Genomic DNA, 142,498 nt, shown 5'->3' on the forward strand with positions numbered 1-142,498 from the left:
ATATGTGTTCAGCATTTATATTAATTCATTGTTCATGGTGCCTTTAAACAAAATGTAGGTTGATTATCTTTTTTTTTAAATAATAGCTTTTTATTTTCAAAATATATACAAAGATACTTTTCAACATTTCCCCTTGCAAAACCTTGTGTTCCAAATTTTTCTCCTTCCCTTCTCTCCACTCCTTCCTCTAGACAGCAAGTAATCCAGTATAGGTTAGGTAATTCTCGACCTTTTGTTCTTCCATATGAATTTTGTTATTTTTTCTAGGTCATTAAAATAGTTTCTTGGGAGTCTGATTGGTATAGCACTAAATAAATAGATTAGTTTGGGGAGTATTGTCATCTTAATTATATTCACTCAACCTATCCAAGAGCACTTAAGGTCTTTCCAATTATTTAAATCTGACTTTATTTTTGTGGCAAATGTTTTGTAATTTTGCTCATATAATTCTTGACTTTTCTTTGGTAGAGAGATTCCCAAATATTTTATACTCTCGACATTTGTTTTAAATGGAATTTCTCTTTCTATCTCTTGCTTTTGGATTTTGTTGGTGACGTATAAAAATGCTGAGGATTTATGTGGATTTATTTTGTATCCTGCAACTTTGCTAAAGTTATGAATTATTTCTAATAGCTTTTTAGTAGAATCTCTGGGGTTCTCTAAGTATACCATCATATCATCTGCAAAGAGTGATAGTTTGGTTTCCTCATTACCTACTCCAATTCCTTGAATCTCTTTCTCAACTCTTATTGCCGAGGCTAGCATTTCTAATACAATATTGAATAGTAATGGTGATAGTGGGCAACCTTGTTTCATTTCTGATCTTACTGGGAAAAGTTCCAGTTTATCCCTATTACAGATGATGCTTACTGACGGTTTTAAATATATGCTCCTGATTATTTTAAGGAATAGTCCATTTATTCCTGTACTCTCAAGTGTTTTTGATAGGAATGGACATTGGATTTTGTCAAATGCTTTTTCTGCATCTATTGAGATGATCGTATGGTTATTGATATAGTTGATTATGCTAATAGTTTTCCTAATATTGAACCAGCCCTGCATTCCTGGTATAACTCCTACTTGGTCATAGTGTATTATCCTGGGGATGATTTTCTGTAATCTTTTTGCTAATATTTTCTTTAAGATTTTAGCATCAATATTCATTAAAGTATATTAAATTTTCTATTGAGTTTGGGTTTGGGTGAAAGTCCTGAAAATCTTCAAGTTCATTTAATGTCTTTTTTTTTTTTCATTCAATATTATAGATAATTTTGGCTGGATATGGCATTTTTGGCCCCAGGCCTGTCTTTTAATTGTTGGCATATATGATTGCAGGACCTGCAGTTTTTTATTGTGGCTACTGATAAATACTGTATATATAAATATATAAATACTGTATAATTCTAATTGTAATGCATGTAATGTATCTGAAGTGTTTTTTTCCATATTTCTTGTAAAATTTTCTCTTTAATCTGGAAGTTTCAAAATTTGGGAATAATCTTGTGTTTTCCACAAAGGATTTCTTTGAGGTGGTGACTGGTAGATTTTTTTTCTCCTTAAAAAAAATTTTTTTTTATATGTGAAAGAAAACAAACATGTCTATAATAGGAAAAAATGATTACACATGAAACTCAAATCTTATTATGTACAACTTGCCATTCTTTTTAAAGATATAATAGTCATGTACCTTTTCCTCTTTTCTCTTCCTTCTTAAAAATCTTTCACAATAACAGACAGCCCTTAGATTCCTCACCCACATAAGGGATTGAATTAGTTGGCTTCTGAGGTAGTTGCCTTCCAACTCTGCCTAGATAATCCCCTGATTCTTTCTGGGGATCCCCTGGGGTGCAACTTGTAAGAACTGGGCCTGAAACTGGTAGAATCCCCCTCTAAGAGCTTCCCTTTGTCCTAAATAGTTTCTGCAGTCCCGACTCCCTTGCAGTTCAGTGACCAGTCTCAATGATGCCATTTGGTAGGGTGTGCCAAACTCCTGTCATTTGGCTTCTATTCCTACTGCTCTAATGAAATCACCACCCTCCTTCTTAATGTTTCCAATAAACCAGATGACTGGCAGAGACCAGACCTAATCTGGATTTTAAATCCCTCATCATCCATGAGAGGAAGAAGCTGCTCAGAGCCCTAAGTGGCTGGAAGTTGAGGAGCTAACCCTTTAATTCTAAATCCCATAATTGGTCCCCTCACCATGAGGCCATCCTCCCAATCACCAGAATTTTTACTCTATCCTGGAACAGGTTTATGGCTGCACCTCAGCCAAGTAACTGTGCAACTGCTTTTTCTGAATCCAAGTGTAGTGCTTTACTTTTCTTTGAAATGTCTTTTGATCTGTTTGATCACCTCTGTCTGTGTCAGCTGCCCCTTCCCAGTTCAAGTCATCTGCAGATCTGAGGCCTTTATGCTTGTCACTTCTTGGGGCTATTTGGCACTCCTATTTTGCCCCCCCCCCCTTCCTCATTCACTCTCACACAGTCCAGGTGAGGTTGCTATTTGAAGGAAAACTTGTGCTGTTGTTGAGGCCCTGGGTGACCAGGTGGCCGGTAACAGAGAAAGCCTGGATCATTGTATAGAACCTGGTAGTCTAGTGATACTCAGAGACAAGCAGAGAGGAGCTCTAACAGAATCATCTCAGCCTCCAGTGAGCCTTTTGATTATGGCCCTACTTTAGGTGGGGGTCTCTGGCAGAAATTATCATAAGCCTCAGTTCCTGTATCCCATCAGAAAGTCAAAATGTGAACCTCCCTCCCCGGGTTAAATTTCCTTAACTGTACCTTACTAGATTGCTCTTTTCTTTCTCCTTGTTATAACTAACTGCTTTGTGGGGTTCGTCTGCCTGCAGAACAATAATTAAATACCTAAAGGCCCCAGACTCCTTTTAGGGTTAGCCCCATAATTCCCTACTTGCCATGCTTTAGTGACATCTCTGCTAGGAAACTTGTCTTCCCTTGTTAATTTCTAAAACCGATTTTCCTTGCTAAAAATTGTTATGGATTTAGCCCGCTTTGAGCAGCGCAATATTTGCCCCTTGATTTGGAAGATGTACATGTCTACAAATTCTTTCCTGACAACTTGCAACACAGGGCCATAAACCCAGTCTATTTTGGGGGGATCACCTCATATCCCACCTCGTGGTAGCCTGATGATATAGGGAGATCCCATAGCCTTGAAAATACAGTTTGAAGAAAACAAGGTACTAGATTATGTGTTCAGAGGTCACAGTACTAGGAAGCTATGGTGCTCTGGATCCCTTTGGCAGTATCTTAGAAAGTTTATGGAGCCTTAAAATAATTTTTTAAAATGCCCAAATCACACAGCAAACCAATTATATTGAGAGTTAACAAAACACTTAAGGAAAAGTTCACAGGACAACTAACCAATAGACTAGGCCCAACTACTGGACTACTTGTGCCCCAGTGGATAGAGCATGAAAATAGGAGGATGTGAGGTCAGACGCTGCCGCCAACCTGGATCCAGCAGTAATCGGGCCCAGTAATGTCTCCTAATACTTTACAGTAATCTGGCAAATGGAGAACGCAGTGAACCAATTACTCGGGAACTCTTTATCTCATAGATCTGATCTGTATTCGCTCCCCTACCTGGAGAGCGCCAGCTAGCCTCAAATGCCAGATGACGAAATCAATGTCCACACCACAGAAGGATGATGTCCGACATCACAGCCAAATCTCAACTAAGCTTGGACTGGACTTTAGGTCTACTGATTCACTGGGCCACAATTCACAGCCTGGAGATCCGAATGCACGTTCCCTTCCCACCCCCACTCCCAACAAGAAAACAAGGACATCCTTTGTGTCCCATTCCATAGAGGGACAATATCCAATACTTGGGAATTCCTTAAAGTAGCCCTCTTCAATTTTTGAGTCAGGCCAGCACTTTTCTCGGAGGGAGACTTCCCAAGAATCTGCCATACATGGGCTGGCCTAAGCGTGGGGCCTCCACACCCCAGCCCAAGCATCCGTCTTGGCTTTGGCCCCGGAGGTAAGAGTTCAATTCCAATCTCCCCTCTGATTTGTTCCTGTTTCATTGGAGAAAAGGCTAACAGTGCAAAACCCTAAAGCTCTGGAGGAATAGCATATAGGGGAATTGGGCCTAGACAGGGTAGGGGGAAAGCTGACCAAACTCCCAAACGAGTCATTTTTTTCTTTCTTTTTGGAGTGGGGGCCAGGGTTACCCCCCCTGATAGAATAAGGACCAGTTTACCTGGTAAAAGTCTGTTGAGAGTCAGTGCATTTTGGCCACAGACCATTATGGGTTGGTTATCCAGCTGAATGAGAGAGGTAATGTGTATGCACTGGCCATTGGGAAGTGGGAGAAGGTAAATGTTTGCTTCTGGGGCTCTAAGAAGAGTTCCTCTCGGCGATTCCTCCGTTTCTCCAAAGGCCACAGTCCTGGCTCTGCGTAGCCAGCTTCTAACGGAAACCATGGGAAGGGATCTTCCCAGATGTGCTCTTCCAGGTTACTTGGGGGGCAAAGCATTACTTTATTTCTCCCGCCCCAGCCCAGGATACAAAGTTGTTAGGTAACTGTGCCTTTAACCTGCTAAATACATTAGCTTAATTGAACTGCATGAAATTCATTCTCTCTCTCCCTAATCCTGGCTCCTTCTAGTGGGGGAATCGGGGCTTCTCCTTTCCAAAAGCCTTTCCTAGAGTCATCTGACCCTCAGCTTCTAAAACCGGGTCCCATTACCGCGTGTGGGAGTTGTGAAGTGATGATGACCGTAACCGATTTGCACACCTACTTTATGTACCCATACCTATGGGATCACGTCAGTTTCTTGGGCGCGAGGGGGTGTGAGCGGCCAGAGAAAGCCTGCGCCGGCCTGTGCAGCTGCTCTCGCTTTCCTGCCTTTCTAACTGGCTTCCGAGTTACGTGCACACAATGTCTCCATTCTCTACTCAAGGCCTTGCTTTTGGCCCCAGAGCCCAAGACAAGGGGGGAGTCTGCCAAGTCCTATATCAACAAAAAGGAAGACGGCCTTGGACGGTCTCCTTTCGAGCCCCAATGCCTCCTGACTGGCAGTTCTGTCCTCCCCCAGGGTGATAAGCTGCCTACAGAGGTGAAGGCTGCATGTACTGGGACCCAGGGTGTTCCCATACTTGGAAGGGGGTGGGCGTAATGAAGCGGCCTCTTCTCAAAGATGGCACTGCTGGGGAGAGGTGGGGGATGGGGGCGCTCACACTTCTGTGAGCAACAGCCCATTCTGTGTGAGAGGGCACACATGTGAGAAAGGCGGGAGTGGGAGGTCTAGCACAGAGCTAAGGCAACTTTCAGCCTTTGCTTCCTCAGCACCCGGGATGGCGGACACTGACGCAGTGAATACCACGCACACGGCGGGACTGGTAATTCTCTGTATTCATAAAGCTGCAGTCCTGAGGGGAAACAAAGGCCGCCTCTAGTGGCTGCTATTGGAATGTAGCTGGCTGGCTCTGGGAGCCCAAGCAGGCGGAAGCGCGTCTGGTAGCAGCTGTAAACAGGGCCGAGGAGGTGGCGGCGGCTGGGAGCAGAGGGGGGCCAGGGAATCTTTCGCTGGGGCCTTCCCTCTCCCCCAGGGCCGGGCTCCCTGTCCTGTGGTCCCAAGAGTTGCTGGGTGAGTAAAACACGAACAGGGGATGGGCAGAGACAGGACGGACAGACCTGAAGTAAGGCCGACGTGCTGAGACAATGACAATGGAGGCCGGGAAGCCGGGAGACCGGGGATGGGAACAAAGGGGGGGTTGGCGCTTAGTGGCCCACTGGGCTGCCTCAGAGCTTGTGGGGGTTTACCCACTTATAGGTGCCCTCATACTGGAAGCCCACTCTCTTCATCAGCTCATCCGCCTCGGGAGGGCCGCGGCTGCGAAACAAACACAAAGGCTCAATGGGGCCTTGCCCTTGGCTGCTGGGAGCATTCTGGCCACCCCTGGAAGCCCCATCTCACCTGCCATAGACATAGGCAATGGGCTGCATCTTCTCCCTCTCGATGTGGTGCAGCAGAGGTGTAAAGATCCTCCAGGCTTCCCGAAGCTCATCGCTGGAGGGAAGAGAGAAGAGGGGCCCAGATGGGCTTCATCATGTGAGCGCCAGAGTTTGGCCGTGCCCTGGGAGGGGGCTCGGGACTCCCAGGCGCCCAAATGGCAGCAGCTGCCGACGCCCCTAGCTAAGGGTCGTGGAGGGCGAGAAAAGGAGATGAGAGGAGAGAGGAGAGAAGAGGAAGGGAGAGGCAAGGAGAGTGGTCATCTCCAAAACCCAGGTCCTGCTAGGGTAGAAAATGACCTCTGTCAACCATAGCCTTCAGACTTGGGGGAGCAGACACTTGGCCAAATCTTTCTAGCTGAAAAACAAAGCCTGCTGGGACCTGGGCTAGTCTGTGGGAATTGGGCAAGGTCATCTTTCTCTTCCTAGTCCCTCATTAGGCCTCAAGGCTTTCCAGAAGAGGCTACTGAAGATTCATGGGTACTAGAGGAGGACACAGACCCAGGGCAGCAAGTGACCAGTTCCAGACCCCAGAAGTGGGGCTTGAATCCAGAGTCATCAGTCCCCAAACCAGCCCGATCCTTCCGTCCCGGCAGAGAGCGGGGGGCGGCAGTGGTCCAGGCCCCACCACCCCGAGGGCTCCCTCACCTGCGCACAAAGTGCATCTGGCTCCCACAGAAGACATCAAGGATGAGGCGCTCATAAGCATCGGGCAGCTTCACATCCTGCAAGGTCCGGAGAGGCAAATAAGACGGAAGAAGGCACCACAATGGGGAGGTCAGACAGGGAGCAGCCAAGCTCCCTTTGATCCCCTTGTTCCCTTCCGTCATCTATTCCTTCATTCGTTCCACACACATTTACGACAGAAGTACTGGGGGGAAGGGGGAAGGCGCCAGGCTAACCCACACCAGGACTGTCAAATCTCACAAATGTCACCTGGCTTCCTCAGCATCACTGCGTGTGCGGCACCCTGCCTAAGACAGTCTCTGAGCTCTCTGGCCCGCGTGTGCTGGGCCTTCTGGGTCAGATCCTCTGAAGGCGCCTCCTCACCCTTCACTTTTGAGCCTCGACTAGCATGGCCTTTCTGCCATGTCTCCCCAGCAGCCCCTCCCCCAGCTCCGTCCTACTATCTGGCTTGACTTCCTCAGTTTTACTTTCTGGATGATGCTGGAGCAAGCTTTGAAACCAACCACACTTCTCGTCTAGATGCTGCCTTCGAGTTTCCGAATGCTCTTCCTTTTGTCTATACGACTGACCCGTTTGCCTTCGTTTGGGCTCTTTGAGGAGCTAAAGACTCCTTTTCCTGGTAAGTAAATTGAAAGTGCTCAGAAGTTCATGCCTCAATTTCATTTTGCCTCCTTTTCCTGTGTGCCTCTTTCACAGTCTCATCACGGAGCAGCCATATCCTATTTCCTGTTCCTTCCCCTACCGCCTCTCTCGTGTTTCCTCTATTGTGTTCTGCCCTTCACTTTCAGAGAGGACATCACACCAGGGGAAGTCTACTTGTGCAGGAATTGGATTTAAGGGAGACACAGCTGCACGGCCACCGTCCTCACTCTTCTAGAGTCAACTACAACCGGCAAGACAAAAGTCAAGATGACTGCCGATGGCCCAGGGTGCAGCAGATGACCCCGACGTCTTCAATGGCTGACCAAGCTCTAAGCGCTCCACAAACCGTTCTCCTTACGCATTCTGCTGCGGAAAGTCTTCATGTGCAACATCCCCCTGACTCACTGACAGGCTGAGGACCGTGGGTTACCCTCGCTGCGGGGCTGGTTTTAGAAGGGTGCAGCTGCTGTGCATGCTCCAGCTTCCTGGAGCCACAGGAAGGTCACCGGGTGGCCAAAGGCGGACGAGCACATCTCCACGTCGGAGTTGCCCCATACCCTATATTCACACCACGACCACCCGAGTTCAGACCCTCTGTCACAGCCTCCTAACTTGTCCTGCCCTGCTTCATGCTGAAGTCCAAGTCACCTCCCTTACAGACCGTTAGGGTCCCGTTACTTGTCTTAAAAACAAACAAAATGTGTCAGTGCTTCCAAACTCTGGCACTCAAGGCCTTTCCCAGTGTGGTGACAACCTGCCTTTAGCCTCATCTCACATTATTCTCCACTAAAAACCAAACTAGAACGCTCACTGTTCCCTGCTTGGCTCCTGCCCTCTCTTCTCCTGTACCTGGAATGGACTTTCCCTTCCTTCTTCCCCTCTGCTCAAGTCCCTTCTTTTCCTCAATAAGAAGGTCCCATCATCCTCTCCTCCCTTACACAGTTAGGAATGCCTGGTCCGGCCCTGTCGGGTGTCACCGCTCGGGTTCCCAGCCAGCCACCCGCGACGCCTGGCCGCAGGCTCACCTTGTATCTGTTGCCGTAGGTCAGGTCCAGCTCGGACTCCTCAGGGTTGAAGAACATCCCTGGCTTCTTGGTCATCATCTTGGTGTAGACAGCCTCGTTGGGCTGCACTCGGATCACCAGCTCATTCCGCTTACACTGGCGCTGGAAGATGTCACCAGCCACGTCCCGGAACTGCAGCCGCACTTCTGCTTTGCGCTCATTCAGGGCTTTCCCACAGCGGAGGATAAAGGGGACACCTGCACCACAAGGCAGAGACACAGAAAAGAAGGCCGCTGAAGCCGGCGGGCTCCATTGCTTTTCAGAGTACGGCTTCTGACCAGAGCGGTTGATAGGCCTGGAAGGCTGGGCAATCTCCTGGGCACGAGGACCAGGACCCTCTGTATTCTCAGTGCCTACATAACGGGCATTCGAGTTAGTTCAACAAACATTAAGTGCCTACTGCAAGTTAGGTGCTGGGTATGAAAATTAAAAAAAAAAAAAAAAAAAAAAAAATGAACCAGTTCCTAGCCTCGGGGGAGTCGGATCAGCTGGTTTCTGGCACTCACGCATTCACTGTACGTGAGCGAGAGGAGACCTGTGTATCACCGAGAAGCAGCACAGATGGTGACGGGACTTCTCTCACTTCCCCCGGCCCATGAAGGCCGCACGTCTGGGGACCTCCCCATCACTGCCCTTGAGGCAGGAAGAGTCGGTTTTCCGGGGAGGGAAAGGGCAAACCCTTCAGGATGTCACAGATGACTTCATGTCCATTATCATCATTGCAAATCACCTGTCTTCTCAAGGAAGGGGGAGAGCATCTGGAACTCCATTTTAAAAAAGAATTCTTTCATGAAATAATTGAGATCAGGGCTCTGCTTGCAGGATATCAGGAAGGGCTGATTTCACGGTGCCATGGGCCAATGACTGCAGAAAGGGCCCCTGGGCAGGGTTGAGGGGAGCAACAGGAAGTGGGGCAGGCCATGAGGCCGTCTGTGGCCAACGCTTAGTTACATAAGCAGAGATAACCTAGGTTCTGTTTCTAGCTTTAAAACGACAGCTTCTTGCCCTCCCGTTCCTCAAGAAAAGTTTCCGGAAACATTTGGCGTTTGCCTCGATTCAGCCATGGGAAAAAGAGACCCGTGTGTACTTTGGGCAGGCCTCGGAGAATCGGGGTGAGGGAAGTCACTGAAATCCCCCAAAGAGCAGGGGAGATGGGACAGAGAGAAAAACGGACCCATAAGTCCCAGAACTTGAGCTAGAAGTCACTGCACCTCGGAGGTCAGGGGCACCGTGGCCACTCCCTAGATCCCAGGACGGAGAACAGCACCTACCGTCCCATCTTTCGTTTTCCACGTAGAGGACCACGGCAGCAAACGTGGCAGTGGTGGAGCCTCGGGGAACCGTCGGGTCGTCTAGATAGCCCTTCGTAGCTTCTCCTTCTCCATCTGGATTCCCCACATACTGGCCCAAGACCACATCCGTGGCTCTCACTTCCGAGATACACTTCAGGACCTTCACCTGAGAGAGTAGAGGGAGCAGATTGCTTATAAACCAGGTCCAAGGTGGGAGACGGGGTGCACACAGAGCCCAGAGCTGGGTACCCGGGGCGAGCCCAACTGGTCCCTGGGGCTGGGCACCCTGGGCGAGCCCAACTGGTCCCAGCAAGTTGGCTCTCCAGTCTACGGATCAGCTGGATCAATAGGCACGGGGCTCTGGGGGGCACAGGGGAGGACACCCCCCTCTCCTCTCCCATGCCCCTGCTTCTGCCATTGGACACGCACGCATGCTTCGACTTCAGCAGCGTGACAGAGTCAGCTCGTTGCCCCACTAATTCAAAAGCCACGAGGTGCTTTAGCCATAGGATCCCCGATAGGGCCTGGGCTGCATCCTCCAAGCGTAAGCGTATAGAGGCTAAAGTGAGGCCCAGGGAGGGGGTGACCATGCTGTCCAAGCTTATCGTCAGATCCTTCCCCCCTCTCTTCCTGGGCCCCCCATGACCGGGAAGCCCAAGGTTCTTCCTGTGGTAGCATTTCTGGCATTTACGCCAAGTGTGCTCCATCTCCAGCCTAACTTGGTCTGGGGGCAAAAGCCCCAGAGCCCCGCAGGCGAGGTGCCCCGGGCAGCCCCGAAGCAAAGGCAGACCTTTTCATCGCGGACGTCGTCGGAATTGGTGGAGGCCGGTTTTTCCATGGCCACTAGACAAAGCATCTGCAAGAGGTGGTTCTGCATCACGTCTCTGCGGGGGAGAGAGGACGTCAAGTCAGGCAGCCGGGTGAGGGGTGAGGGGTGAGGGGTGAGGGGTGGCTGGGCACATTTGGCCTAGAGGAGGTTCGGGGGATGTGGGAGGGCTGCCCTCACACTCTGAAGGGCTCCTGTCGGGAGGGGGCTAAACTCAGTCTGCTTGGCTCCGGGAGGCAGAAGTGGGGACAGCCATAGCAACGGGAAGATGCCAAGGCAACCGCTGAAAGGAAAACCCTAGCCTCCGGGGCAGGGGAGAGGTCAAGTCCTGGAGGCGGCCACTCCATCACTATGCTAGAGAAGACGGGTTCAACTGAATGGCCACTCAAATCCCTGGGGTTCACTAGGCCCCCTTCCTGTCCACTTGCTTTCAAGGCCTGGGCAGCTCCCGTAGCACTCGCAGAGAAACACCACACCTGGGGCGGCACAGGCTACTGTAGCCGCCCTCTGTCCTAGGACGTTCTAGACCACGTTCTCAAATGTGGCTCAGAGCCCTTTGCCCTCTTGTACCTGGAACCTCAGAAGCCGTTACTGACGTCCTCCCACCCCAGGCCTTCTTAAAGCCCGAAGAGCCCACGTCTCTTCCCAATTCTCGCCGCAGGCCCTGCTGGCACCTCCAGTTCCCCCAGGATATCTCCCAAGAGTCTTTCCTCCTGCCTCTGGGTTCAGGAACTCATGAGGTGCCAACTCCCTTTGCCAATGCACCAACCACCATCTGTGGGGGTGAGCTGCTGGGGGCACGGCCCACAGCCTGTATATATCAGGGAGGGCTTAAATCCAAGAGGCCGAGGCTAGCCCTCAACCCCTCCCCTCCCCCCCGCCCCTGGCAGAAGCCTTGGCCACTTTCTTTTCTGTACAGGAAGGGATCCCTTGCCCAGGCTCCATGCCAGCCTCTGCTGGGGAGCCAGTCCAGCACCTGTTGCCGGGCAGAAGTTCTCCAACACTAAGGTGATGGCTGGAAAGGATCACAGCTTTTCGAGCCAGGGGGGCCCCTGGGAGTCCGCCCTTCCTTGTACAGAGGAGAGCGGGGGCCAAAGGGCGGAGGTGGGAGCCTGGGCCTGACTCCGTGCCCTTCAGAAAGGAAAGCTAGAATCTCTGTGACTTGCACTTGTGGCTTTTGCCTCCTGGGACCGAGCAGAGGAGATTCAGATGGGGAATAAAGTGGGGGAGGCCCCCTTTTCTGGAGCCACATCCCCCAGGGAGGCGCCGCCCGGCCCCTGGCTCTCACCGGATGATCCCAAACTCGTCAAAATAGCCCCCGCGGCCAAGAGTGCCAAAGGGCTCCTTGAAGGTGAGGATCACGCAGGCGATGTTGTCTCGGTTCCAGATGGGTCCAAAGATCCTATTGCCGAATCTGGGGAGAGAGAGCCGCGAGGGTGAACGCCAGGGCAGCCGTGGCGAGGCAAAAAGGCTGGCAAGACCTTGTGCTCCCTGAGCCACCGTCGAATCCCTCCGCTGAGGGCTTTTTCAGCGGCCAGGCAGGGTTTCCCCTGGGCCTACCCGGGCTGTCTGCTCACCTCAGCACCATGAGGTTCTGCACCATCTCCTTGCCCAGATAGTGGTCGATGCGGTAGATCTGGTCCTCATGGAACAGCGAGGAGATGTGGTTCGAGAGCTTGTCGGAGCTCTGAAGGTCCTTCCCGAAAGGCTTCTCCACAATGATTCGATTCCAGCCTCTGCTCAGGAAGACAGGGGGCCAGCGCCCAAGGTCACTCGTCCCCTTGCGGTCGGGAACCCAGTCACCTCCCCCGCCTCAGAACTCAGCTACGGGGGAGGAGGAAGTCCGACTTGGGAAATCCTGGACCCGGGAGAGGGAGAGCTCCTCAACTCCGCCATGTCACAGAGGAGAAAACGGGCCCAGAATGGGAGAAAGGTGGCTCCAGGGTCCCGTGGCCAGTGATTAACAAAGAGAACAGGGCCGAGATTCAGATCCGGTGCTCTCTCAGGCATGGAACACCCCAAAGTAGGGGCGGATGGGAGACTCCCAGGCCAGGAGTGGTGCCACAGGAAATGGAGCGCCAGGCCTGAAGTCAAGAAAACCCATCTTCCGGAGTTCCAGTCTGATCTCAAGACACTTCCTTAGCTGTGAGCCCCTAGGCAAGTCACTTCACCCTGCCCACCTCAGTTTCCTCTCTGTGAAAGGAGCGAGAGAAGGAAATGGCAAAACACTCCCTGGCCAGGAGAAGCCCAAATGGGGTCATCGGAGAGTAACTGAACAACAGGACGTCTAGGGGCTGCCTGTTCAGGGAAGCTAGGGAGCATCCTTTTAAAACCTCTGCCGAATTCCCCTGCCCACCAGTGCCTAGCGTTACGCTCCGTCTGTCCGTAGGGCGATGGCACGGTTTGAGGGGGAGACGAGGGGGACGCTTACACCTGGCTCATGCAGCTCTCTTTGATGTTCTTCGTGACGGCTTCGTAGACGGTGGGCGGCAGGGCTAGGTAGAAGAGGCGGTTGGCCTGCGAGCCGTGATGCAGGGAGTTCATGTGGGCATTGAGCCGCTGGAAGGAGGCCGGCTCGTCGTACTGGCCCGCCACGTAGGAATTTCGAGAGAAGAACTCCTCCAGCCTCTGGTTCTCTTCGGGAGTGGCCTGGGCAACACAAAGACAGGAAACCGAGGCACTCGCCTCTGGGGGAGACTCGGCTTGGAAAGGGGTACTCAGGAGGGTAGGGATGGTGGAGCTCTTCCCATCATGCTTTGTCATACCCCTCCAGAAGGGGGCAGGAAGGAACGGGGCAGTGGGTTGGAAGAGGAGAGCGGAGGGGAGGAAAGAGGGGGGGGGGAGCTGGAAGGGACTTCATGAGGCACTACTGAGTCTAAGCTCCTCGTTTTCCAGGGGAAACTGAGGCCTCATGGGGGAACTGACAGGGCTAGACAGTGATGCCCAAGCCTAGGGCCCCCACCTTAAAGTAGGGCTCGCTTTGTTTCCGGATGTCCGCCACGGTGAGGTTGGAGCGGGCATAGCCCACGATGAAGGTATCTTCGGGAAGGAGCCCATCACGGAACAGCCACCTGGAAGAAGGGGCTCGGGCTGGGGATCGGCAGGGCGAGGGGGGCGGCCCACCCCGGCCCGCCCCTCCTCAGCCCCAAGCCGGGGGAGCTGACAGAAAACAACTTACCAAATGGTAGGGTAGATTTTCTTCTTTGCTAAGTCACCCTGAAGAAAAGAGGGGAGGGGACCGATCAGGACAGACAAGCACAAAACGGGGGCTCCCCCGTTCCTTTTCTAAACGTTGCCCAGCAGCTGCCACCCACAAGCCGTTCACTCCCTCGGACACCGACTCCCCCCAGTCCAGCGCGCCTGCCTCGCTTTGTGCCACCACCCGCCACGCCTCATGGGAAAGCGCTGAGGAAACGGAAAAGGGTGGGCTGCGCAGAGGAGCGAGGCCAAGGAACTCCCCCCAGGCCACACGGGATCGAGCGCAGGGTCTCCACGACACAGCGTCGTACAGATTTTTAGGGGTTTCTCTCGAACTCTCTCTGGTGGGCCCAGCGCCGCGCTGGGGGATTTGGCGCGGGGAGGACACCCCCAAAGCCCCAAACTCGAGGCTCTAGCGCCAGCTCCGGCAGCCCGAGCCTGGTGTGTGGGAATGAGGAGGCTAAAGGGGTCCGGGGAGCAGCCCTCCGTCAGCGTCTGTGCTGGGGAAGGGCCCAGGCTGTCACGGCAGCCTGGGAGACAGCCTCTGGGTACCGGGGAGGGCCGGCGTGTGGGAACACGCAGGAGAGAGTGGCCCAGAGGGCACGGCCAGGGCGAGTCGTGGAGAGCGTGGTGAAGCTCTCCAGCAATGGCGGTGCCGGGCTCCAAGCACCGGGTAGAGAGCCACTTGGTGAAAACGCTCTAGAGGGAAGGCTCTCTTGGCCAGATCTGGATGGCCTCGACGGAACGCTGTGCTTCTGGGAAATCACATTGCCTCTGATGATCAGCAGCACAGAGCCAAGGCCGGTCCAGACAGATCCAGGCCGTGTGACCTTGGCCAAGTCACCACAGGCCAGGAACTGGAAAGCAAGTGCTGCTATGCTCTGGGAGCAGGCGTTTCTTACTCGGGAAATTGCAGGCCGGGGCTCCTCACCAAAAAAGGAATCGGGTTACAGAGAACATCGTCAAGGGCGACTTTGAGCAACGGAAATCTTGACGCGCAAGCACAGCGCGTGGCACCCAGCTGCAGGAGGAGGAACGTGAGGGGCCCACGGGAGCGTGGCGGCCGCTTCCAACAGGAGCTTTCTCCCCTCCTTGGGTCTTCCCCGGGGACGCGGCCTAAAAGTCCGCGGGAAGCCGCGTCGGGGATGATGGCAGGGGGCTGGCCGGGGTCACTCCCCTTGCCCTTCGGCCACCCCATCTGGCCCCACGGCACGGTTCGCCGGACCCAGTTTTAGGGCACGGCTCTCTTCACGTCATGACACAGAAAGGGGCTGTGATAGTGCCAGGGGTGGGCTGATCTTTGGCATTGCCTTTCTTAAGCCTGCCAAGCCTGTGACTGGGGGAACTACCAAGATCCCTCCTCACCACCTTTCTGAGTCCCCCTTTGAAAGCAAGTGGGGGGGGGGCAAAGTTGGAGGCTCTGAAAGGTCAAAGCCTGCCCGTGCTTGGTAGCCGAGTCCGCACGGGTAGGCTTGCCTTCTGCGCCCTGGCACCGTATCCAGTGTCGGGAGGAGAGGAAAACTTCCCGGGCCCAGAAAGCGTTCCATTACAACGGAATCCCGCCCGCCTCCGGAGGGAGGGGGCTTCCACGGCCGAGAAAGGCCACTTCAGAGCGCCGCGGCTCCTCCCCACGGCGAGAGAGGCGAGGGCTGTGACCACGGTAGCCCAAGCCCGTTTTCCCATCCCTCAAAGGAGGGAGTTAGGCTGGGCAAGAGGCCTCCGTCTCTTCCAGCCTGGGATTACGGGTGGGTGGTCTTTCCTGCCGTCCCCCTCCCTGTTCTCTCCGAGCTGGACCCGCCCCCCGGAGCACATCACCTTCCGCCCTGCTCTCCGGGGGTATGCTGGCTGCAGGGGGCTGGGGGCAAGGGACAGGCCTCTTCCAATGAGGTGATCTGGGGCTGCCTTCAAGGGGCCCAGTAGGAGCTCAGCTGAGCCGCGGGGTGGGTGGGGATTCTGCCCATTTGTTTGCTCAGAGCCGGCCTGGCCCCGGCTCAGCTGGCTCTCCTCCAGAGCTGCCTCTGAGGCTTGGGAACCGGGGAGGACCTGGGAGAGCCGAGGAGAGGGCGGGGCTTGCCCCTCCCCTCAAGCCCCAGGCTGAGGACTTGGAAATGGGGAAAGGTGAGTCACTGCAAATGGGGAGCGGTACCTTGGGGAGAGCTACCTCAGTGTCACCATGACACAGCACAAATGGCTTCAGCAAAGGGGCAGGCAAGAGGTGGCACCGAGGAGCTGCCAGGAGCCTCGGAGAAAAGCCTCCCGGGCGGCCCAAGGCTCAGAGGAAAGAGCCTGTCTGAAGTCACGTGGCCAGGAGACGTCTTGCCCCTTCTGGCTTGGGCAATGGGCGAACTTCCTTATGTCTTGTCTCCCTTCCTGGCTCTGTCTCTCTCTACCCCCATTCTCTCCAATGCACAGGCTCCACTAAAAGGTAGTAAGAAAGCAGAACAGCGAGGCGAGAGAGGCCCCGGGCACGGATCCCGGCTCCAGGACAGCGAGGCGAGAGAGGCCCCGGGCACGGATCCCGGCTCCAGGACAGCGAGGCGAGAGAGGCCCCGGGCACGGATCCCGGCTCCAGGACAGCGAGGCGAGAGAGGCCCCGGGCACGGATCCCGGCTCCAGGACAGCGAGGCGAGAGAGGCCCCGGGCACGGATCCCGGCTCCAGGACAGCGAGGCGAGAGAGGCCCCGGGCACGGATCCCGGCTCCAGGACAGCGAGGCGAGAGAGGCCCCGGGCACGGATCCCGGCTCCAGGACAGCGAGGCGAGAGAGGCCCCGGGCACGGATCCCGGCTCCAGGACAGCGAGGCGAGAGAGGCCCCGGGCACGGATCCCGGCTCCAGGACAGCGAGGCGAGAGAGGCCCCGGGCACGGATCCCGGCTCCAGGACAGCGAGGCGAGAGAGGCCCCGGGCACGGATCCCGGCTCTCATTGGCTACCTCAGTTCTCTCAGCTACAAAACAAAGGGGCTGAACTCTCTAAGGTCCCTCTGAGCCCTCGATCCGTGAGCTAAATAAGAAAGGATGGCTCTTTTGGACTCCTGACCAAGGGTGGGGCACTGCCCAGGAGCTCCAGCCAAGGGTCAGAGGAGACCCTTTAGGGTTGCCCAAGCAGGGAGAGGGGAAAGAGGTGGCCCTCGCCAGCACTGCTGCCCATATTCTTGGGGGGGGCTATCTGTATAAAGCAGAGACACACCAGATGAGCTGGGGCTGGGGAGGGGGCCAGGAAGGGGGAGGGCTCCTCTGGAGGCCGGTGGCCACACCCGGGGGTAGCTCATCAGCAGGCCGGCAGAAGTGGCCCACCAAGGATCAGCCAGTCGGATGTCACCCCTTCCCCCAGAAATGGCCGCCACAGAGCATCAGCTAGCTTACTTGCTAAGAGCGCGTGGGGCCCGGGTCTCGGTTCTGTCCCGGGTCTAATAGCGAGAGACTGTGCCCCCGTGGGCTTCCCTCAGAGTGGAAATGAGAGAGATGTGGGACAGCAGGAAAAGCCCGTGAGGGGGGCAGGGCACCACGTCCTTCTGTCCGAGCCTTCCCACCTCACCGGGAGAGGTCCTACTTAGGAAAAGCGCAGCGCACAGCTTGGCACGCAGTAGGTACCCCAGAAACGCCCAGTCTCCTGGCCTCCCTCACCCTCGCACAGCCTTCGCCACCTCTGGAACATCTCTACCTCTCGCTGGTTCTCTCCCCTCCTATCCCGGCGTGCCGCACCTGCCGCCAAGGGCCGTCCCCTCCCACTGGGGGCCTGGCCACTTCCCACCGTGGGAGCCCGTGACTCCCACCCCCCATCGTGGAGCTAGACCCCCAAATGCTTGTGCCTGCTCTACAACAACCGCCCCCCCCCCCGATTTCTTTACATTTATACGGTAGAGTCACTGACGTAAACTTGTTTCCCCACGTTAGAGGGAAGCAGGGAACGGTTCATTCAACAAATCATCCCACGCGCTTCCCTACAAGGGCAGATTGGCAAATGGCCCAACTTGGGAAGCTTCTACAGGTGACCCCCGGGAGGTCAAGGTCTCCGGGGGGCTGCTGGAGCTACCAGATCTCCCAGGTGGAGGGCCAGAGGTTGAGGAAGTGGCTGAAAAGCCTGGGAGGAGGGAAGAGGAAGTCTCTGCAGCCACCCAGCCCCCACCGGCCTGGCCTTTAAAGACGGGCCCCACCCTAACTCACTTAGTGGCAGGAATGCAGGGAGCACCTGGACCTGCCCAGAGCTCCCACGTTCCGGGCAGAACTGCTGGCAGGAGCGGCAGGCCCGCGGGTGGGGGGGGCCGTGGCGGAGGAGGAGGAAATCACAGGCCAGAACGGCCAGCCAGTGGGACCTTTCACCTTTTCCGCTGAGGAGTTTCAAGGTCTCCAATTAGGCCCGTCCCGAGTCCTCCCCTGCAGCCGGAAGGAGAGCTCCCCAGAGCTTCAGCCCGGCTCTAGTCCCCCGGCCACCCCGGCCTCGGGTGCGACTGCTCCAAGCCTCTGCGGCGGCCAGGAGCGTGGGAAGGCACGAAATCTAGCTTCCTGTGCAATGGAAGCGTTTGCGTGATGAGCCCAGCAGCCTCCCTTAGATTCTGTCCAAAGCTGTTTGGGCTTTTCTCAGCAGTTCTCCAGCTCATTTTACAGACGGGGAAATGATTGGCTCAAGGTCCCACAGTTAACGCGTACTTGTGGCTGGATGCGAGCTGTCTCTTGACTCCGGCTCTGGCGCCCCGTCCACTGCGCCACCCGGCCGCCCGCAGAGACTTCCGAGAGCGTGTCAAATCGAAGCCGAGTCTAGTACCGACCGTGGCAGTTCAACGTCCGATGACCTTCCTGGCCCAGAATAAAGCCTCTAGAGCCAGCTACCGAGGCTCCCAGAACTCTGCCTTCCCCAGAGCACAGACATCTGCTCTCTGCCTGTCTCTAGCAGCCTCTTTCCCAATCACAACGTATAATTTCCCCACCGATGCAGCCTGGAAAACCAGACTGCCCAGCTCATCACAAGGGCTTTCGGGGTGGATGGCAGCGATCCCTGGGCCTGCCTTTGCACTCTCTTCTTTGTGCTTAGGGCCGATAATCAGGCACGCCGGCTTTAAAAAGGCAGCCACCGGAAAGCTAAAGGTCGCCCCAGAATCCGGGATGCGGAGGCCGGGGCCCATGGGGCGCGGGCGGCTTCTCGCTACCATCTCGTAGAGCTCCCTTCTTCCTTTCTATGCTCAAACCTCTATTTCCTTCCACTTCCATCGTGTCTCCTGGAGCCCTCCTTCCCACCAAGAACGAAGGGCTTAGCCCCAAGCTGGAGGACACCTGGCCTAGCCCCGCCCCCGCCCCAGCATCCAGGAGGTGGATTTACTATAGGGTGGGAACTGTCTCCCTTTGGGGGCTCTTTGTCTCAGTGCCTGGCCTTGAAAAGGCCCTTCCCAACCCCCCAGCCTCATTCCCTATCCTCCCTCTCTGCGCTCCGGAGGGCAGGCCAAGTGGCCTTCTTCCCGCTTTCCGTCCATGCCTGGGCACTCCCCAAACCTTCTCCCGCTCATTACAATCTCTCCCGTTTTCTTCAAGCCTCAGCCCAAGTACCACCTTCTCCATGGTTCTCCATCCCCCCCCCACACAAACACCACACACACTGACACACACGCAGACACACACACACACACACACACACACCGACACACACACACACACACCGACACACACACACAGACACACATACATACACCACACACTACACCACACACACTGACACCCACACACACCACACACACTGACACACACGCAGACACACACACACACCGACACACACACACACACACACACCGACACACACACACAGACACACATACATACACCACACACTACACCACACACACTGACACCCACACACACCACACACACTGACACACACGCAGACACACACACACACCACGCACACACTAACACACACACACGCAGACACACACACACACCGACACACACACACACCACGCACACACTGACACACACACACACCGACACACACACACAGACACACACCAACACCCACACACATACATACACCACACACTACACCACACACACTGACACCCACACCCACACACCACACACCCACATACACCACACACACTGACACACACACACTCACACATACATAAACCACACACACTGACACACACACACATACACCACACACTGACACCCACACACACCCCACACACATACACCACACACACACATACACCACACACACTGACACACACATACACACCACACACACTGACACACACACCACACACACACACACACATACACTGCACACATACATACACCACATACACTGACACACACACCACACACACACAAACTACACACACTGACACACACACACCGACACACACACACTCATACATACACCACACACACTGACACACACTCATACATACACCACACACACTGACACACACTCATACATACACCACACACACACATACACACACCACACACACATACACACACCGACACACACACACTCATACATACACCACACACACATACACACACCGACACACACACACTCATACATACACCACACACACACACATACACACACCACACACACATACACACACCAACACACACACACTCATACATACACCACACACACTGACACACACTCATACATACACCACACACACACATACACACACCACACACACATACACACACCAACACACACACACTCATACACACACCACACACACATACACACACCGACACACACACACTCATACATACACCACACACACTGACACACACTCATACATACACCACACACACACATACACACACCACACACACATACACACACCGACACACACACACTCATACATACACCACACACACATACACACACCGACACACACACACTCATACATACACCACACACACACACATACACACACCACACACACATACACACACCAACACACACACACTCATACATACACCACACACACTGACACACACTCATACATACACCACACACACACATACACACACCACACACACATACACACACCAACACACACACACTCATACACACACCACACACACATACACACACCGACACACACACACTCATACATACACCACACACACTGACACACACTCATACATACACCACACACACACATACACACACCACACACACATACACACACCGACACACACACACTCATACATACACCACACACACATACACACACCGACACACACACACTCATACATACACCACACACACACACATACACACACCACACACACATACACACACCAACACACACACACTCATACATACACCACACACACTGACACACACTCATACATACACCACACACACACATACACACACCACACACACATACACACACCAACACACACACACTCATACACACACCACACACACTGACACACACTCATACATACACCACACACACTCATACACACACCACACACACATACACACACCGACACACACACACTCATACATACACCACACACACTGACACACACTCATACATACACCACACACACACATACACACACCACACACACATACACACACCAACACACACACACTCATACACACACCACACACACTGACACACACTCATACATACACCACACACACTCATACACACACCACACACACATACACACACCGACACACACACACTCATACATACACCACACACACTGACACACACTCATACATACACCACACACACTCATACACACACCACACACACATACACACACCGACACACACACACTCATACATACACCACACACACTGACACACACATACACCACACACACTGACACACACATACATACCACACACTGACACACACCAAACACGCATGCAGACACACACCCGTCTTCTCAGACCTAAACCCCATGAGAGCAGAGACTGGTTCTTTGTCCTTGTAGCCCCTCTACATAATCACTGCGTGACCCCCCATGAAGCAGTGCTGGAAGAAAGGCACTTCCGCAGGGGAGGTTTGTGGCCATGGACTTGGAGCTGGATTTGGGGGCTGCCCGGGGGGCTTTCAGTGGATTCCTCGGGGACGACCCAATGTTATTTTACTGCAATGAGTCTGTCGACAAGCTCCGGGCCTCTCTAAAGACTGGGAAACAGTGACCGTGAGCGGGGAGGCCCTGCGAGGGAAGAAAGATGTGGTGAAAGTAGGGAGGAGGGAAGGCTTCTCTGCTCTTGTCCTCTTCTGCTAGCTCCCTCCACTTTCTGCCCCCTCCTCAAGCTACTCTGGCCTTTCAGAGTGTAAACCCCGCCCCCCCCCCCTCCTGGCTGCCTCCCAGCTGCAAACTGTGCCACGAATCACCTGGGGGCAGCGGGAGAGCCTCACACAGCAAGCACCCAACAACTGGCCCCAGCTGCACGTAGTTTTGGATGCAGAAGTGGAGACCACCGAGGAATGATTTGTTCAGAGGTGCGAGCCCAAGAGAAGCTCTCGTGTCTCTAACGCTTGGGGACGGGCAGAGCGGGCCCTTCCCCGGCCCCTCGGACGTTGGTAGGGCCGAAGGGACTCGGCGCTGGAAAGAGCCGAATCAAACTCCAGCTCGGGCTCCTGCTGGCTCGGTTTGGGGATCGGTCCTTTCTCAACTGGAAATGCTGGCATCGGTAAGGAGGCCCGCCGCGGCACGGCCCAAGGCAGAACGGGGCCGGGCAAACCTCGGAGCGCTGCGAATACGACGGGCATCGGCACGCTAAAGAGCGAGTGAGCCTCAAGCAGGCCGGAGCCGAGGAGGGCAAGGCTAGGCCCAAAGCCTGAATCCTTGGTAAAGAAGGTACTGGGGGCGCCCGCCCCCAGCCTCTGGAGCTAGGGCTTTCCTTTCACGTCTCAAAGCAGTTTAGGAGACTGTTCCTCTGAGGACTGCAGAACCAAATCACTAAACCACCCAAAGTGAAAAAGAAATCCTCCAACTGACGTTTGGAAACCTCTTCAAGGTCTTCACCCCCTCCCCCTCCCGGGGACCTCCGGGCTCAGGCAGAGGGAAGCGCTGGGGTATGTAGTAACTGCCAGGGGCCCAAAGAAGCCCTTATCACGCTATCCAAACCACACCTGCACAAGCCGGAGTCGGCTTAGACCAAGAAATAGCAAAGCTAACTAAGCAGCAGATAAGGAAGGATGACCCATGACCCCTTCCTCATCATCTTCCCTCAAGTTCTCAGCAGCCTTGGGGGGTGGCCCCTCACCTCCTCCCCTGCATCAGCCTCCCCACACGCCACCTTCTGCACCCGGTTTGGGAAGCCCACGGGGAGAAACTTGCTGACACAGGGGAGAGTCCCTCGGCTCTCTGGCTTCTCTTTTCTCCCCTATAAGATCAGGGCGATGATCACAGCCCTGAGCCCGGGACAAGAAAGCGGGGGGAACAACCTAGAGCAGAGGCCGGGACAACAGGAGGAGCTGGGCCTCGGAAGCACCAGGAGCCCGGGCTCTGCCCACCAGAAGCTGCAGCTGACTGGCAAGTCACCCCGCTTCCGGGCTTTCTCGCCAGTTACCAACTGGGAGCCAGAAGCTCGTGCTGCCCGGGGTGATGTTGTGAAGCCCGGCGAGAGGGGGGAGGGCGGCGGACTCACCGAGGCTCCCATGATGATGAAGATGTGCGTGTCGGACTGGTGGAAGGCGTCGCCCTGGTACAGCTCCTCGCGGAGAATGCCGCACACCTGGGTCCGGCTCAGGGCCACTTGCTCGGCCATGCTGATCTCTGGAGGGCCAAAGGCGGGGAGCGTCAGCCAAGGGACAGCGGGAAGGCCACTAAGTGCGCTCCCCGCGCCCGGCCGCCCTTGTGCTGATCTGGGAGCGCGGCGAGGCTCCCTCCCATCTTTTCAGGGGAAAGAAAGCGCGTTCCCGGCGCCTCAAGGGCATCGGAGCAGGCTGCCGGGCGACGAGACTTTGTAGCCATTACAAAATAGGCCAGGTTTGGCCAGGCTCGAGGATCCCGGCCCCCGGCCCCTCCCCCCTTGGCCCGGCCGGGCCTCCCACCTGGGCGCCGGGCTGGGGCCTCCCGAGATTGGAGGCTGGGAGCCCAGCTTCACCTGGCCTGGAAGAGCAGGCCCTCCTCGGGGGCGCTAATTATCCACTGATCCTCTCTTTGAAGATGGGCGCCGGGCTCGGCCAAGGCGCTAATTAGGCCCTTCCCTCCCGGCTCGGAAGGCGCGGGGGCCAGCGCAGGGACTGTCTGTGACCCTGCAAACTTCCTTCCCTGGGGAGCCCAAGGCTGCCTCCCTCCCGGCCAGCCGGGATGCTGGGCGCCCGCCCGGCACAGCCCAGGGTCGCGGCTCCTCGGCCTTTTGGGATGCCGCTCCCGCCTCCAGCCCCTGGGCCCCCCGGGGAAGAACCGGCGGCTTGGATTCCCCGAGAGGGAGGCCGCGCCGGCCCCGCGCCAGCTTCCACCGCTGCTACCTGTTGGGCAGCTTGGGGGCTGCTGGGACTTCAGCGCAAGGTGATCTGCCTCGGCTGAAGGGGGGGGGGCGATCCCCCGCCGAGCTAAAGCCCCCGAAGGGTACGAAGGAAGCGGTCGTTTCAAAGCGGCTCCTCGGAGAGGAAGCTCAAGGGGCAGGAGAGGCAGGCCAGGGCAGAGACGGGAATCGGCGAGGTCCCTTATCGAGCCAATCAGTCAGGGGAGAAAGAGGCGAGCGGGGTTCCAGAGGAACGGGACGGGAGGATGCCGGGGGGGGAGCGGCTCGGGAGGATGCCGGGGGGGAGCGGCTCGGGAGGATGCCGGGGGGGAGCGGCTCGGGAGAGCCGCAGGGAGCCTAAGGACAAGGCGCCCGGGATGGAGAGCAAAGGACCGGGGCCGGGATGCAGGGCGGCGGCGGCTGAGGATGGAGAAGGCTGGGGCTGAGTGGCGGCCCGGGGGGGGGGGAGGGGGTCCTCACCAGCGTTCGCCCCTAGGGCCCGGGTCTGCTGCGGCTGATTCGGCGGAGGAAGGAGGACGACGGGGCCCACGGCTTCACTGGGGCTTAAGCTTCGTCTGCCCGAGTGCAGATCAGCTCGGCTCGCCCGACTCCCCATCTCCGCCCCCTGGCTCGGCCCCGCCGGGCTGGGAGACCGCCCGCTGGCCCTGGCCCCGCCCCGGGGCTCCGCCTAGACCCCGGTCTGGCTCCGATCCAGACGGAGAGCGCCGCACCCCGCCGCTTCAGCTCCTGGTCGGGTCTCACGCTATCACCCCCACGTGGCCTCGCCGGGCAGTCCGCTTCCGCTCGCAACGTGGCCACGCCCCCTTAGCCGTCGAGGGTAACGCCCCTCTCAGGCCACACTTTAAGTTACACGCCTCCCGCTTCTTCTCTCAAGTCAAGGTCCCTCCTCTAGTCGGAAGCTCCGCCCCTTTGGTTACTTCATTAGATCAAGAACTCCGCCCCTCGCCCCCACTCATTCCTCCTAGCCTCCCACAGACTTCTCCTTTCCCCGGGACCGGCTGGGGGGGGAGGGAGGGAAGCTGGTAAAGCGCGCAGTCCACTCTAAGGTGACAGAAGAGATCGTTCCGAAAATCGAAGTAGGACGGAGGTGCCCAGGAAAGTAGCTTAGTGCCTGGGATTCTTCCTAAAGCATCAGTAGCCCCGGGACAGGAAACGAAGGGGAATTTTTCCCCCAATCACCCCCCGCCAAAGGCATAGTTGGTTCAATCCTAGCTCCTCGGGATGGAAAACATCCAGAGAAAGGGCGGAGACAGCCCGAGGGGATCCCAAGCTCTCGCTTTTGCCCTTCCGGGTTGCCGCGGCCCTCCGCCGCAACCCGGAAGTGGATATTGGGTGGGGAGGAGTCTCAGCGGACTCTGGGCTTTGGAGCCGTCGGCCGGGACCCGAGCTAGCCGTTTCTGGTGAGGCCTGCGTCGCTATCTTCGGCGTCGTTCCCGCCACTGTGTTCGTGGCGTGAAGACTCGGGCCCGGCCCGGCCCGGCGCCCGGAGAGGCCGCGGGCTCCCCGGGCCCCGGCGGGGCCGTAGCCGACGCCCGAAGGCCCGAGTGTCCGGCCTTTGGGGTGAGTCCGGACCCCTGGCCCCGCCCCTGGGCCGCCGGCGGGCAGGCCCCTCCCCCTCCCTTCTTCCCCCGGGTCCTCCCGCGGCTGTCCCGGCCGCCCCCGCTCACCCTCAAGCCGCTCAGGCGTGTTCCGCCTTCCCGCTTTCGCGGGTGCCCCGGGGTGCCCCAGTGCCTCTGCCTCCCCCAGGTTCGATTGTGCTTCGTAATCGTGGGGGAGGGGAGAATGGAGGGGAACCGTAGCCTTCGGAGTGCCACCATCTTCCTGCTCCTCTGAATAGAGAGCGCGGAAGGACTCGGCACGAACGCCCCTCCGCCGCATTGGGGGCGCTTGAGTGTCTGCTCCACGTACCCGCTGCGTGACGCGGGTGTGCCGGGGATGGGCCCGCCGCCGCGCTCCGGATCCACAGTAACGACGGGGCTGTGGCTCCGGGCCCGGAGGAGCGGGAAAGCCCACCCTGGGCACTCCCTCGCTCGCCACTCCACTTCTAGCTTGCCTTTGGCTCAGTTTCCCCGTCTGGAAACGAGGGTCTTGCTGGCACCTGCTCCCTGGAGCTTTGGGTAATCACAAAGCTCGGAGCTCGGGGACGGTGTCCGAGGGGGCCTCCCCCACTAGATCGGAGGGCCCGGAGACTGGCTTTTGCCCCCGGAATTTGAGCGGTGGAAGGGCCGAAGGGGAGAAAGGCAGCCCTCGGGACAGGAGCCCGGGGCCAGGCACGGAGGCGGTTAACAACTAGTTTGTTTTCCTTCTTTTTTAATGAATCACCTCTGAACAAAAGCGAACAAAGATGCCCGCGGCCTGTGGCGGTTCCATTTCCCCCTGCCGAGAGCTGCGGCGGGCTTTGGCCTCCCCCTCTCCAGCGGTGGCGGATGGCTGGCGTTCCGTCAGATTGGGAGTCCCCACACACTGCCTCTGCCCTCCGGGGCCTCGGACCCACTCCCAGGCTCCTCTCCTCCTTGTGCCCTCTCAGTCCCGGCGTCCCTCGCTCTTTCACGCCGTCCTCATAAGGCGAGGATACTCGTGGCCTGCTACCGTTCTTTGCCTTGCATCTTTTTTTTTAATTTATTTTTTTATTAATCTTATAATTATAAAAAATTTTTTGACAGTCCATATACACGAGTCATTTTTTTTACAATTCATTTTTCCAGATTTTCCCCTCCCTCCCCTAGATGACAGGCAATCCCATACACTTTACATGTGTTACAATATAACCCAGATACAATATATGTGTGTAAATACCATTTTCTTGTTGCACGTTAAGTATTAGCTTCCGAAGGTGTAAGTAACCTGGGCAGACAGACAGTAGTGCTAACAATTTACACTCATTTCCCAGTGTCCCTTCTCTGGGTGTAGCTACCTCTGTCCATCATGGATCCGCTGGAAGTGAGTTGGATCTTCTCTATGTTGAAGATCTCCCCTTCCATCTGCCTGGCCTCTTAATGCTCTTCTTTCTTGGAGCCATCTTTACAGTTCCTCCACCTGCCCTCTTTTATCTAAGTCACTACCCCACAGCCCCGCCCCCTCCACTGTCCTCCACCAGACTCACTTTAGTCCCTTCCAAATCTCAGCTTGTGATTTTCCATAAGAATAGCAGGAAATGCTTTAAAAAACCCTTCACTAAAATCTAAGCAAACTCTAAAGTTCCCTCCCGAGGAATCAGTCTCACAAGCCAGAAAATGGCTCGCAGCTGGCTTGCTGGAACACTCCCAGGAAGCCTGAGAGCTGAGGGAAAATGTTCCCAGGCTGGCCCGAGCCCGTTTCCTTCTTACTTTTTTGGAAACCTGGGCCGGGGGCTTGCGGTTCTGCCCTGCTTCTCTCGTTTTCTCTACTCCTTCATGGACAGTGTTTCTGCAGTGCTCTCTTAGTAGGAGTGATTGGTGTGGCCCGGGCGCTAAGGCGGTGGGCTCCCTCTGACTTCCTGCGGGGTGGCTGGGCTTGTCGCTGTCATTTCCCGAAAACAGGAAGGGGCTGAGGATCTGGCAGATCTTTGCCGAGTTAGGGTGGGGCAGCAAGCAGCTCAGTGAGAAAACCACCAAACCCCAGGCTCATGTTCTCTGCGCTTCGCGGCCCAACAGCCCGCACATCTATTTTGCTGCCGGGAGCGTTGCAGGATCTGCCGGGGTGGATGCCCTTCATCTGGAGTGGCCCGCTCACCGCAAAGAATCATCTTGATCTTCTCTTCCCCAGTAGCACTAAAAAGGCCTTTTGTCACCCCTTGCTTCCTTAGCCAGCCTAGATCTTGGACAGCTGTAGCGCTCTGGATGCTTTATGGAGGATTCTGCCCCATAGCTCCCAAACCTGCTTTGGTTTTCTCCATATCTGGAGGGGAAGCCCTGGCGGCGTTGAGGAGTTCATAGGCCTCTTCCTACAACTCCCAGATTTGCCTCCTGGTCGGCATGATTTCCCATTCTGTCTGGATGGAGCTCCTGACGTCTTCTTTCTCTGACCCCTTTGCGCTTTGTCCTTAAATCTAGCTGGCCTATGTTGGCCTTTCCTTTTCTAGACCACGCTTTCTGTCCAAAGCTTCCACCATTTCCACGGTTTCTACTCGTAGCCTACTCTGTGCCAGACCGCGACCTGAGGGCCAGGGACCCAGAGGGGCAAGAGCCAGGCCCTGCCTTCAGCGAGCTCCCGGCCTAACGGGGAGACAGCAAACACATTTGTACAATCGGGCTCTCTACAGCTGAACACAGGAAAGGCCCTCGGTTGAAGGAGCTTGGGGGAGGCTTCCTATGGCATTTTCCTTGAGATTTCAAGAAAACCAGGCAGGTCAGGAGAAAGAGTCTCGGGCGCAGGAGACGGCCAGAGACCGCCCGAGGTTCTGAGCTGGAGGGCCTTGTTCTCAGGAGACGGCCAGAGACCGCCCGAGGTTCTGAGCTGGAGGGCCTTGTTCTCAGGAGACGGCCAGAGAACGCCGAGGTTCTGAGCTGGAGGGCCTTGTTCTCAGGAGACGGCCAGAGAACGCCCGAGGTTCTGAGCTGGAGGGCCTTGTTCTCAGGAGACGGCCAGAGACCGCCGAGGTTCTGAGCTGGAGGGCCTTGTTCTCAGGAGACAGCCAGAGAACGCCTGAGGTTCTGAGCTGGAGGGCCTTGTTCTCAGGAGATGGCCAGAGACCGCCCGAGGTTCTGAGCTGGAGAACCTTGTTCTCAGGAGACGGCCAGAGACCGCCCGAGGTTCTGAGCTGGAGGGCCTTGTTCTCAGGAGATGGCCAGAGACCGCCCGAGGTTCTGAGCTGGAGGGCCTTGTTCTCAGGAGACGGCCAGAGACCGCCCGAGGTTCTGAGCTGGAGGGCCTTGTTCGGGGACCCGCCGGGAGGGCAGTGTCCCCGGACCCAAGAGTATGTGTGAGAAGGAGGCTTTGAACCCAAATAGAACCCATTGTCTTTCATCCTGGAGACTACCCCTGCAGTTTATTGATTGGGGGGGATGGTGACATAGTTGAACCTGAGCTTAAGGAAGGTCAGTTTCGTGGTTTAGTAGAAGGGAGGGTAGTGAGGAGAGACCCGAGGTGGGCAGACCCTCCGGCAGCTTGTTAGCAACGGTCCAGATGGGTGTGGGTGCCATCCGGCTGGGGGGCGGCCTGTGGAAAAGGTGCTGCGCGGGGCAATCGGGAGGCTTTCATTGTTGCGCAGAATTTGTTTTTTGTCTTTCTTTGGAGCTGCAGCCCTTAGCATAGTGCCAGGCACATGACATGCATGTTTAGTGAATCGAAACCTTGGCCACAGCTTGGATGTGGGGGTGAGAGGGCGAGGATGAGGAGCACGTGAGGCCCTCCACCGTTTGGAGGGACTGGGGGAGAGAACCTTAATCTGCTAATGAGATCCGCCAGAGACTTTTCTCTACCTGGCTCCTTTACTCGCTCCTCTGCTTTTGGCAGAGGGGGCGCCAGGCGCTTTTGGGTGATTGGGGTATCCATTACTGTTGTGTCCCTGTACCTCTCTGGGCTCTGTTTCCCAAGCCGCCTCTCTAGGTTCTTTCTGGCCAGATGATCTTGGGTTACAAAGTTACTTCTCTCTTTGTTCTTCACGCGGATGTTAGCCACTCTGCTTTTCCTTCTGAGCCTATGTTCTTGGGAAGAGCCACAGTGTTGCCCACTCCCTCCCTTTTCCGGAAGCTGCTTACTGCAGGTAGCAAAGGAGGGAAACTGAGCCAAGAAGCCAGAGCCCAGTGCATTGGATTAAGGCTGAGATGGCCCAGTGTGCAGACTGGTCGGCAAAGAGTTTAGAATGCTGGGAATTCGGTATCCCATCTCTGGAGTAAGGAAAATCAGAAGGTGGTTCTGGAATGAAAACTTCAAGTGTTTTAGGTTCAAGATGCCTTTGAGTGAGTGAAAATCCAGCTTGTGATGTGGCAGCAGAGCTCCAGAGAGGGGATAGGACTGCCAGGGGGGGGGGGGGGGGGTGGGGGGGTGGGGGTGGGGGTGGGTCGTAGAGAGAAGAGAAGCCAACCTCGGCATAACCTTGGAGAGCAGCCACAGGTGGGGATCATGATAGAGGTGAAGATCCGGGAGAGGGCAGCCACAGGTGGGGATCATGATAGAGGTGAAGATCCAGGAGAGGAGATGGAGAGCAAACACCTAGAGGGGACAGGAAGAATCCAGGAGGAGGGGGTGACCTGGTGTCTGAGGCCTTTTAGGGGTCATGAAGAGGGTCACCCAGCTGCCAACTGGGATTCGGTGATTGAGAGGCCATTGGAACTTTGGAAAGAGCAGTTGCCGTTGAACGTGACATCTTAAGACATATGGTAAAGGGTTGAGAAATGAGAGCAGAGGAAGTGAAGGTGAAGTTTGGACATTGTTCAAGCAGAGACAGGCAAGGATGTCCTGGAGTCGGGGCCGGGTTAGACACGGCCTAAGTCGGGCAGCTTGCAGCGACTCATTTTCCCGTCTATAAAATGAGGGGAACTTAGCCTTGATGGCTTCTGAGGCCCTTATGGCTCTAGATGGAGGATCCCTTGATCCTCCAGGGTCACCAGATTCGGTTTCCCAAACAGTTTTGGGGAGCTCCGGCCTAATCGTTGGGAGAGAGTTTAATAAATACATGTTGGGAGGAAACCGATTAAGTAAGGGGACGATGATTCATCAGCAGAGAATTCTCACTTCGAAAATGGTTTTGGAATCACTCACTCTAAGGGAGTTTACAATTTATGCCCAGTTTTTTCTCAGGAACATGTCTTTATAGAACGTCAGGTATACATATAATTAGAGAGTTATAGGATCTCTGCAGGGAAGGAACCTTAGAAGTGATCCCATGCAAGCTGTCAAATGGGGTTTCTGTAGGGCTTTTTTCACAAGAAGCCTGGGATGCAGATACTCTAGATAGTATGATCCTCATTTTACAGATGAGGAAACTGAGCCTCTGGAGTTGAAGTGTCTTGCCTAGGAGCGTCACCCAGCTTTGTGTATGGTGGGATTCGAAAGCCTTTTCAATAGGTCATATAGAGTGCCTCTCAACAATGGCCTCCTAAGATTGTGTGGCTGAGGGCTCTGCTGTTAGCTGACCGCCCAGGCCGCTGCTGGGCAGCTTTTATTAGAAAAGTTTTGTCTCCCAAGGTGGCGTTTTGGAGCGGGCATTCAGAGTTCAGGGCCTGGTGAGGAAGGAGCCTCTGACTTCCCCCTCTAAGTCCCACCGAATGGATGGAGCTCTGCTCCCTCGCGCAACACAAACAAGTATCCTTCTCCTATGGCTCTTTCAGCTGACTGGCCTCGCAAGGTTTCTTTTCTTTCTTTTTTAAAATCCGTTTTAATGGATGTCTTTTGTTACTGGCATCACAATGCGTTGCCCCGATATCCCTTTCTCTCTCAGAGAGCCGTGCCTTGTAACGGATACTATTTCCTGGTCTCTTTTTAGGCCAGGTCTCTACTCAAATCTCCTCATGGAAGAGTTGTTTTTGTGTTTTTTAATCCCCCATCAGTCTGGTAATTGGGGCAGCTAGGGGGCCCCGTGGATTGAGCAGTAGATCTGGTATTCCGATGTGGCTTCAGATCCTTATTGCCTATGTGACCTCGTTTGCCTCAGTTTTTTCCTCTGTAAAATGGAGATAATAATAGTCTGTCTCTCTCTGTTTCTCTGTGTGTGTGTCTCTCTGTTTGTCTCCTTTCTCTCCCCCCCCCCCATGTTGTTGTGGGGATCATATGAGATTATAAAGCAGTGCCTGGCGTGTAATAAGTGCTATCTAAATGTGAGCTGCTATTCTTTATTTAATGTCCTCCTCTAATCCAAGCCAGGCCCGAGAATATTAAGCGCCTTCGGTGTAACGGCGGTAAGTGTGAGGCATTGCGGATGTAAAGACAAAATGCCAAGCAGTACTTTTGCAAGCACTTTGCAGGAATGTCTCTCAAGACATGGCCCAGTTTATTTTCATAACGAATTCTTAAAATGAGCCTGGGATTGGGTGCAGATATGTGAGATGTACCCGTCAGGTTTCTTCTGAATTGTGGTATAATTCTTATGTCCTGGGGTTTTTCTTTCAGGCCCTGAACTAGTTGGATGAACGAGAATCATTGCAAGAGCCAGCCTTGTGAGATGGTACAGCCCAACGGGGGTCCATCCGGAGATTACGGGACCCTTGTGGAAGGGTCTTCCCTGGGGAAATCAGCCATGCTGCATCTCCCTTCCAACCAAGTCTCTCCAGAGGCCCTCCAGCGCTGCTTGGAGGAGAACCAAGAGCTCAGAGGTGAGTGTCCCTCCACTCTCTGGGCTAGCAGAAGAAAATGATTTCAGGGAAACCTGATGGTTTAGGGTCAAGGTCCTCAGTTTGAAGCCTTGAGAGCTACAAGACTGAGGTGGGGATGCCAGGGAGAGAGTTTAGGCTGGGGCCTGGCCATATCTCCCTTCCCTTTCCAGGAGGAAGCTCTTCGTTTCTTTTGTATAATCCTTTGCATTTTATGTCATGCATTTGTTACGTGAGGGTCTGTAGACTTCGGCAGATGGCAGAGTCTGTGATATAAAAAGAAAGAGAAGTCCCTTTCTAGCTAGAGCTCCTGTGGCCAACCCCATTGCAGTATGATTGACTATAAGGACAAACTTTGTTTTATATGTGGAAATTAAACCATGTATCTGGGATGGATATCCGTAATTGAGTGATCCAAAAGAAAGATTGTGGCAGAACTGAATATGATCTGACTCTAAAAAAGCAAAAGTGGCTAGAAAAAAGGTAAAAATAGTAATTATGTTTTTTTTTTTTTTTTATATATATATATATATATATATATTTTATAATATTATCCCTTGTATTCATTTTTCCAAATTACCCCCCCTCCCTCTATTCCCTCCCCCCGACGACAGGCAATACCATACATTTTACATGTGTTACAATATAGTCTAGGTACAATACATGTGTGTAAAAGAAATTTCTTGTTGCACGGTAAGAATTGATTGTAGTCGTAATATCTGTGGTTCTCACGGCTCTGCTTACTTTACTCTTTGCTTATGAGTGAATAATCCTGCGGACTTGCCCGTGTTTTTCAGATTCCTCACATTAATAGTTTCTTATGGTTTAGTAGTATTGTTTTTGGGGGGCAATCCATCATCTTCACATTTGATTGACTTGAATTCAAGTCTGTGTGCCAGGCAAAAAGCAAAAGAAAATGACAAGTGACATTATGTAGGTGGAAGGTCTCTCACTGAACCTGTTGAGTGTACCCTCGCATGGGCCTGAGCTGCAATCTGCTATTCCCACAGTAGGCGTTCAGGCCCCACGAGTCTTTCACAATCTTTTGCCCCAGTGACTGGTTCTCAAACCTCCTCCATCATAGCCATAGGCTTTCTCTTCAGTTAGTCACCACCTGCTGCGCGCCTGGGCCTTGTGTGAGTCACTGGAGGGTACAAAGTTCCAAGGAAACACCTGGAGGGGGGAGGAACTAGCATTCCAGGAGAAATGGGATTCAGTTTTACAGACATGTTGTACTTTTGTACGTATGTGTATCTGATGATATGTGCGTACAACATGCATAGCATCACGTGATAAGGGGGATGGGGAAAGGAAAGACAATACTGGCTAAGGGCGCAGGGAAAGGCCTGAGGCAGCACATGGAACTTGAGCTGAGCCCTGAAGGAAAGAAGGGGTTTCACCAGATGCAGACAGAGGGGAAATGTACTCCAGGCACTCCAGAGAGGGGAGGTGGAATAGCACGTGGGAGGAGCAAGAAGGAAACTTAGGCTAATTGTGAAGCACTGGGTGGTAAGGCTAGAAAGGCAGTCTGGGCCTTGAGATACTCAAAAGACAAGTTGCTATTTCATGTTGAAGGAGCTCTAGGGAGCCAGCTGGGTTTCGAGTTGGGGACGGGACATGGGCACATTTGTGCTTTAGGGAAATCATTTGCATGGTTTAGGCTGGTAGTAGGGTTCGAGAGAGGGACGATTAGGATTACACGAACGAGGTGTGGGCCTGCTAAGTTCCTTCTCCTTTGCGGATTCTCTTGGCCCCTTGGTAAAGCAGGAAGAAGAAATAATGACTTGGGGAATCATCCTCTAACAACCCTCCTGCCCACTTTTTGGAGTTTCCCCTCCTCAGTTTTCCTGTAGCTGCTCTATCTTGACCTGTTTTGGTTTTCCATTTAAAAGTAAGTTTTGGTTCCAAGCTCTTTCCACTTAGCTGCACTTGGCAAAAAAACAAACAGTATTTTCATTCTGTGGTTGTCCCAGCAACAATCTCCGATGGATTTACTCTGTTGATTTAAATTTCGAAATTTAAAGAGACCCAGGGTCCTTTGCAAGTGCAATGGTTTAAAGCAAGTGTGTTGGACCTGATGAGACAATTTAAGGGATTTTCCAGAATAATTTTAGTAAGCTTTACTATACCGACTTTGTTTTCAACTGTTCATTACCAGTAGTAAGAGGTGCGCTAGAGACACTTTCGTGTATCTGGAAACTTCCATTCTGCCTTTGACCTCTTTGGAACATATATGGACCATAGTGGAATCACCGAGTCCCGGAGGGTGACCAGTTAGTGACTTTCTGTCATAATTCCACATTGTTTTCTGGAATGCTTCAGCCAATTCATGGTTCCATTTGCAGTACGTTCTTGGGCTTGGCTTCCCTTTTCCTGGTTTTTTAAATCACGTTTGTTAATTTGGTGAGTGGGAGGTGAAACTTTAAGGTGATTTTTATGTATTTCTCTTATTAATGATTAGGAACATTGAAAAATTCATTATCAGTAGTTCGTATTTCTTCTTTTGAACTGTTCCCTTTCTTTTGGATAATGGCTCTTTGTCTGAAATTTCTTTAAGAGGTGAACTTTCTCCCGGGGTGATGAAAGCCAAGCAATATGAGTTTACATAGCCAAGTTTTTAAGGGAGGAATGTGAAGGGTAAAACAACCCTTTATCCAGTTCTGGAATATTGAAATTGAGGGGAGGGACCCTCTTGAAGATTGTGCAAACTGTCTATTGTTCTCAAAGAGGTCCATGATAGCAGGGAGTTTAGCAGAGCAGGAAAGAGTAGTGATATGGGGTGGAAGCCAGACCCTGGGACTGGGAATCAGAAGATTGCTGCCATTGTCTCTAATGGAGATACCCTAGGCAAACCTCTTCCCTGATTTGGAACAGAATCTGTAATCTGGAAAACAAAAGAGTTGTGGCAAGCAGCTCCCAGAGGCAGAGTCAACATGGGAAAGTAAGAGAAAGCATTTTAGTCCCGCTCACTTACCTGGACAAAGATTTAGAAAATGCACCAGTCTGAATTTGGGTTGGGGAGAACCCCCAGAAGTCACAGTGAGTCACCTTTCCAGCCCAGGGCAGCTTAGGAAGCTAGATAGAGAGGTCCAAGAGGTCTACGGACACTGGAACAGGGACTGGCCGAGAACACAGGTCGGTGGCAGTTGCAGCAAGCATTCTAGCACTTGGGGACTGATGGGCCTGAGGGCTGAGACAGAGCACCAGGGCAGAAAAAGATCTTGGGCAGTGCCCGAACTAACACTGGATGCCAGCATCTACCACCTTTACAGCTAGCACCCGATTTCAGGTCCCAGATCAAGGGCAGAGAGGAGTGTGGGCACCAGCTGTGAACTGAGCAAGGAACATGTTGCCAACGCATACCTGTGGGGGGGGGGCAGCTAGGTGGCGCAATGGATAGAGCACCAGCCCTGAAGTCAGGAGGACTGGTCTCAGACACTTCACAGTTCCTAGCTGTGGGGCCCTGGGCAAGTCACTTAATCCCAATTACCTCAGCAAGTTAAAAAAAAAAAAAAAAAAAAAAAAAAAAAAAAGAAATAAACATACTTGTATGGCTTAGATCCAGGGATAGAGCAGCAGCTCATTTCTAGCCTTTCCCCAGTCCCATAAGCCTACACTGGGATGACTAAGCCAGGAATCCCGGAGCAGAGGAGAGCCTCCCGGCAGGCCAGTAGTGGCTGAGGCCAGCAACTATCTGCTGAGACTCCCAGTCAGGGACAAGATGCACGCTGGGTCGGGAACTTGCAGAGCACAAAGGGCAGTGAACAGACCTCATGTAGTATCACTTTGCTTTGGGGAGCACAGAAAACTGCAGGCTCTCAACCAGAGATGTAAAAGCAGCAGAAGAACATGATAACAAAAAGTAATAATGATAATAGCTAATGATTGTATTTAGATGTGCAGAGCACTACACAAAGTGCTTTATAATTATCTCGTTTGATTCTCGCAACAACCTGGGAAGTACGTGCTATTATCATCTGTATTTTATAGAGGAAGAAAGGGAGGCAGGCAGAGGTGAAGTTACTTGAGCAGATCAGAGTCCAGCACTAATATTAAATCCATAGTCAAGAAACTGGCTGGAAGAAGAAGCAAACAAAAAAGGAGTCCAAACACAAAGAGCTACCGTAGTGACAGGGAAATTCAAGGTGCAAACGCAGAAGAAAAGGACTTGAAAATGTCTGTAAGCAAAACCTCAAAGAATAATATAGCTGGTACACTAGTCTAACAAGCATTCCTAAAAGAGATTAAATAGAAGAACAAAAAGATTACTTTAAAAAAAAATTTTTTTTAATTTATTTATTCACAGAGCAAATGTGTGGGTAATTTTTCCAACATTGACCCTTGCAAAACCTTTTGTTCCAAATGTTCCCCTCCTTCCCCTCCACCCCCTCCCCTAGCTGGCAGGTAGTCCAGTACGTGTTAAATATGTTGAAATACATGTTAAATCCAGTATATGCATGCATATTTGTACCATTGCCTCCCTGCACAAGAAAAATCAGATCAAGAAGGAAGGAAAAGGAAAAACAGAAAACAAAATGCAAGCAAATAACAGAGAGAGTGAGAATGCTGTGTTGTGGTCCACACTCTGTTCCCACAGTCCTCTCTCTGGGCGTAGATATTTCTTTTCATCACTGCACAAATGAAACTGGTTTGAGTCATTTCATTGTTGAAGTGAGCCACATCCATCAGAATTGATCATCGTTTGGTCTTGTTGTGGCCTTGTATAATCATCTCCTGGTCCTGCTCATTTCACTCAGCATCAGTTCATGTAAGTCTCTCCAGGCCTCTCTGTATTCCTCCTGCTGATCATTTCTTACAGAGCAATAATATTCCATAACCTTCATATAGTATCACTTATTCAGCCCTTCTCCAACGGATGGGCATCCACACTCAGTTTCCAGTTTCTGGCCACTACAAAGAGGGCCGCCACAAACATTCTTGCACATAAAGGTCCCCTTTCCCTTCTTTAAAATCTCTTTGGAATACAAGTCCAGTAGTAACACTGCTGGGTCAAAGGGCATGCACAGCTTGATAACTTTTTGAGCATAGTTCAAATGGCTCTCCAGAATGGGTGGATCCATTCACAGTTCCACCAACAATGTAAAAAAGATGACTTTTTTAAAAAAAAACTATAAGAACAGTAGAGGAAAAAACAGGGAAAGAAATGAGAGTGATTAAAGAAAGTTATGACACAAGATAATTAGCAAATTTGTAAAAGAAGTACTGAACATTACTGAAGAAAATAATTCTTTAAAATTGACCAAAGAGGCACAAAACCTTACTGAAGAAAATAACTCCTTAAATTGACTAATAGAATTAACTAGTGACTCCATGAGACTAAAAGGACTAATAGAACAAAGTCAAAAGATGAGGAAAATAGAAGAAAATGCAAAATATTTTATAGGAAAAAAATTGACCTGCAAAATAGATTGGGGAGAGATCAATTTAATTTTATTACCCAAAAGCCCTGAATGAGAAAAAGAACATTAGAGTCCTATTTCTAGGAATTGTAAAAGAAAACTGCTCAAATCTCTTAGAAGACCAAGAAAGACTCTACTTGGTCACCCCCTGAACCATATTCATTTCAAAAAACCCCAAATATTATAGCCAAAATCTAGAACTCTCAGGTCAAGGAGACAGTGGTGTAAGGAGGAAGAAACAAAGATTCAAGTACAGTGGACCCACAGTCAGGATCACGTAAGATTTAGTAGTTACCAACATGATGGTGATATTCAGGAAAACAAAAGATCTAGAATTAGAGCCAGAAATAGCCTGTCCAAGCCAAACTGAGTATGATACTGCAGAGGGAAAATGAATATTTAGTGAAATAGAGGACTTCCAAGCATTTCTGGTAAAAAGATCATAACTGAATAGAAAATTTGAAATTTAAACACAAGCCCCAGGAGAAGCATAATAAGGCAAACATGAGGGAGGAATCATAATGGAGTAAACAAGGTAAAACTGTTTGCACTATAATATAAGGTGAGGATCTGTGGAACCCATCAGAATTTTATCATCAGCAGAGGTCTTGGAGGCAATCTAATCAGACTGAGGGCTTAGTAAGATTCTGTGATGCGGTGAGGATTGCAAAAGATTGCTAGTGGGGAATGTACTGGGAGAGAGTGAAGGGAGGAGGAGAAGAGGGGAAATGACCTCACCAAAGTGGCGTGAGCAAGGAAGAAGTTGCACAGGGGCAAGGAACAGTGTGGGGAGGAAATGGGCAATACTTGAACCTCGCGTGGATCGGAATTGTTTCTTGGAGGGAAGAATGAACACGTACACTCCCACACATACTTGCTCTCGTATACTCATTCACACACATCCATGCCGTTGGGTACAGGAGTTCATCTCGTGCAATCTGGAGGTAGGGAAAGGGGTTAAAAGAAAGGAGGGGAGTAAGAGGGAGAGGTTCTCCCCCCCAAGAGTTAAGGGGACCTTGTCTCTGTGCACTCTGGCCCCATCCAGCAGCCAGGAAGGGACTTTGATTCTGGGCTGCTGTGCTCTGAGGAGATTTGGCCTTTGTCTTCATGGACCTTGAAGTCTAATGCTGAAATCTAGGAATAGTAATAACTACCATATATAATGCTTTGCTTCATAAATGTTATCATTTGAATTTTCCAACAACCCTGTGAGGTAGTTATTAGTGGTATTCTTTTTTTTTGGTTTTTGTTTTGTTTTGTTTTAACTTTTTTTTTTAATTAATAGTTTTTTTTCCCCAAAAAATATTTATTTATTTTTTTAACTTTTTTTTTTTTTTTTTTTGACAGTACGTATGCCTGGGTAATTTTTTACCACATTATCCCTTGTACTCCCTTCTGTTCTGAATTTTCCCCTCCTTCCCTCCACCCCCTCCCCTAGATGGCAGGCATTCCCATACATGTTAAATGTGTTATAGCATATCCTAGATACAATCTATGTGTGCAGAACCGAATTTCTGTTGCACAGGAAGAATTGGATTCAGAAGGTAAAAGTAACCTGGGAAGAAAAACAAAAATGCAAACAGTTGACACTCATTTCCCAGTGTTCCTTCTCCGGGTGTAGCTGCTTCTGTCCATCATTGATCAATTGGATCTGAATTAGATCTTCTCTTTTTTTTTTTTTTTTTTTTTTTTTTTTGTTTGTTTGTTTGTTTTTTTTTTTTTTAATAATAATAGTTTTTATTTACCAGACACATGCATGGGTAATTTTACAACGTTGACAATTGCCAAAACTTTTTTTTCCAATTTTTCCCCTCCTTCTCCCCCCCCCCCCATGGCAGGTCGACCTATACATGTTAAATATGTTAGAGTATAAATTAAATACAATATATGCATACATGTCCAAACAGTTGTTTTGTTGTACAAAAGGAATCGGACTTTGAAATAGTGTACAATTAGCCTGTGAAGGAAATCCAAAATGCAGGTGGACAAAAATAGAGGGATTAGAATTCTATGTAGAGGTTCGTAATCATCTCCCAGAGTTCTTTCTCTGGGTGTAGCTGGTTCAGTTCATTACTGCTCTGTTGGAACTGATTTGGTTCATCTCATTGTTGAAGAGGGCACGTCCATCAGAATCCATCCTCATACAATATTGTTGTTGAAGTATATGATGATCTCCTGGTTCTGCTCGTTTCACTCAGCATCAGTCCATGTAAGTCTCTCCAGGCCTTTCTGAAATCACCCTGCTGGCCATTTCTTACAGAACAATAATATTCCATACCCTTCATATGCCATAATTTATTCAGCCATTCTCCAATGGATGGGCATCCGTTCATCTTCCAGTTTCTGGCCACTGTAAAAAGGGCTGCCACACACATTCTGGCACATACGGGTCCCTTTCCCTTCTTTAAGATCTCTTTGGGATAGAAGCCCAGTAGAAGCACTGCTGGGTCAAAGGGGATGCTCAGTTGGATAACTTTTTGAGCAGAGTTCCAAATGGCTCTCCAGAATGGCTGGCTGGATTCTATTAGTGCTATTCTTGTGGAAAGTTACAAAATAAGTGCTCTGCTTGGAGTCCAAGAGAGGACTCACTAGCAGATTCCACACCACAGGACCCCAAATGCTGAGCTGGAAGCTTCCTCACTTTGGAGCTGAGGGGAATCGGGGACTCCTTTGTGGAGGAAGTAGCAGTTGAGTTGGGCTTAAAAAGATGAATTCAGCAGGTGAGGAGAGGCGCTTCTTGTGTGTCCGGAGCGTGGTGTAACACATAGGGAGACGGTGAGGTGAGGCAGCCTGGAGAGGAACACAGCTACCCCTCATTTGATGGATGGGGCGGCTGAACAAGGCAGTGTCGCTAGTAAGTGTCGGAGCTGGAATTGGAGGCCAGGCCCTGCTGGTTTCAAAGTCAGCACTTTGTCTTCCTTTCAGTTCTGAGCTTTGTGATTTGTTGGGTTTCATGATCTGTCTGTGGTATTGGCAGATGCCTTACGCCAGAGCAACCACATGCTTCGGCAGCGTTACCAAGAATTCCTGAACTTTCAAGCCAACCAGAAGGAGGAGAAGGAGTTCCTCATGAAAAAATTTCAGGAGGCCAGGAAGCTGGTGGAGAAGTTAAACATGGAGAAGCTGGAACTGAAGAGACAGAAGGAGAAGGCACTGCAAGAAAGCGAGGAGGTACAGAGGTGCTGGGAGTGGGAGATCTGGGCTCTTAAAGGCAAGTGTGAGGGGCCCCCCTCCCCAATCCATGGAATCTAGAATAAGCTCAAGAAACTTGGAGTTGGCTCTAGGTCACCGTCCTCACTCCTCAGATGGCCGTGAAGGAGCCGTTGTCCTTGAAGCTTCCGGATTCTTCATGGCACGGTGTTAAACACCCTGCCGAGGATCTTTGGGGAACCCCAGGGGGCTTTGAGGTGGGAAACATATTGGGGGAAGGGGAGGAGAGAGACAGATTAGGCCTACTTGTGAAGTGGGGTCCAGGGCCCTCCGGAAGGCTTTGGGACTTGGCGTCTGAGCTGGGTAGGTTTGGCTTTTTGTAAACCTTCCCTTTGGAAACTGTGGGACTTGGTTTTTTTCCTGCTGAAACTCCCGGAATTGTGAGGTGGTTTAAATGCCTTTTCCTAGGAGGGCATCACTGTCATCTCGGATTAGTTGGGTCCCAAGCCTTCAGAGAGTGTTGAAGTGGAGTGGCTTCTAGAGGTACCTAGAAGGTGCCATTAAGGCAGCATTAAACCTGGAGCTCTTGAGTAGTAGTCCCCTTTGTGCCTGTCCGTGTCCTCAGTCACCGTCTCCCCTTGGAGACTCTGTCGAGCTAGCTGCCAGTCAGCAGTCTAGTGCTGAGAGACATAGAGTGCTCTAGTCCTGGCCTGAGAAGAGCTCAAGGGCCAGTCCAGGAGCCGCAACAAAATCTGGTAGTACCAAGGTGGAATCTGCAAGGGGGCTCGATATGCTGCTGTGCGGTGAGACCACTGGGGGTCACCACACGGTAAAAGGGGTCCCAATGGCCTGGAGGCAGGAAGACCTGAGGTCAAACCTGCCACATCCCAGCCTTGAGGTCGTACTTGTGGAGTTCTATAGAACTGCTGGCTCTCCTTATAGGGAGGTGGTGCTGCAGCTGGGCCCGGCTCCCCGCCACGATTTGCATCACCGTGGCCAATTCCCCTTTGTCTGGGCCTCTGTGATCTCTAAAGAGATTACGCTACATGATCTTAAGGCCCCTTCCAGTTAGGGCTTTTGTTTATTTGTTTGTTTTCGTTTTCGTTTTTTGTTTTGAACTTAAACACTAAAAAACTAGCACTTTTTCATGTATCCAGGAGAACACAAAAAAAGAGGGTTGATTGTGTGGGAAACTGTGAATCTCTATTTCCTACTCCATTTGCTTTACTATTTTATGTGTACATATTAAAACAAAGCAACATAAAAAACCCCATTACTTTCAAACCTTTCCAGCCTATCTGCTTCATTCTCTTGTCTTCTATTCATGTGTGCGTGTGCGTGTGCGTGTGCGTGTGCGTGTGCATGTGCATGTGTTTCAGGGCTTCTCTTTTTCTGCATCTTAGCTGCCAACTCCTCAAGTCCTTGTAACATACTTTATAAGAAGCCAACAAAAGCCTCCATATAAGACAACAAAAGGCATCCACAGGGTGGCGGGCAGGAGCAGAGAAGCACAGTCGTGAATTCGGGAGCCCTGGGTGGTGGTGATTGCAATGAGTAGAGCTCCCGAGTCTTTTGGAATTTTTTCTTTACAGTGTTTTCTTTGTGTGTGCTGTTCTCCTGATTTTGCTTACTTTCCCTTAGACTCTCTGAAGGCATAAATTTCATCATTTCCTATGGCCCAAGACAATGTTCTGTTATATTTGTGTAACCAAGCTTTTGTTCAGTCATTTTCCCAACAGTCATGGACACCGCAGATTCTAGGCCTCAACTTTTCCTTTCTCCTTTTAATCCCCCCTTGGCAATTTGTTTTGTTTGGGAGTTTTTCTTCCCTTTTTTTCTATTTTTTATTTTAATTTTTTTTCTGGTTATATATGTACATTCATTTTTTTATATTTTTTTTTTTTTTTAAACACATTTCCTGATGAATCATGTTGGGAAAGAAGGATTAGAATAGAAGGAAAAAAACACAAGAGAAAATAAAGCAGAAGAAAAAGAAAAAAAAAAGTGAACCTAGCATGTCTTGATTTACATTCAGTCTCCATGGTTCTGTCTCTGGACATAGATGGCATTTCCATCCAGCGTTTATCTTGGATCACTGAACCACTGAGAAGCACCAAGTCTAGCATAGCTGATCCTCACTCGGTCTTGTTACTCTGTAATGTGATTCTGGTTCTGTTTCTTTCACTCGTCATCAATGTGTGTAGAAACCCAGAGCTTTCTAAAATCGACTTGTTCGCTATTTTTCATAGACCAATAATAATCCATTACTTTCATATATCATGATTTATTCAGCCATTTCCCAATCGCTGGGCATCTACTCATCTCCAGTTCTTTCCACAACAAAAAGGGCAGCTACAAACATTTTTTGCACATGTGGGTCCTTTTCCCTCTTCTATGATTTCCTTGAGATGACAGCCAATAATGGCCCTGCTGGCTCAAAGGGGCTGCCCAGTTTGATAGCTCTTTGGGCCTAATTCCAAATTGCTCTCCAGAATGGTTGGATCAGTTCACAACTCATGAATGCATTTCACAATGCGTCAGTGTCCCAGTTTTCCCACATCCCCTCCAACATTCATCATTATTTGTTCCTGTCATCTTAGCCAATCTGACAGGTGTGGAGTGGTACCTCAGAGCTGTCTTAATTTGCATTTCTCTAATCAGTGGCAATTAAAAGTATTTTTTAAAATGATCTTTTCTTCAGTTCTTGCTTCTCTGTTCTTCCTCTCTCACTGAGAAAGGCCACAAAAATAAAACTGATGACACATATGGATTGGCCTCTTAAAAATGTCTCCATTAGCCAAATGCATAAAAGAGAAAGAGAAGAAACGACACTTCTTTCTGCTCTCTCTCTGGAGGGGATCAGCGGATTTCCTCATGAATCTTTTGGAAGTGTGATGGATCGGGTCAGGCAATCACAACTTCGTGAAACTTAGATGAAAACTAGGTTTATCCCAAGAGAAACAAACGTGCATGTGAAACTCAAAAGAGTTCACAGTATCTCTCAAGGTTTGTATATTTATAACAGCAAGGAAGGAGGAGGTACCAGAAATCTCCAAGTAAAGGGGCCTGGGGAGAAGGTACCGTAAAGGTAGGAGGACAAAACCCCTCCCAAAGGGGAGGAGCAAGGTCCCAGCAAAAGCCTCATTCTTTGCCCTTGAGAACTGTTAGACCATGAAGATAGGATGGTCTCTATCTGCAGAAGTCCCAGCTGCACTAGCAGTTTCCCAGCCTATCGCAGACTATCTGGCACTGGTCTTGACTCCCAAGGACACACAGGCAGTCCGCTTTGGGATGCAAACATATTATGTCAGCTCAGGGTAGAGGTAGGGAGAGGAGGGGGACTTGTCCTGGGTACATTCAAGGCCACTTGTATACTCTGGGTCCAGTATTTCTGGAAAATAGGGCAACTCAAAAAGACAAGTTTAAGGGATCCTTTAACATTCCTCCACAGTCAGGTTGTTTAGCAGGGTTCCTAAAACTTTCACAGCTGATCATCTTTACAATCCCTTTGTCCTTGTGTATAGATATTGTGCTCCTGCTTTCGTTCACACCGCACCAGTTCTTATGGCTCCACTGGACTTGAATTCTTTCTTGTTGGCTGCTTGCTGGAAACTCTGGAATTTGGCTATAATATTCCTAGGAGTTTTCATTTGGGGGTTTCTTTCAGGAGGTGACTGGTGGATTCTTTCTATTTTTCTCTGTTTTACTTTGCCTTCTGATTCTAAGAGAACCAGTTGTCTCTTATGATTTCTTGAAATATGATATTGAGGCTCTTTGATCATGGCTTTGACCAATGGCTTGGAGGTAGTACAATGATTGTTAGATTCTCTCTCCTTGATCTTTTTTCCAGGTCATTTGTATTTCCTAAGATGATAGTACACATTTTCTTCTGTTTTCTGTCTTTTGACTCTGTTTTATTTTATTGTGGAATAATGTCTTGTGGATTTATTAGCCACTTCTAATTTTAAGGATCTCTTTTCTTTGGTATTGTTTTGTGTGTCCTTCCTACTGGCTAATTCTGATTTTATGGAATTATTTTCTTCAGTAATATTCTGTTTTGGTTCTTCCTGGCTTAAGTAACAGTGCCATATCTGTGTCATAAAAGGAATTTGATAGGACTCCTCCTTCCGCTAGTTTCCCAAATAGTTTATATAGTATTGGAATTAATTGTTCTTTAAATGCTTGGTAGAATTCACTTGTAAATTCATTTGGCCCTGGAGATTTTTTCTTTTTTTCTGGAGTATTTTATTTCCTCTTCTCTTAATGTGGGCAATTTATATTTTTGTAATATTCATTTCATTTAGATTGTCAGATATATTAGCATACAATTGAGTTAAAATAGCTCCTAATTATTGCTTTAATTTCCTCTTCATTGGTGGTAAGTTCATCCTTTTCACTTTTGATACTGTTAATTTGGTTTTCTTTCCTTTTTTAATCAAATTAACCAAAGATTTATTTTATTGGGTTTTTTTTTTCCTTCATAAAACCAACTCTTAGTTTTATTTGTTAGTTCAGTAGTTTCCTTTCAGTTTTATTCATCTTTCCTTTGAATTTCAGAATTTCTAATTTGGTATTTAATTGGAGATTCAAAATTTGTTCTTTTTCTAGCTTTTTTAGTTGCATGCTCAATTCATTGATCTCTTCTTTATATTTTATTCATGTAAGCATCTAGAAATATAAAATTTCCCCTGAGAACTGCTTTGGCTACATCCCATAAATTTTGTTATGTTGTCTCATTTTCTTGGTTGAAATTATTGTTTCTATGCTTTATTGTTGGACCCACCCATTCTTTAGGATTAGATTATTTAGTTTCTAATTAATTTTTGCTCTATTTTCCCCTGGCCCTTTATTACATATATTTTTGCTTGCATTGTGATCTGAAAAGGATGCTTTTAATATGCCTGCCTTTTTGCATTTTTTTAAATGCCCTAATCTTTCAGTAATGTTCTCTGTTCCTCTTTTACAAAACTATTATTTTTTTAATAACTTTCTTCTATAGCTTTCATTTCTTTTTCCATTTCTCTACTGCTTGTTTGATTAAAAAAAAAATTATTTTGCCTTTTTTTTCCCAGTCAGTCATTTTATATATATGTATTTTTTTTTATGGGAATGAATTTTATTGAAGATTTTTAAATTGTTCCAACATGAACTAATATGAATTTCAAAGATAAAGGGAATGATATTCCTCCTATAGTTGCAGAATGCTAAAGACTTTGTATCAACTGATCTAAGACATCTGAAAAAGATCTAAAGTGACAGTTTGTACCTCTGGACAAAACTTTTTATGTAACTATTTGTATTACTTTATATCTTATTAATTTGTATCACACACTAATAGATTGTAAATGCCTTGAAGGCTACAGATATTGCAATTTTTTTTCAAACTTTGTGTCTTTTTTTTTTTTTTTAACTTTATTTTAAAACTTTATCCTATGCTATGTTGTTGGTGTTGTTTTTGTTTGTTTGTTTGTTTTTTTAATGTATTTTTTTTAACATTTTTTTTTGACAGTACATATGCATGGTTAACTTTTTACCACATTATTCCTTGCACTCCCTTATGTTCCAAATTTCCCCTCCTTCCCTCCACCCCCTCCCATAGATGGCAGGCAGTCTCATACATGTTAAATGTATTATAGTATATCCTAGATACAAATATGTGCGCAGAACCGAACAGTTCTCTTGTTGCACAGGAAGAATTGGATTCAGAAGGTAAAAATAACCTGGGAAGAAAAACAAAAAATGCTAACAATTTACACTCAATTCCCAGAAGGAACACTCTGGGTCCATAATATTCATATACCATAATTTACCCAACCATTCTCCAATTGATGGACATCCATTCATCTTCCAGTTTCTAGCCACTACAAATAAGGCTGCCACAAACATTTTGGCACATACAGGTCCCTTTCCCTTCTTTAGTAGTTCCTTGGGATATAAGCCCAGTAGTAGTACTGGCTGGGTCAAAGGGTATGCACAGTTTGACAACTTTTTGGGCATAATTCCAGATTGCTCTCCAGAATGGCTGGATTCTTTCACAACTCCACCAACAATGCATCAGTGTCCCAGTTTTCCCACAGCCCCTCCAACATTCATCGTTATTTGTTCCTGTCATCTTAGCCAATCTGACAGGTGTGTAGTGCTATCTCAGAGTTGTCTTCATTTGCATTTCTCTGATCAATAGTGATTTGGAACACTCTTTCAGATGAGTGGAAATAGTTTTAATTTCATCATCTGAAAATCATCTGTTCATATCCTTTGATTTTTTGCTCTTTAAAAAAACAACAACAACAAAAAAAACCTTTTAGGAATTCTTGTTAGACTAATATTCCAGTGTATTTTCTTTGAGCCTTTGCTTGTCAGTATTCTCGATTCATTTTCTTCTGGTTTGGGTTTCCTTGTTACTGTAGTAGCTCTTTATGGTTAGGTTCTCTTTTGGTCATTGGCTCATTCTCTCAGCCTCCTTTCAGAATCTGGACTTGATGTTAGGGCTGGACTCTGCACTTCAGTAGGGGTTGGTGGGACTGTCTGGCCTGGCCTTCTGGCCTGTTCTATCCTTCTGCTGCTTTCAGAGTTCTGCTGAGATTTGGGCTGGTCTGTTCACTGCCCTTTGTGCTCTGCTAGTTCCCGACCCAGCGTGCATCTTGTCCCTGACTGGGAGTCTCAGCAGGTAGTTGCTGGACTCAGCCACTACTGGCCTGCCGGGAGGCTCTCCTCTGCTCCGGGATTCCTGGCTTAGTCATCCCAGTGTAGGCTTATGGGACTGGGGAAAGGCTAGAAATGAGTTGCTGCTCTGTCCCTGGATCCGAGCCACACAGGTGTGTTTCTGCAACATGTTCCTTGCTCGTTCACAGCTGGTGCTCTGTCTCAGCCCTCAGGCCCATTAGTCCCTGAGTGCTAGAATGCTGTAACTGCCACTGGCCTGTGTTCTTGGCCAGCCCCTGGTCCAGTGTCCACAGACCTCTTGGACCTCTCCATCTAGCTTCCTAAGCTGTCCTGGGCTGGAAAAGTGACTCACTGTGACTTTTGGGAGCTTTCCCCAAACCAAATTCAGACTGGTGCATTTTCTAAATTTTTGTGAAGTCTGGTTCAGTCTGACCCAAATTGCATGTTTTGGGGAGGGCATATTGGAAGTGGGGAGTCTGTCTAGGCATTTTGCTCCGAAATGTCCTCGTTCTTGTTAATAACAGTTTCTGAGTAATGGTAAATAAGGTGGGATTCTGATCCCACCTTGTGGGAGGGCTTCGAATGCCGGGATAAAAGGCTTGGGCTTGTGTTGTAACCTGTGAAAACCACTGACCATTGTTGACCCAGGAGGGAGAAATTCCTGGAGGGAGCCATACTTACAAAGAAGGGTGATGATCATTGCTTTTTCTGGGGCTCACAAGTCTGTCTGTGCGGCCTAGGCTCTGTAGCGTGGCCTGCTGGAAGCACTGGCCATAGCGACATCTTGCTTCAACTTTTTAGAGCATCCTCGGCACTTCTTGTCCATGAAATGGGAGTGGGCCTGTTGGTATTTCCCTAGGAATTTGCCCGAACATCTCGAGGTAACCCTGAGGTCCTGTCTAATTCTAAGTCTGGTTCTTTGAGGGTCAGGTTCCGGGCGAGTCGGAAAGAGAGGCTCTGAGGACCCTGAAAGAGCAGCTAGAGGAACGTTTGCGACAATTTCAGGAGACCAATGAAAGCCTCCAGAAAGAGAAAGAAGTTCTTCTCCTGGAGAACCAGGAGCTAAGGAAGCAAGCAGCCCGGGGACCACCTGGGGAGAGCCAGCCGAGGACGAAGGTAACCGTGGGCCGGCGGGGCAGAGCGGGGCCTGACTTCTCCCTCTACCCCTCAGCCGCTGGGAACCTCGAAGGCGTCTTCACCCCTTCCCCTGGGCTAGGAGATCTCCAGGCTTCCTTCATGCTCTCTGATGTAGGGTCCTCATGCAGAATTTCAGAATAGTTCAGTGAACATCTGAGACCCCATTGCTGTATCTGACCGGTTCAAATACAATAAAACTTGGCCATTCTTAGGTGGAAGGATTTGGCCTCTGAGCCAAGCCAGCCTGTGATTGTAAAGATAGTCTTCATTCCAAACTGTAGCCAGAATGGTGCGACTGCAAATCCAGTCAGAACCGGAGAGCGGCCCAGGGCCTCGGTGCCCACCCTCGCAGGAAGGAATGACCCAAGGGGCCATCCCGCTGTGCCTCAGGCACGCCGCTCTGCCCTTTAGCAGCTCCAGTTGTTGGGCCCAGATTGGACGCTTCCCATCATGGTTCTTGCCCTGTTCTTTGGGGCCAGACAGAACGAGTCTTCTCTCCACGGGATGGTCCTTTCAATATTTGCTGCCCGTGTGTCCCTCTGAGCATTCTCTTCTCTGGGCCCTCTCCGAATCCAGTGTGGCATTCCGGATAGACATCTGAGAGGGCCAAAGATGGTGCCATTATCCCCTCCCTGGTCTGCGAGCTGTGGTGCTCCAGGATGTACTGACTTCACAGTTAGGCCTGTGGCCTGCCAAGGCCCTTTGGGCATCATCTGCGGATCTAAGGAGCACAGCTTTCAGTACCTTTTCTAAGCCATGGCTTAAATGTGCTCTGAGTTCCTGTGGCAAGCAGAGGGAGGGAGGCAGCGATTCCTGGTAGGATGAGGGTCCCGTCTGAGAGCTTCTGTCCACGCGGCGGCAGGCCTGGCTCGGCTGCCTCTCCCAGAGCCCCTTCTTTGGGGCAGTAGGAAGAGCCTTGCTCTGCGCGGGATCCGTTCCAGCCCCAGGAGAGGGAGGCTAGATGCGCGCCTCTCTCGGACGTCGTCCGCCACATGTGTGAAGCCTGCTTTTCTCTTTGGTATTTCAGGACAGCGAAACCCAAGCGCAAGGACTGCTGGAGACAGAATCTTTGCAAGGGGCAAGTGGCAGGTTAGCCTTCCTACGTTCAGTGCCATCTGCTTTCTTTGCAAACTGTCTTTTGATTGGAATCAACGCCGAAGCGGCCCGTCGCAGCCCGTTCCGGGGACCCGGGAGGGGTTTCACGGTAGAACGGCAGAGATTTTTCTTCTTTAGGGGAGGCGTGAGGGTTCCAGCAAGGCAGCGGGGCGGGGGATGGAGAGGGGCACTGAGGGAAGAGGGATTCGGGGCCAAAGTGGACTTCTTGGCCTTGGACACTGCCGCAGCCCGGCCCCTTTGGGCCGTAACAGGAGGGGGTGGGGCATCTGCGTACCCAGAGTTGGCGTATGGAAATCCGCTCCATCCAGTCAGTGGATAAACACTTGTGTTAAGTGTTTGTGATGTGCCGGAGGGGACACGGAAGGGCCAAAAGACAATTTGTTCCTCCGAGGAGCTTCCGGTCTAATGGGGAAGACACCATGCAAAGCACCAGGTGCAGAGCAGGCTCTGTGCACGGGGAGGGGCCGGGGAAGGGCTCCTGGGACAAGTGAGGCTTTTGTTGGGACCTAGGCCAGGGAGCGCGGTGGGTAGAGCAGAGGATGCAGAGGATTCCAGGGGACGGCCAGGGGAAGTGTCCGCAGCTGGAGGGACTCGTCTGTGCGGAGCCAGGCCAGGTCACTGGGTCAGAGGGTACCTGCGGGGAGGGGGCTAGGGAGGGAAGGGCTTCGAATGGCAGCCCCAGCGTTTTTGATCCTGGAGGGGAGAGGGAGCCACCCGGGTGTTTTGAATAAAGGGAGGGGGGCGTGTGATTTGATTGGATCCGAACTGGAGGAAAATCGTGCTAGCGGCCGAACGGAGCCTGGACTGGAGCGGGGGACTGAGGCGGGCAGGCCTCTTCCCCCCGGCCCACCCCGGCAGCTGTGGCAGTCGTGTAGGTGTGAGGTGACGAGGGTCTGCAGCAGGGCGGTGGCAGTGCTGGAGGAGGAGGGGCCGTATTTAAGGGATGCGGGGGCCCTGGGGGCAGGAACAAGGAAGGAAGGAGGGGGAGGCCAGCAGAGGGGGAGATGGGAGACCCCTCGGCATAGAGGTGGGAGGGAGGGCAGAGGAGGGCCCAGGATGGAGCCCTGAGGGACCCCCACAGTTAGAGGGCAGGACCTGGAGGAACCGCCAGCCAGGGAGACAGAGGGAGCGGGCGGTGACTCGGAGAGAAGAGAGTGTGCGGGAGCAGAGCGGCCCTCGGGGTCCAGGGCCGTAGAGAAGGCCAAACTGAGGCCTGAGGAGAGCTCCTCCCGTCAAAGAGCAGCTGCAGGGGAGGGAGGGGATGAGATTGTGGGGCGACAAGAAGTCGGGAGAAAAGTTGGAGGCGCTTGCTGTAGGTGGGAGCCCTGGAGGGCAGGGGAGAATTGATAGCGGGCCTGGGCGGCTGCGGCCTCAGGGATGAGCCAGGATTCAGGGAGATGGAGCTGTCGAAAGGGAGGGGACAGCCAGCTGGAGGAGGAGGAGGAGATGGGGCGGAACATGGGGAGGGGTTGGGCAGGACCGAGGCCAGTCACGTGAGCCAGGTGCAGAAGGATCTAGGGGACCGGAGACGAGCGAGACGGGGGACGCCGGGCAGAGAGTCTTGATTTCTTTCAGTCGATGGGAGGCAAGGTTCTCAGCTGAGAGCACTGGGGGACAGGGAGCCATGGCAGGTTCCGTCAGACTTTCAGCCCCTCTTAGGTGAGTGCCCAGTGGTCTTGTGTGGCTGCCCGAGTCATTTCCTCCTCTCCAGGTGGCTCTGCGAGGCCCTCAAAGGTCATGGCTTTAGAGAAGTCATTTGCATTTTGTAAAAAACAAGTTTTTCCTGCTGTTTTGGTTTGCTGACACCTGCGTTTTCTAATTTCCCTCCCTTCTCCCTTTCTGAAAGAGCTGTCCCTTATAACAAGGACAAAGAAGAATAAAGGCCCTAACACAAAGCTCATCAGCGTATGGAAAAGTTGGAAGTTCTAGGCAGTATTCCACAGCCATAGTCTGCCACCTCTGCCAAGAAGTAAGGGGAGGGCCAAAGCCAGGGCAGCCTGCGGCGGGCAGGGACACGCGAGGGATTGGCCAGCACGGGATGGGAACGGCCAGCGTGAAGTGCCAGGCACTGTGCTCTTCATCTGCTAAGGACACTGGGAGCCGAGTGCGGAGGAGGAGCAGGAGCGCTAGGTTCGGGGAGTCGGCGGGTCGGCCAGCGGCCCCCCGAGACCCGCTTCTCATTACGGCTGTGCCCCTGGGAAGGACCCTTCCCACGCTTGGGCTCGGGAGGCGGCACGAGGGGAGTTGGGGGCAGCGTCTTGGGCCTGGCGGCAGACGCTGACTAAGCTGTGGGATGCTGGCCAAGCCGCTTCGTCCGACTGCCTCGTTTATCCGTCTGTATCTGTAAAATGGGATTGATGATATTGCGAAGTACTTAGCCCGGTCTCATAATAGCTGCTTAAACAAATGCTTGTCTCTCCCCCCACCTTTCTGCCAGGGGTTCCAAGGACACAGGCCTTGTGACCGTTTCTTGTTGTTTCTCTTTCCATGGCAGGAGCGGCGATTCCAAGGAGTCGCTGAAGAAGAAGATGCAGGATGTGGAGAACGAGTGAGTTGCTGGCTTTCGGTGGGACGGTCCCCCGGGCTGGGCCCTCCCTCTGCTTTGGAACCCCTGCTGCGTTTGCCCTCTCGTGCCCGGCAGTCCTTACCTCCCCCGGCTGCTGCTGAGTAGGAGCTAGCCAGGGCTTGCCTTTTCTAGGAACGCGGCGCTGAAGCAGGAGCTGCTGTCCCTGCAGGGCAAGGTGGCCCAAATGGCAGTGAGGGAAAAAGATGTGGAGAGGAGGGCTGAGCTGCAGTTACAGGCCCTGAAGAGGCAGGTGGAGGTGAGAAGAAGCAACTCACGCGCAACTAAACTGAGGGTCTTGGGGCTGCCTTAGCTAGTGTCCCGGGTCGGGCGGAAGAGAATGAAGGGAAGAGAGGGAGGAGGAGGGGGAGGGAGCAGCTCTGGGCCAGATGTCCGGCCCGGGGGAGGATGAGGCGGCCGGCTCTGGGACGTCTGGGCCTGGTCAGGGGCAGCGTGGCGAGACGGTGGCCGCGATGCTGAATTTAGCATCACAGAACTTGCGTTTGAATCGCCTCTGCCTTTGCTTCAGCGACTTTTCGGGATTCTGGAGTGGAGGGTGGACGGGTTCTCACTGAATCCCGCTATAGATGAGCTCCCTGCCCCCCAGAGCGGGAAGGAGGCTGCTTATCTGGATAGTCTGAAGCCAGCTCTTCTGATGAGGCCTTAGTGTCCCAGCACGTTGCCCATGATTTGCCTGTTTGCATTTCGTCCTGCCCACACATCCCCTGGGCCTGTCGCGGGGGGGGGGGCTCCCCAGATCGGGGACTGTGTCTGTACCCTCTTGAAGTGCGCACGAGGCCGCCTAGCTTCGGAGCTGAGCCGGTGAGGATTCCAGAAGGTGCCCAGGCAGACGCGGGGCCTCTTCCGGGTGGGCCGGAAGTGGCATTTTGTCGGGCAGCCGCTTCGTACCCTGCCTCCCCCGATCCCTGCTGCTCCCCCAAGCAGGAAGATGAGGCGCGTTTACAAGTCGCCATAAAACAAAATAGGGATTCACGGCTGCTCCACTTTCCCTGGGACCGAAGCCAGGAGAAAGAGCAGTCCTGTTCTGTGCTCTGACTTTGTAGAATGCTTTGAAATTCTGACAACCCCGGGAGGCCGTTGCCATTACGGTCGCCATTTTACAGGTGACTTTGGGGAGGAAGGCCGGGGTGAGAGGTTTGTGCAGCCAGAGCACACTCCAGGCCGGGTGCTCGCTGCTCCCTAGCTGGAGGCTGGCTGGGGAGGACCTTGAGAAGCAGTGAGGGAGCTGGCACGCAGCCTGGCGAGGCTGCTGGTTATCTGGAGGCAGAGACTTTCTGTCCCTAAGAAAGAAGATTGAGGTGGCCCTGAGAGGGGGTGGGGTCCACGTCCGTCAGGCTTCTGGCGGCAGAGAAATGAGAAGTGGGGCCAGGCCTGGCTGGCGGGGGGGGGGGAGACCCCAAGGAGCCATGCTGAGCTCCAGCTGGGGGCAAGATGCCTGCTGCGGGGGGCCACGCAGGAGGAGAATTCAGGGTTCAGGGAGAGTGCAGGCCCGGCCACTTGGCCGGGGCAGCCAAAGGAGGAGGCTAGGGCAGCTTTTGGGGGGGGTGTCTATGTTAAAGGGAGGTGAAATCCAGAAGGAAGCCATGTCCCGTGAGCATGACAAACTGCTGCACTTTGGGCTCCCTGCGGACAGGGCTCCGTTGCCACTTTGGCTCCTTCCAGGCTTCAGACTCCCCCCACAGTTGGCCCCTAACGTGTGTTGCATCGAGAGGAAGCAGAGTTAAGGTTAGAACTAGGAGAAGACGGTGTCCTTGCCACGGAGAGAGGAAGAGGGCCAGCCACCAGCCCAAAGGCTGCTGGGAAGCGCGGGGCATTGGGGAGCTGAGAGGAGGCTTCCAGCTGGGGATGGGCCATCTTTGAGAGCAGATGGGAGAGGCCAGAGGATGCGCACTTAGTCCACGCTTGGGTGGGGAGGAAAGAGCCGGCAGCGAGAGGTGGGTCCGAAGAATCCACGCAAGATTTTCTCAGGACGCGGCCGAGCTGAGCGCCCGTCCTTCGGCCGGCCGGCCCGCCGTGCAGATCTGATCGTGCCGCTCCCCTGCTTTCTCACGGCGACATCGAAAGCCCTTTGCCGGCTAGCCCTGGCTTCATTCTGAGATTGGGGGAGTAAGGGTGTACTTGAGTTTCACCAGCAGGCCACTGGGATTTCCGCCTCTGCCTTACCAGTCTTTGTAAAGAACAGAAGGGGCCTGACCTGCAGCCATCATCTTTCCCCACAGCAACTGACAGAAGACAAAGGCTCTGTGAAAGCCCAGGTGACCTCCCTGCTCGGAGAGCTGCAGGAGAGCCAGAGCCGCTTGGAGATCTCCAGCAAGGACAGACAAGTCCTAGAGGACAGGTACGTGGCAGCAGACTCGCCTGTCCCGGCGCCTCTCCAGAGTGAGGGCCTGTCCCTCTGCTGACGATTCCCACCTGTCCCCGTCCTGCCCTAACTCCTCAGTTCCCCTCTGATCTATCTTCAGCTGCCTCTCAGCATCCTGGATTGGATGGCCAGAAGAAATTCAGCGTGTCCCAAGCAAAACTCTTACCTTTTCCCCCCAAATCCACCCCATTCCTATCACTATTGAGGACCGAGCCTCATTTTCTCTACCCTCCTCCCCCCGGGTGTCGTGCTGACCCTCTCCCCTGTGCCAGCTCTGAAATGGTCTCGGTCCCCGCGCAGGGCCCCTCCGTCACCTCCCCCCTGAGACGCCTGCGGTCACCGCTACGGCGTCCTCCTGCTCACTGCACTCCTTTCTCTGTTTCGCCACTAAGATGATTCTTCTAAAGCAGGGGTCCTCAAAACTGCGGCCCGCCAGGTCATGGCAAAATCAGACCGGAAGTGACGTTCGACCCGAACTCGCGTGAGCAACGCGCACTTCCGGCACCGGGCTGAGGCGCTGCAACAGTCTGAGGGACAGTGAACTGGCCCCCTATTTAAAAAGTGTGAGAACCGCTGTTGGGTCTGATCATGTCATTTCCCCCAGTGGCTCCTTAGTGCCTCCAGGATCAAAGACAGCATGTTCCACTTGACATTCACAGTCCTTCCATCCCTTGTAGCCTTTGATCCAAGGACCGTTGGGACGAGAGCCTCCAGCTCCCGGTCCTGGGCCTTTGCTCTGGCTGTCTCTCCCTCTCCCCCCACCCCCCCCCAAGCTGCTCCCTCCTCATCTCTGCCTCCTGGCCCGGCCACGTGGGTTTGCATGTCGTGTCCCACGTGAGCCCGGGAGCTCCTTTCTCTGAGCGCCACGCCGGCGCCCGCCTCAGAAACGTTTTCGAGTGGGTAGCGTACTTCCTGGGCCACGAGGGCCTCTTCCTTCTAGCTAATTCAGGAGGGGCAGGTCAGCCCGGGGCGTTATCACTGCAGGCAAGTTCCTCACAGCAAAGCAGAGTTCCGGCAGAGAAATGAAGGTGTAATTATTTTCTTCATAAAAGACCAATTTGCCTACAGCAGATTCCTCAAAAGCCCTTCCACTGCAAGTTCCTTTGGGCCCTTCCGTTGTGAATGGCTGCTTCTTTTCTGTGGCAGGCGAGAAGTGCGCCGGAGGCTGGAGCTGGCCATTCCTTTTTCTCGCATGCCAGCATCCTGCTCCGGGAGACTGGGTCACAGGCGATGATTTCTCAGGCCAGGCCTCCTCGTGCCGAGGAGACTCTGGAGTTCAGGGGAACGAAGTGCCCAAAGGTCCTGGACCCCCCCAGGCGCGGTTGGAGTCCAGACCTGCCGAGTTAGGATCAGGACGGGTGAGCCCAGTGGGGTCAGTTAAAGAGCCGGAGCAGAGTCAGCCGAGCTCTTGTTCCTCGCTCCTACGGTGGCACTTGGATTGTGGAAGGGTGCTCTTTGTTCTCTCACCGGGAACTAGAATCGGTTACCGTTGGGCACCGGCGTAGAACGAAGGATGCCACGGGCACCGCCCCCGTGTGCTACAAGTTGGCAAGCACTGCTTTCATAGACGCTAGGCCCATTGGTAGGTGTATGGCCATGCTTGTCCCCCATCCTCCCAGCCTGGCTTGTAAGATCCTTCGACTGACCATCAAATCTAGACTTGAGGACGTGTTCTCTGGTCGGGTGCCGAAAGTCTGGGAGCCAGGCAGCTCGGCGCGGGGGCGCGGCTTCCTTCTCGGCAGCCCCCGCCATCCTCGGCCCACAGACCCGACTGGGGACCGTCCCATTCGCCGATCTCCTGTTTGGCTTCCAGGGCTTGACCGTCAGGCCTGTCTTTCCCTTGCGATCCCTCACTGACCTTTTCTTGTCTTCCTGTCCAAGAGCCCGGGCAGCCAGTGAGAAGATCAAGCATCTGGAGAGTGAGAACGAGCAGCTGCACAAACAGCACAGCGTGCAGGTGGAGCAGCTGCGCATGCAGACCCAGAACGTGGAGGCCGCCCTGCGGATGGAGCGGCAGGCTGCGTCTGAGGAGAAGTGAGCCCCTGGCGCCGAGATGGGGGAACTGGTGGGGAGGGCGCTTGGGCAGTGCCCTGGGGCTTCCTGAGGACCCCATCAGAGCAGGTAGCAGCCTGCTGCCAGTTGTGAGCAGATGATACAACCCCGTTTGTGTCAGCGGAGGCCTGGCCTGGAAGCAGACATGCTCGCCTTTGCCTTCTCTTCATTCTTAGCTCCCCAGCCCAGTCTTTAAGGGAAGTGGGAGTAGCCTGCTGCCCACCAGACTGCGCCACGGGGAAAGGGTGATCCAGAAAAGGTTCTCCTGGACTCTTGTCCCTACCACTTGCTCCTTTTTGTGAGCTTGAACTTTTGGATTTGTTTTCCTCATCAGTAAAACAGGGGTGCTGATACTTGCACAATCTGGCTCCTAGGTAGTTCTTGTGAGAACATTGGTTCTAGCTTCAAATTCCACTTCTAATCCTTCTGTGACCTTTAGCAAAAGCTTATTTCTCCCTGGACCTCGGTTTCCTCCTTTGTAAAATGAAATTGAACCAGATGGTCTCAGTTTCCTTCACAAGATCCCGGTACTTAGCTTAGATGAGGCAGGGCTGCTAATGGCATCAAAGTGAACTGATCCAAGATGCCCGCCACCACCTGGAGAGGTGGCAGGGATGTGGCACAGGACCGTCCCATACCGTCCTCTCGAGTGTTTTGGGAAAGGAACGACATCTTTTGGGCACAGCTTACCATTAGACAAAGCTTGTCCTCTTTGAGGGAGGTCTGAGCGACAGTGGCCCTGAGAAGACATGGCTCCCCGCTTTGCTAGATCCCCGGAGACGCCTCCTGACTTCCCAGAGCCGACACGTGTCGGATTAGCGTGGAAGGAAGGGGGATTTCTTCCCGCCTCTGTTACCGAAAAAGACTTTCCTTCCTGCTTTGGCAGCAAGATTTTTTTTTCCCTTTGGGGGAAAACATAGGAAAGAGCTTTGGGACTTTCACCCTGACTGGTTGGGGGGAAGTCCCTGAGGCCCCTTTTTTTTTCCTTGAAGCATCTTCAGGGCTCTGCGTGACCAGCAGCTTGGCCTTTGGGTTGAGCCGCTTACAGTGCTCCTGTTCTCTTGCCTGGGGAACCGTTTCTGGGGCCCCGCGCTATGCTGCCTTTTGGGGCAACTTTTCAAGGATGTGCTGTTAGATAAGCTAGTCTTCTCCGTGTCATTTGTTATGTGTCCATGTGCCGGGTTGAACGATACAGGTACAAAGAAGGAAACCATCCCAATGTTTGCGAGAGAGAGAGAGAGAGGGGTCATGCAGATGGTGGTACGCCCAAGCTTGGAGGCAGAGAGCAGCAGGGACCGCGGTCCAGGTGGGGAGGGCCCACTTGGGAAGGCTTAGCTTTCCGAGCCCACCGGCCGCATTGGCGTCGGGAAGCCACTAGCATTGGATGGGAGGAGAGTGACAGGCTCAGATCCGTGCTTGGGGAGAATGACTTTGGCAACAGGAGGGAACAGATGAGAGAGATGAGGCAAGGAGGCCATTAGGAGCGTGTTGGAGTCATCTAGGTCAAAGGTGTTGAGGGCTTGACCCAGGGACGGAGCTGTGTACGTGGAACAAAGCTCGGCCGAGACGTGTGTGAAAGAAGAAACGGGAGGATCTGGCCAGTCCCCGGACGCGGAAGCCGAGGGAGTGAGGAACGTGGCACCTTTGTGAACCCGAGCCACTGCAAAGCTGGCGGTGCCTTTGCCACAAAGGAGGGCATGTGGAGGAGGGGAAGGCTTAGGGCAAAGAAAAGGAGTTCACTTTTTGACCCACTGACTTGAGATGTGAAGCATCAGGGCAAGGGAAAGCCTAAAGTGCTTAGCGCACTTCTGTCCTCCTTTCCTTTCCTTTTCTTTTTCTTTTTTCTTTTCCTTTCCCTTCTTTCCTTTCTTCCCCTTGGCTTCTTCCCTCCCTCCCCTCCTCCCTTTTGCCTTTCCTCTTCTCTCTCCTTTCTTCTTTCCTTCCCTCCCTCTCTTTTTCTTCTTCCTTTCCTCCCCTCCCCCTCCCCCTTTATCCTTTTCTCCTCTTCCTTCCTTCTCCCTCTTTCCCTTCCTCCTTCCCTCCCTCCCTCTCTTTCCTTCTCTTCCTCCCTTCTTCTTTCTTCCCTTTCTCCCCCTCTTCTTCCCTCCCTTCCTTGCCGCATCCCGCCTGGGCATTCTACCTCACGCTGTGGAGAAGGTGCTATTTTGCATCGGCAGAGGGAGTTTGCTCGTTTCCCAGTGGCCTATGTTAACGAAATCCCCTATTTGGTCTCTGCCCCCCCCCCCCCAGTGTGGTACAATCCCAGGACGTTTGCGTACCAGTTTGCACTTCTGCCCTATTTGACGGGCATCTACTCGTGCGCCCATGTTTGCTAAGACAACAGTCACTGCTATGGATGCATTCGGGAAATGCTTCCTTTGACAATGGGCCAGTGAACGTGTGTGCTTCCCCGTAGCGTCTCTGACATCGGCCGTTTTCATCTTTTGGTGTCTTGGTGGCTTTGAGTCTCTGGAACTTTTTATCCCAGGGAAATCGAAGTGAAAATCTCTCCCCGGGACAGCTTTAGGGACTGTCTGGCATCCCAAGGAGGAGGGGTGTGTTCTCTGCCTCTTGTCTCTTTTCTCGGAGCACTATGGGAGAGGGCCCTCATTTGAGGTTGGTCTTGTGGATGAAAAGTGAATAGAGTCATTTTCAAGGAAGGACTTTTCTTTCCTTCAAATGACGAACAGGAAATGTGGGGTTTAAGGCAACTGAGTTCTGCTTCTGAAATGGGTGTCTGGTCTTTTCAGGCGGAAGTTGGCCCAGTTACAGGTGGCCTACCACCAGCTCTTTCAGGAGTATGACAACCACATCAAGAACAGCCAGGCCAGCAGTGAGCGCAGTAGGGTGAGTACACGCAGTCAGCTGCTGTGTTTGAGAGGCCTTCTCCAGCTTTCGTGCCTTAGGGACACCCCCTCAGCAAGCAGGCTCCTCGGGTCCCAGGAGTGCACAGGCCCCCACTTGCCTTATATACAGCAGCTTACGGGGAGTATGCGAGGGGTTCCACCCATTTTATTAGTGAGACGATCGGGCCTCATCAAGGGTCTGCCCACCAGTCAGGAGCTTGGTGAAGCTTTAATCCCCGACCGGTTTTCTTTCTCATTGCCGTTGGAGCCTTGGACTCCAGGGTGGCCAGAGACGAGAGGTTCGGGGGCGTTTTGGTTGCTTCGCCACTTCCCGTGGCATCCTCTAACCTGAGAGGAAAAGGGCTGGCCTGGGCTGCCCCCCTCTGAAGAAGAGCGATATTCAGAGTGGCGGCGGGAGGGCTGTTCCCCCCAGTCTCCATTTTTGTTTTAGTCTCACAGCAACTTGGGAAGAAATGGCTATTCTCATTCCCGTTCTGCAGATGGCCAAGTGGAAGCGTCTTCCGTGTGGCTCACGTTCTCAGTGTTGGGGTTGGGGCAGGATATGGGAACAGACTTAAAAGCAGAAGCCAAAGATGATGCGGTGCTGGCCTGGGAACGGGAGGCCTCTTGTTTCCAAGAAAGTGTTCTCAAGTACTGTGATATAGTTGGGGGTGCTAGGTACCCAAATGTCCCCCAAATAGGCCCGGCAGCTTTAGACTAGCCAAAGACTTTTGGGGTGAGAGCATCCCCGAGGGCAGAGTTACCACAAAAGCAGCGGTGTCGTTAGGACGAGAAGAGGAGGACTGACAGAGGGAGCTGGTCAGCAGCTCCACCTGAGCGGACGGCCCCGTCCGCTGCCTCTGCCCCTCGCTGCTGGCAGTCTCCCCTCAGTCTGAGGAACTGCTTACTGTGTGCTAGATGCTGGCCCTCACGCAGTCTCTCTTAGTGGCAGAGACAAGCCCACTAGGGCGACAGAAGGCATTTCTTTCTTACATTGAACCAAAGTCTGGGTTTCTGCTATGTGGTAAACCGAGTCAGTATTGTGTGGGTTGGCTTTGAGATCAGGGGACTTGGGGTCGAGCCGTGCTACTGGCTGTGATCACGGGGAAGTCACGAGTCTGTTTTTCTTGTCCTACTTTTTGAAGCCCTGAGATTTATTGAAATGGGAACTATTGCTATTGCTTCCTCACTTGTGTATCAGTCACCAAGCACGTATTGTGCACCTACTGTGTTTTCAGCACGAAGGTTATACAGAAAGGCAAAAGATAGTCCCTACTCTTAAGGAGCCGCCCGGGAGAGTGCTCCTGCTCCCCTTCCTCTGGAGGCACTCGGTATCTGTGCCAGTGCTGCTCGGCCCGTCTAGCTTCTCTCCTTTGGGCCACCAGGCTGCTGTTAGGGCAGCCTTAATACAGGACTTTGGAGGAACACTGTCTGTTAGAAAGTTGCAGTCTAGTCAGACCCCACGAACTGTTGTCTGTCCGCCTTCCTCACCTTGGATTCGTGCAGTGGATATTTGGGGGCTCCCATTTCATTCCTGTCAGCCACAGCCCAGTGTTGAGACCTTTTGGGATCTCGCTTCTCCCAGCTGTCCTGGCTTCGCTTTCATGCAGCTCTGAGAACCTTGAGTCGGAGCAGGTCTTGGCATTCATCTCGTGCAGGCCTTCCTCACGATACAGGTGACAAAAGTGCACCCAGAGAAGGGGCCTGACTTGTCCCATGGAAGTAATGCTCCAAGCAGAAGGCTGACCCCGGAGTGCCGGTGGCTACATTCTGGGCGGAAATGGCCTGGGGAGGCCATGCTGGCCAGAAAGTAGGAAAGGAGCCCCAGGAGAGTCGAGGATTAGCATGTCAACCTCTGCCCCCAAAGCTCTGGGGACTCAGTAGGCTCCTTTCACCTTTTCTTTAGGGAATGGACCTTCAGTTGGAAGACCTTAACCAGCAACTGCAACAGGCAGAAGAGGCCCTGGTAGCCAAACAAGAACTGATCGACAAACTCAAGGAGGAGGCCGAACAGCACAAGACAGTGATGGAGACGATTCCTGTCCTGAAGGCACAGGTTGGAAGCCCCCGTTGTAGGACAGCCAGCCGGTAGAGAGGGGTACGGAGGGGGGAGGGGGGATGGACTGAAAGAGCAGCCCCTCACTGGTGCTTCCCGGCAGCCTGGAAGGATCCTCTCCGAGACTCTGCCACGGGGCTTGGTGCCGGACCAGTCTTGAATTCCGAGAGGCACCTCGCTGGGCCGGGCCTCTGGAGGGAATGTGGAATTTCATCCAGGCTGATGGCTCAGAAGGCCCCATTTTCTGCCTCCAGGCTGACATCTACAAGGCTGACTTCCAGGCCGAGAGGCAGGCCCGGGAGAAACTGGCTGAGCGGAAGGAACTTCTACAGGACCAGCTGGAGCAGCTCCAGAGGGAGTATAACAAACTGAGGGTTGACGCGAAAGAATCTACCCGGTAAGCCCCTCTGCTTGGGCCCACGCCGTGGCCAACACACGCTTCTGTCCATCTCTCGTGCCCATTCTGTTCTCTCCGATAAAGCTAAAAAGGAATTGGGCTCGAGGGAACAGAATGCCTCATTAAACATAGCTGGGTGATTTCAGGTTGGGTCTAGGCCAGGGCTGGCCAGCATCCAGTTGGATGAGAAGAAAGCTGGCCCGGTGGCAAGTTTTCAGGCCGATTAGAGCCGCGTTGGCTGTATTGCCGAGAAAACGGATGGTCAAGAAGCGAACCGGGAGAGAAATGATTTCGGAACCCTGGGCTGGGCTGGGGGGAGGGACGTAACTACTTACTAATTTGTTTGCCAAGGGCTGTGAACACAACTTTCTGCTTTCAAAGTATTGAAGATATGAGAAAACGGCACGTGGAGAACCCCCAGCCAGCCTTGCCCCAGCCAGGTAAGTCCCAAGTCCCAGATCCTTTAGCCGAAGACGTCGTAATTGCACAGGATTTGGGCTGGGAAGGTTTCCTGTTGAGTAAGCCACAGCTCAGCCAGGGAAATTAGCCACTTGGGCTGCCTCACTGTTGGTCTAATGCTAGTGCGGGGAATTTTTTCTGGCCCATAGACTAGGTGGCTGTGCCCAACTTTGTGCACTTGTGGAAATGGAATGGTGCTCTGGGAGGCAGGCTTTCTTCCCCATCCTTCTTGCTTTCCATTTGAGTCAAGGGACTAGCTGCTTAGCACAAGAAGTTTAGGGAGTCCTATCCTAAGAGCCGTCTGAGCCAACTGTCACTCTGGGGACTAGTACTTTGCTCTCGCTTCCAACTAGTTCCCCGGGAGAGGGTGGGTGGATGTGTGCGTGTGTGTCTGGGTCTGTGTGAGACATGGTAGCAAAGGCTAATGGATGTTTTCTTCCCATAGTTCATCTCCTCAATCATCACCTCTCCTTTCATCCCATCCCACCTGGCCAGAGGAGAAGTCTCCCAGATGAACAGCCTGATTTTTGTTGTCCGAAGTGTCAGTACCAGGCCCCAGATATCGACACCCTGCAGATCCATGTCATGGAGTGTATCGAGTGATTCCTGTTCCACCTGCCCCGCCATACCCCACGCTTGCTTTCACTTGCCCAGCCCTTCTTGATACAACATTAGTGATCTCCACTTGATTGTAAGCTTAAGAGAGATGGTGGAATGGCCATCTTTCACCTAGTTTGCTCTTTGCCCGACCTGGCTTGCCGTACCTCATGTTGTGTCGAGACCTTTCTGGAGCAGGAGCATCATAGGCTTGAAGATCTAGAATTGGAAGCCATCCAATTTATCCCTTGCCCCCTTTTACAGAGGCAAAACTGCAGTCAAGTTACACAAGTAATGACCGTCATCAGAGAGAGGGTTTGAATCCTGCGCCACCACCGCCCAGTTTGGTCACCTGTTGGAACAGGGGAAGCTGGAGCGGGGTTGTAGATGCTACTGCCGGCCCCTCCTTGGGTGTTCCCTTAGACTGGGAGGGCCCCTTGACCCTAGCTCATGGGGAGAGAATTCCCAGTATTTATTAAGGCACAGCTGGCGCCAGCCTCCCCTAGTTACCATCTTTTAAGGTTTGACCCAAGGTCACGTGCTCGCTCTCATTGGAGCCCTTCAGTACTCTTGAGGCTTGGGTATTTTTTTCCCCATTTTACACACACGGGGACACTGAAGTTCAGAAGAGGCTAATCCTCATATTTGGACCCAGGTCTTGCTGACTTGAGGTCTAGCAGTCCCTCCCCATAGAGATCAATCAGTTACACTTTAGTCCACGCTCGGGAAACCTATGTGTTCAATACCAAAGATTTCCATCCGGGTTCTAGCACTTTTGGCCCACATGAGCTTCTTTCTTGCTGCATTCACTTTTAAAACGTGCCTTGTCTTGATTTTGATGCTTAAACTTTGTACCAAGTGTACTGGGAATTAATGTGAGATTATCGAACATGAGGACCGGCCACTTTTTCCTGCAGCTTAGAACTTAAAGAGATTGAGTTCGGCTACATGGTCCTCACTTCTGCCTGTGCTAGACTCAATTTCCCTTTTTCCCTGCTGAAAGCCCATTGGCTTTTAGGCCAACAGGGTGAATCGGTCTGTCGAAGCAGAATTCTTGACCCAATGCTTTGGTATAAATTCGCACAACACTGAAATGGAAAATGAAAATTCAGCCCGCCTCTTTTTACCAGGTCTGGCTTTTAAAGGGTTACATCCCTCCAGTTGTCGAACTGGTTTTTAAGGGGAAAAAAGCGGGACAGTGCTGGGTCCTCGTCCTGCTTCCAGTGCTTATTTCCCAATCTCACAAACGGCCTCACTTGATTTGGTGGTGAAATCCCCACACTGGGTGTTCTTATGCCGATCCACTCTGGCTAGTTCTACTGCTGTCTAAAGACACTTTGCTACCTCCGCCCAGTGGCCTTGTCACATTTGAGATGCCTGTTTCTTTGTAGGATCCCCTGCTGTCCCTCCCCCCCCCCCCCAGCGACTGTTAGTGTGATCACAGAAAATCATCTATTTGTGAAAATCCATTAAATGAACTTTCATTTCATCAAGTGAACTTTCAGTCTCTTAAGTGCCAGGGCCGCGCAGAAAGAATTTGGACAGACACTGAGAAATGAACGTTTTTATTAAGTTATCAGGAATCTCTAGCTTAAGATACATAAATTTAGCAACACCAAAGTCTGGGCTCTGAGAAATGTGCTCCGCTTCTTCCAGCCCTGCAAGGGGGGTTAATGGGAGAAGCATCAAAAATAGAGCCCAGACCTGTGCTGGTGCACGGTCTGCTTCCTTCTTCTGGCCAAGCTGCTCAATTCTTGGCCGGAAGGGAAAGAATGAATAGCTTCAGGGGAGGGGGGGAACACCCCATAAATAATTCCTGAGTACACCCTGTCTCCCATTACTGGTTTAGCAGAGTTTTGTTTCAGCGTTACTGACTAACAATCTAAGTGGTTGTCAAAGTGTCCCTTATCTTCAATAAATCACGTCATTTCTTGTGTGAATCTGTCCAACCAAGTCTTCTCCAGGAACCCAGCCAGAAAACCTTCTAGAGAGGGGAAATGGGGCTGGACTGGACCATAAAGTAGAAAACATGAAACTCATGGAAAAGCAACTAGTTTTCTTTCTGGTTGCATTAGAACAAGTAGCTCACCTAAGCAGGTTTCTTTGGAAATTCACTTCCCCTTCCCCAAACAAGTCACTAAGTAGTTGTCATTAGTGATTCTTTCCCAAGGTCCAAACCAGCAGGCCACTTCACAGAACGGGCTCGGGGCTGGTGGTGGAGTTGTCGTGATGAAGAGTGGCTCCCCGGGGCATGACTTCGATAATGCGCGGCTTGTCGATGATGCGAGCAGTCTGATTGCCTTTTTCCACGATGCCGATAATCCACGCTTGGTGACCCTCTCCATATTTGGGAGACTTGATTTCAGCACAGAAGCGAGCTGCTTGTTCTCGAGGCAGGCAGATCAGCAGCCCCCCTGTAAAAGAGCCCATGTCACTCAGGGCTATGGCTGCCGAGCCAGGCGGGGTTTCAGCCTCACTCTTTTATTTTTTAGCCTGGCCACTTGCTTTGGATGGCACAGCTACACTTTTACACAGAACTGCTGTCACCACAGCCCTTGTGCATGCCCTGGCCCTCAAAAGGTAAAGGCTTTTCCCACCATGGCCACCGGATCCAGCCGTCTCCGAGACCACACCTGAAGCTGTTTAGTCAGATGCCCTTTGGCTTCTGCCCAGGGGAAGCCATCATCAGTGCCTAATTTGATGCCATAGAGGGTAGGAGAAACGCTAAGGCACCCCTCTAACTGGAACTGAGAAAGGGGGCCTCTGGGGCTGGACTCTACTTCAGAAGCTCACGGGAGATAGAAAGGTTTTGCTGTGGTGAGGGAAAGGGGAAAATGACATCTGGCTCTGAGACCACGAAAGCACAAGAGTTTTTCTTTTATCACCCACCTGAGGTTTCTGATGATGTCCCTTGGAGAAGCCCAAAACGCCCACTGGCCTTACTGACGGCGGCCATCTTGGCAATAATGGGCAGATTATGAATGACAAAGGACACTTCATTCCTCTGTTGTTTTGCAAGATTCTGTGCGTGTCCCAGGATTCCAAAGCCAGTGATATCAGTGGCCGCGTGGGCGTTAAATGTGTGCATTAATGCTGCAGCTGCAAGGAAGAGATTGAAAAACTGGAAATAGCTGTCACATAACTCGCTTGACAACACTTTTAAATTGAAATTTCTGATAGCTAGCCCTGTATGCCCTTGAAAGGTTATGGATTAGCCTGGGAAATCCTGTTCACAGCTGTACCTCGGATTTCCCTCCATGATGGCCATTTGACTATCACCTTGGCTAATTTAATGGTGTAACTCAAGAAGCCTTAATTTCACTGCACTTACTTTGCTCGAGACAAAAGGGAAAGCAGCTCTAGGAGTTCCCAATCTAATGGTGGAGACATCAACAACCAGGTACAAACTAAGTAATAGGCCCAGGGTCAAATCCAAACTTGAGCCCAGTGGCGGAGTCTGCCACCCCTGATAGAGAGGACTTGGAGTAATCTCAGAGGGAGGGGAAAAGGAGAGGGGGGAGAAGGAAGGAGAGTGTCCTAGGCATAGGGGACATAGTAAAAAAGCAAAAGAAAAACAAATTACAACAAAATCCCAAGTTGGCAAGTGCTTTCTTCAAGAGCTAACAAGGAGGCCACTATCACTGGGTTGGAGAGAAGAGACTGGTGTGAGAAACTTGCAAAGGTAGGAAGGTGCTGGGTTGCCCCGGACGTTAAAAGCCAAGCAGGATTTTCCATTTGATCCTGGAAGTTGTAAGGAGTAAGGAAGGCCTGGTCACACCTGGGCTCTGGGAAGGTCACAGGCCGTAGGTGGAGCCCTCCGTGGCTGCAGCCATGACCCAGGCAAGAGATGATCACCCCCAAGGAGAGCCTGCACCAGGCAGAAGAGAAGATGTCAGGGAGGTGGAATGGGCAGGATTGGTGACTGATGGGATAAGAGGCTGCCACTTAAGTTTTGAATGGGGGGTGGGGGGGACTGTCAGCAGTCAAAGGAGAAGTTCAGGAGAGGGGAGGGTTTAAGGGGAGCTTTGAATCCAAATGTCTGAGACATTCCAGTTGAAGATCTGAGACTGGAGGTCAGGAGACAAGTTACAGCTGTTAAAGGAGCTCTGAGAATCATATGCCCAGAGGCAACTGAGTCCTGGAAGCTGATGAGCTCATCAAGGAAGGGAAGGAAAAGGGAAGGGGCCCAGAACAGCCTTGAACCTCCTAGTCAGCAGGTGTGACCAGGACGGCAAGCCAGGCAGTGGTCAGGAGGAGAACCGGGAGACGGCGACGTCACCAAAAGAGCGAGCATCCAGAAATGTGATAGTGTCAGAGATCGAGACAGAAGGGAACTAACAGGCCATTGGATTTGTCAACTAGAGAAGTCTCTGGTAACTCTGGAGATGGGAACTTTAGTTGACTCAAATTAGGGCATCTATTTTAGACAGAAGACCTTTGCCATAAAAGGGAGGAGAGAGAAAGGGCATTTCAGAGGATGTCTGTAGGCAGCAGGAAGCGGCTGGTAGAGGAGAGGCTGACAATTAGTGGAAGTAGGGATGATAGGACAAGCTGGAATCACTTGTGCACATAGAAGGCTCTGGTCAAGAACCATCTCTTGGTGAAGGAAGGGATGATGGGAGAAAGCATCTGAGTGACAGGAGGCGAGGAAAGGAGACGATGGAGCCCTTGGCTCAAATTTTGGACAAGAGTCCAAATTCTCATGGCAAAGCCAAGAAAAATGCATTTTTTTCCGGCTTAAGGGAGAAAAGTCCATGGACACTGGGTATGGGGTCTGGCCAGGAATATGTGAGAAGCACTCCAGCACCTAGGGATGCGGAGAAGGCTGAGATAAAGCACTGGGCAGGAAGTACCAAGGCGCAAAGGGATCCCTGCCCTTGTGCTAAGGATGCCACCAAGCAACTGTTTCCCATTATCCAGTTGTGGGTCCCACAGCCAAAGGGAGAAGAGTAAGCCCCACAAGTATGGGTGCCAGCTAGGTACCGAAGAAGCAACAAGTTCCTGTAGCAGCTGTGTGCCAGAAGCAGAGCAGCGACTCACTGAGAGCCTTTGTACATAAGGCTGCACTGGAATAACCAGGGTCACAGAGTCCCAGACCCAAGGGACCCCAGCAGTGAAGTCTCTGAACCTCTCAGTGAGTTAGCAGCTGGCCACTAAAATTCAAGCACTCATACATCAGGAGCTCGGAACTGGGGCCTCCAAGTAGGAGGGTAGCAACCGCCCTCTCCCTAAATCACTTGAGTCTGGGAGCTTCAGACAATCATGAAAGTGGTACTAGGCTATAAGAGAGCAGAGGGTAGGCCAGACATCTCCCCCGCTGGCCAAGTTCCCGGAGTCCTCACATTTTCTGTTGCTCACTCTCTTCCTTGATGTGGTCTTCTCCCACTCTTCTCTCCTCTCTCTCTGCTCCTCCCATCTCCTTTGCTGGCTGTTCCTCCAGATCTCCCCCTCTAACTGTGGGTGTCCCTCAGGGTTCCATCTCGGGCCCCCTTCTCCCCTCCCTCCCACTTCACTTGGGGACCCGTCAGCTCCCACCTCTATGCTTGAGGAGTCTCCCATCTCCACCTCCAACCTCACCTCTTCGGCTGCCTCAGACAGCTGTGTCTACAACAGAAGCAGGATCTTCCTTCCCTCCTTCCTTATTACTGCAGGGGGCAGCTGCGCACCCCTAGTCCCCCAGGCTCACCACCTAGGACTCTTCTCCATCTCTCAGCTCAGCCTCCCGTTCCTCCAGCATCCAAGCTGTTGCCAACGTCTATTCCACGTCTGGAGAACCTCCCCAATAGATCCCTTTCTCTTCTCTGGCACTGCCCCTACTCCGGTACAGGTCTTACCACCTCACACTTGGATTATTCCAATAGGGGGTGGCAGCTTCTGCCGCCGCCTCAAGTCTCTCCCCACTCCAGTCCATGCTGTTCGCCCAGGAAAGCCATCTTCTAACACACAGGTCTGATTACACCATCCCCCGCCCTGGCAGACAGCTTCCTGTGGCTTCCAGGAGCAAATATAGATCCTGATGGACACTCAAAGCTCCTCCTCCTCTCCTAGTCTTCTCCTACTTCCTGACACACTCTTGGATACAGTGACCCTGGCCTAGAGGCTCCTCCACCATGAGCCTCGGGCTTTGGCTCTGGACATTCTCTGGCTGGCCTCAGAGCCTAGAACGCTCTGCTCCCATGACTGACTTCCCTGGCTTCCTTAAGCCCCAATTAAACCCCCTCCTTCACGAATCTTCCTTAGTCCTGCTTCATTTTAGTGCCTTCTCTCTTTTATTCTGTACACAGCCTGTTTTGTCTATTTTGGGGGCATGTTGCATTCTCCACTACATGGCAAGCTCGAGGGCAGAGACCGTCTTTGTCTCTTTTTGTACCCCCAACGCTCAGTACCATACTGGCACACAGCAAGCACTTAATACATGTTTACTTAATTGAAATTATAAAAAAAAATCCTACAAATGGATCTCATCTCAGTTTTCCTAGCTCTAAAAAGGGGACGGCATTATACTTTGGAAGTGCTTTGAGGTCTGAATTAGGATTCTGGGATGGGACAGAAAAAGAAACTAATGTTTCTTTTAACGTAATGTTAATGTAGACATGGAGGTCTCCTAGTTCCTTAGTTGTGTGCTGGCCAATTTTCTTGGCATCCCTGAGCCCACTGCCTCATCTGTTAAAAAAAAAAAATACTGCCCAAGGCCTCCCTTATGAAGCTAGAAGGGAAGCGCTCCAATGCTTACAGAATTGTGAAGGCCCTTACCAGTTCTATTCAGCATAGCCATGTTAAACATTGCTTCCTGATAGGCTAGCTCCACTTCTTCTCTGGACACCACCAGCTTTATTTTATTCCATTTCTCTGGCTGGAAAAGAAAGACAGTATCATCTCCGGAGTGAAAGTGTTCGATTTCCCCCATGGCATGAGCCGCATGGGACCATTCTGGTCTTTCTACGCTCGAGGATGACCCCCACGTCCTTAATCCCATAAAGGCATGCTGACGCAGCCAGGATGCCAGGAGCTGCCAGCTATTCAGTTTGGGGCTGGGTGGGCTGAGCCAAGGGCCAAGAAGGCCTGAGCAGATTACGCAGGCGGCTTCTTAACTGCCAACTCAAATTCCCTGCATTGTTTTGGAGGGGTTGTCCCAAAGTGCCAAAATCACGAGCAAATTTTCTTATGCCAGTGATTAAACCAACACTAGTCGGTCCTCCCTTTAAGCAAGAAAAGGGGCAGAGCAGATTGCTACATGCCTAGGCCGACGGCTACAGTGGCAAACAGGACACGATCTGGACTCATTATTTCTGAGGATTCCTCATCTCGGTTCTCAGGATGAACAGAACCGATTTTTCACTGTCAGGAAGGCTGAGGTCCCAGAGGCAGTATCTTTTTTCAGGGGGAGGGAGGCTGGAACAAGGACAAAATCAGAATCCTGGGCCAAAGCCCCAATGGGGATTTGTTTTTCTCTATCCTTGTGTTTACTGTCAAGTTAGCAGGCCTCTTCCAATGCCGGGGTTCCTCAGTGGCATTGCCATGCACTGGAAGAAGCGACAAGCAAGAAGGGGGTAAATTCCAGGCTCTGGCTTCATCTCTGTTGCCTTTAACAGTCTTTCTGTGAAGTTGTGAGCCGTAAACCATGGGGACAAAGCCAGGGAGACACAGTATACTTCCAAGAAGTTCAGAGACTATTTGGCTTCATGCTCTGATCACAATTATCAGTTGAGTTCGTGGCTTTGGGGCTGCTGAATCCTAGGCTGCTTGCCTCTCTGACCTTAAGGGAGGTGAGAATGGTGGTATTCTGTAGCCCAATGCAAATACTTCCTAAAACAAATCACAAAACTTCTAGAAGTGTGCTGTGTTTGGCTTTGTCCCCATGGCTAGGTCATTACTAGAGGCTTATGGTTCAAAACTTCACAGATTCATTGTCTGCTTTTGTATTTTTGTTCTCTTGGATGTTAATACACCAGCTCTTCGTCAGGGAGGCCAACTCGGGTTCCCCATGCTTACGTTATCCAGCCACTGGTGGGCATTGACAGCGACCTGTGTCCCTAGCGGTTTGGTCAACACGAGCACATCCCCAGGAACCGCATTGTCTGGCCTGAAAAAGAAAGCGCAGCTTTGCTTCAGGGATACTGCAGTGGCTAGCCTAGCGCAGCGCTTTATATCGCTGTAGCTAAGGGAACAAATGAAGGAATTTACAGGAATCTACAGAGGCCCTATGGGATTGAGTTGCAGTCAAGCTCTATATGAAAGTGCTGCCACCAGGGTAGTGAGCACCCGTGACTCCCCTTCCACCAGCAAAAGATGTACTAGATAAGCTCCTTTGGAAGCAGAGGAGCTAGAATATGAACCGTGAGTCTGAGATTGATCTCTAGAAAAAGAAAGGAGCAACTGCACACCAAAAGAAAAAGACAAGGGGCCCTTGAAGCCCAGAAAGCCTGAATTCTTCATGCAAGGCTACAAAATACTGCCTGTTTGCTTTCTGCCTCTGACAACAAAGCGACCCACAAGGCTCCGGCTTGCTCTTGTCAGTTCAATTCCAATAATGATGAAAAAGTCCAGGGAGGATCCATGGGCGTGACTTCTGAAAAAAAAAAGCCCTCAAGACAAGCCCTTATCCTGCCCCAGCCTGTGCTGGAAATGGCAATATAATAATAGCTAACATTTACACTGTGCCTACTATGTGCCAGGCACGTAGTGCCTAAGTGCTTTGATCTCCTCTGACCTTCACAACAAGCCTGAGAGGTAGATGCTGTCAGTATCCCCATTTTACAGATGAGGAAACAGAATTGAAGTCAACTGCCCAGGATGACACACAACTAGCGAGTGTCTGAGGTCAGATTTGAACTTCGACTCCAAGCCCGAGTTCTCTGTACGGTGGTGCCTATTGGCCGCTGCCTAGAAGGTCGAGAGCAACAGTGTCTACAAAGAGATTCCTAGTAACGCCCCTGTGAGGTTGACATCTCTCAAGAACTTGAAGCTCTATAAAGTTCTTTACAGATAGGGTCTCACTGGAGGCAGCTGCTACTATAATAATCTCCATTTTCCAAACGAGGAAACTGAACCTGACAGAAGCTAAACAACTTGCTGAGGTAGAATCTGAATCCAGATGTTCTTCATGCTATCTTCTCACTGAAACAAAGCAAAGGGGCCATAAGAGGAAGGCTCTGCGGGCCTCAGAGCTCTGGGAGGTACTGGAAGGAAGCTACAAAGACAGCTTGTTACCAAAGTGGTAAAGAATTCATTTTCTTCTTTCTACTTAGGTGGTTAATGATCTAGAAAGGAAAGCAGAACTTAAAAAATGGAAGAGGGGCTACATGACTGCCGGAGTTCCTTTTGGCTCTCAATTCTAGAATAAACAAATTTCTGGATGTCTACTCACATGATGAACTCATTAGGCTGACAAACCACAGTGGCGACACCTCCGATGATAATCCAAGGATTTATCACAGTATGTCCCCCCGTCACCGAGGTTCCTCCTTCCTCGGCAGCGTCCCGAAAGCCTCTGACCATCAGGGGCATGATCTTTTCTCGTTCCTGGAAGAAAAGTTCATCAGATTGACCCTCCCACGGGGAATATCTTCTCCCTTTCCTGTGCCTTGCTAACTATAACCGGCTCTGTCCCAATGTCTCTTTCACAAAGCTTCAGGCTATCTCTGCCACCGACACTACCACTCAAGGCCTGGTGACAGCCGTCTTGACATAGTGAACTGTTTTCTCTCTCTCTCATGCTGCCAATTTCACATGGGTTTCCACCTCAGTTACCCAGTGGGCCTATAAACACCAAGGGGTGCTACAAGCGAGGAACCCCTCTTCACCATGGTTGTACCTCTCCCCAAGGGCCTCCCACAAAGAAGACATTTACCAAACAGCTGATTGCAAACTCTGCTATGGCCTTCCCTACAGTCAACAATAGTGACCCCCTGGGCTGGTACTGGGGAATAAAGGAAAAAGGGAAAAATCACTGCCCTCAAGGAGCTTTCTTTTCACTGGCATAGCAGCAAATATACAAGCTGTCACATATTCAAAACAAAACAAGGGTACGGAAGAGCTCTTGGGCCTCACCCTTGAGATTTGGGACATGGGTACTTGGTAGCACACGTCAAGTGGGGAGGAACCTGGAGAAAACTAACAAGTTTAGGTTACACACCCCAAAAAATGTCTTTCTCATTGAAAAATCATAGGCATACAGACAGAGCTGGGAGAGAGCTGAGAATTCAGACTCCAACCCCCTCATTTTACATATTAAAAAACCTCGAGACCCAGAAACATCAAGTGATTTGTGCAGCGAGTACATTTCTCACGTGCAATCCAATGCCAGGTCTTTCCAATGGCAAATCCAGAGCCTTGGCTGTGGATCACAGTTCCCCCTTCAAATCACCGTAATCCTTTGGCCAGGAGTAAAGTTTTAACAAAGCTGTACTTTACAAAATCAGTTTCAATCAAAGGGCTTCTCTTTACGTTAAAAGTCTTTTTTGAGTCTTTTCTTAAAAACAGGAGGATCCTAACAGTTTAAAAAGGTGAATCAATTACTCAGCTAGTACATGGGGTCAAAGTACCATCTCCTTGTGGATCTTAACACTTAGCCAAGAACAGGCCATGCTTTCCAATGATCCGTGACCTTGGTCCTGCCCACTTCTTGGCAACGTCTCCTTCCCTTTTAGCCCTTACCTCCTCGCTCATCTTTTGGCTGACGCTGAGGAGCATCAGCATGTTATCACAATCAGTAATGCCCATGGCATAGAGGTCACTGAGCACGTTGGCACAGGCAATCCGTCCCTGGAAAGGAAGCACCTGGTCAGCTAGGAGGCAGGGCATGTGGTACGCATCTGATAAGTTCCGCTATATAAGGTGACTATTAAAAAAGCATTTGCAATCCCAGGCTAGTCCTGCAAACTGTTGGCCCTCTATGGGGCGGTAATGGGCATAAAGAGTTAGACCAAACCCTGGAATCACTGAGGCTGGCCCCCTTGTTTTATAGAGAAAGGAAGTTAACCTAGGTCAGACAGTAAGCCGTTTACTGAAGTCTAGGCCCCATGGCTCCCAATTCTCAGGCTTGTGTTGTTTCTCTCCATCACCCAGCTTGTAGGCAGGTGAAGACCTGAAAAATAGAGAATGGTCCAACCATTCCAGACAGCAGGTTGGAACTAGGCCCAAAGGGCTATAAAACTACACACTCTTTGGTCCAGCAATGCTACCGCTCGGTCTGCATGCCAAAGAGATCGATGAAAAGGGAAAGGAAGCCATAGGGATAAAAATAGTCATGGAGGCTCTATTTGTGGGCAAAGAATGGGAAATTCAGAGGTTGCCCATCAACTGGAAAATGAATGGAATGGAATCCTATTGTGGTCTAAGAAATAAGGAGTGTGATGATTTCAGAAAACCCTGGAAAACGAGCCAAATCAGAAGGACGACACACTAGCAGTAGTATTGTACCACTATTCAACTCAGCTGTTCTGGTTGAGATGATCCAGGATTCTCAGATGAAAAACGTTCTCTCCTTCAGAGAGAGGGGATGGACTTTGGGTGCTGACTGAAGCATATTACTCATTTTTTAAATTGTTCTTGCTTCTCCATCTCCCCCCCACCCCGATAGCTAATGCAGAAAGGTTCTGCATGACTTCACATGCATAATGAGTGCTGTATGGAAGGAGAGAATTTAAAATTCCACGCCACACCGAGAGCAACGGGGGGGCGGAGGGGTCCCGTGAGGTGGTGTGTTTTGAGTTGCTAGCCTAAGCCCATTTGGGGCCTGGCCAGGGTGACTGCTAGAGGCCCCCCCCCTTAAGGCTCCCTGGCAGAAGTGGGTTGTTGTTCTTCACACTTACCATCATGTAGGGGTCCTCGACCAAAGGATAAAAGAAGTCTGTGGTTTGCACAAGGGAGAGACCTCCGTGTCTCAAGGGAATCACGCAGGAATCCATTCCTATCCCTACACAGGAGAGAAGCAATTTCAACACCAGGAGCTAAACCTCCTTCAATGGACTGCTGGCCATTCCAGGCCTAATCCAAATCTCCTGCATTTCCTTCTCTACTACGTCCTCCTTGCTTCCAAGACTAAGGCTCTCGCCCATTCCTCCTGCTCCATGACGGTTTCCACAAATAAGCCTTTGGTATTATGACGGCTGTCCTGAACTAGGGCAAAAGATCAGTGTCCAAGGTTGGCCTCCCTGTCCCTTCTGTACTGTCCATTTCGAGGCTAGCTAAAGAGGCTAAGAGCCCAGTATGTTCTCCGGGCCAGAATGGGGGACACAGTCTCGCAGGAATCCCGTCCGATGCCCTTTTCAGGATTTAGGAAATCGGAGCTCAGGAGTTCCTTTAAACACAATGAGTGATACTTGATGTGAAGGTTGAGCTGGTAAAGCTGGCTGTTTTCCTTAGGCCAAAAAGAGCATTACCACACCTATAACCAGGCAAGTCAGAGGACCATGTAGGAGGGCCTCATTTTTACAGCTTGCAAGGTTAGCCTGAGCAGCTTTTCCCATAGAAACCAATTCTATAAAACGAAATACAATCCTCGGCCCCGTGGCATTGCAAGCCTGGCTTGAGCGCAAGAACAAAAAGTAGAGTTAAAGGGTTGTTGTCTCTTCCTCGGGGCCTACTGTTCTATATACACTCAAATAAAAAATCCTGGTTTTGCCATTAAATAAAATGTATAAATTAAGGCATGATTTTTTAAAAAAGCAAAAAAAGCTGGGCAAATAATGTAGCTCACTCCCTGAATCCAAACTCTTCTTAATCAGGGCCTTCCCTCGGAATTCTTTCCAATTTATTCTCTCTAGTTACATATTTATTTGCATGTTGCCACCCCCCCCCATTTGGTTGTGAGAGCATGGATACCCCCCTGGTTTAGCATTGAGCCTGCCACAAAAGTCGGTGCTGAATGTTTGACAAAATGCATTTTATGAGGCTCAGATTTTCAAGCTGGAAGGGACCTTGGAGATCATGGAGTCCAATTATGTTATTTTCGGCAGGAAGACACAGGCCCAGGACAGCTCACTGGCTTCTCAAAGGTCCCAAGCTCTGTCCTGCTTCGTCTCTGGTGCTTGGCCCTTCCCTGACTCTTCAAAGTAGGGGGGAATCCCTGGCTTTGTGCGCCATCTCTGCAGCACCCCAAGCACGGGTTACTTACTGCCTTCTAAATGCGCTCCCTTCCACACCCGAACTGCCACTGCCACGAAGGCTTTGGTTTACTCATTAATTTGATCTACGTAACACAGGCCTGGCCTCTTTCTGCAGTCTTCCTTTGGAAGGCCTTGGGTTATGGGACTTAGAGCAGGTGCTATTTCAGAACTCGTTCCCGGGCCCCTCAGTTGAGGAGACCCAAGCCTCCAGGTTAAAAGAGGCTGTAACACAGGCAAGAGAAGGAGAGCCTCATTCACCTCCAGTGCTGTTCAGTTCTGTCGCACTCTTTCGTGACCTAATTTGGGTTTTCTGGGCAAAGACACTGGTGTGGTTTCTCTGGCTCACTGTACAGGTGAGGAAACTGAGGCACGAGAGGTAAAGTGACTTGCCCAGGGTCACACAGCTAGGACATGTCTGAGGCCAGATTTGATCTTAGATTCTCTTGCCTCCAAGGTCTGCTGCCCCTCCCCCCAGGCAGCTGGAACCTGCCTTCAAATCCAGCGCTCCTTCCAGAAAGCCGTCTCCCCCTGGGGGAGCTTTGCTGCAACCCAGCTATGGAGGCAAGCGCATTTCCCTCAGGGGACTGGAACTTTACTCAACCAAGGGAATGAGGGGTTAGCTTCCACAGGTCACGTCCGCGCAGGAAGCAAGCGCTGGGGGCATCGGGAGAGACAAGTCGAGCATCACTCTCTTTCACGAATTTAAGCCAGGAAACGAGGGTAGCGAGTGCGGGTCCTGGGTTCCAATCCCGCCTCTGCCCCCTAGTCCCTAGCTAAGTGGAGGCAAGTTTGGGATTTCTCCTCCCCAACGCCTCAGTTTCCTCCTGTCAAATGGAGCCGGGCCCTTATCACCTCAGGCCTGGGAATCTATAGAACGCCACAATTTGGAACCCAACCAAGGCGGCTTTTTCCGAGGGGGCGCTATCCCAAGCCCGGGGGAGGCGGGGGCGCCCGGGGGAGAGTACCAGGATGGTCTTCCCGCCCTCCCCTCTAGGGCCATCTGGAACGCCCTTCCACCTCTTCCTCCCTCCCCCTTTCCCCTCCCCTCCCCTCTCCCACTTCTTTCCTCCTCTCCCCCTCCCTCTCCCCTCCCCCCTCCCCCCTCCTCCCGCCACGCGCCCCTTCTCACCAAGGGCCCGGGAAGCGTGACCCGAGCCGTCGGCCACGGCCCCGGCCCCGGGCCCGCCATCGCCTCCTTCGGCCGCGGGTCGGAGCTCGGGCTCCGGGAGCGCGGGGGGCCGCGCCAGTCCCGCCAGGAGGGTGAGCAGCGCCTCCTGCGGGACCTTGCAGCCTCAGCCCTTGAGCTCCGAGTAGCCGGTGAGGCGCCAGCTCGGGCTCAGCCCCAGCGCCTGCGGCTCGAAGGGCCGGTAGGCGCCGGGGGAACGCGAGCCCGCGCCCTCGGCCGCCGGCAGTGGCAGCGGCTGCAGCGGCAGCAGCGGAGGCTGGGGGGGCGGCACGCCTGCCATGGCGCCTGCTCAGTCTGGAGACGGCGGGCTAGCGTCTCGCCTCTCGCGAGGAGAGCCGGCAACTGGTGCCCGGGGAGAGCTGCGAGGAAGCCCGGCGCCCGGCTCGCGCCCCGCTCGCTGCGTCACGGCGCCGCCCCTCGCGTCACCGTCCCGCCCGCTGCGTCCTTCTCCGCCCCGCGGAAACAGCCAATCAGGAACGGACTTCGAAGGTGGCTCCCAGGAGGCCTTGCCCGGTCGAGGTCGTCGAGCCTGAGACCTCCGACCTCTTGGCGTTTCGGTCTTCTCCGGCCAAATGAGGGCGTTGGGCTCGCGCTTTTACCCTCGCTTTCCTTTCGGTTCTCTCCGACGCGGGTCCCCGGGCCTCTCCTACGCGGGCGACTTGCGTGGTGGCACTTTTGCGCATGCTCCTCGGGACTGGCCTCGGGGCTAGCCTCCCCACCCCCCCCCACCCCCTTCACCTGGCTCTATTTTGTGTTTATAAAGGGGAAGCGCATTCGGGAACGTGGCCCAGGCGCTGTGATAGACGCGTCTGCAAATAGGAGCCTCCCGACCCTCCTGGGAGCTAGAAGCTCTCGTCAACTCCATTTTACAGTTAAGAAAACTGAGGCCGACAGTGGCTGACTAGTAAGCGCTTGAGATTGCATTCAAACAGGTCTTGCTGCAGCCTGAGTGGACACGATGAGGAAACCCCATGAGGTTTTCTTTGGTTATCTTTCTGACTCCCACATCTAGTACTGTGCCTGGTACAGACTTGGCGCTTAATAAATGTTTGTGGCCTGTCAGCTAAGTTGTCGATGATCCACATTTTAGGAAACGAGAGAAGTGAATTCTTGATGAGCTCTTTTTTGCCCTTGGATGTGGTCTAGCTAACTTCAGCCTTAGTTTCCTGATCAGTAAAATGGAGCCAATCGTTCCGGTGCTTCCCTAACCCAGCAGGGCTGCTGCAAGGCCCAAAGGAGGGAGCGGATGTAAAACATTTGGCAAACTTGAAGAACCACTTCCCCTTCCCTCCCTCTTCCTCGGCTAGTCCTTCCTTCTTTCCTCACTTCCTCCCTGGATCCAGAGGGCCCGTCATCTCCCCTTTAGCCAGCAGCCCCATTTTGAAAGTAGAGCCAGAAGACCTGTGCCCTTTGTTACATCCTGCAGCTTCCAAATGATGTGTGGGCGCTCTGTTCTGGGCAGAAAACTGGGAAAGGGCCTTAAGATGCTTTCTAGCACTTGAGATGGGACCTGTAGCCAGGGCAGCACTCCGAGCACACCAAAGCCAAGAGGGCTGATCCCAGAGGTTAAGCCGGCCTTAGGGGTTTGTCGGCTTTGGTGGGGTCGCTGCAATATTTGGTCTGCTTCTCCAAAGCTGAGGCTCCTCATTTGTTATCGGTTCATCAAAGAGCGAGCCAGTCGGAGGGATGCTAACCAAGCTCATCAGAGACCAAAGGATGAAATTAGATTCAATCTAGTTTCTAATGAATATCTACAGGTCCCTGACAGTATAACACGTCTCAGCCCTTGAATGAATGACCAAAGCATTTATGAAGCACTTACTTATGAGCAAAGCATTGCCATTAGAAGTTAGTCAGTCCCCTTTCTCCAGGAGCTCACAATCTACTGGGCAATACGACACGTAGGGAAGATTCCAGTTACAAGTCCGCTGCAAAAGTCCCATGGGCTTTAGGGTGCCGTGGCCAAGCAGCTGCCTAAGTCTTTTCTTACAATGTTATTTCCACTTATAAAATATCAGTTTTTGTGTTGACCCATTGGCCAGGGTCAAGGACTTTGCCTTCTGAGTCTTAAGTGGCTGTGGCTGCAGCCCCCTAGGAACAGTGGGGCCAGGCTATATCTCCAAGGGGCTGCTTCCCAGGAGGACGGCTCATGACACTGGTTGGGAGCACTCCCAAGGCGCTTGGTGGCAGGGCCTGGGTCCTGGAATGTGCCATCAAAATATTCAGAAATTCCTTAATAGGTAATTTCTGCTAATGATACTTCCGCGCCTGCAGAGGCATTTTAGTAAGCAGTTTGTCACCTGCTCAGAATACTGCCTCATGGCACACAAAAATCAGTGGATCCTGAGCAACATTTTCCAAAATGGATAGGCTTGGCATTAACAGACTGAGTACAGTTGGAATTTTACAGCACTCAAAGGACAAGGTCAAGATAACAGATAACAGAAGGGGGAGTTCTACCGCAGATAAAACAATAAAAGGATCAGCAAATCGTCGGGGATTTAACTGGAATTTGCCGAGTAAGAACTAACTAGATAGCCACGAGGCTACAGCTGATGCCTCAGCTTAATTTTGCACACTTTGGCTAATTGATGTGACTAGTTATCTTAATGAAATGGTGTTCATAAAGACAATACAGAAATATTCTCAAACTTCCCTCTGGATGCCTTAAAAAAAGTCTTTTTTTTTTGTTTTTGTTTTTTGTTTTTGTTTTTTTTTTTTTTTTTGACAAGCATTGGAACAAGTATTGAGTACAAGTATTGGGAAGCATTCAATATAAAAATAATACGGTAGCAATTAGTAGCATTCCTTTGGCCCAGGCCATTTTGGGCAACCAACCTTAAATGTTCCAGTTACATATTCTTTCATGCTTAAGCTTCAAAGATTCTTCCCTGACTCCCCAGAGCGGTTCAGGTGCTGGGGAAATGTTAAAAGTTTGGTCAGACATATGGGAGCAACATTTAATGTCTCTTCATTTAAATAATAGATTTCTCATCCTATTGTTTGGGGGTTAGCTATCTCTGGAAGTCATCTGCTTCTGGGAAATATTTTCCTTTGGAAATTCTGTGTTATGCAGACACATTCAGAGACATAGATCTGGGAAGCAACATCCTGGAGTCCTTCATTGGGGTGTCAGTTGTTAACAATGTTTGAAATGGATCTTGTTCTTAGGGAAGTTTTGGAGAGGTATTCTCCTAGTAGGTCTACTTCCTAGTCATTTGGAGAAGTTCTCTAGAAAATGCTGATTAAAGCTGCTAGTGATGAAACAGCATAATTCAGTAGGTATTGCCCAAATCTAATGACATTCCAGGGATTAGTTCATGGGGAAAAAGCCAGTTCAAACCTTATAAAATTATCCTTATAAGCACTAGAGCTATTGGTCAATTGTCCTTTGTACTTGAACAGGACCAAAATGACATCACTATGTTAGAGTCAAGTTACGGTGGGTCAAACTGGCTGCTCAGATAAACATGAGCTCAGAATGCTCTGCCACAGGTCACACACAAATAACCCCTCTGAACATTTGGGGTGGCTCCTTCTCTAACTGTGCATCTCAAGTTTCTTCTGGGCTAATTCAATTCTGCTTTGCTCCCACAGCACAGCCCCTTCTCTGATGAGGGCACCCCCTGCTGGGTGGTCCTGCGCCAGTGTCTCCCATGTCACACAATCGATTCTAGAGTTCTTAATGAGACCTTGAGAGAATCCTTGTATTGCTTTTTTCTGACCACTCCATAAAATAATCTTTTGTGGCAAGCTTACATACGAAGAATATCAATGGACAATACCATCTATAGGCCAAAGGAAGAATCAGACTTTGTAAACTAATTTGCCCAGGGATACTTTATCTGGTCATCCTGAGGATTACAAATATTTTTCTTCTCTTTTCCAAATGCGTATATAATGTATCTGCTTCCACGTATAACTGTAAAAATTTCTTGACAATGAAAAACAATTCTATATGTGAGAACCTCACTCCAACTTGAGACTTTATCAATGACCACTAAAACATATCCAAAGATGGTTACTAAAACATATCCAAGTCTTACTACTAAAACATATCCAAAGCCTATGTATTTAGACATTTGAATGGATAGATGTCTGACTGTTCAGAGGACCCAAAAGAAATTTTGTAATTCTCTTTTATTATTGCTGTTATGCCTTCGTGTCCAACTTTTTGTGACCCCATTTGGGGTTTTCTTGGCAAAGATACTGCAATGGTTGGCCATTTCCTTCTATAAATCATTTTGCAGATGAGGGAGGAAAAGGGTAGAATGGCTTGCCCAGAGTGTCTGAACCAGATTTGAAGAGCAGTCTTCCTGACTCCAAGCCCAGTGCTCTCTTCACTGTACCACCTACCTTCCTTGTGAGATATTAGTTTTGTCCATTTTTTTAAAGGAGAGATGATAGGGTGCAGTTTCCAGGAGAACTATAGCAGTAATCCTGAGGCCTCAGACCTTAGGAGTGCTAGTATTCTAACAATCTGTTTGTCAATGATCCTAAAGTCTCCTGGCCTTAGGAATTCTCTAGTATAGTCCTATAAACATTGCTGACTGCCAGATAAATCTGTTGATCAGTGAAACGGGTTTCTGAAACAACTGGTGAAGGGCACACCAGAGTACTCCTCAGTTCTACCTCTAAGCCATAAAATTAGCGTATCAGTGACATGAAGAATCAAATCTCTGTCTTTTCCTATAAATTGATCTTGTTGCTCCTGATTCTTTGCTAAATTCTTTTGGAATTGGCATTACACTTATAATAAACTTTGCCCCTTGACTTGGAGGTGGGTTCAAGCCTGCAAATTCTTTTGAGACACCTTGCGACACTGGTCTGCAACTCCAACCTTTTGGGGTCTCTTTTTGAATCTCAAAAGGGGAACTTGTACTAGATTACCTCTAAGGTTCATTCCAGTTAGTGGATGGAAAACTGCATCTGGAAAAAAAGAAAATAGGGTTTCAAGTGCTAGCTTTGTCCTCCTATGTGCCTCTGGAGAAGTCATTTCATTCTTAGTTTCAGTTTCCTTCCTTGTGAAATATGGATAATGACTAATTATATACTTCAAAGGGTTTAAGAAAACTTCGTTATTAAGGATGGGGTGAACCCTGAAACCATGTCCCCTTTAATCTGTAAAAGAAGGGAGATTCGAGGTCTCAAGCTCTCCAGTGGGAAAAACATATCTTCCCAGACAAGCCCTTCCCAATTTAAGTGGCTTCATTCAATTGGAGATCTTGGTCAAATCACCCCCCCCCCCCATTGAAACAGAGATCTTTTTGGGGGTGGCCAAGATCCCCTTCAGGGGGTTCCCAGACCCTGGGAAAGGCCTTCAAACCCCCAGTTAAGTGGTTTTATTCAATTGGAGATCTCTGTCTGATGGTCCTTTACTGCTTAGCCCAGACAGCTTCCAGCCCCAGGCCAACATTTTGCCCATACAACCAGGGGTCTGTTAAACACACCGCCAAATTCCTCATTAGGAATTTGCCCACTAAGACAGCTCCTTCTTAGTGAACAACTTTCCTTTTCTGCCATTCAGACTTTTGGGGTTCCCGAATTGTCTGACCAGAGGGGATTCCCATCTCAATTCTCACACCTCTCCACTACCACTAGCACTGCATCATTATCGTTTCAAAATGTGCGTTATTCATGTATTGGTCAACCTGCCATCTGGGGGAGGGGAGGAGAGGAAAAGTTGGAACAAAAGGTTTTGTAACTGTCAATGCCGAAAAATTACCCGTGTATATATCTTGTAAATAAAAAGCTATAATAATGTTTTTTAAAAATGTGAGTTATTGTAGATTTTAAAAACCTTAATAATGAGACTCATTTTAAAAAAATGTGTATTTATGGTCAGCACTAAGGTTTAGATAACCAGTGACTAATTACTAATGTGTAATTCATGATTTGGATCTTCCTCACCCCCCCCCCCCCCTCCCCATTTGTCTCTGGTCATACTTTCTCAGTGAGGTAGTCCAAGGAGAAATATGGGGTTCTGTTCTTTTTGTGCAAGAGATTGAAAATGATTGAAAAAGAGTCCTACCTAAAAATATGCATGTGACTCAAGGGTGTTTCCTAATGGCTCATAATACTGAGGCTGACATCATGGCCCTAGATAGAGCTATTAAGATTTTATGCAGAGAAAAACTAGGCTTTAGTCAAAGAAAATACCTTAACCATTCCTACAGATAATTCCTTGCATTTGTATAGAATTATAAATTCCATGTGATACAAAATACAATGGAAAGATGCATGGTGAGTGTAAGCAGTAATAAAAGATAGCATTTATATAATAAATAGCTGAATCAGTTCACAACTCCACTAACAATGTATCAGTGTCCCAGTTTTCCCATATCCCCAGAGGTGATAGGTCAACTAAGGGTCTTCCTGACTCTAAGTCCAACCTATATCTCTATGTATTAGACATTGTATTGCCTAATGACTTTCACTGTGGAAGTGGTATAGGTGATACTGCAGCCACTTGGGACCAGAAAAGGAAGTGGGTCAATGATGCATCGAGACTGAGAGAGAACATGCAAGTTAAACAGACACAGCAATACATTCAGTTTAGTCAAGCCAGCAGTAAGAACTGATGAAAAGGTATGAAAAAATACAATGAAGTCTGAGATTCACCAAAATGAAGATTGTATCAACATGAATTTAACCTCTTGAAGGCCTCAGCTTGTTCAGCTGTAAAATGGACTAAATTTAGTGTTGAAAAAGGCAACATTAAGTCATGTATGTGGGAGTTTTTAGCAGTCTTTATGTTGGTGAATCTCTTGACTAAATTGCGTATATTTTTTCCTACCCTTACTCCAGGCAAGACTTTACTACTCAACACACATTCAATGGCAAAGGCCAAAGGAAGCACTTTTTTTTTTTTTTTAATCTACTAAGAGCAGGAGACAGACTGTACTTTTCAGCTATCTCTGAAGAATGTGTTACATAGTCAAATTTGGGAGCACATTCTGAATCTTGATTGTATATTCCTTACATAAAGATCCAACAATACCCTTCGATTGGTCCTTCAGAATTTTATCTGAGTATGCTATACTCAGATGTTTCCATGTTGCAAATTCATTTCAAAACTCTTCTCTTGGTAAATGTCACAACCAAATAGGATTCTGCCAAACTGAATTCATGCTACAATTCCAGCTATTTTCCAATATCAACAAGAATATTTAAAGAGCTGAAATAAAACTTAAGAAGGTGAGACATCTCAATTAATCATAACAAATGTATCTTTAAATAGTGTTCCCACTTTTGATGTGGTTACTAGCAGTGCAGAGTTGTGGGAACCCCTCTTTGGTTGGCGCAGATCCAACATGAGAGAATTCATGAACCCGAAGTTAGACTGGCAAAAGGAAGTTTATTGGCACTGAGAAGGCAGCTTTTGCTAGGAGACTGACTTCTTCAGTGGCAAGGTCCTGCCAGAGAGATAAAGGTCCTAGCAGAGAAATCCTGGAAGAGAGATAAAGAGGAGTTAACGCTGAGAAGAGAATGTCTTCACAGTGGGCAGGAATCCTGGCAGACAGCTATGCCAAAGAGAGGTCCCTTAGCATGGCAGGGTTCCTGCTTTTAGACCTCTGCAAATTATGTGTGTTTTTATAAGGAAATCTGAGACTGAAGTTTCAATTGAATGAGACGCCTTCAATATTGTCACTGCCCCCAAGGCCTAGATGAGACCACTTACTGGGAGTGGTCCTGAGCCAATTTTCAGCTCAACAGAGGTCCATAGAAATATCAAGTCTAGATCTCCAGCTAAATGAGACCACTTAAGTTCTGGCTAAGTAGGAGTGGTCCTGGACTCAACTCAATAGAGGGTGCAGCTAGTCCCACCAAGATAGCAGAATGACACCACTTTATCTTGATTCCCTGAGGTGGGCTTTTCCCAGAGGAGAGTTCAAGGAGAGTTTCTTTCCCTCCCTCCCCCCCAAAGTCAGGACAGTTTCAGGGTTCCCCCGTCAATTTTATAGGCACAGAAATCTTCCTATTGTCCTTTGGTCTCAAAAAGATCCAAAAGTTCCTGAAACTTTCTTTTCCTTTTCCCTATGGACTTTGATTAAAGTCTGTCTACTAATTCCACGCTTTTCTTCTTATTTTCTCAGATCCTCACATTTGACTATTTCCCATTCATATCTCAAATCATTCTCATAATTAATTTCCTTCATTTGCAAAATCTCTCCTTTGCAAATTTGCACTATACCAATCAAGCTGAAATTGTCCAGTTTTCTCTGAAATCAAAATGGAAGCTCCCTGGAGATTAAAGGGAAGAATTCCAAAGTTTTGAGAAAGATACACCTCAGTCTGCAAGTTATGCAACATGCCTATCTTGAAGAAAATCTCCATTATCTTGAGAGATTTCCTGACCCCCAAACCTACTAGGCTATTTCATCAGCTTTAAGACACATTTTCATGAATATTTAGTGCATGGTTAACACATTTCCTTTTGGTTAATTTCTGCAAAGAGGAAACCTTCCTCTTAGTTCGTTGCTCTGCCTTACCTTCTTTCATTACACTCCCAATTTTACCAAGATTAGGATGAAAGAAAAAAAGTCCCCAGACTTTCCTGCCAGTTCTTGAAAGTGTTCTTCCACTTATGTTCAGCCAGAGGGGCAGTGGAAGTCCATGGGTTGCCGGAAGGAGAGGGCAGCATCAGAACTGCAATCACAACTATCAGGAGTGAGAGTTGAGCTTTATGTCTGATTTTAACCAGACTCAATCTGTTTGACTCTTCAATTTTCAAGACAGGGCTGTAATTACAAATGGCAATCAGAAAGACAAATTAACCTGAAAGTGGCAAGTTTTTTCTGACCCTTAAATGTAAAATTGAGGTTTATGTCAGATTTGTTTTCTTTTAACCTAAACTGATTACTGACCAGTCAAAGCAGAGTTTTCTGTCTGAATTTAGACAGGGAGGGGAGCCAAGAAAATGCAGTAATTACAAATGCCAAGCAGCCAAACAAGTCAAGTAGGCCAAAGACTTTTTTTGTTTTTTATTTGACCGTGGAAAGCCAAACAATGCAGACAAGTCACACCAGCTTGTCTCTTGATTTTCTAAAAAGAACAGCAATTATTAGCGTTTTCCTGTTCAGAAATTTCCATAGGCAAAATTTGATGTGGGTACACTAGACAGCTTCTGGGTCAGAAGACTTGATCTTTCTTTATTACATGGTCCATCAAGGTGATATAAAAATACTCAGAAATTCATTGCTAGGTACCAATCATATTTATCAATCTGAAAAGGCATTTTAGTCATTGGTTTATTATATGCTTGGAGCATAATTCCATGACACACAAAAACCACTGGGTTTCAAATAACATATTCAGCAACCTTATATCGTTTTTATTTCTGTTAGTAGGATGAGTACATTTGGAATGTTATAGAAGGCAAAGGAGAATGTAAGAAGTGTACATACCACAGTGGATGGGGAAAATCTATATCAGGCAAAATAAGATCCTGATCAACAAGTACCGGGAGATTTAATTGGAATAGACAGAGCAGGAACTAAGCAGATGACAAGGCTGTACCAAGGCGGATACGTCAGCTTGCCAACAACTCGATGTGGCTAGATATCTTAATGAATTGGTGCTCATATAGCCAATACAGATTCTTTTTTAAACTACAGCTGTCTCCTTCAGGGTCTGTTGAAAGATGGTAGTGAAAGTCTGACTTGGGTGGCACGTGCTGCCTCTTGTCTCTCCTTGAAGTACCTTGACGTTCCAGCTGTGTTGATTTGCCCGCTCTGTACGTAACAGCTGACAATTCATAGGGATGGCTGGCTCTTGGCCACAAGAATTGCTTCCTTGGATGATAACTTGGCTAGAGGCAAGAATGGTGGTTTGGAGAGTACTACCGCTCCCAGGGCTCTTATGCTCATTGGTCTCTTGGTGACAGTTGATCAGCAGGGCCAAAAAAAGTGGCCCCTTTTGCATTAAGGTTTCTCCCCTCAGTGATGGTTATGGGGGCTGCACCGGAAGCAGGTCTGGTGCTTTGGTGGTGGTGATGGAGATGGAGACACCGATTAATTCTTTTTTTTTTTTTTAATGTCATGGCTTTATTAGTATGAAGGATTGTACAAATTGTAAGAGAGATTATTATTTCTAATGGACTGTGCATTTGCGAGGTAGAAAGTGCAACTCTCCAATCCCAAACACAACACATCTTCTTCCCAGCTTAATGCTGTAAATTAGGGCAATAAACAACCTGAGCAAAAAGTAGTATTTCTAATAGAGTCATACATCCAAAGCCCAATCCTTCTCCCAGGCTCCATAATGAGGAATATGCAGTGGCTACAGATGATTAGAGGAATAAATTGTGTTATCTAAGGTTAAAAGAGCCTGGTTTGGCTGAGCTGTACATTTATGAGTTGGAAGACACCGGTTAATCCCAAAGTTCTTGGACTCAGAATTCCAGGCTGTTTCCATTAAGGTCTGTGCAAAAATGATGGACAAGGGGGGAGTCACGGTTTCACTTGCTGGGTACATACTGCCTCTTGTCTTTCCTTCAGGGTGCCTTAATGCTAGTGCGAGGCTGGTTTGCCTGCCTATGAATGGCAGTTGTTTGGCAGTTGGAAAGGACAGCGGACCTTTCTTCATAGGGGCTGCTTCCCTGGAAAAAGGTTGGGCTGAAAGTAGGACCGGTGCTGACACTCTCAAAGTTCCTGGAACTCTCTCTCCTGATGAGTAGATTCACTTAGGAGACCAAATTATAAGTCATTTGGTGAAGATTCATTAAGCTATGCTAGTCACCTGTTATCAAGGAGGACTCTGGCAAGAATCTAGCCAGCCATGACTGAGAGGTCTCATCCCTTTCTCCCCACCTTCCCCCTCTTCCCCCTCCCCACCCTCCCATCCCCTAGCTGTGATGGTCACAGGACAACCTATTTCCTTTTCCCTTATTGAAACAGACAGTGGAAGCATCCTTGAACTCCCAGGAGATCTGTATACAATGGCAATCGGCATTTGATACTGTCAGTTGTGAGGGCTTGTGGGAAATGATGGCAAATTCGCTTGCCCTGAGAAATTCATCAGAACCAGACATCCGTTTCATGATGGGCTGCTTGCTTAGGCTCTGGATGACGAAGGGTACTCTTGAGTTTTCCCAGTCACCGATGGAATGAAGCAAGGCGCTGTGCTTGCTCCCATGATCATTTTCTGTCGTTTTGTCCGATGCCTTTAACAAAGATAGCATCAAAGAAGTCACCATACTTTTTCACTTGAAAAGGCTATAAGCTGAGACTAGATGGAGAGGTGGTTCACAACTTATCTGCAAACAATTGTGCACTTGATGCAGCTTCAGAGTAGGCATCAACTCCCTGCTGCTTCTGCTAATTTTGGCCTAATCATACCAAGAAGGCACAGGTGGTTCATCCGCCAGTATCACACCATCCATATGTCACAGCGAATGCTGTAGAGAAGTCAGTGCCATCAGTGTCTTTTTCTGGGTTTGTGTCTCGAGTGTCCATGGCTGTAATTTTTGGTAGATGGTGTCCAGCCTTACTTCCTGAACGGGGACTGTCTGTCAGCACCAGGCTCTGCATTTCTGGAAGGAATGGTGGATTCTCTATGGGTCCTGATCTATTCGATCTAGGGTCTTAACACTGCTTCTTCGGCATCCTGAGGCTGTGTTCTTCACACACCCTAGAGCCACTGAGCCCTGCCTGCATGGTCTGACGCAGGGGTAGCATAATTATGTCTTGCTTTCCCTCGTTTAAGCCCTTAGGATCCTGACCCTCAATCTGAGATCAGTGTGACCCACCTTCAGTTTCATGGGTCCTCGCTTCCATTTCCTTGCCTTAACATGTGAAGTTTGAGGTTTTCCTGGGTTGTTCCCTGCTCCCTCCCCTTTCTCAGTCTGTGTGCTCAAGAGCTGCCCTGAGCTAAACACCTGGAGACAGACTTCAGGTTGGACCCTTACATAGATCTGGCCTGGAAAATGCATTTGCTGCAGTTTTGCTTTTAATTTCTGCATTTCACTCTTGCTGGGATTCTGGTTTTCCTCCTCTCTGGAGAAGTTATGTAAGAGAGCGAGGCTGTTTTACTCTGCCATCTTGCAGATACTCTTCTCTCTTGAAGATGCTCTTCCCCTTGGCCCCCAGGACTTGGAAAAAGTCTTGCCAAAGGCCACCAGACTCTGTGAAGGGAGGATGGTATTGGTGCATGTGCGCCACACTTTCCCCCAGCTCATCTGCCAGCTGCTGCCTCTGGGGAAGAGACGCGGGAACATGTCTATGTCCGGGAACGTTTTCTTCAGGAAGCTCGCACAATGCGGCCCTTCCCAGCTCCCGGAGACTCGCCCACAATTTATTCTTTGAAGAGTCCCAGACTTCCTAATGTCATCAGAGTCAGGCGGCCTGCGAACATCTGCTGGAAGGAAACCCACCCAGGCGGCCACCAGCCAGGGACAATGCGGCTCAGCTGGACCACCAGCCTCGATTCTGACTGGTTTTCGAGTAACAGTTCTAATGAACGTTTTTCCTTTGATCAATTAATATTTAAAAGAAACCAAGCATACCAGTATTACACCCATAGGATTCCTCTTTGAGTTTTCTGAATAAACAGTAATAAAACATGACTACCCAAATGTGAAACCCATACACATATATTGGCAGTATGTTTCTGTGTAAAAAGACAATCAAAAAAGGCGATTTATACAACAACCCCACACTAGGAAAATTATCACCTGTTTCTTGAATTCAAAGAGAATACAATTGTTTATGTCCATTAAAATGATTTTTAAAATGACACTATTATTGTTGCTGAGTTGTGCTCAAATGACACTTTTGTTGTTGTTGAGTTGTGCTCAAATGACACTGTTGTTGTTGTTGAGTTGTGCTCAAATGACACTATTGTTATTGTTGTTGTTGAGTTGTGCTCAAATGACACTATTGTTATTGTTGTTGTTGAGTTGTGCTCAAATGACACTATTGTTATTGTTGTTGTTGAGTTGTGCTCAAATGACACTATTGTTGTTGTTGAGTTGTGCTCAAATGACACTGTTGTTGTTGTTGAGTTGTGCTCAAATGACACTGTTGTTGTTGTTGTTGAGTTGTGCTCAAATGACACTATTGTTGTTGTTGAGTTGTGCTCAAATGACACTGTTGTTGTTGTTGAGTTGTGCTCAAATGACACTATTGTTATTGTTGTTGTTGAGTTGTGCTCAAATGACACTATTGTTGTTGAGTTGTGCTCAAATGGCACTATTGTTATTGTTGTTGTTGAGTTGTGCTCAAATGGCACTATTGTTATTGTTGTTGTTGAGTTGTGCTCAAATGACACTGTTGTTGTTGTTGAGTTGTGCTCAAATGACACTATTGTTATTGTTGTTGTTGAGTTGTGCTCAAATGACACTATTGTTGTTGTTGTTGAGTTGTGCTCAAATGACACTATTGTTGTTGTTGAGTTGTGCTCAATTCTTTGGGAGGCCATTTGAAATTTTCTTGGCAGAGATACTGGAGGAGTTTGTCATTTCTTTCTCCAGCTCCCTTTACAGATGAGGAAACTGAGCAAACAGGATTGAATGACTTGCCCAGGGTCACTTAGCTAATAAGTGTCTGAGGTCAGATTTGAATTCAAGAAGATGAGTTTTCCTGACTCCAGGCCTGGCGCTCTTATGCCCTGTGCCACCTAGCTGCCCCCCAAAGACACTGATAATCTTTTATTTATGTTTACTCTGTATACTTTCTCACTCCAGTGCAATGATCTTTTCTTCCTCCTCCTCCTCCTTCTTCCCCTTCCTCCTTCCTCCCCCTCCTCCTTCCTACTCTTTCTCCTTCCTCCCCCTCCTCCTTTCTACTCTTTCTCCTTCCTCCCCCTCCTCCTTCCTACTCTTTCTCCTTCCTCTTCCTCTTCCTCCTCCTCCTTCTTCTCTCACACTTCCTTTCTCTCTCCCTCCCTCCCCCTTCCTGTCATCTATGTATCTATATTTCAGAGTTACTGGTGGGATCCCCACGTCCCCCAGCTCCTACTTTTGTTGCACCCCCACTCTGGGGACTACCTGAACCAAATGCTGATTCACTAGTTGAGAATTTTCACTGCTCTGATGGATCGAAAGTTGAGTCTCTCTGTGCAAAAGGCCCAGTAATATCAGTGCCCGTGGCAGCATAGTTTGTGTCATTGAGGATCAATAAATCAGGTTCATTCCAGCCCCGGAACAGTGAAATTCATCCCGATCTCTGTCGTTCTGGTGCTCTGCTGGCCTTTGCTCATTTGGGCTTAAGTGAGGTTTGCAGAGGCCACACTCTTTGGTATCTCCCGTTCGACGGAACGTGTTGTAACCCGGTCTGTGGACAAAACGCCAGACTGCAGCCCCGGTAAAGGTTCACATCTTTGTGGACAACTGCTGAGAAGTTAGCCACAGTTGGCACGGGTGGTGGATGTTATTGTGCCCAAACTCCTCTTCCAGAGAGCCATTCAGATAAGAGGCAAGGTCCTCTGCCTGGCTGCTGGTGTGATTCTCTTCACCAGAGCCCTGAGGGGCTGGTAAGAAGGCCATGCCAGGTCTGGTGAAGCCAGTAGTCTCATGCCATGAACCCCCGGTCTCAGGTGGAATGCTACAATTAGTGGCAGCAAATTCACCTGATTTATAGTGGAGATACAGGAAGCCAATGCTGGTCCTTTGAGGGACTTTGAACCATCTCTTCCTGTTCTTTTTGGTTGTTCTACCCAAGAATCTGAGAGTTCTCTTGGGGACTATCCCATCCTTAAGATAAAAAGGATGCAGGATAAAACACAAATGTGTTCTGCATCTACTTTCTGCCCAGATGATGGTTTCAAGCTGTCTCTGAAGTCCAGATCAAAGGTTGTAGGGATTATCACTGAATCTGGGATTGACTACGCTTTTCTTTTGGGCCACCGATCAATAAGGATGCACCTTTTGTCACATTAAAATGAAACCCTGTTCATCTGAGGTATCAGTCACTATGGCCAGATTTTCCAAATATGCCAAGTCATTAGTTCTCCTGTCATATAGCTCATAGCCTCTCCTGTCCTCCTTAGAATGTGGATTATCATGTCCATAAAATACATTGAAACCTATGGGGCTGGAGAAATAAGTTTGTCTCGCTCCCGCATGAGAGCCGTAAGATCTCCGAGTGCGAGGTCGGCGTGGTCCTCGTTTGTCCTTCAGTCCCGAAGAGGACCGTGACATCAGGGAGGTGATGCCATGTCACACCGGGGAATTGGCTTTAAGCGAGGGGGGGCTGGGCAGAGTCCAAGCCAAATTCTCTGGTTATAAGGGGAACACTGTGATTGGGGATGGCAAAAGGTTCAAAAGCCCAAGGAAGTAGGTGCCCTTTGATGCTCCAGTGACGTGAACCCCGCTTCCACCCAGAGGAAGCTTAGTGCTTTGATGTAAGACATTCCTGGAAGAGGAGGGGACATTTGAAATGGGTTCCTCTGGGTCATTTAAGACCTCTTTGGGACATAAGCCCAGGAGAAACACTGCTGGGTCAAAGGGTATGTACAGTCTGATAGCCCTTTCCAAATTGCTCTCCAAAATCAAAACTCTAGGTTTAAGGACTCATCACTTAGAGAGGCACATGGGAGCTGGTTATGCCATACAACAAACTTTGTCATCAGGAGAAAATATGATAAAAGAAAAAAAAAAGCTGGCCTCGTTACATGGCCTTCCCTGTGCGATGACAGGTGGACAACCAGAGTGGTGTTCTGCCATCACATCCACGGAGATGTCCGAAAAAATTGAGGAAGTCCCTGAGTGGATTGAGTAGACTTCCTGTGGTGAGCAGGGGCCCTTGAGTTACCTAATTGCTTAGGCCAGCCAGAGAGGAGGAACCAGTTAAGCGGTGATTACAACATGATACAATAAAATCACTTGGAAATTCTGATCACTGCACTGTCTAGCCTCCACTTCAAAGGCCAGCGATGCATTGGGCTGCCTACCTCTGGGAAGGGTGGTGATGTTAGCCCATTCCGCCTCTGACTGGTGCCAAATGAGCCATATCCCAGGCCCTAGATACGTCTCTTTTCTGTGCCTGAGTGTGCACTTGATACAAGGGAAAGTTGGCTTCTGGAAAAGAAGACTAGCCTTTAGAAAAATGCCCAGAATGCAACAAACAGGACAGCCTTGAAACAAACATACTGAATCGAGTAGACGAGGTTTTTCAAAACTTCGCTGTGGCCAATGCAATCTGTACTTTCCCACGTAACAATCCTTGACAGAGGGCTGGCCACCAAACCCTCGGAGATTTATAGCTCTTCCCAGTTTGGGAAGAGAATAGACTCACTTGGGACCAGCCCTCAGATGGAGGGGGGGTAGAAAGAGGATATGGGAAAGAGGGTTTTTTACTTATGGCAATGGTGAGAGTTTAGAGTACACTTGAGGAAAAAAATAAGGGAGACGTGATGTCTTCACAGGGAAGGGAAGGGAAGAGAATAAACATTTAGGAAGTGTCTTCTGTGTGCCAAGGACTGCGTTAAACCCTTTCTGATGGTTATATCATTGGCATTTGAACATGTGGCCAGCCCAGCGGAGCTGTGCTCTTTCAGTAGACTCGGAATGGTTTAGTTCTGGGTGCTGGGTGCTATATTATCCCTATTTTACAGATGAAGAAATTGAGGCAGACAAGAGGTTAAATGATTTGCCGAGGGTTCCAGCTAGAGTAGGAGTGCAAAGAGAAACAAACCCTGGGAGAGAGGAACCATGGACAGGCTGTACCCTGGCCCAGTCTTACATTTAGTTATATTTTTCTTAAATATATTCTGTCTAAAGACCAGATTTTCTGGTGCTTCTTTTTCTCCCAAGTTCCTGTGATCAGCCTGTTTTTATGTTTCTGGATGTCTCTTTCTCTGTGGCAGGGGGGGGCACAGTGGGAGACACAGGAGAGAGGAACCTTTCCTAACACAGACTGGGGCAGAAACTGGGGCAGAAACAAGGGCCATTTTAGAATGAGTGCAGATTACTGTGAATTCAGGCCGAATTGTAGAAATCTACCTCACAGACACAAGTCAAAGTTACATTCACACTCTTTCTCTCCTTTGTATATGGAGATGCTCATGTTTGGATTTTTTTCCCCAAGTTCATCATAACAAAAGATAAAAAACAACTTCTTTTTTGATGTATATTTATTTATTTTTAAATTTCAACAGTAGTTTATTTTTCTAATTATGTGTAAAGATAGTCTTCAACACTTAATTTTGTAAGATTTTGAGTTCCAAGTTAAAAAAAAAACTATTTCAAAAAAATAAACACGGGCCTGGTGTTTGGGGAGAAGGTTAGGGCCGCAGGTTGAGGGGGCATCCAGCTCTGGGAGAATGTGGAAGCTGTAGGGGTAGATCGGATTCCCAAAGGAGAGAAAGGAGAAAAAATGAGATAGAACTGAGAAAAAGACCTGGGTAAATAGCAGGAGGAAAAAGAAGAGCCAGCAAGAGCCAGAGACAGACTGTCTAGGGAAACCGGGGTGGAGCAGCATCATGGACATCAAGGAAGGACAGAAGATGCACAAGAAGGGGAGGGGGCGTCACATAAGGAGGGGCTGAGCCAAAACCGAGGAGGTCTTTAGGAGCCTTGGCCCGGGAGCTTTCAGCTGATTTCTGGGGGCAGAAACCAGAATAAAGGGATAAGGAAAGAGTGAGACTTGAGGGTGGTAGAGCACAAGAGTATCCTTTGGAGCAATGTGGCAGTAAAAGGATGATTTGGGAAGGCATTTACAAAGGGAGCAGGAGTGCTATGGAAATGAAAGCCATTTGCTGATAGTAGCAGGGCAAGAATCCTATCCTTTTCCTGTAGTTTGGATACCCAGATGACTTTGGCTTCCTGGTCCATAGTTATCTGGTTCTGGGCCTTTCCCTCGAGCAGACTGGTGGCCGGGCTGGATGCTTGGCTGGGTGTCTGGCTGGGCAGAGTCTCACTGCAGGGGCTCTTTGTGTCTTCACGGACGTCAGGCGGCAAGCCATAGGAAGCCTTGAGTCAGAGATCAGGCAGCAGCTCCCTGTTACTCATTAACTATACCAATGGTTTTCAGAAACTAGCCTATTTGTGTGACCTCCTTCAGCCACTTGGGCAGAACTTTGAAAGCGCCTTCCTTTGATCTGCATTTCTCGAAAAATAAAGGACCTCTATTTAGCCTGTCACAAAGCTTGTCCTTCGTGTCTTCCCATCTATTCTCCCGTTTGGTCTCCCCAACTCTTAATCATCACTACCACCACCTCCTGCTCCCCCTCTTCCTCCCTCGTGCTCCGTTGTCTCCTTTATCAAATGTGGGCATTGACCTGAACATGCTTCCGGGTCCGTTTCAGCTTCACATCCCTGATTCTGTGAATTCTGCATTCCCAGGCTGGGTCCCCCAGGTCCCAGAGCTAGGAGGTGGAAGAGATATCCGGTAATCTACCCGCGTTTCTTAAGTGCTGCCCGGATTCCATGTTAAGCCCTGGAAATACGATCTCCAAGTCAGGCCGTCTGGCTCCTGGTGTGCTAGATCTCTTCCCCACCTCACAACTCAAAATCACATTCTTTGGTGAATCGTTAACATCCAGACTTACAGTAGGAACGGACCGGAGGAGAGCCCCCCTTCATTTTTATCTCAAGGGCTGTGCTTTGCAGGAGGACCCAAGAGACCAAAGCTCTTGGTTAAGATGCCCAGGCTCCTCCAGCAGTCATGCTGATGATGAAGTTGGCATACACATCACCAGAGCTAGCTCCGTGTTTGGGAGGCTCCGAAGGAAAGTGTAGAATAGGAGAAGGATCAGACTGACACCAAACTGAAGCTCTACAGAGCCGTTGTGCTGGCCTTATTGTACGTTCTATGCCTGTGAAATCCGGACAGTATCCCAGCGCCACGTCAGGAAACTGAATCGCTTCCGTTTGAACTGTCTTCCGAAGATTCTGGAGATCACCTGGCAGGATGAGGGACCAGACACTGAGGGCCTCTCTCGAACTAAACTGGCGACCGTTCCGAGTCTACTGAAAGAGCACAACTCTGGTGGGCTGGCCACATTGCAAATGCCAAATGTGCAAATGCCAAAAAGACTATTTCATGGAGAACTGACACTGGGAAAGCGCTCACATGTGGCCAGAAAAGACAAGACAAGGACATTCTCAAGGTGTCTCTTAAAAACTTTAGAATTGATTGTGTGACATGGGAGACACCGGCATGGGACCGGCCAGCATGGCGTGCCCCCCATCAGAGAAGGGGCTGTGCTCTCAGAGCAAAGCAGAAGTGAAGCAGCTCAGAAGAAATGTGTGATGCACAGTTAGGGAATCTGCCTCAAATGTTCTGCCCGAGCTGTGGCAGGGTATTCATATTGGTCTGGTCAGCGCCAAGATTCACTCACTTGACTCTAGTGTAGTGATACCATTTTGGTTCTCTTTGAGAGCAAAGGACAACCACCAACCAACCAAGGTGTTTCTTTGGGTTTTTCTTCCTCAAGTTTTTTTCCCTTTTGATCCAATTTTTCTTGTTCAACAAGACACAAATATGGAAATATGTTTAGAAGACTTGCACAGGTTTAATCTCTATCAAATTGCTTGTTCTCCCAGGAGAAAGAGAGAGAGAGAGAGAGAGAGAGAGAGAGAGAGAGAGAGAGAGAGAGAGAGAGAGACAGAGAGAGAGAGACAGAGACAGAGAGACAGAGACAGAGAGACAGAGGGAGGGAGAGAGGGAGAGGGAGAGAGAGAGAGAGAGACAGAGAGAGAGACAGAGAGAGAAACAGAGAAATGGAACACAAGGGTTTGCAAAAGTGAATATTGAAAACTCTCTTTGCATGCATTTGAAAAATAAAATATTATTTTTAAAAAGCTAATTGATGTTAATTAGTTAAATGGCACGGGAATCTAACAGGGAGAGAGAATGCATCAGAATGAACCCTCAAGCCATTAGTAGTGAAGAGACACTCCAATTCCTCAGAAGTACATAGTAAGAGTTGAGGGAGAAATAGAATTGGCCTGGCTCTGGGATAGATAGATAGGTAGATCGGGGCTCATTTGGAATCTTTTCCCATACCGTGCGCATTTTCTGGGACCCACTGGAGAGCTTTTTCTACCCAGTACTCTCCATACCAGGACTAGCTGTGCAGGGATCCACACTGTAATTGGATAGTCTTTTTACCTGGGCTATTTCTTTTTATGAATCAGATTAGTTCCTTCTGAAATCACTTTCGCACAGCTGACTATTTGAGCGTTAACATTTGTGGCATTATGGCACCCATTACAAGCAGGGTAGCTTCTGTGAGTGAGATGGACGCTGAATTCCTAGGGAATTGATGAACAAGCGTGCATCTGTAGCCACACAGAGGCTTAAGGAACAAGGATCCTGAGAACATTTTATGGAAATTTGGGAATTGTACAAAATACTCTGCCAAGGCTGGATATGGATTCTTTTAAAGTCCCTAAAGGTAGGTAGAAAGTACTTGGAGAATTGGAAAAAGAGTAGACGCCCATCAATCGGAGAATGGCTAAATAAGTTATGGTTTGTGAAAGTAATGGAATATTCTTGTTCTGTAAAAAGTGATGAGCAAGCTGATTTTAGAAAGGCCTGGAAACATTTGCATGGACTGATGCTGAGCAAAGCGAGCAGAACCAAGAGAACATCGTACACAGCAACAGCAAGGATTGTGCTATGATCAACTGTGATAGACTGCATTCTTCTCAGTGGTTCAGTGATCCAAGGCAATCCCAATAGACTTTGGTGGAAAATGCCATCTGCGTCCAGAGAGAGAATTATCAAGACTGGATGTAATGATGCTATGCTATGTTCACTTTTTTTCCCACTTTGTTTGTTTTTGGTGGTTTTTCCCTTTTGTTCTGATTTTTCTCTCCCACCATGGTTGATATAGAAATATATAAACATGAATGTATATGTATAACTAAAAAAATGTTGTTCTACATGCAAGTGGGGAAAAGAAAAAAGAAAGAAAGAAAAACAGAAAGTAGCTGGAAATTGGGCCTCTCCTACGATCGGAGGATTCAATATTGAGCTGAGACTCTGGTAAGCAACGATGGAGACACTTGATCCAGACTTGATCCAGACTGACCATGTTTCCCCATCCCACAGTGAATGTTGTGGCAGTGCAGTGCAATCCCCAAGCCTAAGGAAAGGAGCCGTGTGCCTGTGGAGAAAGCCAAGGATATCTTCACCAGAAAAGTGGCTAAAAGATTATTGCAAAGGCAGGCATCTGAGGTGGAAAAAAGAGGCAAGCTTCTTGAAGATCCTAGAGGCACACATCTGGGAGCTGTTTAGAGTTTAAAGACTTAGAAGTTGAAAGTCACGTATGTGTTGCAAGTGTGAAGTCCTGAAGTCACTTGAAATTGGCAACCATGACATAACCAAGATTCCCCTATTTCCCCAAAACAGAGATTATTTTTCCATAAAAGGCAAAAAACTGTTCCCCGAGACTGGATTGGCTTCTTGCTTCCTGGGTACCAAGGACATAAAAATATCCTAGCCTTGTGGAATCAGGACTCCTCTGGCTTGAATATCTGAAGGTCATGGGAGTCCTGCTGACTACACATATTTCTGCCTGGAAACAAGGAAGGGCTGCATGTAGACAAACAGATTCCACATAGTGTGTCCTTGCTTTGTTAGGACAAAGTAATCCCTTCTTTTTTTTTTTTTTTTTAACTGTTCAGTGACTTGCAAGTGTATTTTATTGTTACAATTCCAATCTGAACTGATAGGGTGCTGTTATTAGGCCTTCCCTTAGCAGCAACGATGATTGTGGAGACCAAAAAAGCAGCATGGCTCTGATAGGATACCTGAAGAAGCATACTCTGTGCTCCTTCAAATTACCAGGCAGTGAAAAAGGCAACGGCCCTAAAGCTTTGTAACTCTGGTAGATAATCAAACGATTGACCAAGAGAGGAGCAACGATCCCGGAGGAAGCTAATGCAGTTGGATTAGAGAAGTCTATTGGTGTGTAGATGCCCCCTTGGAGAGAGAACTTCAGCCTCCTGAGGATGACTGGTTGCTGTACAAAGAGAACCAATTTATGAAGGATTTCCAAAGTGCAAGGAATCAACTAACTTGGGAAGACTCGAAGCAGCCTAATTCCAGTATATCTTCCTATGTTGGGGCCAAAAAAACCAGACAAGAGACTTCATCTGATCACCTAGACTCAAGAGCAAGTATCTAGAGAGCAGGGCTTCTTAAACCTTTTTCACTCATGACCCCTTTCCATCCAAGAACTTTTTACATGAGTCTAGGTTTATAGGTATACAAATCAAACATTTGCTGGTACTAAATCATAATTTTACTGGGCCCACCTTCACTCATGAGACCCTATATGGAGTGGTTAACCACAGTTTAAGAAGCTGAGCTCTAAAGGACCTGCTGAGAGATGAAACAACAGACAGGACCATGGGTCAAGGGGCCAGAGGGTGGGACCATGTGATACATCCACGGAGAACAGAAAAGAGGCAGAATAGAAGAGCTACTCTGCTTTAACCAGCTTGGATGGAGACTGGAGTTCATCTAAAGGAGAATTCCAAAGTGGTTTGGGAAAGGAGGATTTCCAGAGAACTAGTGTTGGGAAATATATATGGGGCCTGCGATGGACGTCTCCCTGAGTCCCCAAAACACGAAGCTTGACCTCAACACCAGTTGAATGGAAGTGATTTCCACCCGGGCTTCTGGGCCCATATGGAAATGACAGTAAAGACTGGACATGTGACATTCAGTGTTACCCTAGTTATTCAGTGAATCCCAGGCATCCACTGTGTTCTAATAATTCTACAAAAGACACTTGAAAAAGTGTCATTGAAGCCACTGGGTTTAGGCCCAATGGATTCAATGACAAAGACTAGCCATACTGGAACTACATTAGAGGGAAACTAAAGTTAAGAAAGTCATGGGAACTTCCAGGGAAGTGGAAAATATCCTCACTTCGCCTTGTAGTCCATATTCATTATTTTCAATATTAATACAAAAGAACACTGAGAAGATCTGCTTAGGGGTGGCCCACTTGTCTTTGATCAAGCAGACCAGAGTGGGCCGAGGGCTCCAGTTTTCTGGGCTGTTTGCTAGGCAGGCGGGCAGCGGTTTCCGGTTTGGGATTTACATGTGAGACCGGATTCTAATGGACAACAATCACAACAAAGAACCAAATCCAGCTTTCATCTGCCCAGTTGGAATTTTACTAGTTTCAGTGTTCTTCTCAAGGGCATCGTGAACATCTTCCACTTTTCAAAGGCCACTAGAGAAGCTACTTGGTAACACGGACTAGTTGGAAATGTTGATGTATTTAGATGGTATCATTTTGTAGGAAGATAGTAGGACATGAGAAAAGAATATTGAAGCTAGAGGAAGCTGGTTGAAGTTGTCCATTGAAAAATGCCTGTCTTCCAGTTCCAATGATCTTGTGATGAAGACAGCCATCTACAGCTAGAGAGAGGATGTGGGAACTGAGTGTGGACCACAACACAGCATTCTCACTCTTTTTATTGTTGTCCATTTGCATTTTGTTTTCTTATTCATTTTCTTTCCTTTTTGATCTGATATTTTTTTTTTGTGCAGCACAATTGTACAAATATGTTTACATATATTGGAGCTAACATATTTTAATATGTATAACATATATTGGATTGCTTGCCATCTGGGGAGGGAGTTGGGGGATGGATGGGAAAATCTGGAATACAAGGCTATGCAGGGATCAATGTTGAAAAATCATCCATGCACATTTTTGAAACTAAAAGCTTCAATAATTAAAAAGAAAGAAAGAAAGAAAGAAAGAAAGAAAGAAAGAAAGAAAGAAAGAAAGAAAGAAAGAGAGAAAGAGAGAAAGAAAGAAAGAAAGAAAGAAGGAAAGAAGGAAAGAAAGAAAGAAAGAAAAATGCCCAAGCCTCTGTTGAGTGTTTGGGTCTGAAAGCATGGCAATAGGGAGTGAGCCCTGACTCAGAGAAGCCAGAAGCATGTGTCAGCTGGCCACACTCAAAGAACCTATGAAAATCAAGGACTTTTCTAGACATCCGTGGTGATGAACACAAATTTGCAAATAAGCAGATTGTCATTGCCAAGTATCTCAATGTTCTCCCTCAGAGATATGTGATTGCAAAGAATAAAAAGAACAAGGAGGCCGGTTTGGCGTGAACCCGCAGAAGCCATTGGGAAACCGTTGGAATGGGAAATGGGAGCAAGCATCTAATGATATGGTCAACCGCCTCATGCTGGCTCCATCGTCAGCCCAAAAGCAAGCCTTTTGTGTTAAAGACTAATGCTATCTTTGGGGTTTGGGGCAGTTCTGTTCGAAGAGAATAGTGGCCCTCAAGTAGAGAAGTGAGAGTGAGATTTGGTATCTCATATACAAACTGAAGGGATGGGATTTGAAATGGGCTATCCATAAGCTTCAAAGACTTTAAGGTATATGGAGTTAATTTTCAAGTGTGGATAGACAATAATCCACTGACATTTTAAGCAGTGGTAAATGGCATGCTGCCATTTAGAGATGCGTAGCTGACTCTGAGTTCAGCAGTCACTGCCAACCAGGAAAGAACAACTTCAAGGCAAGATGTCCCGTTACATAGGCTTCATGCTACTGAAATTATATGGCTCTCCATTTGTAATACCCAAGGCACATGTTTACAGTCCAATGGAGGTGCACCTGAGAGCTTGGGACCTTGCATACACACTAGTACATGTGAATTTTGTTTTATCAAACCAGTACTTTTTATTTTGTTTTGTTTTTTTTCCTTTTATGAGGCAATTGGGGTTAAGTGACATGCCCAGGATCACTCGACTACTAAGTGTTCAGTGTCTGAGGCCACATTTGAACTCAGGTCCTCCTGACTGCAGGGCTGGGGCTCTCTCCACTGCAGTGCCACCCAGCTGCCCCTAAACTGATGTTTTTTGGCTGAGTTGTCTGTACAGAGTTGGAGACAGATCTGGGTGATGAAGGAATAGGAGAGACCAGAGAAGCCGTAAACGGGGACTGAACATTGAGATTTGCTTTCATGCCCTGAAAGGGGATTTCAATGCTAAGACAATGGCAGAAATGGGAGTTGGGGCCATGGTCCTGGGCTAATCCCCCTCAAAGTTCCTGCCTTCCCTCTGTTCCCTGTTTCCAGTTTCTGCTATCTCGTTTGTACATTGTCGTATGCATTATATACACATCTCCCCAATCAGACTGGGAAACCCTTGAAGGTAGGGACTGTCTTCTGTCAGACACAGTGTTTAGTGTCTGACACATAATAGCAACGGAATAAAGGCTTGTTAATTGACTGAATGATCGACTGATTTACTAAGAGGCCTGGATGCACCATGGTACCAGGAAGCAGTTGGTATTACCACATGCCTTTGTGATCTAGGGACAGCTCTTGAGCTACTGATAAATAGATGTTTTTCCTGGACCAAAAAGCGTGGCAGATGTATATACCAACTGTGGAGATGTTGCTTGATGTATTTAAAGGAATACACCATTAACTCATGCTAGAAATTATAAACACTAGCAAATCACAGGAGTTTGTCGATATTGACTTTTTGTCTCTGGAAGGGGGTAGTAGGAGAATGAGCCGTATTGTAATGGTCATGGACCATTTCCCTTATAGGCATATCCAAGTAGGAACTAGAAATCCACGTCAGCTGCTCAGGCGTTATAGCACTTCTTAGATTATGGCTTCTCAGTTACTCTGACCAAGGTAGAGACTTTGAGAGAAAACTGCATTAAGGAGATGTTGGCCTTGGCAGGAGCTGAGAATCCTAGGCATTCCTTCCCCCTCTTGGGGATACCCACAGCCTGAACATTTCATTCCTATCTTGCTTTATATGCTAAAGTCCTCGAGGTTGAATCAGAAATCGTAGAAGAGTCATTATCTAGAATGTTGAAAGCACGCGCACAGTGTGACAAAGAGGGACGCCACAGGTTTTCACCATATATTTGTAAACCTTTGAAAGGAGAGCCATTTGACCTATGCTTTGGATTTGAAAAAAAAATCAACAGAGAAGAAGAAGAGATTCAGAACCATGGCCTCAGCTCAGAAGAAACGTTGATACAAAAGGATACGTGAGTGACTGCACAATACCAGCACCTGATGTCAAGGTCTTTCTACTGGTGAAGGGGTCCCGATAACAAATCCCAGTGTGTAGGGAGCGGACCGGTGGAGAAGCAGGCCCTGCCAACGTGTGGAAAGACCAGGGGCCATAACAGTTTATAAAGTGGTGCCAGTAAATGGCCAGGACACTATAAAGACAAGAACCATCTACTACATATCGAGGAGCTAGTTGGACTTCCTAATGAGTCAGTGGGGAGTAACGATGGGCAGCCAGCCATATGGATTCCGAGGAGAAGAGCACATCTCCCTGTTGCAGAAAGACACCAGAACTTAGCAGATGATGGTTCTGATGAGATGGAAAGTGGGTGAGGATCCCTATCAGCAGGTGAGGAAACGCAGCCACAGAAGTCTTTTTCAGATCACAAGGAAGAACCAAACCCCCAGTCATTGTGCTAGTCCAGTTGTGGAGGCTCCTAGAGAGAGCAAGGAGACTGTGATAGCCAGGCTGAGGCAGCTACAAGCTTAGCAGTGGGACTGGTGTGGTGCAGCCCTTACAAAGGATGGAGCAATAACCCCGCCTGGCCTCCGCAGCTGTGCCATGGATTGCTTTCCTTAGGCTATCTTGCCTTAGTTTACTTGCTATGGCCAGGATGCTAAATCCAAAAGATTGCTGGCTGTCACATGATAGCCTATTGATCAGTGGTAATGGGGTTTCTTAGACTAATGAGCAACAATAATGAGGTGCTTGAAGTTAAAGCAGATGCAGAACAAAAGTGGATTTTTGCCACTTGATCTAGTGACATTTAAGACCTGAAAACACAGCCTGCCCAAGAAACTACGGTGACTGCATCTGCACGCCGAGTGTGAACCCAAGAAACTACGGTGACTGCATCTGCGCGCCGAGTGTGAACCCAAGAAACTACGGTGACTGCATCTGCACGCCGAGTGTGAACCCAAGAAACTACGGTGACTGCATCTGCGCGCCGAGTGTGAACCCAAGAAACTACGGTGACTGCATCTGCACGCCGAGTGTGAACCCAAGAAACTACGGTGACTGCATCTGCACGCCGAGTGTGAACCCAAGAAACTACGGTGACTGCATCTGCACGCCGAGTGTGAACCCAAGAAACTACGGTGACTGCATCTGCACGCCGAGTGTGAACCCAAGAAACTACGGTGACTGCATCTGCACGCCGAGTGTGAACCCAAGAAACTACGGTGACTGCATCTGCACGCCGAGTGTGAACCCAAGAAACTACGGTGACTGCATCTGCACGCCGAGTGTGAACCCAAGAAACTACGGTGACTGCATCTGCACGCCGAGTGTGAACCCAAGAAACTACAGTGACTGCATCTGCACGCCAAGTGTAAACCCAAGAAACTACAGTGACTGCATCTGCGCACCAACTGTGAACCAGACCACTCTCAAGTCCACCTCTGAGCCATAAGATTTGCATATCAGTGACATGAAGCGCCTGGCGTCTCTGACTTTTCCCTGTGAATTTACCTTCTTGCTCCTGGCTCTTTGCTAACTTCTTTTAGAATTTAGCCCCCTTTAACTGGCATTTCAACATTAGTAAATTTTGCCCCTTGACTTGGAGATGGGTCTGAATCTGCAAATTCTTTTGAGACACCTTGGGACACTGTCTGGAACCCTAACATTTTTGAGCTCTCCCTTAGACCCCAACAGGATTTCCAAGGGTTGAGAACCAACTGTCCCCAAGCTCAGGAGGTTTCTATAGAGAAAGCACCTCTATCTGCTCAGTGAGCAGGTTTCCCCATGCATAGGGAAAGGAGCAGAGGTGCCAGATGAAGTTTCATCATAGCCAGAGAAAACTGATTGTGAATGACATACATACATAACTAACGTGGTGTGGTCACCTAACATGGAGACACCCAGGTGGGAAACACCAGGGACCAGCTTCTGTGAGAACAGATGCTAGATTCTCTTCTAGGGTGGGTGGGAGCAGTCTCCTTTGCTTAGCAGTGTAGCCAGAACAGGCCCCATCTTTGAAACTACCAGACTGGGACAATCTGGCTCTTTCTAGCTGTGCTCAGAGAGGGCAAAGGTCCTATTTGTTTGAAGATTAAGCACCGTGAACTAAAGTGGTTGAGAGGGAACGCCACTCATGGCTCCAAGAAACATTTGTTCTTTGCAGTTCTTGGTGCAGGTGGTGGAATTCGCATTGAATCTGGACTCGAGCCATGGGGACCTTGGAGTCTGGGGAAGGAATCCAGAGTCCAAACAATATCCAGGCTGGATAGTGCTCCAAGGAAGTCCTGAGGAGTGAAGTATTGGAACTCAAACTCAAGGGGTTGGTGGTAGGACTTGGAAAGAGGGAGGAGGAAGAGAAAGGAACAAGCATTTATATTCTTATCTCATTTTATCCTCACCACAAGCCTGTAAAATAGGTGCTATTATCATCTTCATTTTACAGTTGAGGAAACTGAAGAAGACCAGTTCAATAATATGATCAAAGTCACATAGCTAAGAAGTATCTGAGGCTACAGTTGAACTTAGGGCTTCCTTATTCCAAGCCTGGAGCTCTATCTAGCTTTATCTAGCTGCCTTGGAACTTGGACCTGTGATTGAATGTGGGGGTCATGAAATACCAAAATATTGATCAACTCTGGAAAACATTGACCGTGAGACCACAGCCCGCATTATCAAATATTCTGCTAGCATTTAATTCTTTTGTCTGAGATACCACTACACACCTGTCAGATTGGCTAAGATGACAGGAAATGATATGACCAATGTTGGAGGGGCTGTGGGAAAGCTGGAACACTGATGCATTGTTGGTGGAGTTGTGAATGGATCTAACCATTCTGGAGAAGAATCTGGAATTATGCCCAAAAAGTTATCAAACTGTGCATACCCTTTGACCCAGCAGGGCTACTCTTGGGCTTATATCTCAAGGAAATACTAAAGAAGGGAAAGGGACCTGTATGTGCCAAAGTGTTTGTGGCAGCCCTTTTTGTAGTGGCTAGAAACTGGAAGATGAATGGATGTCCATCAATTGGAGAATGGTTGGGTGAATTGTGGTATATGAATGTTATGGAATATTATTGCTCTGTTAGAAATGACCGGCAGGAGGAATACAGAGAGGCCTGGAGAGACTTACATGAACTGATGCTGAGTGAAATGAGCAGAACCAGGAGATCATTACAGACTTCAACAATGATACTGTATGAGGATGTATTCTGATGGAAGTGGATATCTTCAACAAAGAGAAGAGCTAATCCAATTCCAATTGATTAATGATGGACACAATCAGCTACACCCAGAGAAGGAACACTGGGAAAGGAGTGTCAACTGTTTGCATTTTAGTCTTTCTTCCCAGGTTATTTTTACCTTCTGAATCCAATTCTTCCTGTGCAACAACAACAACAACAACAAAATTCGGTTCTGCACACATATATTGTATCTAGGATATACTATAACATATTTACTATGTATGGGACTGCCCGCCATCTAGGGGAGGGGGTGGAGAGAGGGAAGGGAAAAATCAATGCAAGGGATAATGTTGTAAAAAATTACCTATGCATATGTACTGTCAAAAATGTTATAATTATAAAATTAATTTAAAAAAAATTTAAAATAAATAAATAAATCAGGCTGAGAATAACCAATAGGCCTCAGACCTGTCCATGAATTCGGGATATGTCTACCCCAAGAATCTGAAGACTTCCCCTGGTGGAATGGGCAGATGAGATTTGTTCCCATGGCCATGAAGGCAGGTGACAGGTGCTGTGGAGGGCTTAGAGCTTGGCCAGACCCTGAAGTTGCAAAGGTCACCCACTGCCACACATCTGGACTTTTATCTTGCCATTGGGCTTTGGTAACTCTGGAAGAGAGAGTGAAATTGAAGACTTTGTGCAAGTCAGTCTCACTTAAATCCAATTCACAAACCAATCAGGACATCATCTCCTATGTTGTCACTGGTCCTCTTAAAAAACTAAGGACAAACTACAATAAGAACAAATGGAACTAGAACACAGAGGACCCCTAGAAATGAGGGAACACCATGGGTGGGGACTGAGCCAATGGTAGAGACAGCAGCTATCCTAAACCTCCTTAAAGACCTTGGGAATCCTGGGGGAAGGAAGTAATGTAACAAATGTGGCTTCTTAGATGGTGGGGGCAGGGAGTCAGGCAGGATAATCACACACAAACACATATGGAACATATGGAACACATATTGTTGAGCCACCGAAATAAATTTTGTTGAAAGTTACGTAGTCAAATCTGGCCTCAGACACTTAGCACTTCATAGCTGTGTGATCCTGGCCAAGCCACTAACCCCGATTGCCTCAGCAAAAAAAAAGAAAAGAAAGTTAAGTACTGATGTAAACTGTGATCTCTGGGGGAAGGGTGGTCCTGGGTTAGAGATCTCAAACCCTCCTGGCCTCTGGGAGGGGCCCCACTCTCTTGTTCATAGGAGAAACTCTTCCCCTACAATTCAGTTGGAGATCTTGGCCTGGAGCATAATGACCACCCTCAAATTAGTCCCTCAAATTCATCTGGAGATTGGTTCCCAGCTCCGGGCCAAAAAACCCCAATATAATCAAAAACTGTGCCCCAAACCTTCTCCAATTCCTAGTCTGGAAAGCCCACTGAGAAGTTGGTTCTTCTCAGTGTAAACCCATCTTTGCTAAAAACCCACTTTTGCTAAAAAACCTTAACAGGATTGGGCTGGGTGAGGAAGTTGTTTCTCAGTGTAAACCCACCTGTGCTAAAACCTAGCTTTGCTAATCCCTTTGGAGCTAGCTCTCTGGGAAGTTATTTCTCAGTGTAATAAACCCATGTTTTGCCACAAACTTTGCCAGTATTCATTCAGGATCGCAAATTCTTTCACAAAGCCTGCAATACCGGCCAGGTCATCTCTCACCTCTCATTTCTCACATCTCGACACACACTGCATGTGTGTTATGTTGTACAATATTTCTTTTTTTCTTAACTTATTGATAACATGGTTATTTATTTTTATTCAACAACAGAAAATATTAGTGGAGGTAATTAATGAGTTTAACAAGGTTGGAGGACAGGAGACAAACCATAGTAGTCAAATATCCATCAATCAATTAACCAATCAATAAGTGTACTATAGTTCTTTACCACAATTTTATACAGGTTTTATTTTATTTATTTTTGTTGTTGTTGTTAACTTAAGTTTACATAAGTTTTTACTCAAATTTTGGCAGTTGGAGGCACTGCAGCATGGAGTGCCCTGGAGCAGGAGTCAGGAAGATCTGAGTTCAAATCTAGTCTCAGATACTGAGCAAGTCACGTAACCCCGTTTTACCTCTCAGTTCCTTATATTAAAATGGGGACACCTCGGAGTAGAAAATGGCAAACCAATTTACTTTGCCATGAAAGTCAGACATGACTCCACCACAACAATGATTAACAAAATGCCTAATATGTGCCAGCTCTGGGGATAGAATTAAGAAAAAAAAGTCCCTCAAAGAGCTTACTAATGGGAGAAGACCATATACAAAAAGCAGCTGAAAATCCGTTTGGGAGGGAGGAGGAGGATGGTGAAGGCAGAAATGGACAAGAGAAGTGAATGGAAAGATGTTCTGAGCTGAACTTTCTTCTTAAATGATGCTTCCCTTCACCCTTCAATCAGAGGCGCAGAGAGTAGTACTGAGATGGAGTCCCAAGAATGATGTGTAGGAGGATGAAGCTTTCCTAATAATGAGCTTCTTGGAACCTGGGGGAGAAGCTAATAAGAGAAGTCCCAATGTAGGTAGCCAGGTAAGGATGACGATCAAATGAAATAATATTTATTTAATCAAAATGTGTGATCTATGCCCAAAGGGGTATAAATTCATGTATATCCTTTGACCTAACAATGATAAGATTAAGAAGAAAAAAAAAGCAAAGGACCTATATTGTAATTCTGGAGAAACTGAGGCAAGGTAGAGATTAGAGAGTTTTGAATATTTTTAATGGATTGCTTGACCGGTTGGCTGGATCGGACTGTTGTCTCAAAGTATCCAGCAGGGAGTGAGGGGTTTCAGGGATTCTTACAGGGCTCTGAGATAAAAGGCAAGGTGGGGATAGAGCACTGATGAGTGGGAACTTCCAGGAACGGATCATAAATTCGGTTCTGACTGGCTGGGGGTAAGGAAGGATAGTAAATTCTGATAAGTTGGGAGGACCAGGAGTCAGGATGTCTGAGATAGAAGATATTTCCACCAATCTCAAGATAAACCATCTGCATTTTATGATTCTATGGAATGCTAGTGGTCAGGGTTCCCAGCCCTAAATATCTCAGTCCTAATGGCCAGGAAGGGGGGGTTGCCATCAGGAAGACTGAGGCAGAACAATTCAGAGAAACTGAAGTAGAACAATTCAAGGAAACTGAGGCAGAACTATTCAGGAAAACTAATGCGGGGAAAGTGGGGCATACAATAGGTACCAAAATATTTATAGCAGCACTCTTCTCAGGGTAAACATTGGAAATTGAGGGGATGCTCATCAATTGGGGAGTGGCTGAATAGATTGTGGTATGTGATTATGACAAAACATTATTTTTCTATGGAAAATGAGGAGTTGAATGCTCTCAGAAAAACCTGGAAAGTTCTCTAAGAACTCAAGAAAAGCGAAATATACTGTGTACAAAGTAAATGCCTTTGCTGTTCACAGCAGTACAAGATTCCCAATGACTCTGAAGAACTTGTGATGAAAAATCTTCTCCATACCCAGACACTTTATTTTTCTTGAGTGTTTTTTGGTTTTTGTTTTTGTTTTTAGATTGGGAAATCTATTTTCTTTTATTGATGTTAGGAAAGGGGGACCCCAAAAGTTTGGGGTCCAAGAGCAGTGTCTCAAAGTCTCTCAAATGAATTTGCAGACTAGCCCATCTCCTTAGCCAAGGGGCAAAGCTTTATTGTATGTAACCATTACAAGCAGACTGAATTGTAAGGGAATTCAGTGGAGAAAGAGAAGCTAGGAGACACATTTAGCCAGCATTGATATGTTAATTCTACAGCTCATTAGGAAGGAGTTTGGTTCTCACTGACCAGATTATTAGGGACCAGATTATCAGTCAGCAAAGGATTGAGGAGTGGTTTTATTCACTGCTACTGAATCAGGAGTTTGATCTGTGGGACTATCCTGAGGCCAGAAGCTGTCTGACTAAGGAGTGGTCAGAACAATAGGTTAAGTATGGGGGAGCGAAGCCAGAGAACTTTAGATAGACTATCCCTAAAATCAGGGGACTCCAAAATCACATTGCATCACTTTCACAACTTGACTTTTATTTATTTTTGCTGAGGCAATTGGGATTAAGTGACTTGCCCAGGGTCCCACAGCTAGAAAGTGTTGTGTCTGAGACCACATTTGAACTCAGGTCCTCCTGACTTTAGGGCTGGTGCTCTATCCACGGCGCCACCTAGCCACCCCAACATGGCTTTTATGGAAATGTTTTACATAACATCACCTATGGTTTCTAAATGGGGTTAGGGGTGGGGATAAGAGGAAAAAATCTGGAATTCAAAAGCTTTAAAAACAAATGTAAAGAAATTGTTTTAAATGTAAGTGGGAAATATTATACATAAGCAAGTAAGTAAACAAATGCTACTTATTAAGTACTTAGTACTGTGCCTAGCATGTAATAGGCACCCTGTAAATGCCTGTAAATGCTTATTCCCTTCCCTTTCCCCCTTATGCTGTTATTCTTCACTGTAGTTTTATGTAATTTTGATATGGACGCTAGTATTCAGTATTTGGCAGGTGTTGCTACGCCCTGCTTCCTCCCCTGTACAATGGCCCGAATTGCATGTGACGTCCATTTGTCTATTACCTGGAGCTCTCTTCCGCATGTTGAGGTGAAAGCCATACTTAAGGTACATTGGATTTTGTACTGAGCCTGTGCTAACTCTGAGCTGTGTGCAATGCTGGCACAACAGACTCTTGATATTTCACAAGTTAACTGAGGGCAAGATCTAAAAAAGGGAAGATTTCACAAAACTGAAACATGTGCAAAGTCTAAAAGGCGAGAGACCTTGAAAGATAACTGAGAAAGCCTTCTAATGCACATAGACATTGTTGTTGTTCACTCATTTCCTACTCTCCATGACCCCATTTGGGGTTTTCTTGGCAGAGATACTGGAGTGATCTGACATTTCCCTCTCCAGCTCATTTTATAGATGAGGAAACTGAGGCAAACAGGGTTAAGTGACTTGGCTGGGGTCCCACAGCTATTGTCTTAGGACAGATTAGAACCCAGGAAGAGTTTTCCTGACTCCAGGCCTGAAACTCCATCCACTGTGCCAACTAGCTGCCTAAATGTTTTTAGTACCTTCTGTGTTCTTGGTACTGTGCTAAGCATAGTCCAGGACTCAGAGTTCTATAAAGGAAATACAAATAAAAACCGACAATCCCTGTCCTCAAGAAATTTACATTCAATGGGAGAGATTACAACGAAAAGAAAGCTGAAAATAGGGCCTAGGGAGGAAGAGATTGATGAGGTCTAGAATTGGGGTACCTAAATGAAATTAGGGTTAATTGAGGTCTAGTGGCAGGTTTGGGGTTCAGGGAGTAAAATAGAGCTCCCCTGCAACCCCTTTGGATTCGGTGCAAGGATACAGCGTTAAATGAGGGCTAGTAGTGGAGCAAGAGTCCCCTGTAAAGGAATTTACAGATCTGAAAACCTAGATTGATAAAAGAGGTTTATTTTGGGGTTTGGAAGTAAGGTAAAGTCTAGTTAGTAAAATATGTTAAGTAAAGAGAAGAGGGCACCGGAGCCACTGTTCCAGCCGGCAGAGATCCTTTGGCATGCCAGGCATAAGGCTGCCATGTTTGGAACCTCTGCAAAGAGAGGGCTCCAGTCTGGCTCTTTTATAATGAGAGATTTAGCTAAAGGGGCCGTGGGTGGAGTCCCAGATTGGCTCTGGACTGGGTTTCAGCCAGGGTTAGAATTTGAATTGAATTCAATGGGTTTCGGTGATGAGATCTAGATAAGGGATAACTAAATGAAATTAGGGTTAATTGAGGTCTAGTGGCAGGTTCGGAGTACAGAAAGTCAAATGGAGCTCCCCTGCAACCCCTTTGGATTGGGCGCAAGGAAAGGGAGTTAAAACCTAGATTGATAAGAGAGGTTTATTATGGGGTTTGGAAGTAAAGTTAAAGTCTGGTTAGTAAAGTTAGAAAGAGAGGAGGACACCAGAAGTTCTGCTGGACAGAGAGTCTGTGGTGCAAGGCGTGGTGCTGGCATGTTTCCACCCTCTGCCAAGAGAGGGCTCCAGCTTGGCTCTTTTATAAGGAGAGATTTGGCTAAAGGGGCCGTGGGTGAGTCCCAGGTTGGTTCCTCAGCGAGGGCTAGAATTTGCCTGGTGGGGGTTGGGAAACCTGAGCAGCTCATTAGAATGGGGCCTGGGACAGCCCAAGTGGGCTCAGGTCCCATGGGGGCTGGGAGAGCCAGATATCCCCCACTGGAATTCAAACGGTGATTTCCACCAGGATTTGTGAATCAAAGGTCCTAGCTTCTCCAGCTGGGAGGGGTTGGGAATCAGAAAGGAATCTTAAAGGGACCACAACCCACATCAGGACTGAGCCTTCCAGCCCAGATAACAAAGAAGAAACTGTTTCTTAAGGTGGAGCCCCTCCCTGAGGCAGACTCCAAGGAGGTTTTCTCCTTTAAGGATTTTTCAGAATTTTGAGGTCAAGATGACACCTAAAGCAAAGCCCAGTAGCAGTGGAGCTGGTGGCAAATGGAGAAAAAGACACTTCCTTCCTTAAATGGAATCCCAGGAGCCCTTGGCTCAGCTCTCAGTCAGGGGAAGCAGAGGAGATGTGAGGGCAGCCATCTCACAGCATTAATGGGATTTCCTAATGGGGGTTTTCCTGGGGGAGAGAAGGAAGCATGCTAGAAGGCTCAAGGGGAGTCCAAGAACAGTGGAGTTGGTGGCAAATGGAAAATCCGCAAAGATTTAATTTATTCAGCACTTCCAAAGGTCAGTTTGTTCTGCTGCTCCTTGGCTGGCTTGTATCCAAAGGCTTTCCAGCTGAGCTTGCTAGAGTTTGTGATCATGATGGGATAATAGATTTAGGCTATGAGGGTCTTAGAAAGCAACTGGTCCAACCCCTTCATTTTAGGAGCCCTGAAAGGGGAACTTTATATCCAGGGTCACAGAGATAGCAAAATTCTGCGCTGGGATCTGATCCCAGATCTTGCCCAACTTCTTTCAGGGCCTATCATTGTCTCAGACATAGACTTGGCCTTTAAGATTCCAGAATGTTCTCGAAGGATTCAAGGGAGAAATGCATGAGCAGAATAGGAAAACTTGAATCTACAGCGGCAAATCTCCCCAAAGAAACAAAAGGGGGAGTCGCTGATTGAGAATGCACGGGAGTTATGAAGAATCTGGAAGAGGAGAAACAAGAGCAAGGCCATTAAAAGAAAACCTCATCTGGGAGTATGTGATCCACCAGGCCAGCTGGGACGTGGGTACAGGGTATTATGAATTATAAAAACTTGAAAGGCTTGGAAAGAAGCAGCAGCATCTCTCACTGGTAGAAGTGGACAGCAGTGGCCGATGGCAGGGGAAGTGTATTCGTTGGCATTGAAGTGGCCGGTAACAAATGAAGCTTCTGCAATGGAGAGATATAGACCAATGGACGGAAGAGACGTTTGTATTTGATCAGATTGTGCTTGGTAGAAAGGAAATGTGTAATGGCTGATTAGCAGCCTTGCAAAAAACGATCTCATGTCCCAATGTTGAGGTTGCGAAGGGAACCCCAAAAGTTTGGGGTCACAGACTGGTGTCATGACGTGTCTCAAAAGAGTTTGCACACTTTAACCAGTATCTTTGTCAAGGGGCAAAATGTTATTGGAATTATAACACCATTACAAGTGGAGTAAACTCCAGAAGAGATTAGCAAGGGGTCTGAGAGAAGGGGATAGATTTATACAAAATTGGATCAGAGCTTCATGCAATTTATTTGCTCATTTTATGGCTTTCAGGTAGGTTTGAGGGGCGGTCTCAAGAACTTGGTCATTACTGACCAACAGATTATCAATTGACAGTCAGTAATATTTGTAGGACAATTCTAAGGCCAGAAAACTTTGAAATCATTAACATACAGGAGCAGTCTTAGGTCAAAAGGGCTTCAAAGTCACTGCTGTCTCTCCTACATTACCCATAAGCCTCGAACTGGCTGAGACAGAACGGATAAGGTACTGAATTCTGTTCTCATCATGTTTCAATGCAAGCTATGATTATTTTGCATTTAACTTTCACTCGTGTGTGTGAATAAAGAATCTCTTCCCACTTGATTCTTATTTGTACATTAGTTACATTTTTTTACTCCCTTTTCTTTTTGGAAAAAACCCTAGATTAGAGCCAAATATATAATTGTCCTTGATATAACTAGGGCAAAGGTGAGTAGTCAATAAATGTGCATATTTGGATACTTTTTCTATTGAGAAGTAAGTTTTTCTCAACAATGACTGGTATACAGCCTTATGGCTAGGCCCAGATCTGGGAAGGTAGGGTGAGATATCAACATATTCCTCAGAGTTCATTTCTCAATTAAAGCAAAATGTCTCAGCCTCCTAGAAGTTTACTTCAAAAATTCTTAAATATTTTGAGGGCATACATTTTACAGTTTGATGAAGGTGCTCAGATCTTTCAGGCTCACCTGAATTTCTTCCAACAGTAACTTTATTAGATGCTCATAGGAAAACATAGTTTCATCAGTAAAAATGACCTTTTTTTCCAATCTTCAGGGCTCCAGTCTTTGTACCATTTTGCCCATGACGAGGGTGTTTTCTTCATAGTAATGATAAGGTCTAGAGTTAGGGAACCAAAATGAGATGGAGGTTTCTGGTGCTCAGGGAGTTAAATGATAAGCTCTAGTGGCAGGTTTGGGGTTCAGGGAACCAAAGGGAGAGCTTTGGCTCCCCTGTACCCCCTTGGGATTCGGTACAAGGATAGGGAGTTTAGGGACTCCCTTCTGGTGGCGCAGAGGTTCTCTGTAAAGGAATTTACAGACCTGAAAACCTAGATTGATAAAAGAGGTTTATTATAGGAGTTGGGAGTAAGGTTTGAAATCCTGACAGAGAGGCCTAAAGTCTCGTTAGGGAAATAGGTGAGGACAAAGAGAGGGTGGCCCTGGAAAAGAAGATTCCAGTGGGCAGTGGCTCTTGGCATAGCAAGCATGGCACAGCTGGCATGTTCAGAACCTCTGCAAAGAGAGGATTTTAGACTGGCTCTTTTATGATAGGAGCTTTGGCAACCAGCTGAAGGGAACTACAAGTTCTACAAGCTAGGTTTCAGCTTGAGCTAGACTTCTCTTTGCCAGATAACAGAGTGAAACTCTAGTTTGCTTTCCCTTGGGCGGGGTCCCTCACTGAGGCAGAGTTCAAGATTTTCTCCTTCAAGGATTTTTTAGAGTTTCTGGGGCCCTTCATTAATAGTTAACAGCTATTTAAAAAAAATTTTTATACTGTTCTTTCAATTTCAAGAAACCTATACCATGCTGTAAACCAATCATTAAAAACCTCTCCCACAACCAAGTCCCGCTAAAGTTCTCTACTTTTTTTCCAAAAAATTTAGAAATTAATTAGATTAATTAGAAAATTCTCAAACAGACATGGAATACCATAACTCAGCATTGTACTACTATGCCACATTGGAAAATAAGAAAGTTATAAAAAGAGATGGAGAGAAACATGCTTCAGTACTGTGGCAATCACCTCACCATGGGCTTAGTCCTGAAGAGAATTTAGCAAAGATCTTCATTATAAGCAGATCTTTTATAAGGGAAATTTACCCTAGGGGGTTTCCCAGGGAGATCAAAGCAGGAAAGGCAGGAAGTCAGAGGGAGGGGTCAGGAGCCAGACCTGGCCGACCAGTCCCAGACCTGCCCAAAGATATGCTAATAAATTTCTCAAAAGATTGTTTGAACATAGCCAGAGGTTGGGGGATGGACCAGGAAGGGTTGATAGAGAGTTCCCTGCAATAAGGATAGTTTGGGAAATTTAAGTTCTCATCTAGGTTGACTCAAAGGTTGTCATGTCTTTAAAGATTGAGACATGATGGATGAATTAATAACAGACTCTGACTTCACATAATTTTATATGAGCAGGATCTGGGCTTCTTCCTGACAAGGGGAGTAAGTCACATCATGAGGACTCACTATTTGACAAAAACAGCAAACACTGGAAGCAGTTTGACGGAAATTATATTTCCACCCACATCTTATACCATATAACAAGATAAGCTCCATAGTAATACATGACTTAGATATAAAAAGTCACATCACAAAAAAATAAGGGGAGCAAGGAAGGGAAATACCTCTTATATGTATGCATAGAGAAAGAATTCATGGCCAAACATGAATCACAGAAGAGAAAATGAACAATGTTGATTTTATAAACTTTAAAGGTTTTGCACAAACAAAACCAAGTAAGTTATAATTATCTGGGGGGGAAAATCTTTTCAGAAAGCTTTTCTTATAAAGTTTTCATATCTAAAATTGTTCAAGAATAGATTCAAATAGAAGGGCCGCTAGGGGGCGCAGTGGATAGAGCACCAGCCCTGAATTCAGGAGGAGCCGAGTTCAAATCTGGTCTCAGACACTTAACACTTCCTAGCTGGGTGACCCTGGGCAAGTCACTTAACCCCAGCCTCAAGGGGAAAAAAAAAGAATAGATTCAAATTGATCAGAATAAAATCCATTCCCCCAATAGATAAATACTTTAGAAGATACAAATAGACATTTCCCAAGGGAAGAAATCTATGCTATTGTAGCAATTACTCTGGACTCGTCCCAGAGCAAGGCAGGCTATATCTTCTCAAGGTTCCAGGAGTACAACTGAGGGGTCTTTCTTTAAAGCTGTCAGTTCGAGTTCCTGTCTTGATGTGTTCCCTCCACTGTAAGCCCTCAGAGCTTAGCTCCTATGTAACTAACATAGATTAGCTTTTACAAAGTGGCATTTATGTCAAAGATGCAGAAGTACAAACAGTTCCTTTCTTCACAAGGGGTTATACTCTTAATTCTACCAACTTGGTCTCCGAAGAGAACAGATTCAGACCTAAAACAGCTTCTTTGTTTGTTTTTAATTTTTATGTCTTTCCAAGTGCATGTAAAAGCAATTTTAACATTGATTTTTAAAATGTTTGAGTTCCAAATTCTCTTCCTCCCTCTCCTCCCTCCAGCTTCTTTGAAAAGGCAAACAATTTCATATAGGTCATAAATATGCAAACAAAGCATTTCCTTTAATTATGTTACAAAAGAAAACACAACTAAGTATTGCGTCAACTTGTACAGACCAGTTGAGAAATATTCATTTTCAATTGGAGAATTTATTTAACTCAACTTTAGCCACACGGGATTCGCATCCAAAGTGTGTGGCTCCAAACAAAAGGACATAGGGCCCTTTATAGGGTCTAAAGAAACCTGCCTACTTCCTTATTTCACATTTGCAATTGTTTGTTAAGGGAATATATCAAAGACAGGGGCAGGGAGACAGAAGTCTTTCAGGAAATTTCCCATCTTAATGTTATGCAGGAGACAAGGGTCTTTTAAGATGTCCAAAATGGGTTTGGGGATTTCTGGATCATTTTAAGTTCTCAAACCCAGTTTTCCTGGGGGGTTGAGGCTATGGTTGTAACATAAGAAAAATAGTTTTTGTTTGTTTGTTTGTTTGTTTGTTTGTTTTGTTTTTAAGAAAAAGATTCTTTGATTAGCATTCAGACTCTACCAGTTCTTTCTCTGGAAGTAGATAAGTGTTGAGGTTGGGAAGGGACCTCAAAAGGTTGGGGATCACAGACCAGTGTCATGAAGTGTCTCAAAAGAATTTGTAGGCTTGAACCCATATCTAAGCCAAGGAACAAAGTTTATTGTAATTGGAATGCCACTTAAAGAGGGCTAAGTTCCAAAAGAATTTAGCCAAGAACCTAGAGCAAGAAGACACGTTTATGCAGTTCTCCATCACTCATAGGCTAATTTTATGCTGAGGAGGGGTCTCAGGAATTTGGTTATCACTGACCAGCCGATCTGGGCCTAGCCTGGGGCCAGAAGACTTCAGAACCATTGACAGATTGTCAGAACAATAGCGCTCCAAAGTTAAGAGTCTCAGGATCATTCACATACCTTCCCTAAAGTCTAAGGAAAGACATATTATATTCCTAAACCAGAAGATTTTTGCAAACATTGACAGACAGATTACCAGAACAATAGCACTCCAAGGTTTGGGGGGGGGGGGTTCGGGATCACAGATTCCAAAGTCAGAAGACTTTAGAATCACTGACAGATTGTTGGAACAGAAGCACTCGAAGGTTGGGGGGGACCTCCTTCCTGCTGTTTCCCCTAGAAATAGCAGTTTTCATCACAAGTTCTTCCGAAATGTCTTGGATCATCATGTTGCTGAGAATAGCCAACTCTCTCACAGTTGTCCATTGTCCAATATTGCTAATACTGTGCATACTGTTCTGATTCTGCTCACTTTACTTTGCATCAGTTCAAATAAGTCTTTCCAGATTCTTTTTGTCTTTTTTTTCTTTTAATTTTTTTTTTAGATTATGTATATTCATTTTTAGGTTGTGTAGAGGTGGGGCTCAAAGGAGACCCCAAAAGTTTGGGGTTCCAGATCATTGTTGAGAGGTGTCTCAAAAGAATTTGCAGGCTCGGACCCACCTCCAAGTCAAGGGGCAAAGTTTACTATAATTCTAATGCCAATTGAAGCAGGCTAAGTTTCAAAGGACTTTAGCAAAGAGCCAAAAGCAAGAAGATAATTTTATAAGAAAGAGAAACAGAGATCAGATTCAAGTCACTGATAAGTTAATTTTATGGTTTAGAGGTACAATTAAGGAGTGGTTGGGGTGGGGTTTTACTCATTATTGGTTGGATAGAGGTGGAGCAGCTCTCATCTTCCAATTCTAGGGCTTACTGACCAACAGATTGTTCTCTGACAGACACATTCCCAAAGCCAGGTACACCTTAGGGTTTTAATTTTCCCTAGGAGGTACAACTCATAGATTTAGGTTATAAACACACACACACACACACACATTATATATATATATATATATATATATATATATATATATATATATATATATATATATATATATATATATTTTTTTTTTTTTTTTTTTACAAATTTCCATATGAGTCAATTTGGGAGAGAAAAATCAGAATAAAAAGGAAAAACCATGAGAAAGAAAAAAAGGAAAAACAAATTAGTATTCTTTGATATACATTTAGTCTCCATAGTGTTTTCACTGGATGTGGATGGCATTTTCCCTCCCAAGTCTATTGGGATTGTGTTGGATCACTGAATTGCTGAGAAGAACCATGGCTATCATACTTGATTACATAATCGTGCTGTTGGTGTACAATGTTTTCCTGGTTCTGCTCACTTCACTTTGTATCAATTTATGTAAGCCTTTCCAGGTTTTTTCTGAGAGCATCCTTGTAGCACAAGAATCATATACCACTTGCTCATCCATTCCCAGCTGATGGGCATTTCGATTCCCAATTCTTTGTCAGCCCAAAAAGAGCTGCTCTAAATATGTTTGTGCATGTAGGCCCTTTTCTTTCTTTCTTTTTTGTTTTTAATCTCTGGTATACAATCTGTTTCTTTTCTTTTCTTTTCTTCTTTTTTAAAATTAAAGCTTTTTATTAAGCATATGCATCAGTAATTTTTCCAACATTGACCCCTGCATAATCCCTGCTGCAAAATTTCCCCTTCTTCCCCCATCCCCTCCCCAACCCAGCAGACAGAACAATACATGCCAAATATGCTGAAATGCATGCCAGATCCGATATGTGTATACATATTCACACAGCCATCCAGTTGCACAAGAAAAATCAGATCAAAAAGGAAGAAAGAGAAAAACTGAGGAAAAAGAAATAAAATGCAAGCAAATAATAACAGAGTGAGAATGCTATGCTGTGTTCCACCCTCTGTTTCCATGGTTCTCTCTCTGGGTGTAGATGGTTCTCTTCATCACTGCACAAATGGAACTGGTTTGAATCATCTAGATGTTGAAGAGAGTCATGTCTGTCAGAATTGATTATCATATAGTTTTATTGTTGCTGTGTATAATGATCTTCTGGTTCTGCTCATTTCACTCAGCATCAATTCATATAAGTCCCTCCAGGCCTCTCTGAAATCATCCTGCTGGTCATTTCTTACAGAGCAATAATATTCCATAGCATTCATATACCATGATTTATTCAGCCATTCTCCAAGTGATGGGCATCCACTCAGTTTCCAGTTTCTGGCCACTACAAAGAGGGCTGCCACAAACATTCTTGCATATCCAGGTCCCTTTCCCTTCTTTAAAATCTCTTTGGGATATAAGCCCAATAGAAAGATTGCTGGATCAAAGGGTATGTACAGTTTGATAACTTTTTGGGTATAATTCCAGATTGCATTCCAGAAGGGTTGCATCTGTTCATAGTTCCACCAACAATGTATCAGTTTCCCAGTTTTCCCATATCCCCTTCAACATTTATCATTATCTTTTCCTGTTGTGAGGGATGTAGAAGACCCTTAACCAGAGATCATTCAGTAGAAGGCAGAAAAGTTTTTTATTGAAAACCTCCTGAGGATGAGCCCTCCCATTTCGAGATAAGAAAGAGAAAGCTCCCAGTAGTAGGGCTAAAGAAGTAGTAAAGATACATAGCCTTTCTACAAGAGATTACATCACAAGTGAGAGAGCATTGAGAAGGGGAGGGGGAGGCATCTAATTGGTTGTTCCTATTTGGAGAGATTGGAACGAAAGGTTTCTGTTTCCCCTAAATCTCCTGATTTCTAGGAAACAGAAAATCAGGTCTTCAGGCTTAATCAAGCAGATAGTGGTCCAGATAATAGACTAAATATCGCTAAATGTCAAACACTGATAAATGTCATCAGCTCAGGTTAAGTAAATATATTTATAGCTGGCCAAGGCTTAAGTAAACATGAGCCTGCACATATTATACAGGTCATAGGGGAAACAGAAATAATGAAAATAAAACACAGAAAAAGAATTCACATATTCTTGTAAGTTCTTCACCTTATCTCGCTCTATTCCCCACACTGTCATCTAGCCAATCTGAGAGGTATGCAGTGGTATCTCAGAGTTGTCTTGATTTGTATTTCTCTGATCAGTAGTGCTCCAAATGGAGCACCTTTTCATTTGGCTACAAATAGTTTCAATTTCTTCATCTGAAAATTGTCTGTTCATATCCTTTGACCATTTATCAATTGGAGAATGGTTTGATTTCTTATAAATTAGAGTCAATTCTCTATATATTTTAGAAATGAGACCTTTACCAGAGCCTTTGAATGTAAAATTTTTTTCCCAGTTTATTGCTTCCCTCCTAATCTTGTTTGCATTAGTTTTGTTTGTACAAAAACTTTGTAACTTAATATAATCAAAATTTTCTATTTTGTGATCAATAATGATCTCTAGCTCTTCTTTGGTCACAAATTTCTTCCTCCTCCACAAATCTGAGAAGTAAACTATCTTATGTTCTTCTAATTTGTTTATTATATCATTCTTTCTGTCTAGATCATGAACCCATTTCGACCTTATCATGGTATACAGCGTTAAGTGTGTATCATTGCTTAGTTTTTGCCATACTAGGTTCCAATTTTCCCAGTAGTTTTTGTCAAACAGTAAGTTCTGACCTAGTTGTGGATTATTTCTAAAAGCTTTTTAGTTGATTCTCTGGGATTCTCTAAGTATCATATCATCTGCAGAGTGATAATTTGGTTTCCCCATTGCCTACTCTTTGGTATACACATCGAGTAGTGTTATTACTTGGTCAAAGGTATCCCCAGTTTGATTTTCCCCTTTTTTAACTTTCATTTTATTTTTAAAAATTTTTCATTCTTTGATTATTTTATTTTTTATTAAATCTTTTTCTTTTCAAAACATGTATAGATAATTTTCAACATTCACCCTTGCAAAAACTTTTGTTTTTTTTCCCTTCCCCTTTCTCCCTCCTCAGGATGGCAAGTAATCCAATATGTATTAAACATGTGCCATTCTTTTATACATATTTCCACAATTATCATGCTGCATAAGAAAAATCAGATCAAAAAGGAAAAAAAATGAGAAAGAAAACAAAATGCAAGCAAATAACAACAAAAAGAGTGAAAATATTATGTTGTGATCCACACTCAGTTCTTAAAGTCCTCTTGACAGGGGTGAATCCTGAAACTGTGCCCCCGCTAATGTGTTATAGGAGGAAGATTCAGGGTCTCAAGCTCTCCCCTGGGAAAAGCATATTTTTCCTCTTAAGTGGTTTCGTTCAGTTGGAAATCTTGGCAGGGACTAGTTACACCTTCTATTGATTTGAAGATTAGCCTGGGACCACTCCCAATCTCAGTTAAGTGGTCTCATTCAGTTGGAGATCTTGGCCTGATATGCTTATTGAGTGACTGGAAACTCCAAAATAATACCCTCTTTTCTTTTCTTTTTTTTTTTTCTTTTATTGATTTTATAATTATAATTTTTTTGACATTTGCATGGGTAATTTTTTTACAACATTATCCCTTGTACTCACTTCTGTTCCGAATTTTCCCCTCCTTCCCTCCACCCCCTCCCCTAAATGGCAGGCAGTCCCATACATGTTAAATGTGTTATAGTATGTCCTAGATACAATATATGTGTGCAGAACCGAATTACTTGTTGCACAGGAAGAATTGGTTCAGAAGGTAAAAATAACCTGGGAAGAAAAAGAAAAATGCAAACAGTTTACACTCATTTCCCAGTGTTCCTTCTCTGGGTGTAGCTGATTCTGTCCATCATTCATCAATTGGAACTGAATTAGATTTTCTTTTTATTGAAGATATCCACTTCCATCAGAATATATCCTCATACAGTATTGTTGTTGAGGTGTATAGTGATCTCCTGGTTCTGCTCATTTCACTCAGCATCAGTTGATGTAAGTCTCTCCAAGCCTCTCTGTATTCATCCTGCTGGTCATTTCTTATAGAACAATAATATTCCATAACATTCATATACTACAATTTATCCAACCATTCTCCAATTGATGGGCATCCATTCATTTTCCAGTTTCTAGCCACTACAAAAAGGGCTTCCACAAACATTTTGGCACATACAAGTCCCTTTCCCTTCTTTAGTATTTCTTTGGGATATAAGCCCAGTAGTAGTACTGCTAGATCAAAGGGTATGCACATTTTGATAACTTTTGGGGCATAATTCCAGATTGCTCTCCAGAATGGCCGGATTCTTTCACAACTCCACCAACAATGTATCAGTGTCCCAGTTTTCCCACATCCCCTCTAACATTCATCATTAATTTTTCCTGTCATCTTAGCCAATCTGACAGGTGTGTAGTGGGTAATACCCTCTCTTCAACTGGAAATCTAAGCCTGGAGGCACTGACAACATAGAGGGATTCTCATTCAACTTTGAATGGAAGCCCTATCCTCAGACAGCTAATAAAAGACAATTTTGAACTCCAAATCTCTGCAGAAGCCCAAAACGGGAATTTTTTTTGCCAATGAAGCTATCTTCTTGGCAGGGCTTCCTGCCAGGACTCCTGCCCACTGTGAGGATATCCTCTTCTTTGTGTTAATCTTTGCCATTTTCCCTGACAAGACCTTGCCACTAAGAAGTCTGTCTTCCTAGCAAAGCTGGCTTCTTAGTGCCCTTTTGCCTCAGACTTTTGGGTTTGCAAACTCTTTCACATTGGACTTGCACAGACCAGTGGGGATTCCCACTCAATTCTCACAGCACTAGTACCGTATCACTCTCTCTGGGTGTAGATGGCTATCTTCATGGAACTGGCCTGAATCATCTCATTGTTGAAACTAGCCATATCCATCAGAGGTGATCTTTGTATAATCTTGTTGCCATGCATAATGATCTGGTTCTGCTCATTTCACTCAGCATCAGTTCATGTAAGTCTGTCCAGGCCTCTCTGAAACCATCCTGCTGGTCATTTCTTACAGAACAATAATATTCCATAACATTCATATACCACAATTTATTCAGCCATTCTCCAATTGATGGGCATCCATTCATTTTCCAGTTTCTGGCCACCAAAAAGAGGGCTGCCACAAACACTTTGGCACATACAGGCCCCTTTCCCTCCTTTATGATCTTTTTGGGATATAAGTCCAGTCATAGCACTGCTGGATCAAAGGGTATGCACAGTTTGATAGCCTTTTGGGCATAGTTCCAAATTGCTCTCCAGAATGGTTGAATCAATTTGCAACTTCAGCAACAATGCTTTAGTGTCCCAATTTTTTCACATTCCCTTTAACATTTGTTATTTTCTTTTTCTGCCATATTAGACAATCTGATAGATGTGGTGGTATTTCAGTTTTAATGTGCATTTCTCAATAGTGATTTAGAGCATTTTTACATGAATATAGTTTTGATTTATTCCTCTGAAAAATACCTGTTCATTAGAGAATGACTTGTATTTTTGTAAATTTGACTTAGTTCTTTACATATTTGAGAAATAAGGTCTTTTTTATCCTTAATAATATTTTATTTTTCTAAATGCATGTAAAATAGCTTTCAATATTCATTTTTGTAAGACTTTGTGTTCCAAGTTTTTCTCCCTCCCTCTCTTACCTCCTTCCTCCCCAAAACAGCAAGCAATCTGATATAGGTTAAATATGTGCAGTCTTTTAAAATATATTTCCATATTCATCATGTTGTACAAGAAAAAAATCAGACCAAAAGGGAAAAAAAACACGAGAAAGAAAACAAATAAACAAGTTGAAAATATTCTTCAATCCACATTCAGTCTCCATATTTTTCTCTCTGGATGCAGATGACATTTTCCTTCCTAATTCTATTGAAATTACCTTGAATTACCATATTGCTGAGAAGAGCCAGGTCCATTATAGTTAATCATTACATAATCTTGTCTTTACTGTGTACAATATTCTCCTGATTCTGCTCACTTCATTTAGCATCAGTTCATGTAAGTCTTTCCAGGCTTTTCTGAAATCATCTTGCTCATCAGAGAAATAAAGCTATAATTTTTTTCACAGTTATGATTACTGTGTATTTTTCCCATCCTATTTTCCCCTTATTTATCCTTCCCTCTTCCTTCACCCTGTTCCTCCTCAAAAGTGTTTTGCTTCTGACCAGCATCTCCTCCAATCTGCACTCCCTTCCATCAGCATCCCTATTGCCTTATCCTGTGTCCCCTTCTACTTTTCTGTGGAGTAAGATAGATTTCTATACCCATCTGAGTGTGTTTGTCATTCTTGATTTCAATCAATTCCAGTGAGAGAAGTTCAAGCATTGTTTGCCATCCCCCAAATTCTCTTCCAGTGTAAAAGCTCTTTTGCACTTCTTTTATATGATATAATTTACCCCCATCTACCTCTCTCCTTCTCAATACATTGTTCTTCCTTACCCCTTAATTTTATGTTTTTAGCTATCATCATTAGTCAACTAATACCTGTGCCTTCTGTCTATATATTCTTCTAACTTCTCTAATAATGATAAAGTTTTTAGGAGTTACAAGTATCATCTTTCCATACAGGATTGCAAACAGTTTAATCTTATGATTTCTCTTTCCTGTATACCTTTCTGTGATTCTCTTGAGTCTTATATCTGAAAGTCAAATTTTCTTTTGAGTTTTGGTCTTTTCTTCATTAAGAAGCATTCCTGAAGTCTATTTCATTAAATGTTTATTCCCTTGAATAGCTGAATAAGTTATGGTATATGAAGATAATGGAATAGTATTATTTTATAAAAATTGATAAACAAGCTGATTTTAGAAAGGCCTGGAAAGATGTACACGAAGTGATGCTGAACAAAACAAGCAGAACCAGGAATACATTGTATACAGTAATAGCAACATTGTGCAATGATCAGTTATGATAGATTTGGTTCTTCTCAAAGGTTCAGTGATCTAAAACAGTCCCAATAAACTTTGGAAAGAAAATGCCATCTGCATCCAGAGAGAGAATGCAAATCAACTCATGCTATGTTCACTTCTGGTTTTTTTCTCTCATGTAGATTTTCCTTTTTGTTCTTATTTTTCTCTCCCAACATAATTCATAAAGAAATGTATATTGGGGGCAGCTAGGTGGCGCAGTGGATAGAGCACCAGCCTTGAATTCAGGAGGACCTGAGTTCAAATCTGGTCTCAGACACTTAACACTTCCTAGCTGTGTGACCCTGGGCAAGTCACTTAACCCCAGCCTAAAAAAAAAAAGATACCAATTAAAAATAGTAACAAAAAAAAAGAAATGTATATTAAAATTAATATACATGTATAACCTGAAAAATAAAGTTTATTTCCCCCAAAAGGATTATACTCAGCTTTGTTGGGTAGGTGATTCTTGGTTGTAATCCTAGCTTTTTTATCCTCTGGAATACCATATCCTAAGACCTCTACTCATTAAAATGTGGCAGATGCTAAATCTTGTGTTTACCTTGACTTTGCTCCATGAGAATTATTTCTATCTGCTTATAATATTTTCTTCTTGACTTGGGAACTCTGGAATTTGGCTGCAAGTTTTCATTTTGGGATCTCTTTCAGGAGTGATAGGTGGATTCTTTCCATTTCTCTATTTTACCCTTTGGTTCTAGGTTATCAGGGTAGTTTTCCTCGATAATTTCTTGAAAGATAATGTCTAAGCTCTTTTTATAAAAAAAATCATGACTTTTAAGTAGTCTAGTAATTCATAAATGATCTTTTGATCTATTTTTCAGGTCAGTTGTTTTTCCAATGAGATATTTCATATAATTTATTTTTTTTCATCCTTTTGACTTTATTTGATTGTTTCTTGCTGTCTCATAGAGTCATTAACTTCCACTTGCCCATTCTAATTTTTAAAGAAGTATTTTCTTCAGTGAGCTTTTGTACTACCTTTTGCATTTGGCCAGTTCTACTTTTTATACTATTTTTTTCTTAAAAATTTTTTTTGTACATCTTTTCCTACTTGTCTTATTCTGTTTTTTAAGCTGTTATTTTTTTCAGTATTTTTCTGTGCCTCCTTTAACCAAGTAGTTGACTTTTGTGATTTTTTTTTTTAGCATCACTTTCATTCCCCTCCCCCCAATTTTTCTTGTCTTATTTTATTTTTAATTCCAGAAATAATTTTTGGGCCTAAAACCAATTCACTTCTTCTTCTTCTTCTTCTTTTTTTTTTAATGCTTTGGATATAGCAGTTTTGACTTTGTTGTTTTCTAAGTTTGTGTTTTGATCTTCTCTATCACCATAGTAATTTTCTAAGGTCAGGTACTTTTTTGTTATTTCCTCATTTTCCAGTCTATATCTTGAGTTTTAACTTTATGTCAATATTGAGCTCTGCTTCTGGAGTGGAAGGAGCACTGTCCCAAACATCAGACCTTTCTTTCTACTATTCTTGGAGCTGGTTCTGGGGGTCTGTATGTTTTTAGGTCTTTTAAAGTGGTATGATATAGAGATGTGGTCATTGCTTTCTTGGCCCGTACATGAGCAACCATAAACACTCTTTTCCATCCTGGAGCTGTGATCAGCTTCTCCCATGTGCCTGCGCATTATAGTGGGCTGGATCCAGAATCAATTATGAGCAATGCAACAGAGTTCTACACCCCATGCTAGCAAAGGGTCCCCAGTGATATCTTTCTGACCAGTTGCTGATCCTCTTACTGTCTGGGGTTGAGAGCTTCAGAAGTTGCCACTGCTGATACAGTTGCCCCAAAGGCTTGCTGCTGGTTTGCCATGGTGTAGCCTGAGCTGGACTCTGCTCTACTCTCACCCCAGAGAGACAGACTTTTTCTGCTGACCTAAGTTTTCTTGGGCTGGAACTTTGTTTCACTCCATCTTTTTGTGGATTCTGTCACTCCAGAATTTGTTTTGAGGCATTCTTTTAAAGTTATTTGAAAGGGAATTTGGGAGAGCTCAGAACCCTGCCTTTACTCTGCCATCTTGACACTACTCTTAATTCTTTCCTTACAGTTTCTCTATAACATTCACCCAAACAAATTCATTTCCAAATGGGGATGAATTTGCATCTTGACCATTCCTGGGTTAGAGCAAATTTCTTAGGACTATTACTTTCTAACATCTAGCAAATTCTAACATGGGCTCCAACTCCTGGACTCAGTCAATCAATAAACATTGATTAAACATCTACTGGGCAGCTTGGTGGTACAGTGAATAGAGCACTGGACCTGGGGTCAGGAAGACCTTAGCTCAAATTCAGCCTCAAACAATAGCTGTGTGATTCTGAGCAAGTCACATTACCCTGTCTACCTCTTTTTTCTCATCTATAAAATGATGTGCAGAAGGAAATGGTAAACCTCTCCAGTATTTCTACCAAGAAAAGTCCAAAAGGGGTCACAAAGAGCTGAACACAACTGAAATAATTGAACAACAACAAAAAGACATCTATGTACCAGACACTGTTCTGGGTTTTGAGGATACAAAGAGAGGTAAAAGAGTGCCCCTGCTCTCAAGGAGCTCAAAATCTAATAGGGAAGTAAACAGGTAAACACAAATAAAGAAATAAGTTATATAAGGATAAAGACATTAGAATTAAGAAGGCTTAGAAAAGATTTCCTGTAGAATATGGTGACTCACTCTCCTGACCTTTTGAAGCTCATAAAGTCATAGCTATCTCTAATCTTCTTCACCTAAAATAGGAAATAATAAATGTAAAGAATATAGAGTCATATTCAAAAGGCCATATGCCAACTTCAAATGGAAAGGACCTGAGGTCTCTCCTCTTAAAGCATTGTCTCTCTTATTATGGAAATACAGCTAGGAAGAAAAAAGACTAACCGGTACCTTCTGAACCCAGCTCCAGTTCCATAGACAATTAAAAACACTCCTCTTCACCATATGATAAGCGGACTAGATCCATGTACAAAATATCTACTCATGTTCCAAATTACACAAGTAATGCATTAGTTGAATCCTCTGTGCAGTCTTAGCAGATCCCTGTTACACTCACCAGCCATATGGAAAAAATGCTCCAAATCACTAATAATTAGCGAATGCAAATTAAAACAACTCTGAAGTTCTACTTCATACCTATCAAATTGGCAAAGATGATTAAAAAGGAAAATCCTAATTATTAGAGGGATTTGGGGAAAGTAGACACAGCAATGCATTGTTGGTAAAACTGATTGTTACAATCATTCTGGAAAGCAATGTGAAACTGTACTCCCAAAGTCACTAAACTGTACATATCTTTTGACCTGGTGATACCACTCCTATAGTGGTATCTAAGCCTATATTTCAAAAAGATCAAGGAAGAAATGAAAAGATGGAAATTTATAAAGATATGTATAGTGCCTCTTTTTATTGTTCCAATGACTGGAAATAAAGAGGGCATCCATTAATTGGAGAATGTCTGAAGATGTTTGGTATGCTAATGTAGTATAATGTTATTACAGCATAAGAAATAAGAAGGATGGATTTAGAGAAACCTGGGAAGAATTGTATTAACTGATGCAAAATGAAGTGAACAGAACTCAGAGAATAAGTGATAGACTATTGTAAAGAAACTCATAAAAATTATCAGTTCAATAACCAGCCATGTTTCCAGAGAACCAATGATGAAGTACATTTCCCACCTGACAGAAAAGCAATGGATTCAAGGTGTAAAATGAGACATACATTTTCAGACACAGCCAATGTGGGAATTTATGTTTGATTGTGCAGATTTTCTACAAGGGTTTTGTTTTTTGTTTTTCAAAGGTGGGATTTGGGAGAGAGGTGGTTAGAAACATATACAAAAGAAAAAAAATTAGAAAACAACAAAAGAGGGTTACTGAAGCATTTTAAACATTGGACAAAGGACAAAAGGAAATGCATAAAAGCAGGACATCTTTGAAGGTCATCTTGTATTTAATATATATTTCAAAGAAAAAGTCAGCTATACATAATGGAGATTTTAGGTTCAATATATAGTATTTTTCTGTTCCACTTTGTACATGGAATGTATATGAAAATGTTATTTTTATTTGGTGTGTGTTAAATTCATAATTAAAATAAGACCATTTTAAGAAGAATAAAAGTTACAAGGTAGAAGCAAGGCTAGACTTGGAACATGGTAGGGTTTCTCAAATATACTCAATATTTAATGTGCTTTTATGGTAAAGAATTAAAGAACATGAGTGAAAATCTTGTGAACTCAATATTAAATAACGTAAAACACATTACTGCAACAAGAGCAGGGCATTGTATGTTTAGAGCTTATAAAGGATGTGAAAAATTATGAGGTTATTGCAGCTAGGTGGTGCTGCAGTATATAGAGCACTTGCTGGAGTCAGGAAGGCCTGAGTTCAAATATGACCTCAGATGCGTACTAGCTATATGACTCCGAGTCAGTCACTTCACCCTATTTGCTTCAGTTTCTTGTAAAATAGGAATAGTAATAACAACTGCCCTATAAGGGATCAAACAAAATAGTTTGTTAAACGTGTAGAAAACCTTAAAGTACTCTATAAATGTTAGCATTGTTATGATTATTATCATTTATTATCATCATTATTTCATCATTTTATTTTGTCCCAAGTAATTCACATACAGCCCAAGTTAGGAGCCAAATTGCAAAGGACTTGGAATGCCAGATTGAGGAGCTTATATTCTGTTCTGGCAGTGCCAGTGAGAATATATGAGCAAGAAAATGAAATTAGCCCTGATTCCTCTTTATTGTAGCACTATCTCTTTTAAAATTTTTTTATTAAATCTTTTTCTTTTCAAAACATATGTACAGATAATTTTTCAATATTACCTTTGCATAGCCTTGTGTTCAAAATTTTTCCCTCCTTCCCCCCATCCCCTCCCCTAGATGGCAAGCAATTCAATATATGTTATACATGTTAAAATATATGTTAACTCCAGTATATGTAAACATATTTATAAAATTATTTTGCTGCATAAGAAAAATCAAATCAAAAAAGAAAAAAATGAGTAAGAAAACAAAATGCAAGTGAAGAACAACAAAAAGAGCAATAATGTTATGTTGTGATCCACATTCAGTTCCCACAGTCCTCTCTCTCTGTCTGTAGATGGCTCTCTTTATCACAAGATCATTGGAACTGGTCTGAATTATCTCATTGTTGGAAAGAGTCACTTACATCAGAATTGATCATCGTATGATATTACTGTTGTCATGTACAATGATCTCCTGGTTCTGTTCCTTTCACTCAGCATCAGTTCCTGTAAGTCTCTCCAGCCTCTTCGAAATCATCCTGTTGGTCATTTCTTGCAGAAAAACAATATCCCATAACACTCATATACTATAACTTATTCAGCCATTCTCCAACTGCTGGGCATCCATTCAATTTCCAGTTTCTAGCCACTACAAAAAGGACTACCTTAAAATATATTTGCACATATGGGTCCCTTTCCCTCACTTAAGCTCTCTTTGGGATATAATCCCAATAGCAGCAATGCTGGGTCAAAGGGTATGCACAGTTTGATAACTTTTTGGGCATAATTCCAGATTGCTCTCCAGAATGGTTGGATTCGTTCACAACTCCACCAACCCAGTTTTCCCATATCCCCTCCAAAATTTATCATTATCTTTTCCTGTGATCCTAACCAATCTGAGAGGTATCTCAGAGTTGTCTTCATTGCATTTCTCTGATCAGTAGTGATTTAGAGCACCTTTTTGTATGACTGAAAATTGTCTGCTCATATCAAAGGATATGATTGGAGAATGGCTTGAATTCTTCTAAATTTGAGCCAATTCTTTCTATATTTTGGACTCATTATCGGAACTCTTAAATGTAAAATGTTTTCCCAATTTATTGTGTAGCACTGTCTCTTTGATGATTAGTTCTAATTTATCTTGTTTGCCCATAGCTACTTGTTTGTTGTCTTCTCCAGTAGACTGCATCCACCTTTCTTTGTATGCCCAACACTTTGGAGAGTGCCTGGTACACAGTAGGTGCTTAATCAGTGTTTATTGCCTGCCTGCCTGCCTGATAAATTCAGGACTAGAGTCATTAGAAGCCAGAGGATCAGCTAAAAGGCTTTTGCAATAGATCTAGACACAAGGGAATAACTTTCTCCACATCCATCAGTAGGAGCAGAGAATGCAAATGTGGACTCCCCTAAGGCCAATTAAGGTTTGACCAGTATGAGTAGCCATAGAGCTAGGGATTGAAGGGTCAACCACTGGTTCAAAATTGAGAGAGGAGGAAATTGAAGCTAGGACATGGTGATGGACTTCTAGGAGTGATAGATGTCAACTGTTTCCCCCAGAGTAGAGTCTAAGAAAGACAAAAAGGATTATATTCATGGCTTTATTCCTGCTAAGTAAGCAAACGCGTATACATGGGAGCATAGTTAGAATTGGACAGAGGCAGCAGGAGTTATAAAAACAAAAATCATGGGAGGAGGTGGCAGCAGTTTGTATAATTGCATAGTGGTCTTTTATCAGGTCATGTCTGGGCTGGGCTGTTTTTGGGAATTGGGAGCTGATATGAATCGGTCTGAGCTGGTTATCTGACAGAGCAGGGGAAGTGCTAATACCACAAAGAACTTCCAGTGGGCGAATATTGCAGGAAACTTCTGATACACCCAGCTCAGTTTTCTCTGATTCCCAGCTCAGTCTGGCCCTCTTCTGGAGAGTAAGGGAGCTTGAGCAAGCAAGTCAGTAAAGTCATTAACCATTTCATTTTCACACACAGAATAATAATGTGGACAAAATTTAGGGTTAGGAGGAGTGGGGCTGAGGGAGGAGGTTAGGATTAGAGAGAGTGATGAGGTTTAAAATTGGGGTACCTAAATGAAATTAGGTTTAATTGAGGTCTAATGGCAGGTTAGGGGCACAGGGAGTCAAAGACAGCTCCCCTGCAACCCCTTTGGATTCGGTGCAAGGAGTTAAATGAGGTCTAGAGTCCCCTGTAAAAGAATTTACAGACCCCAAAACCTCGATTGATAAGAGTTTTATTATGGGGTTTGGAAGTAAAAGTCTAGTTGGTAAAGTTGAAGGTAGAAATAAAAGGCACCGGAACCAGGGTTCCAGTGGGCAGAAATTCTGGGCATGCCAAGGGTAAGGCTGCCATGTTTGGAACCTCTGCAAAGAGAGGGCTCCAGCCTGGCTCTTTTATAATAGGGGACTTTGGCTACAAGCTGAAGGGGGCTTGTAGGTGGAGTCCCAGGTTGGCTCCTGGCTGGGTTTCACCCAGGGCTAGAATTTGATTAGAATTCTTTGGGTTTTGGGACTGAGCCAGATAACAAAAATGAAACTGTGCTTGGGATGGAGTCCCCTCCCTGAGGCAGACTCCAAGGAGGTTTTCTCCTTTAAGGATTTTTCAGAGTTCTGGGGTTTCCTTGTCAAGAGAAGTTTCAGAATGTAGGATGAGAGTGGAGGCAGCACAGTTATGGATGATAGCGAAGTCTAAGGTGTCATCATATCTGTGGGTAGTTGCAGGGGAGTGAAGATGGTGGTCATGGGAACTGAGGAGGTTGCTGAATTGATTAAGCGTTTGAAGAGATGGGGAATAGTAGTGAACCAGGCACTGAACACCTTGAGAAGGAAGGAGAAAGATTTGGAGGCCACCAGAATTTAGAGTGCATAATATAAGCAAATGGAGTGTACTCTAAAGGGAGGCTGGCTGATGGAAGGAAGTTTGGAAGTGGCAGTGAGGAAGAAAAAGTATGATTTCCCCCTCTCCTCCAGTGCTTGCTGAGAGCAAGCATGAGCAATGGAAGCCCTGTACTGGAGACAGTGATAAGAGATACAGGAGTTTCTTCGGGGAACCATTTTATGACTGTCAGAGATTGCAAAAATTATGGGAAGAAGAGCTCAATTTATTAACAGTACAGGATTCCAGAGGGCACAGTGGAGGAGGAGGAGGAGGAAGAGGAGGAGGAGGAGGAGGAGGAGGAGGAGGAGGAGGAGGAGGAGGAGGAGGAGGAGGAGGAGGAGGAGGAGGAGGAGGAGGATGGAGCCTTAGGGAGCTCAAGCAGAAGAAAAAAAATTAGGTGGTCTGAGGTCCTTTCCAACCCTGAAAGACTTTGACTGTTGGGCGTTCCAAGAATCTTCCCAGGCAACAACACTAAAAGATGTGCTGTCTTTTGCACCTGGTACAGAGCAGGTCGTTGATAAATGCCTATTGCACTGAAAAAAGTAAAGGAGTGAAGACCAATGTGAAGATCAGGAGCTCGGGTGTCCAGACTGAGCTACCTGTGAAACCAGCATTTGGGAGGAAGGGGGTAAATGGGAGTGTAAGCTAAGGGCCCTCTCCCCCTCAGGAGTGACTAGGGAAGCAGATTTCTGTCTGAAGTTCTGAACATTGCACCTCTACACTGGAAGCAGTTTAGGGAAACAGGTAGATGCAACCCTAGTCCAATCCTCCTGGAGAAATTCATCACTGGAGAGCGTGCCTGCCTGTCTCTAAAGAGGTGGGCCAGGCCTCAGATTGTGCCATCCAGGGGCCACACTTTTGAAATTCTTAGGAGTCGTCTCGGACTTGTGCTTTATGTGCTAAACTCTCTTGTGTCACATGTTCCTGATGGGATGGCCTTTTTTACCTTCCGTTTTCTAATCTGGAATGAGAAGACCTAGGTTTAAATCCTTTCTAGGTCTGTGATCTCGGGCAAGATTTTTCTCCTTTTGGTGCCTCAATTTCCCCCTTTGTCAAACAAGAGACTTAGACTTGAGGGTCACTAAGGATTGTTTCAGCTCAGAGACTTTTACTTCAGTTCCTAGGAGTCTAAGAGCTAATGACATCAAATTTCTCAAATTGATTGCTTTGCAGGTTTGATGGTGCTGCTGCTGCTGCTGCTGCTGGATGAGACAAATCCAGTTTGGGAGATGGGAGCAGGTGGGATCTGTAATGTGAACAAGGATCTTTTGAATTCTGAACCAAAACCAACTTCCCCAAACCAAAAGCTCACCATTGCTCTTATGCCCCAACAGTTGGGGTGGGAAACACCCTGAAAAGGGGCCCACTATATTTTAAGATATTTCTTGAAATTATTGTGTTGCAAGAATACCATTCCTCCCACCCCTCCTTTCTTTGCTGGTCAGCCTCAGGCTGATCTTCTGACTGGCCAAGCGGGACTCACGCCAGTTTTGAAAATGTCAGTCCGACTGAAAAGTACTCTCGAGTCTGAGCATTGTTTTTGGCGGTGATGGCGGTGGGGTGGATTGTGATAAACAGACAATAGAAACCAGGCTACTGATTTCTCCAGAGGTTTAACATGAAAACATAAATCAAAGGTGGCTAAAGGACTGCCACCCCCTCCCCAAAGCTCCCAAGCACCTACCAAGATGAGAAAAACTTTTAATTGCTTCCTTTCCCCAAGGGAAACCAAAGCTTTAATTGTCTCCTTCAGCTCCAACTTTTGCAACTGTTTAATCAGTCCCTCTACAAGGCCTCATTATGAATAACTTTTCTGGGCACATGGGACTTGTCTACAGGGAGGGCTCCCCAAAGGGTTTGTAAATAACCCAGGCCCCAGGTGGATCCTGCCAGATGCAAAATCTCCCGCTAATGAAGCCACGCAACTTTTACCATTTCCTTACAGTGAAGGCCCTGAGCCTGAGAGCAGAATGGGAAACAAAGGTTTTGACTGGGGCCTGATTGACAAATACCTGCCAAGGCCAATCCTCTGCCACGGGGTTGGCTGGGTGATGGAGTATGAGTTCATTCCACAGACTGTGAGCTATCGGTGCTTGGGCACAGGTTAGAAATGATCTATTCTCTGAGAAGGAAGAGGTCTAGAGACCTTCCTTGTCCAACCCAGACCTCACCTAGAACCCCCATGCCATCCCTGAAAGGCTCATCTTGTCTCTGTCTTGCAAATCTGCAGAGACGGGTGGTTTGTCCCTTCCCAGAGCAGCCCATTCTGCTTTTGAACTTTTGTTCCTAGTTCTGCCCTCTAGGGCCGGCAGAACAAGCCTAACACTTCCTCCCCATGCCCATTCTTCTGATACTTGAACAGTCCTCCCACTCCTCCTGAGTCTTCCCTTCTCCAGACTAAACAGACTCAATTCTTTTTCCCTATAGTCAAAGGGCAAGGTATTTTGGTTGCCATAGTCTGTCTCTTCTCCAGTGTCTCATAGCCCTTCCTAACATGTGGCACCTGGTCCTAGAGAACGTTTTCCAATCTCAACAGTTGTTGCCATTTTCGGGACTAATTTTTTCAGAATGAAGCTTTGAATTGCAAGCTCTTTTGGGGTTACCCCATCACCTCCTGCATACTCATATTGAGCTTGCAGTTCACTAAAACCTCCAGCTCTTTTTCAGCTGAGCTGTTTAGTTATATACCTCCCATATCTTCTGCTTGTAAAGTTGATGCTTTTAGGTACCCAGTGTACACTTAGAACCATTTCCTATTACGTTTGTGAATCAACACAATTCTAATTAGACTCAGACTGCTTAATGCACACAGCCAAACTTTATTACTCAATATGGACAAACAGTAGAAACACCCTCTTCTGAGAGCAAGTCGCCAACCTAAAAATTTCCATAAACTTCTTTAATCCTGCCCTCCACTCGGGACAAGGTACCTTTTCTGGAGGAAAGGCCAGAGGCCTAACGGGAGGCCACGTGTCCCCTCTTACACGGTCCTCTAGCAAATCTCTGTCAGTTGAGTCCTCAGCACTGCCTTCCATCAAATATGGCTCCTCCAGTGAACATGGTGTCTCTAGCAAACATGGAACCTCTGGCCAAGATGGCTGCTTCCAGTGATGCGTGCAGCCCCATAGTGACCCAGTGGCAGGTTAATGGCTAGGGCCTCCAGTGGGTTTCTTATAGTTCTGACCATTTGGGTTCCCAGATTGTATACCACATATTTTATGACATGAATGACTAATTAAATTGCTTATGATACTTTCGGTACTCTTTCCTTTAGGCATGTCAATAGGCTTAACAGTTGTTTAAGAACATATACATCTTATTTATTATATCTAGCACACAATTGCTTATCTTGGTGTTGAAAAACAACTTATAAAAAACCACTTAAAACAGCTCAGTCACAAATGCAGGCAGAAAACAAAATGGAGTTAGTTGTTGGAAAAATGTATTCCTGATCACAACAATTAAACATATTTATTTAACATTTTCCCCCAGTTATGTTGAAAATGAATTTTTTTACATTTTTTTCATGCTTTTGAGGTCTAGATTCTCTCCCGCATATGCACCCCCAAGCCTTGTCAAGAAACCACATGTGAAGTTATGTAAAATATTTCCATAAAAGTAATGTTGTGAAAGAAAACAGATTTCCCACCCTAACAACAACAAAAAAGCCTCAAGAAAAATAAAGTTAAAAAAAAGGAGCGGGAGAGAGGGGAGAGAGAGAAAGACACAGACACAGAGATACAGAGAGATAGAAAGAGAGAGAGAGAGAGAGAGACAGAGAGAGAGAGAGAGACAGACAGAGAGAGAGACAGAGAGAGACAGAGAGAGAGAGAGAGAGAGAGAGAGAGAGAGAGAGAGAGAGAGAGAGGGAATACATCAATTACGTATTCAGACACAATCAATTCATTCTCTGAGAATTTATAGGATTTTTCATCACAAGTCTTCAGTGTAGTTGTGGATCTTGTACTGCTGAGAATAGCAAAGGCATTTACAGCTGGTCACATCCCAAAACATTGCTAATACTTTGTACACAGTACATTTCACTTTGTTTGAGCTCATGAAGGACTTTCCAGGTTTTTCCGAGAGCATCCTGCTTGGCATTTCCCATAGAATAATGATATTCCATTGTGAGGGATGAAGAAGACCCTGACCTTATCCACACACCATCATTATTACAAACCACAATTTATTGGGCCTGCTCACAAGTATTGTAGGCTTTCTCTAAAAAATATCCCATGAAACACTGATCTAGACTCTGCTTAAACATAGCAAGCAACTAAGTTCAGGGCCTTTCAAGGCCAGAATATTAAGCAGAAATATGCTTCCAAGTAAGAACTTCCACTCATTAGTCATCTGCAATGTTCTACTATGGAGAGAAACCTGGCCTGGGAGGCAGGAGCCTGGGTCAAGCTCCAGCCATGTTACTAAGTCATTGTGGGATCTGGAACGTTGCTTCCCCTCTCTAGGGCTCATTTTTCCTCTCTGGAAGAGAAAGGCTTCAGGCCAGAGTAAGATTCTTCCCATTTGTTATGTCGTTGTTCCATTGCTTCTGACTCTTTGTGACCCCATTTGAGGATTTCTTCAAGAAGATATTGGACTGGTTTGCCATTTCCTTTTCCAGCTTATTTTATAGATGAGAAAACTGAGGTGGACAAGGTGAAATGACTTACCCAAGATCATACAACTAAGTCTGGATTTGAACTCAGGTCCTCCTGTCTCTGAGCCAAGCATGCTGTATTTACTACACCACCCAGCTGCTCCAAGGTTTCTCTCCTACTAGTACCTTTTCTAATCTTCTTTAAACGTGCCTTTCTCATATTGATGAGGTCAAGGTAGCAATTGCTAGTTCAAAATACACACAAGATAAATTCACAATGACCATTCTCTTTGTCAAAAGAGACATTTATTTAGGAGAAGAGGTTACAGACAAAATGAAGGGGTATAATAGACACCAGGAGAGATAAATATGAAATAGGATGGGAGAGCAATAGGGTTACCAAGGAAAGGAATTGGGAAGACTCTATTAAAGGAAGATGCCATGGTGTGTGAGTACAGCATTGACCAGCTAGCTAAATCCATAGGGGAGTGTAGCACCCTAAAAGAGTTGGTTCTAGCCAGAAAAAAGATACCATTAAAGATAAGACACTATATGAAGGGAGAAAGAGAGTACCTTATAGAAGGCTAGTCCTGAACAAGAATTTACCAAAGCTTTTTATCATGAGCACACTTTTTTCCTTTTCTTTTAATTAATTTTATAATTATAACTTTTTTCGACAGTACATATGCATGGGTAATTTTTTACACCATTATCCCTTGCACTCCCTTCTGTTCTGAATTTTCCCTCCTTCCCTCCACCCCCTCCCCTAGATGGCGGGCAGTCCCATACATGTTAGATATGTTATAGTATATCCTAGATATATATATGTGCAGAACCGAATTTTTGTTGCTCAGGGAGAATTGGATTCAGAAGGTAAAAATAACCTGGGAAGAAAAACACAAATGCAAACAGTTTACACTCATTTCCCAGTGTTCCTTTTCTGGGTGTAGCTGATTCTGTCCATCATTGATCCATTGGAATTGGATTAGCTCTTCTCTATGTTGAAGATATCCACTTCCATCAGCATACATCCTCATACAGTATCATTGTTGAAGTGTACAGTGATCTTCTGGTTCTGCTCATTTCACTCAGCATCAGTTGATTTAAGTCTCTCCAGGCCTCTCTGTATTCCTCCTGCTGGTCATTTCTTACAGAGTAATAATATTCCATAACCTTCATATACCATAATTTACCCAACCGTTCTCCAGTTGATGAGCATCCATTTATTTTTAATTTCTAGCCACTACAAAAAGGATGAGCACATTTTTTAATAGAGGAAATATTGCCTTGGGCTTCTCAGAGGAGGAAGGGAAGTATCTGGGAAGAATTTGGTAGCTCAGAGGGAGGGATCAAGGAAGAATCAGATGGAATACCAATGGTAGATCAGGTCCCTGACCTGTATAAAGATATGCTAATAGATATCTCAAAGGTTGTTTTTAAACATGTCCAGAGGTTGGAAGGATAGACAAGGGAGGCTGATAGAGTTCATTTTTTTTTTTTTAGTTCTGCTCTTTTTCTTTTTTAAAAAATAATCACTTTTTATTTTCTTTTTTTTTAAATTTTTTATTATATATATATATTTTATAATATTATCCCTTGTATTCATTTTTCCAAATTATCCCCCCCCCTCCCTCTATTCCCTCCCCCCGATGACAGGCAATCCCATACATTTTACATGTGTTACAATATAGTCTAGGTACAATACATGTGTGTGAATATCATTTTCTTGTTGCACAATAAACATTAGAATCCGAAGGTATATGCAACCTGGGCAGACAGATATTAGTGCTAACAATTTACATTCACTTCCCAGTGTTTCTTCTCTGGGTGTAGCTACCTCTGTCCATCATTGATCAACTGGAAGTGAGTTGGATGTTCTTTATGTTGAAGATTTCCACTTCCATCAGAATACATCCTCATACAGTATTGTTTTTGAAGTGTACAGTGATCTTCTGGTTCTGCTCATTTCACTCAGCATCAGTTGATTTAAGTCTCTCCAGGCCTCTCTGTATTCCTCCTGCTGGTCATTTCTTACACAGCAATAATATTCCATAACCTTCATATACCATAATTTACCCAACCATTCTCCAACAGATGGGCATCCATTCAACTTCCAGTTTGTAGCCACTACAAAAAGAGCTGCCACAAACATTTTGGCACATACAGGTCCCTTTCCCTTCTTTAGTATTTCTTTGGGATATAAGCCCAGTAGTAGCACTTCTGGATCAAAGGGTATGCACAGTTTGATAACTTTTTGGGCATAATTCCAGATTGCTCTCCAGAATGGCTGGATTCTTTCGCAACTCCACCAGCAATGTATTAGTGTCCCAGTTTCCCCACATCCCCTCCAACATTCATCATTATTTGTTCCTGTCATCTTAGCCAATCTGACAGGTGTGTAGTGGTATCTCAGAGTGGTCTTAATTTGCATTTCTCTGATCAGTAGTGATTTGGAACACTCTTTCATGTGAGTGGATATAGTTTCAATTTCTTCCTCTGAGAATTGTCTGTTCATATCCTTTGACCATTTATCAATTGGAGAATGGTTCGGTTTCTTATAAATTAGGGTCAGTTCTCCATATATTTTGGAAATGAGACCTTTGTCAGAACCTTTGTTTTTAAAAATATTTTCCCAATTTGTTACTTACTTTTTATTTTCAAAATACATACAAAGATAGTTTTCAACATTCACCCTTGTGAAACCTTGTGTTCCAATTTTTTCTTCCTCCTTTTCTTCAATCCCTGACCCTAGACAGCAAATAATCCAGTATAGGTTAAACATGTGCAATTTTTCTATACATATTTCCACATTTATCGTGCTGCACAAGAAAAGTCAGATCAAAAAGAAAAGAAAAAGAAAAAGAAAAAAAAAAGCAAGTAAGGAACAACAAAAAAGATAGAAATATTATGTTGTGATCCATATTCAGTTCCCATAGTCATTTTTCTGCATGCAGATTGTAATGCTGGAGAGACTGAGGCAAGATAGAGATTAGAAAATTTTAATATTTTCTTTGAAAGGGAGAGATTTACTGGGACCAAATGGATCCACGGTTTGGTCCCAAGGCTGAATCAAGAATCCAGGAAACAATGTGAGTTCTCAATGACAAATATATATGCACGTGGCTCCAAGCTACCAGGGGGTAGACCTAGGCAGGGGCACCGTCAGAGCATGGAGAGCAAGAATGGACTATCAATTTGCTTCTGACAGGATGGGGGGAGGCACGGGACATTCTGATAATGAAGGAAGGGCTGGGGTCATGATGTCTAAGATAGAAGGTCTTTCTCCTTATCTGGATTATGATGATTAGGAGGGAGGGGTGGTGTTGCTGGATTGAGCAGAACAATTTAGAGAAACAGAGGCAGAACATTTTAGGGAAACTGAGTCAGGACAATTAGGGAAGATGAGTCAGAACAATAAAAGGGAACTTTGGCACAACAAGATGACTGTCTCCATCACAAGTCTATTGGAATTGGCATGAATCACCTTATTACTGGAAAGAGCCATGTCCATCAGAATTGTTGTTGAAGTGTACAGTGATCTTCTGGTTCTGTTCATTTCACTCAGCATCAGTTGATGTAAGTCTCTCCAGGCCTCTCTGTTGGTCATTTCTTACAGAACAATAATATTCCATAACATTCATATACCATAATTTACCCAACCATTCTCCAACTGATGGACATCCATTCATTTTCCAGTTCCTTGGGTTGCTATAAGCTTTTTTTGCACATGGGGGTCCTTTCCCCTTTTTTATGGTAAGAGTTGCAGTCTTACAATAATAGCCAGATGAGCTTCTTCCTGATATGGGAAGAGAATAAGCTCAGAGTCCAGTTCAATATCCCTTTTGTTTATTTTCTTTCTTTCTTTATTTTTTTGAGGCTGGGGTTAAGTGACTTGCCCAGGGTCACACAGCTAGGAAGTGTCTGAGTTCAGATTTGAACTGAGGTCCTCCTGAATTC

The 142,498-nt window shown here is 47.2% G+C and overlaps 3 protein-coding genes across 8 annotated transcripts; 1 reads left to right on the forward strand and 2 right to left on the reverse strand.

Moving 5' to 3' along the window:
- Positions 1 to 5,366: 5,366 nt before the first annotated feature.
- G6PD (glucose-6-phosphate dehydrogenase) lies at positions 5,367 to 24,821 on the reverse strand. Its single transcript, XM_074277078.1, has 13 exons — positions 24,620 to 24,821; positions 23,318 to 23,445; positions 13,678 to 13,715; positions 13,462 to 13,570; positions 12,931 to 13,148; positions 12,077 to 12,235; positions 11,788 to 11,913; positions 10,464 to 10,557; positions 9,653 to 9,839; positions 8,343 to 8,578; positions 6,637 to 6,713; positions 5,954 to 6,046; positions 5,367 to 5,869 (listed from the first exon to the last, which is right to left on the reverse strand). Exons 1-13 carry the CDS (start codon positions 24,753 to 24,755, stop codon positions 5,779 to 5,781), a joined length of 1,692 nt encoding a protein of 563 aa, XP_074133179.1. The 5' UTR covers positions 24,756 to 24,821; the 3' UTR covers positions 5,367 to 5,778.
- A 603-nt stretch (positions 24,822 to 25,424) lies between these two features.
- On the forward strand, positions 25,425 to 64,716 carry IKBKG (inhibitor of nuclear factor kappa B kinase regulatory subunit gamma). Of its 6 annotated transcripts, none has more exons than XM_074277072.1 (14): positions 25,425 to 25,560; positions 32,189 to 32,391; positions 40,786 to 40,979; positions 48,546 to 48,737; positions 49,786 to 49,847; positions 52,369 to 52,422; positions 52,573 to 52,696; positions 54,678 to 54,796; positions 56,702 to 56,854; positions 59,623 to 59,719; positions 61,625 to 61,774; positions 62,029 to 62,171; positions 62,523 to 62,611; positions 63,076 to 64,716. In XM_074277072.1, exons 2-14 carry the CDS (start codon positions 32,205 to 32,207, stop codon positions 63,231 to 63,233), a joined length of 1,722 nt encoding a protein of 573 aa, XP_074133173.1. In that variant the 5' UTR covers positions 25,425 to 25,560; positions 32,189 to 32,204; the 3' UTR covers positions 63,234 to 64,716. The 6 variants fall into 6 exon arrangements, with proteins under 6 accessions (XP_074133173.1, XP_074133176.1, XP_074133175.1 ...); XM_074277075.1 differs by having other exon boundaries at positions 62,553 to 62,611; XM_074277074.1 differs by having other exon boundaries at positions 48,552 to 48,737.
- Positions 64,717 to 64,776: 60 nt separating this feature from the next.
- On the reverse strand, positions 64,777 to 77,934 carry LOC141548300 (selenide, water dikinase 2-like). The gene is made up of 8 exons (XM_074277079.1): positions 77,466 to 77,934; positions 75,041 to 75,144; positions 73,884 to 73,991; positions 72,595 to 72,749; positions 71,220 to 71,310; positions 69,981 to 70,080; positions 66,117 to 66,326; positions 64,777 to 65,641 (listed from the first exon to the last, which is right to left on the reverse strand). The coding sequence occupies exons 1-8, from the start codon at positions 77,800 to 77,802 to the stop codon at positions 65,418 to 65,420; spliced, it is 1,329 nt and encodes a 442-aa protein (XP_074133180.1). The 5' UTR covers positions 77,803 to 77,934; the 3' UTR covers positions 64,777 to 65,417.
- Positions 77,935 to 142,498: the final 64,564 nt, after the last annotated feature.

Source organism: Sminthopsis crassicaudata, chromosome X (assembly GCF_048593235.1).
Source record: "Sminthopsis crassicaudata isolate SCR6 chromosome X, ASM4859323v1, whole genome shotgun sequence".
NCBI lineage: Eukaryota > Metazoa > Chordata > Mammalia > Dasyuromorphia > Dasyuridae > Sminthopsis > Sminthopsis crassicaudata.

What these genes read in the sequence shown, in the direction of transcription:
- IKBKG (XM_074277072.1), top strand. Translation starts at nt 32,205, where the DNA reads ATGAACGAGAATCATTGCAAGAGCCAGCCTTGTGAGATGGTACAGCCC. An exon ending in ATGCAGGATGTGGAGAACGA is followed by an intron (nt 52,423 to 52,572) that starts GTGAGTTGCTGG and finishes TGCCTTTTCTAG; the next exon opens with GAACGCGGCGCTGAAGCAGG. An exon ending in CCAGCAGTGAGCGCAGTAGG is followed by an intron (nt 59,720 to 61,624) that starts GTGAGTACACGC and finishes CCTTTTCTTTAG; the next exon opens with GGAATGGACCTTCAGTTGGA.
- G6PD (XM_074277078.1), bottom strand. Translation starts at nt 24,755, where the DNA reads ATGGGGAGTCGGGCGAGCCGAGCTGATCTGCACTCGGGCAGACGAAGC. An exon ending in TCATCATCATGGGAGCCTCG is followed by an intron (nt 13,716 to 23,317) that starts GTGAGTCCGCCG and finishes TCTTTTCTTCAG; the next exon opens with GGTGACTTAGCAAAGAAGAA. An exon ending in GACGAGTTTGGGATCATCCG is followed by an intron (nt 10,558 to 11,787) that starts GTGAGAGCCAGG and finishes TCTCCCCCGCAG; the next exon opens with AGACGTGATGCAGAACCACC.